The 144,179-nt window shown below is 32.6% G+C and overlaps 7 protein-coding genes and 1 long non-coding RNA gene across 10 annotated transcripts in view; 3 read left to right on the top strand and 5 right to left on the bottom strand.

Annotated features, from left to right (window-relative positions):
• Positions 1 to 2,898, bottom strand: part of LOC133175770 (leucine-rich repeat-containing protein 28-like) — a 10,002-nt gene extending 7,104 nt beyond the window's left edge. Inside the window, exons 1-3 of the mRNA XM_061310885.1 lie at positions 2,757 to 2,898; positions 2,392 to 2,429; positions 403 to 440 (exon numbers count right to left, since the gene is read on the bottom strand). Of these exons, the coding sequence (XP_061166869.1) occupies positions 403 to 440; positions 2,392 to 2,429; positions 2,757 to 2,879 (199 nt within the window). The 5' untranslated portion in view covers positions 2,880 to 2,898. The remainder of the gene's footprint in view (positions 1 to 402; positions 441 to 2,391; positions 2,430 to 2,756) is intronic.
• Positions 2,899 to 19,580: 16,682 nt separating this feature from the next.
• On the bottom strand, positions 19,581 to 28,786 carry LOC133202088 (protein fem-1 homolog C-like). The gene is made up of 2 exons (XM_061337872.1): positions 28,719 to 28,786; positions 19,581 to 21,629 (listed from the first exon to the last, which is right to left on the bottom strand). The coding sequence occupies exon 2, from the start codon at positions 21,627 to 21,629 to the stop codon at positions 19,593 to 19,595; it is 2,037 nt and encodes a 678-aa protein (XP_061193856.1). The 5' UTR covers positions 28,719 to 28,786; the 3' UTR covers positions 19,581 to 19,592.
• Positions 28,787 to 31,998: 3,212 nt separating this feature from the next.
• On the top strand, positions 31,999 to 62,947 carry LOC133175760 (putative elongator complex protein 1). The gene is made up of 32 exons (XM_061310873.1): positions 31,999 to 32,185; positions 33,334 to 33,486; positions 33,817 to 33,898; positions 35,366 to 35,446; positions 36,618 to 36,703; positions 36,814 to 36,913; positions 38,148 to 38,238; positions 38,523 to 38,646; positions 40,584 to 40,680; positions 41,702 to 41,905; positions 43,157 to 43,327; positions 44,187 to 44,283; positions 45,496 to 45,654; positions 46,093 to 46,205; positions 47,704 to 47,801; positions 48,130 to 48,183; positions 48,732 to 48,834; positions 53,684 to 53,873; positions 54,103 to 54,261; positions 55,024 to 55,161; positions 55,684 to 55,769; positions 56,441 to 56,586; positions 57,066 to 57,186; positions 57,507 to 57,604; positions 57,955 to 58,156; positions 58,378 to 58,502; positions 58,693 to 58,867; positions 60,035 to 60,158; positions 61,122 to 61,249; positions 61,422 to 61,576; positions 62,197 to 62,278; positions 62,819 to 62,947. Exons 1-32 carry the CDS (start codon positions 32,036 to 32,038, stop codon positions 62,896 to 62,898), a joined length of 3,972 nt encoding a protein of 1,323 aa, XP_061166857.1. The 5' UTR covers positions 31,999 to 32,035; the 3' UTR covers positions 62,899 to 62,947.
• A 2,480-nt stretch (positions 62,948 to 65,427) lies between these two features.
• Positions 65,428 to 67,977, bottom strand: LOC133202078 (sperm-associated microtubule inner protein 10-like). The gene is made up of 3 exons (XM_061337862.1): positions 67,845 to 67,977; positions 66,981 to 67,074; positions 65,428 to 66,749 (listed from the first exon to the last, which is right to left on the bottom strand). Exons 1-3 carry the CDS (start codon positions 67,940 to 67,942, stop codon positions 66,525 to 66,527), a joined length of 417 nt encoding a protein of 138 aa, XP_061193846.1. The 5' UTR covers positions 67,943 to 67,977; the 3' UTR covers positions 65,428 to 66,524.
• A 243-nt stretch (positions 67,978 to 68,220) lies between these two features.
• On the top strand, positions 68,221 to 72,950 carry LOC133202066 (G patch domain-containing protein 2-like). The gene is made up of 7 exons (XM_061337851.1): positions 68,221 to 68,326; positions 68,922 to 69,623; positions 70,069 to 70,136; positions 70,730 to 70,938; positions 71,475 to 71,519; positions 72,174 to 72,324; positions 72,606 to 72,950. Exons 2-7 carry the CDS (start codon positions 68,941 to 68,943, stop codon positions 72,803 to 72,805), a joined length of 1,356 nt encoding a protein of 451 aa, XP_061193835.1. The 5' UTR covers positions 68,221 to 68,326; positions 68,922 to 68,940; the 3' UTR covers positions 72,806 to 72,950.
• Positions 72,951 to 76,587: 3,637 nt separating this feature from the next.
• On the bottom strand, positions 76,588 to 84,911 carry LOC133202059 (thiosulfate transporter TsuA-like). Its single transcript, XM_061337842.1, has 10 exons — positions 84,640 to 84,911; positions 83,355 to 83,438; positions 82,613 to 82,770; positions 80,551 to 80,599; positions 80,353 to 80,455; positions 79,388 to 79,502; positions 79,150 to 79,273; positions 77,958 to 78,070; positions 77,310 to 77,461; positions 76,588 to 76,914 (listed from the first exon to the last, which is right to left on the bottom strand). The coding sequence occupies exons 1-10, from the start codon at positions 84,788 to 84,790 to the stop codon at positions 76,803 to 76,805; spliced, it is 1,161 nt and encodes a 386-aa protein (XP_061193826.1). The 5' UTR covers positions 84,791 to 84,911; the 3' UTR covers positions 76,588 to 76,802.
• Positions 84,912 to 87,573: 2,662 nt separating this feature from the next.
• Positions 87,574 to 91,760, top strand: LOC133175755 (uncharacterized). Its single transcript, XR_009719316.1, has 3 exons — positions 87,574 to 87,631; positions 88,796 to 88,898; positions 91,667 to 91,760. It is a non-coding gene; the product is annotated as an uncharacterized LOC133175755 (long non-coding RNA).
• Positions 88,639 to 143,872, bottom strand: LOC133175683 (protein trachealess-like). Of its 3 annotated transcripts, none has more exons than XM_061310795.1 (12): positions 118,827 to 118,943; positions 108,690 to 108,928; positions 103,877 to 103,953; positions 100,047 to 100,136; positions 98,894 to 98,984; positions 96,429 to 96,527; positions 96,107 to 96,216; positions 91,906 to 92,099; positions 91,636 to 91,742; positions 91,035 to 91,182; positions 90,575 to 90,681; positions 88,639 to 90,199 (listed from the first exon to the last, which is right to left on the bottom strand). In XM_061310795.1, the coding sequence occupies exons 1-12, from the start codon at positions 118,922 to 118,924 to the stop codon at positions 88,821 to 88,823; spliced, it is 2,739 nt and encodes a 912-aa protein (XP_061166779.1). In that variant the 5' UTR covers positions 118,925 to 118,943; the 3' UTR covers positions 88,639 to 88,820. The 3 variants fall into 3 exon arrangements, with proteins under 3 accessions (XP_061166779.1, XP_061166787.1, XP_061166794.1); XM_061310803.1 differs by having other exon boundaries at positions 96,429 to 96,524; positions 118,827 to 118,942; XM_061310810.1 differs by lacking the exon at positions 118,827 to 118,943 and adding an exon at positions 143,802 to 143,872 and having other exon boundaries at positions 88,640 to 90,199.
• Positions 143,873 to 144,179: the final 307 nt, after the last annotated feature.

Here is a 144,179-nt window from a genome sequence, read left to right as displayed (position 1 = left end):
AATGGGACCGAGAAAAAACTTCAAGATATCGAGGATTCCAGATATCCAGGGCAAAATACTTAAACAATAAGGGGTTGGGACTTCCAAATCATTTCGACATATCCATGGTATTCGAGATATCGGTGTTCAAGATACCAAAGTTCAACTGTAGTTTATAGTTCTTTAAGAATGGACCTGCTCCAAAATCTTTATTCTCATGGAATTCCAACATGAAAAACAGGTGTAATATTAATTATTAGCTTAACTCTACTTTGTCAAGGCGACAATTTTTTTTTTTCAAATGGTATATTTCTTATCACTTGTTAATCATTTTAATTATATGTTGGCACTTCAGCAAATGTATCATTTGTATGTATAAATGTTATTAATTCTAGTCTACAGTCACATTAATTATATACTTACTATTTGGGAGAATTTCAATTCTGTTGCTTTGCAGATACCTAAAAAAAAGGATAATTTATATTCTCTAGAAAGCTGTGCAAGACATATATATTAAATATATTTTCCTTTAATAATAAACTGTATTTAAAAATATTAAAATTCTGTAGAAGGGTTATTTTACTCAAATAAGCTTCGGATGTTTTCAAACGTTGCACAAAGTAACTATACAGTTAGGTCTACTTAATTATGACTACACAGACCCAGTCAGGTAACATACAGCACATGTACATTTGAGGTATTCAAAATTTAGCGCAATCATTTGGTATGGAGTGGTTGGTGTAATCATGAATTAGCGTTACACATGTCTGCACCATTTATTCTATTTATTTCTCATTTATTAACGGTATTCATGAGTTAGTGCATTGTTGTCCATGCCAAAGCCGCTAAAATATGAAGCCCGCCTTTTTAAGTACACATACAGTAATTGGTTGACTGAGGCCCAATACCTGACTAGGTCTGTACAGTCACAAGTAGACCAATTCAAAAGTCACCATAACTGTTTAATTAAATATAAATAAGGAATTTTACAACATTTTTCACACTGTAGCTATTGTCTCCGACAAATATAAACATAACGTGTTATGTAACAACACATCATAATTATATTCCATTAAAAAAGTGGAAAACAATCTTATAAAACAATATGACTCAACCAATGAAATATAAAAGACAAGGAGTTTAGTGTATTTGATACTGGTCTCTACCATTTTCATGTTTACAATGACAGAAGTTTTACAACACCCAATCTAATGTACTGTTAGCACATCTATAATTTATGGTGGCATATTTCTGCCCACTATATGCAAGATAAATGATGTTAATATGCAAGAAAAGTATGTCAACATGCAAGAAAAGATGTCAACATGCAAGATAATTATGTCAACATGCAAAATAATTATGTTGACATGCAAGTTACCAATTTTTTTGAGAATCTAATTTTAATGCTGGTAAAATTACCTACGAACACCAGTATATGACATCATACAAGCAAGCTTCGACAGATTTATGTTGACATGCGACTTATTTATGTTAACATGCAAGATAATTATGCTAACATGCAAGATATTTATGTCAACATGCCACTTATTTATGTTAACATGCAAGATAATTATGCAGACATGCGACTTGTTTATGTCAACATGCAAGATAATAATGTTAACATGCAACTTATTTATGTTAACATGCGACTTATTTATGTCAACATGCAACTTATTTATGTCAACATGCGACTTATTTATGTCAACATGCGAGTTATATTTTAACTTGCAAGGTATTTATGTCAACATGCAAGGTAATAAGTTGCATGTTAACATATATTTCTCGCATGTTGACATAATAAACTCGCATGTTAACATTATCATCTTGCATACTGACATAAATAAGTTGAATGTCTACATAATTATCTTGCATGTTGATATAAATAAGTTGCATGTCTACATAATTATCTTGCATGTTGATATAAATAAGTCGCATGTCTACATAATTATCTAAGCAAGCATGTTAAATAAGTTGCATGTCAACATAATCCTGTTGTATCTTGCTTGTATGATGTCATATAATGGCGTTAGTGAGTAAGTTTACCAGTATTAAAATTAGATTCTCTAAAGATATTGGTAACTTGTATGTCAACATAATTATTTTGCATGTTGACATAAATAAGTTGCATGTCAACATAATTATGTTGCATGTTAACATAATTTATCTTGCAGGGGGCAGAAATATGCTACCATAATAACTGATCAAGAGGGAAACCCAAATAAACCTCCCAGAATTTCATTCTGAGGTGAACTCACGCTGGTACTCCTCAGGAAAGAGGGTCAGAACCAATCAAAGAGCATCAATATTAAACATGGTAATCAGATGACAAATCTAATTATAAAATCAGTAAATAATTAAAATATTATATTTTTTTATTTATTTTTTCTTGTGATTTAATTATGTAATACTTACAACACTGTAAGGTTGACAAGTCTGTGGATTGCTTCTGGCTGAAAAAAAAAAACATTGGAGATAGTGACTAACGAAGATTTTGTACACATAAACTATCATATCTATATTAAGAATAAAGTTACCATATAAATAACAATGTCTGCGAAAAGGGTTTTTTTTTCTGAGAAAGTTGTAAAAATGATATTATTTCTATGGGTAAAATTGTACTTGAATCATCAAACAAAATAAGGATAAACCAGCTCATGTATGCATTAATCATAATTATTTTCAAAGTGGTAACACCAATGTTGAATCGTAAACAGGTAAAGATCGACAAGGATTTCTAGTATTCTTATTACTATTAGACCTGGTTTGTAATGAATTACCACAGAGGTCAATCGATTTCCTTTCATGTACAAATGTTGAATTTCCGTCGTAAAATGTGAGCTCATCAAATATTCTGGCATTTCTTCCAAACCGCTGTAGTTCAGTGAAATAATTGCATTCATTTTCGTTTATTTTTATCCTGAACCGCAAAAAGATAAACTGAAAATAAAATCTTAGTTTTACTTTCTATTCAAGATTTCAGTTAGGTTGTACAAGAAATATTTCGTACAAAAATATATTACGAGATGCACATGCAGTTTTCTCCACTATTTTGTGGATGTTTATGGCTCAGTAAACAATAGTTAAAACAAACAAATCATTTCAAAATACATTATAAAGGTAACAATATCTATTTAACAATTATATATTTCTTATGATAGAAAGCACTCCTCAGTCCACTTCAAATAAAATACGGTTTAATTCATGTCAGTGAATTCCACCGATTTTAAAAAAAACGCTTAAATTTTTAACATAAACTCAACGGAAGATATCTTTTTCATGTTAAATTCCTTTATTGATGAATTTGCAATATTTGAATTTTTGCTCCCTTTAACGCACAGGTGCTTGGGGACGGGACACCCGACCCCCGGTGTTCAGTACTCCAAGGGTTCTTTGATTTTTTTAATAGAATATTTTTAATGACACATTCACATCACAAATGAAAAGTCCAAAGTATAACCTAAAACTAGGCTTTTATTAAAATTCACACTCTCTGATACTAATAGAGTTCTCTTTTAGTATCAGAGAGTGTGAATTTTTATATTCCGGTAAAAGGCTAGTTTTAGGTTATAGTTTTGATTTTTCAGTTGTAATACTATGTGTATGTGTCATAGAAAAATATATATATATATTTTTTTTTTAAAAAAGTCAAAGAACCCTTGGGTACGGAACGCGAGGGGGGGGGGGGTCCCGTCCCCAGGCACCTGTGCTTTAACGAGGTTGGATCCTGATATTTTATAAGTCTTCAGAATTTTTTGTCAAGTATATTTTTTTAGTATCTACACACATGGCTTAACTAAAAATCAAAACAAACAAGATGTGTTTGTGAAACACTGATGCCCCCGTATAGCAGCTTAGATATGGCAAGAAATTGGTACTGCGTTTTTAGATTTATACTGTAACCTTTTTGTAACCTTACTGCTAAAGGATAAATAAGGGATGTGCCTTAGGGTACAAAAGTATGACCTCAAAACACAGTACCAATTTCTTGTCATATATGTAGCAGCTTATGGCGAAGGTTAAAGTTTCTCAAATACAAATCAAACTCCAGGTCAAAAGATCAAAAATGTTGGTACCCAAAGAAAGGTCTTGTCTCGAGGAATATACCTCCGAAATATGAAAGCCCTGACACCAACCGTTGAAAAGTTAAATTGGTGAAGGTTCAAGTTTTTCAAAAGTATGTAAAACATCAAGGTCAAGGTCAAATGTGCCCAAGGGAAGGTCTTGTCACAAGTGAAGCACCTGTACGTGAAATATGAAAGTCCTAGAACCAAATGTTCAAATGTTATGGCCAAGGTTCAAGCTTTTTTTAAGTAGGTAAAACTCCCAAGGTTATTAAAAAAATCGTTGTTGAAGACATCAGTTTTAGAGTTACTGAAAAATCACTCATTTTTGAGAAGGTTTAATTTTTCGTTGTTTTCATGATATGAACAATTCATGTCCTCCAAAAAATAATAAAATTTCATTCTTCAAATGATTTTATTCAAATCAAGAAAACTTTACCCTAGAAATACCAGTAGTGACTTTATAACTATAAATTGGCATTCCTCCAAACAGTGTTTATATGAGACATATACATGTTTTCTACCCATGTTCAATGAAAAACAAAGAAAGACTTTAAAATTTTCAGATAAGGCATTGCTTCATTGTAGATACTTTACTGATCTGGAGAAAAACAAGAGGCCCAAGGGCCTTAACAGTCACTTGAGTACAATACAACAATTTAGAGGATCCATAAACTTATAAAAGAAGCTTTGTTGCCCAAAAGCAAAAAAATTAGTATGATTAGGATCAACAGAATAATTGGTCTAGTATCTACCTGTCTCCCATTTATCACTATTACCATGCAGACGATTAACAAAATGTCTATTTTTAACCCCGTATTATTACTTCTCACATTGGCCTCTCTTGGCCTTTGAAGAACTTTTAAAAAGATAAGTTATTTTTGTTTCATTTTTATTCATCTATTATTTCCAAGTCTACATAATCATTAAAACTAGTACTTTTTGTATTATACAATAAATATTCTTGCATAATTCTCTTATTCTATTAATCTTTCATTGACAAATACATTATTTACAGTGATTAATTATGAAAGGAGAACGGCAAAGGGGAATAACTTTGCTCAGCAGAATACAAATTAATAGAGCCCTGGCCAGGACCAGAACACTTGACTAAATGGTCCAGGTGTTCAAATTCTGGTAAAAATACCCTTGCATATGAAAACTTTTTTACTCCGTTTGCCTCATATGCCCAGGAGCAGAGAAGATTTTCAAAGAAATGCATTTTCACTATATTACTAAATAAATAAAGCCCCACCCTTACACCAGAACATCTGACCCAGGGGCCATCAACTCACAATTCTGGAAGAAGCATCCTTGCTCATCATACACTTGTTTCTTTGCTTTATAACCAGTAGTAGAAAAAAATATTTTGAAAGAAATAATGCATTTTCACTATATAATCAATAAAGCTTCACCAGAACTCCTGACCCAGGGGCCATGAATTTCAAAATTTTGGAAGAGGCATTCTTACTTATCATAACCATGCACTTCCTTTGTTTGAATAATATCCAGGAGCAGAGAAGAAGATTTTGTAAGAATTTATGCATGTTCCTATATAATCAATAGAGCCCTGCCCTAACACCAGAACCCCTGACCCTGGGGCCATGAAATTCATAATTTCTGAGGTGGCAGTCTTGTTTAGTTTATTTAATATCCAGAGGCAGAGAAGGAGATTTTCAAGGAATAAATGCAATTTTACTATATAGTCAATAGAGCCCCACCCTAACACCTGGGCCCCTGACTCAGGAGCCATGAAATTCACAATTTTGGAAGAGGCACTCTTGCTCATCATAACTATATTCTTAGTTTATTTAATACCCTGGAGCAGAGAAGATTTTTCAAAGAATTAATGTATTTTCACTATATAATCAATAGAGCCCCGCCCTAACACCAGAACCCCTGACTCTGGGGCCATGAAATTCACAATTTTGGAAGAAGCAGTCTTGCTCATCAGAACTATGCACTAAGTTTATTTAATACCCAGGAGCAGAGAAGAAGATTCAAAGAATTAATGCATTTTCACTATATGATCAATAGAGCCCCACCCTTACACCAGAACCCCTGACCCTGGGGCCATGAATTTCACATTTTGGTAGAGGGCTCAATGCTTACTACAATCACGCCAACAGCTTGACTGCTTCATGTCCAGGAGTAAAGAAGAAAATTTTTAAAGATTCCATTAATTTTGGTGGTTTCAGCCCCACTCCTCGTGCCCCAGGGGGACAGGGATTATGAAATTCACAATTTTTGTTCCCCTTCACCCATAGATGCTATATGCCAAATTTGCTTGAAATTGATTCAGTGGTTTCAGAGAAGAAGCTAAAAATGTTCAAATGTTAACACACAACGACAGACAAAAACGGATAGCAATAGGTCACCTGAGTGACTCAGGTGACCTAAAAATTGAAAAAAATGAATTTAGTTATAAAATTCTCTATTTCCCATATGAAACTCTATCCAATGAATAAGCTCTGTTGGAACCTCATTTCTAAAGGGAATATCGTTCTCTATAATAACAGATGCTGCAAGACATTTCAGACTTCTGTACTTGGGATTATTCACAATAGGATAAAATTCTGTGCCCCCAGCTTGATCCAGTACAGTTTGAAATCCATGATCTTCATTAGTTCTTTGATCTACATGCAGTCCTCTCTCCACTGCAATGTTAACAATTCTCCTAAGTTGATTGTCTGTACTTTCAACTTCCTCTTCGGGAAAACTCTCGTATATATTTTCATCAAAATTTTCAATGCTAGTTGTAAAAAACCAATGCAGAATGTTCAATTTTTCTTCATCTAATTCATGAATGGAGGCACCACTGTCTAGAAGCATTTCTAGAATTTCTGGACCATGACTAAAATTATGGATGTCTTCCTTATAATCACTGTCCAATAACAACATAGGACACACGATACTATGAATTAATCCTAATGATCCATGCTTTATTAAATTCCCTGCAATGACAATGGCATCCATTGCCTTCTTTAGATCGCATTTATCTTCAGCAGATAAACTTCTTGACAAAATAGTGTCCATCAAATATAATAAATCAACTTTGTCTCCATGGGAAGGTATAACATCATGTTCAATCTTCATCTGAAAGGCACTAACATGAAAAAACATCAACACATCCAATAATTCCTTTGTTGTGTATTTGTCACTGTTACAGTAAAAGTGATTTAGTGGGATTGTTCTCTCAGTTACATTGGCAACATTGCAAGGATCTTCATAATTCCTTATTTCCCTCATATCATAAAAAGTACTGGGCCTTTTTTTCAAAACCTTTTCATTTTTCAGGAAATTGAAATGACATTTTAAACTCTTCAAAAGATGATCTGTTGCCATATTTTCCTCACAAACTCCTTTACGCAAAAGGTTTACATATATATTGCATCCATTCAGAAAACAAAAATGTCTACATCCTAAAATTCTTTCATAAATCAGGAGACCAAGAATAAGTCTTTTCTTCTTTTCTCCTGCAGTGCAGATTACATCCAAAAACTTGGAACTTTCTGTATCAGGTTCTACAATACTATCAAAGAAAACTTCCCTTGGGGGCTTTTTGCTAGTATTTGGAATATTGTGTTTTCTTCTTTCAATCAGAGCTAGTTTATAGGTGTTTATTCCCCCAACAGACTCTTCCTCATCAACACTGAATATCTGCTTTGCTGCTGAAAGTTCTAAGATTTCTATATGAGTCTCATGATTGAAATCGCTGAAATCACTATACGTATCAATGAAATGACTCATATCTGTAATGTGTTTATATATGATAGCATACTGTAGAGGTGTTCTTCCCTTTTTGTTATGAACTAATAACTTGGCACCCTTGTTCTTTAAAAATTTCAGAACTTCATAGAATAAACTGCTATCTGTCTTCCTTCTAAGCTTCGAATTCACTCGTTGATTATATTTCAGCAAGTGATGCAGAGGTGTGTTCCCTTTGTTATCAACACAATTCACATCCATTCCCTTTTCGTTCACTAAAAATCCCATCATAGGAAGAAGATGGCATTCTACAGCTAAATGAAGAGGGTTGTCAAACAAAGTAAAATCTACATAACAGTATCTATCAAGTGTATGGAGAACGTCCTCATTTTCATCCACCAAAGCATGTACATACAGGTTATGTCCAAGATGTGAGACCGGTGAGAAAGTTTCCACAAACTGATGAAGAAAGATCTTTCTAGCTTCATTGGCATCAATGTCTGGTAGGGCCGGTATATTCCCAATGCGCTCTAAACAATTAGAATAGGATGTGAGTTTATTCAAAACATGAATGCCATATAATGCTCTCTCAATTTCTCCCCTTGGTGACTGAACTCCTAAATGACTACAAGCATGTGCTTTTGAAATAATAACTTTCTTCTGTTTGTATACATCCAAAACATTTTGAAATATCTCATCTGTCATCTCTTTCATGTCTGTAGGCATTTAAAGTTTACTATCTGAAAAAATACAGATTTGAAGCATTTATATATTTTAAGTAATATATTATAATATAGATATATAGAAATAAACATTAACGTTAATGGATTTTAATCCATTCCAGACCCTAAAAAACTATTTTATTTAATCCTCCGACATAAACATGCATTTAATACATAAAATTCACCATGTAATAAAGTAATTCAAACATAAAACAGTATTTAAAAAAAAGAGAAAAGCTTAAAAAGAAAAGAAGATATACCGGTATATATCTTAAACAAATCAACATTGAATCTAACCCCAATTTGTTTGTACTATTTTTTATTACCATAGCAGCACTGATACTTTTTAATTTATGCTATCAAACATTTTTTATTAAATCTCTACTATTGGTGAATGAGTTTAGACTAGTACATAGTATATAGGTCCCTGGTTTTTCATTTGATTCTGTTTACTTCATTTCAGTTTTCCCATTTATGACTTTTCATCTTTTTATATACAGTAGATATGATGTTTTTAAAACGTGCTAATTTCAGCGATTTTTTATTTTTATTTTAATGAGTTTATTCAGACACACCTAGAAAAACATAATACACAAAATACACCATCCTGAAACCAAGCGCCTATGGTTTTGACGGACACGTTCCTCAAACATCTGTTTCGTTTCTCCTTGTAAAATATAAGAAATATTCATAATATTAACATTATCTTGTGATTTCTAAACTGTTTTCAATAAATACAACAAAATTTGTGATTGATTTCAAATAGGATTATAATAGGAAACACGGTCCTCTGGTATCTTACACAAATGCCTGCCTGGTAAGGTACCTCAATTTTTTGTGAGGAAACTTGCTATAGTAGCCGTACTTCAATGACAAATTCTTGGGAAAAATCATTTATTATTGAGGAATGTGTCGTCTGACCTTAAGGAAGCTCTAAACACTAACAAAAAGTGCTTTTTGGACTTGGAGAAAAATCATATAAAGGTGTGCATATTGAGACTATTTAATTCCTTTTCAACATAGGGTACCTGCTGCAAGAAAAATGTTCAAAGACAATAGACTATGCGTGAACAGAAATCAATGTTGTTTACCAACATTGGGAAAATTAATGGAAATAACGAATTCAAATACATATTCTTGGTCTAATATAATGCTTTTAAACTATTTTAATCTATTACAAATTGTGTAATTGACTATAAATAACCAGTTTTTCCATCTTACTTCTAAGGGCAGATCACCCTAACTGTATAAAACTACCATACAATTAGCAGTGTTTAGAGCTTCCTTAAGATTGGACTATCAATCTATTACACTGTTACAGTCAAATTCCCTTCGTGAATAAATAATGTGAATTTAGGCCAAATAAAAAAATATGTGTGGTTCCGGTTACACCTCCAAACAAATTAGGGTAGGTAGATCTAGGTAGTTTTTTTTTTTTTTTTTTATTTTTTTTTTTTTTATTTATTTATTTAAATAAAATAAAAGTCAAAAATATCATTGAATGTTCTTGAATTGACTATTTGTGATATTGGTGAGATAATACTATTGCTTTCTTTCAAGTGGTGACATTTGTAACTGACAAAACACTTGTACTGCGTGTTGAAACGATGTTGTCAAAGAAGGCCACCATTGCTGAAACTAAAACTAATACCGGAGCCAATGAGGGAAATCAGGGAAAATTCCAGAAATTTGAAAATTGTCAAAAAAAAGTTTAGGGTCGGGGGTATAAAATAGGGACGGTCGGGTAACCGGAACCACACATATTTTTTTATTTGGCCTTATTAAACATTGAATGTCTTTACCGCTGTTCTTTTGAAATAATTGCATTCACTTTATCTTTTTGGCCAACAGAACCTGGCAAATCAAATCTATGACAATTACAATACCTATAGCTTCTGTTCTTACTCATAGTTATGCGTGTGGGTTCGTAAACCTCTACTTTCAGTTCAGGATACTTGTTAGGTTGTTCAAGAAATATTTCGTATATAATTTGTTTTTAGCTTTGAATTACAGTGCACATAAATTTTATAGCACTGGGGATATAAGTGGTTTGGAATCCAATTTCTTACAATAATATTCATTTAATAACATTAATTTATAAAGGAGATACACAAGTGTACACAAGAAACTAATGTAATGTGCTTCATGAAATATGTCTAAGTGAAAAGTCGGGGGGATTTACACAACTCGCACACGGAAAAAAAATTCCTTAAGTATGTGATAAATGAACATATCAATCTTAATCGATTTCCCAAATTCACATCCGTATTAATAATTTGATTATTTTATATTCTAAAAGCTTCCAGATTCAAAGAGATTAGAACCAACCGCCCTAATCGATTTAATGTTGCCAGTTTCAGGTAAAATATCCAAATAAGATATAAATTTACAGTGCAGTATATGAAACACTATTTTTTGGTGAACTGATTTTTCTTTTTTCTTTTTGAATTCCTACTGTTAAAGAGAATCCGCAAAAGATACAAAACTTCCTGTGGATCAGCTTCATATGCTAGTTAACTGTAGGGTTACGGTAAAATTTGCTCATCAAAAGTTTTTGTATTAGATGTATTAATGCTGATTAATATGTATGGTCAAAACAACATTCTTCATTCTTTAGTAAAGAATTTACCAAAGCGCAAAATAGAGTCCGCTGGCGAGAGTCACAGGCACCAAACTCGCTTGAATTTTTGACCCCCTAGTATATATAATATACTAGGGGGGTCAAAAATTCAAGCGAGTTTGGTGCCTGTGCTTCAAATGCGGAAAATATGTCATTTATATGAAACGACAATCAACATACATTAATTATTTAAAAATTTGCACCTACCTCATCGCTGGAACCAACGGTTTTTTCTCCGTTACACTACGTTGAATGCAGTGTAACGGAGAGAAAACCCATGGGTTCCGACGGTGCACCTACCTTCAAATAAATCGACCTATCTCCGAAAGAATTGAAGAGATTTAATTGAATCGAAGAAAGGTAGTTGGGAGTCTGAGAGCCCCTAGAACAGCTCATAAGATATTGTCCTCTACAAAAATTTAGAATTTTTCAATTTAAATTTGTACATGACAATTTAATTGTCATATACAAATTTATATTGAAAAAGTCGAAATTTTTGTACAGGACAATATGACACCGTTAAACTGCCTTCACACTCTGCATCAGTGTGTGAATTTCATGACTCTTTGAATTAATTGAGCAAATTATAAATTCAAAGTGTGACGCACGGAAAGATGGAATGTTGGAATGGCAAATTAGGCTGGCTGAAATTAAATCTATGTTTAACGTCACCTACAAAATCCAAAACCAATGAGGGAGGGAGAAAAAAAATAAACAAACAAAACTTAACTTCTAACAAATAAGTATTTACTCATTTACATGAATCAAAATGCTGAAAATATCTGTGCCTGATATACAGGCTTATTGTTTAATGACGATTTTTTAAAGTAAATCTGACATTATAACTAAATGATATGGACATATACATCTCAATTTACACTCATACAGGGTTAAAATGTGGTCTTTTCCAATGAAATGCAATTTTTATTTGAATTGGAATGCATACAAATAACGTTTGAAAATCGTGGAGAGATGACCCGGAGATAGCAATTTTTTTTTAGAAAATTAAATTGTTGAAGAACGTGACATTTTGTACCAAATGAATCATCTAGCCTATTTTCAAGTTATTCTTTAGGAAATCAAAACACGATATCGGGAATATATTTCCCTTTCCTATTTCACAGGTACCCGATACATCAAAAGAATGCTAAAACTCCAAGTGACAGAACAATGAAATTTTCTCTTTCCAAGTGCGCCCAGAATCCTGCTGAATGCAAAAGCGCCCTCATTCTTTGGAAGAGGTAACCTAATCATCAAAACTATGCATTTAATGGAAGATTTTCAAAGAATAAACATATTTTCACTATATATATTATCAATACGAGCCCCCCTCCCACCCCCCACCCCCTTAGAAAGACCAGAATCCGTGACCCTGGGACCACAAGTTTTAAAAATTCTATAAGAACCACCCTTTTTCATCATAACTATATGCACTTCGTTTATCTGCTCAACACCAAAGATCTGACAGGATTATTTAATAGAATTAATGCATTTTCTTTATATTATCAATAGAGCCCCACCATTACACCAGAACCCCTGGCCCAGGGGCCATAAAACTCACAATTCTGGAAGAAGCATCATAACTACTGGTATATATGTACTTCGTTAGTTTGTTTAATATCCAGGAACAGAGAAGATGTTCAAGGAATTTAATCATTTTCATTATATAATGAAAACAGGCCCCCTTTTCACCAAAACCCCCGACCCTGGGGCCATGAATTTCACAATTTTGAAAGAGGCATCCTTGCTTATCATAATCATGCACCAAATTTATTTAAATAATACACAGGAGCAGAGAAGAGGATTTTCAAAGAATTATTGCATGTTCACTGTATAATCAATGAGCCCCGTCCTAACACCAGAACCCCTGACCCTGGGGCCATGAATTTCACAGATTTGGAAGAGGCATCCTTGCTTATCATAACCATGCACTATTTTTTTTTAGGTCACCTGAGTCACTCAGGTGACCTATTGCTATTCGTCCATCGAGTGTTGTGCGTCGTGTGTTAACATAAATTTGAACAATTTCTCTGAAACCGCTGAATCAATTTCAGCCAGATATAGCATATAGCATCTATGGGTGAAGGGGAACAAAAAATGTGAATTTTAGAGTCCCTGCCCCCTGGGGCCTGAGGGGTGAGACTAAAACCATCAAAATTAGTGATAACTTTAAAAAGCTTCTTTACTCTTGAACATCAAGCAGTCAAACTGTTGGTATGATTGTACCAAGTTGTATGCAATAATTCTTTGAAAATCCTCTTCTCTGCTCCTGGGGCTGATTGTACCAACCCCAGGGTCAGGGGTTCTGGAATTAGGGTGGGGCTCTATTGATCTTAAAATGAATAAATTCTTTGAAAATCTTCTTCCCTTCTGTATATAAAGAAGATAAACTAGGTGCATGGTTATGATGATCAAGGTAGCCTCTTCCAAAATTGTGGAATTTATGGCCCCAGGGCGAGGAGTTCTTTGGGAAGGGGGAGGGCTCCATTGATTATATATAGTGAAAGTGCATTATTTCTTTGAAAATCTTCTTCTCTACTCCTGGGTATATCTCTGCTCTTTGGGATTTAGCAGATATACCAAGTATATAGTTATGATGAGCAAGAGCGCTTCATCCAAAATTATGAATATTTTGGAACCTGGGACAAGGATTCTGATGATAAGGCGGAGCTCTATTGATCTTATAGTGAAAATGCATAAATTCTTTGAAAATCTTCTTCTCTCCGCCTGTATATAAAGAAGATAAACTAGGTGCATAGTTATAGTGAGTGAGGGTGCCTCTTCCAAAATTGTGAAATTCGTGACCCAAGGCCTGAGGGTGAGGGGCTCTATTGATTATACAATGAAAGTGCATTACGTCTTTGAATATCTTTTTATCCCTTCCTAGGAACTTAACGGATAAACCAAGTATATAGTTATGATAAGCAAAGGGCACTTCTTCCAAAATTGTCAATATCTTGGCCCCTGGGACATGGGTTCTGGTGTTAGGGCGGGGCTCTATTAAAATAAAGTGAAATGCAGAAATTCTTAAAAAATCTCCCCCCCCCCCCTACAAAAAGCAGATAAACTAGGTGCATTGTTATGATGATCAAGGGTGCCTCTTCCAAAATTGTGAAATTTGTGACCCCCGAATGAGGGGCTTCTGTGAGAGGAGGGGTGCTCTGTTAAATATAAACAGTAGTGAAAGTGCATTATTTCTTTGAAATTCTTCTCTGCTCCTAGGGACTTAGCAGATAAACCAAGTATATAGTTATGAGCAAGGGCACTTCTTCCAAAATTACTAATATCTTGTCCCCTGGGACAGAGATTCTGTTGTTAGGACAGGGTTCTGTTGATCATATAGTGAAAATGTATAAATTTTTAAAAAATCTTCTCTCCCTCTGTATATAAAGAAATAAACTAGGTGCATGGTTATGATGATTAAGGACGCCTCTTCTAAAATTGTGAAATTTGTGGACCCCAGTTGAGGAGTTCTGCGGGAGGGGGCTCTATTGATTATATAATGAAAGTGCATTATTTCTTTTAAAATCTTCTCTGCTCCTAGGGACTAGATAGACCAAGTATTTAGTTATGATGAGCAAGGGCACCTCTTCCAAAATTGTGAATATCTTGGCCCTTGGGACAGGGGTTTTGGTGTTTGGGCGGGGCTCTATTGATTATATAGAAGAAATATGAGGCTAACAAACAGTATTCAATCTCGAATGTCCAATGAAACGATACAAATTTGGAGCAGAGCAAACACGGACCTCAAAATTTAGAGGTGGGATCAGGTGCCATGGAGGAGTGAGCATCCCCTGCCGACCGGTCACACCCGCCGTGTGCTCCTTGTCATGATCGGGAAACAAAAACCGGAAAAATCCGTAGACAGTTCAGTGTATAAATAATGGCCTAACTATTAGTATGAAAAACGTCACTCAATGATAGGTTGTATGTGCTGAAAAGGTCATTGTATCGACCGAAAAACTTGCGAAAAGATTACTTCAAACGAGACTGTTGATATCCTTGTTTCGTTAACTTGTTTGTCAATAGCTTGCCTCGTTTTAGAAATTGTTCATACGTAGAGCGTGCTCTTGGGTATCGAATCAACTGAGAGACATAAACCCCATATGCAGGTGATAAGGGTATATTGCTACATAACTAAGGGAAGTTGACGAAAGTTGAAGTCATCACGTTTATCATAAAGCTTTGTTGTTAGGTTACCATTAACGTCTTTTTCTAGTAAAATATCTAAATATGAAACAGATGTGTCATAATCTGTGGTATCTTTTATTTCAAGCTCACTGGGATATACCGAGTCGACATATAAATGAAAGTAACTATTGTTAATTGATAATACGTCGTCGATATATCGAAATGTTGAGTTGAAGTCCATAGCAAGTGTTTTCTTCTTCTCGTGTAGAAGTTTTTGAATAAATTCTGCTTCATATGAATACAAAAATTGGTCTGCTAATAAGGGGGCGCAATTGGTACCCATGGGAATTCCAACAGATTGTTGGAAGACCTGATTTCCAAAAACTACATAGATATTCTCAATCAGAAACTCAAGCATCTTTTAAATGTCAACTTCAGAGTACTTGTGTGTACAATCAGAATGCTTTTTAACGAAATAATTCTGTAAATGACCAATGACAAGGGAAGTATATTTATGAGTTCCATTTTTATTGAAGAAAAAACAACAGCTGTTTGTAATGTCAAAAAGCCTGGACTTCAATCTCTCATGGGAAATGGTTGTATAAAGTGTTGAAAGTTGTACGTTTTGAAGCTATTGATTTTAGTAAAATTTTGTGATTTCAAATTTCTCCAAAAGTTCTTTGGAGTTTTTAAGTATCCACATCTGATTTACACCACTTCTCGAATATACTGTTGAACAGTACCCCATGAAGATTCTCCTTCATTACAGTAAATATTTTAGTGAGGAGTAAAGAAAGAGGCTTGATAGAACATTACACGCTATGTATCTTTGTTTTTAAGGATTGTTATTAAGTTTAGGAATCCAGTAAAGGTATGGTAATTCAAATTCATTTTGATTGTTGGGAATATTAAAATTTACTAAAACGGACATATGATTTTGAAGAATTTCCTCCTTAGAAAGGAAGGTATGGGTGTAAGTTGGATTTCTACCCGTAGAATTAAATCCTAGTTCCTCTAAAATACAATTCAAATTATTTTAATAATGAGCCTTACAAACAAAGACTATGTTAAATTGTTACCAGCGTTGTCAGCTGGGACCAGTACATACTGAAACATACTGAAAATGCATTAATTTTTACGCCCCTGGATCGAAAGATCCCGAGGGTAAATTGTTTTTGTCCTGTCTGTTTGTTTGTCTGTCTGTCTGTTGTCAACTTTAACCTTGCCCATAACATTTGATTGGTTGGAGCTATATCTTTCATATTTCACATGTGTATTCCTTGTGACAGGACCTTTCTTTGGGTACCATCATATTTGACCTTTTGACCTTGGAGTTTGACCCACTTCTGCAAAATTTTATGAGATTTTAACCTTGGCCATAACTTCTGATCATTTGGTGCTTGGGGTTTCAAACTTCACATATGTATTCCTTGTAACAAGGCCTTCCTTTGGATACCAACAACTCTGACCTTTTGACCATGACCTTGGAATTTGACCTACTTTTAAAAAACTTTAACTTTGGCCATAACTTTTGAACAGTTGGTGCTTGGGGTTTCAAACTTCACATGTGTAATCCTTGTGACATGAACTTTCACTTGATATCATCCTCTTTGATCCTTTGACCTTGACCTAGGAGTTTGACCTACTTTTGAAAAACTTTAACCTTGGCCATAACTTTAGAACGGTTGGAGCTAAGGCTTTCATACTTCAAATATTTAATCCTTGTGACAAGACCTTCCTTTGGATACCAACCACTTTGAACTTTTGACCTTGACCTAGGAGTTTGACCTACTTTTGAAAAACTTTAACCTTGGCCAAAACTTTTAAATGGCTGATGCTAGGGCTTTCATACTTCTCAAATGTAATCCTTGTGACATCACCTTCCCTCGGATAACAACCACTTTGACCTTGACATAGGAGTTTGACCTACTTTTGAAAAACTTTATCCTTGGCCATAACTTTTGAATGGTTGATGCTAGGGCTTTCATACTTCACATATGTAATCCTTGTGACATCACCTTCCTTTGGATACCCACCACTTTGACCTTGACATAAGAGTTTGACCTACTTTTGAAAAATCTTTAACCTTGGCCATAACTTTTAAATAGTTGGTGCTAGGGCTTTTACACTTCACATATGTAATCCTTGTGACAAGACCTTCCTTTGGATACCAACAACTTTGACCCTTTGACCTTGACATAGGAGTTTGACCAACTTTTGAAAAACTTTTAACCTTGGCCATAACTTTTGAACAGTTGCAGCTAGGGCTTTCAAATTTCAAAGGTATATTCCTTGAGACAAGACCTTTCTTTGGGTACCAACATTTTGTATCTTTTGGCCTGGATTTTGACTTGCATTTGAGAAACTTTAACCTTCGCCATAAGCTGCCATACGGGGCATCAGTGTAACTAGTATATACTTGAAATACATTTTTTCTTTGAAAATCTTCCTCTCTACCCACTGTTATTATGGAAACATGCTAAGTGCATGGTTATGATAAGGAAGAGTACCTCTTCCTAAATTGCAAAATTTTGGCCCCTGGATCAGCGGCTTTGGTATTAGTGTGGGGCTATATTGAATCTATAGTGAAATCTTTTTCTCTGCTCCTGGACATCTAGGAGGCAAATAAAATATATGAAGTTGTAATAAGCAAGGGTGTTTTTACCAGATTTTGAAATTCTGTACCCTTTGGTCAGATTATTAATTTCTACTCAAAGAAGTTATTCTCCTTTGCTATTCACCTGTAATAGTTAATCATTGTAAATAATTAACTTAAAATGTCAATTGAATAATGGAATTATACAAGAAATTTTATAATATTTAATACAAAAGTACATTCATAGTTTTAATGGTCAGGTAAACTTTTAAATAATAGATAAATAAAAGTGGGACAAAAAACTGTATCTTTGTACAATAAATAATCTTCAAAAACTAATAAGAGAGGCCAATGTGAGGGGGAATGAAATGTGTTCACTAATAGTGTTTTAAAACTATTGTTTTCTTTAATTTGCATGAGGATAGTGAAAAATGTGGGAAAGAAATAGGCAAATAAATAGATCAACTTTGAGATTTGATATGGAGTACTAAATTAATATTTTGCTGATCCCTGATCATCCTGTTTCTCTTGCTTTTGGGCAACATAGCTTAATTTATCAGCTTATTTTGTTTTGATTGTTACATTATACTCAGGTGACCATTAAGACCCTAGGACCTCTTGTTTAAATAGTACCCAAGAGCATTAAGACCCTAGGACCTCTTGTTTAAATAGTACCCAAGAGCAGAAAAAAAACAATTTAAAAGAACTAATTGATGCATCTTCACTATATAATCAATAGAGCCCCACCATTACACCATTACCCCTGACCCAGGGGCCATGGATTTCACAATTTTGGTAGAGGGTTCAATGCTCCTAACAATCATGCTACCAGTTTGACTGCTTGATGTCCAGAAGTAAAGAGGAAGATTTTTAAAGATTGCATTAATTTTGGTGGTTTTAGCCCCACCCCTTAGACCCCAAGGGGGCAGGGACCATGAAATTCACAATTTTGTTCTGCTTCACCCATAGATGCTGTATGCCAGAATTGATTGAAATTGGTTTAGCAGTTCCAGAGAAGACGTTAAAAATGTTAAAGCACCTTGAGACAAAAATGGATAGGAATAGGTCACCTGAGTGACTCAGGTGACCTGTGACTCAGGTAACCTAATAAAATGAAGATAACAACAATTTGGGAGAGGAGTAAACATTGACTTAGAACTATAAACATCAGAAGTGGGTGCAGGGATCAGAAGCCATGGAGGCAAAAGCATACCCTGTCAATCAGTCACACCTGCCATGTCCTCCTTCTCATAATCGGATTTGGGGGGGGGGGGGGGGGGATCGGTAAAAATTTTGTTTGAAAACAATGGCCTAACAATTTATATGAAAAATGTCAATCAACTTTCGACTTAGCGATAGAATATACATGCTGACGAGATCATTGTATCTTTAATTTCTACTGGTGAAATATTAAGAAAATCGTTGTTGAAGACATCAATTTTAGAGTTACTGTATCACTAATTTTTGTGAAGGTTTAATTTTCGTCAATTTCATGATATGAGAAATTCACATCTTTCAAAAAATAATAAAATTTCACTCTTCAAATAATTTTTATTCAAATCATGAAAACTTTAATCTAGAAAATACCAGTAGTGACTATATAAATTTGTTTTGCCATTCCTCCAAACGGTTTTTATTTGACACATCAACATGTTTACTACCCATGTTCAATGAAAAAACAAAGAAAAGAGGCTTTTAAAATTTTAGTTAAGGCTTTGCATCATTGTAAATGACGGATAATCATGATAATGGGGAAAAAACTTGAAGAAATGAATTTAATTATAAAATTCTCTTTTTCCCATGTGAAAGTCAATCCAATGAATAAGCTCTGTCGGAACTTCATTTCTATACGAAATGTCTTTCTTTATAATAACAGATGCTGCAAGACATTTCAGACTTCTGTACTTGGGATTATTCACAATAGGATAAAATTCTGTGCCCACAGCTTGATCCAAAACAGTTTTAAAAACTGTTTGCCCTAATTCTCTAATCTTAAATCCTTGATCTACATGTATACCTCTTTCAACAGCAATGTTTACAATTTCTCTTAATTGTTTGTTGAAATTTTCAACTTCATCTGCAGAAAAAAGTTCATATGACTCTTGATTGAAGTTTTCAATGCTATTTGTAAAAAAACATTGGAGGATATTCATGTTTTGTTCGTCCAATTCATGAATAGACGCGCCGCAATCTAAGAGCCTTTCCAAGATTTCTGGACCATGATTAAAGACATACACGTAATATTCCCCCCTAAGTGTCAACATGGGATCCACGATACTATGTATTAATCCCACTTGTCCACGCTTACTAGCATTCCCTGCACTGATGAGGGTTTTCAATGCCTTCCTCAAAGTGAATTCATTTTTTTCTGTTAATGGCCTTGATAAGATAATGTCTAAAAAATGAAACAAATGTACTCTGTCTTTTTCACTTGGTATTTCATCCTGATCAATTTTTATCTGGAATACACAAACATAAACATACAACAACAGATCCAGAAGTTCTTCTTTTGTGAACAGGTAATTGATTCTTTCGAAGTCAAAAAATGTTAGCAAATCGGCCACTTCTTCAACACTGAACGGTTCTTGACCAAAATGATCAAAACAATCCCTGGGCCTTTTCTCACGTTCCTTAAACACCTTTTCATTTTTCAAGAAATTGAAATAATATGTCAAACTCTGCAAAATGTGATGAGTAGATACACTTCCGTCAAAAAGTCCTGATTTTAAATGCAATAGATATCTATAACTTTCCTTCAGAAAACAAAAATGTCTACATCCTAAAATTCTTTCATAAATCAGAAGGCCAAGAATGAGTCGTTTCCTCTTTTCTCCTGCAGCACAGATTAAGTTCAAAAACTCTGAATTTTCTGTATCTGGTTCTACAATATCTTCAAAGAAATGTTCCTGTGGTGGCTTTTTCCTAGTATTTGGAATATTGTGTTTTCTTCTTTCACCTAAAGCAAGTTTATAGGTTTTTACTCCTCCAATAGAGTCCTCCTCATTATCACTGAATATCTGCTTTGCTGCTACAAGTTCCAAGATTTCTATACGAGTTTCAGGATTGAAATCGCTGAAATCACTATACGTATCAATGAACTCATTAATGTCTGTAATGTGTTGATCTACAATAGCATACTGTAGAGGTGTTCTTCCTTGTTGGTTACGAACTGATAGTCTGGCACCCTTGTTCTTTAAAAATTGCAGAACTTCAGTTCTTGAGCTGTTGTCATATCTCGCATTATCAGACATGCTAGAATTAAAACTGAAAATTAAAATAACCTGCTGACGATACTTCATCAAATGATGCAGTGGTGTGTTACCTTTGATGTCAACACAATTCACATCCATTCCCTTTTCGTTCACTAAAAATCCCATCATAGGAAGTAGACGGCACTCCACTGCCAAATGAAGAGGGTTTTCAAACAAAGAAAAATCTACATGGTAGTCACTGTGGAGTTTTTGCAGAACCTCCTGGTTTTTATCCACCAAGGCATTCACATACAGGTTATGTCCAAGATGACACAAATACAAATTTGACCTAGAAGTTTCCACAAACTGATGAAGGAAGATTTTTCTTGCCTCAGTGACGTCAATATCAGGTAAGTCTGGTATATTCTCAAGATGCTCCAAACACTTAGAATAGCATCTGTCTTCACCCACGACATGAATGCCACAGAGAGCTTTCTCAATTTCTCCCAATCGAAACTGACCAATGGAATGTGCTTTTGAAATGATAACTTTCTTCTGTTTGTATACCTCCAAAACATTTTGAAATGTCTCATCTGCCATCTCTTTCAGGAGAGTGTGCATCTGAAATATATTTTAAATTCATACTTAAATATCTTACATACATGTATATTCATAATTAGATAAATATACTAAATTTAATTATTTCATATACATGTAGATGGCTTTTTATCCATTCCCATAGATCTAGAACTACACGTAATCATCATGTCTTACATTGTGCCTATCTTAATTAGTAAAGCAGTCGATGTATTTATAGGTACATCACCGTACATGTACACTGAAACAAGTTTCAAATTCTGTATCACTAAACCCATTATTCATTGTTCGTATTGTTTTTATAATCATATTCACACCTTTGAATTTTAATTTCACTGATGTACCATAAAATTCCCTAAAACTTTTTTTTTAATTTATTTTTCTTTTTGGTTAGGTAAACTTAAAGGCATAACTTTATGTACATGTAATGGTTTTGGCTGTGGATCAGCTTGGGTAGCTCAGTAGGTAGAGCACCTGAGAAGTGATGCAGGGGTCCTGGGTTCAATCCCCAGTCCTGCCATACATTTTCTCCTCTCCTGTTATAGAGTCATTGCCACTGACTACCCCTGGACTTGCAGGTGCAGAGGTCTTGATTCTATATCATTGGGGCTGTTGAACGGCTCCGTTCCCAATGCAAAAAGGTACCTTTTTTCCCAAAAGCAAAGTATAAATTTCCCAATTCTTTTATGGCATAATATTTTATTTAAAAATCTTAATCAATGAAACTTAATTGCAAACGTCAAGTGAAAGTGAAACAAACTAATTCTGCGTTGAACTCACAGTATAAATTAGTGCATGTAACCTACATTCGTAAGCTGATTCGGCTTTGATAAGGAATCAGATTTTCCCAATTTTCCCCAAAATGACAAAAATTTCCCCAATTTGAACAGCCCAGGCCCAGTCCCCAAAAGTGGTGCAAGAGCCCTGAGGTGAAAGGCCTGCCAGGGGCATATATAAGAACTTGTGTTGTGTCTTTGAGAACAAATACAATTTAGGGAGGACTGTAATGTTTTGGGCTACGAATAACAGCCTAGGTAGCTCAGAAGAGCACCTGACTAGTGATGCACTGGGTCCCAGGTTCCATACCTTGTTTTTCTTTCCTGTTAGAGATTTGGTGCCATTGAAAACCCCTGGATTTGCAGGTGAAAATCCTGCCAGGGGGAATAAGAAATTAAGTTGTGTCTTCAATGGTGAAGACAATTTAAGGAGGGTGGAAAGTAATGGTTTAGACAGCTCAGTAAATAAGCCACCTGACTAGTGATGCAGGGGTTCTGGGTTCGATTCCTAGTCCAGCCATGCATTTTCCCCTCTCCTGTTACATTTATTTTTAAATACAGCTTGAAGCTCTCTAATTCAAGCAATAATTTATTTTTAAAAATGTACCTGAGAGCTCCAGTTATGAAGTTCTTTAATATTAATCGCAGTTATGTTACTTTAATGTACTACGCATAGGCAACCATTTTTACGCGCATCTGGTATCATTGTTGATCACGTGACGGTCATTTATAATTTTTTTGAAGTGTTTCACTACTCTGCTTTGGCACAGCCGATTAATAGGAGTGTGCAATATTATCAATATATCAGTATATTGCAATATTAAACCCAAAGATAATATATCGCAAATTTTTTTTTCATTACCGGTATTGACGATATGCTAACTGGAAGTATTTCATAAACACTAAATATGGTGTATCTGAATTCAAAACTTGGTTACTCGGCTGTTTTAAAGTTTTTAAAGTTTTTTTATATAGACATTGCTATAGTGTTTAAAAACAAGAGGCCATTTGGGTCACAACGCTCACCTGAGTCAATATGGCCCTGCTGTTCTTCGTCAGTAGATTTCTTCTCCTATGTATTAATATGTAAAGCTCTGATCGCCTGTTCTAGGCATACCCTACCCCCACGTGCCATGTTTTGAATTAAATTGAATCTAAACTTTCTGAGGAAGCTTCCATATTCATACTTCATATCAAAATTTGATCCCCCACTGTGGCCCCACCGTACTACTGGAGGATGCCTTGAACAAACTTAAATCTACACTACCTGAGGATGATTCCACATCAGTATCACTAATCGTGGCTTTGTTGTTCTTGAGAAGATTTTTAAAGATTTTTCCTATATATTCCTATGTAAAATTTGATCCCCCATTGTGGCCCCACCCTACCCCAGGGGGTGATAATTTGAACAAACTTGAATCTACATTATGTAATGAAGGTTTCACATAAGTTTCAACTTTTTAAAGATACCACCAAATTTTCACTAATTCTTAACCATCTCCTCTTGAAAGAGGACATGGCCCTTCATTTGAACAAACTTAAATACCCTTTACCCAAGGATGCTTTGTGGCAAGTTTGGTTGAAATTGGCCCAGTGGTTCTTAAGAAGAAGTCAAAAATGTGAAAAGTTTACAGACGGTCAGATAGACCGACAGACAGAAGTTGACGGACAAAATGTGATCAGAAAAGCTCACTTGAGCTTTCAGCTCAGGTGAGCTAATTAAGAATGGAATATGAAGGATTAATATATATTACGAGGAAAACATTGTAAATTTAATTCAACAATTTTAGTATATTTTTTCCAGAATACTTACTCTAAACAATTTACGATTTCATGCTTTTGTTTATGAAAATGGCAGAACAATCTTCTTGATTGTGATGCTTTAATTCTGAGTCTTATGTTGGAGTACACATACGTTAAAAAAATACAAGAGGCCCAAAGGCCTTAACGGTCACCTGAGTATAAAACAACAATCCATAGAGGATCCATAGAGTATAAATTGAAAGTTGCAAAAACAAACCCAGGTTATACAATATATATTAATTTTTTATCCAATCAAATGATGCGTTACAACCAAATTTAAATTATATTATAATGACTTATCATGGTTTTGTTGTTTTTGAGAAGATTTTTAAATGATCTTTCCTATATATTCCTAACTAAAACTTGATCACCTGTTGTGCCCCCTCCCTACCCCAGGGGGTCAAGATTTGAACAAATATGAATTAACATTACCCAAAGATGCTTCCATATAAATAAGACAAATCATGGCTTTGCTATTCTTGAGAAGAAGATTGTTAAAGATTTTTCATATTTATTCATGTGTAAATCTTTGATCGTCCATTGTGGCCCCACTCTATCCCCAGAGTCATGATTTGAACAAACTTGAATCTATACTATATCTGAGGATGCTTCCACGTAAATATATCCAATCATGGCTTTGCTGTTTTTGAGAAAAGAATTTTTTTAAAGATTTTCCCTGTGTATTCCAATGTAAAATTTCCATTGTCAATTGTGGCCCCAACCTACCCCCAGGGATCATGATTTAAACAAAATTGAATCTACACTACCTGAAGATGTTTCCACATAAGTTTCATCTTTCTTGGCCCAGTGGTTCCGGAGGAGGAGTTTTTTCCAATGTATTCCCATGTAAAATTTTGATCATTCATTATGGCCCCGCCCTTCCCCAGGGGGTCATGATTTGAACAAATTTGAATTTACACTACCTGAGGATGTTTGCACACAAACTTCATCTTTCTTGGCCCAGTGGTTCTGGAGAAGAAGATTTTTAAAGATTTTTCCTATATATTCCTATGTAAAACTTTGACCATCCATTGTGGCCCCACCCTATGCCCGGGGGTCATGATTTGAACAAACTTGAATCTACACTATCTGAGGATTTTTCCACATAAGTTTCATCTTTCTTGGCCTAGTGGTTCTTGTGAAGAAGATTTTTAAAAGATGCCATTAATTTTTCACTAATTCTTAATTATCTCCCCTTGGAAAAAGGCTTGACCCTTCATTTGAACAAACTTGAATCACCATTACCCAAAGATACTTTGTGGCAAGTTTGGTTGAAATTGGCCCAGTGGTTCTAGAGAAGAAGTCGAAAATGTGAAAAAGTTTACGCATGACACACACCCTCACGACACACACCCACACAACCGCACGACGACGGACGAAAACAGATAGCAATAGGTCACCTGAGTGACTCAGGTGACCTAAAAATGAAAGCTGAGATATGCAAGCCAAATAATCTGGAAGTATCTGTGACAATTTTTTTACACAGTGAGATATTATAAAGTAAGGACCTCTAGACTGTTTTTGCAAAAATTACATGTAAACAGTAAACATGTTGATCTCCGACGCAAATAACTATGACTACCAGGCCTAATTCAGCAGGGAACTATGCAACCAGTGGATAGCAATCATTCTCTAATGCTAGATGATCAGAACCAAGATAGGGTATTTTGGTTTAATTGGAATGAAAAAGTACACGTCTATCCAGTTTACTCCAAACTTTAAGAAAAATGGACAGCAATGCAATATATCACAATATTTACCGCAATATGCCATCAAATATTGCAATTTATCATATACTTAGTACTAAATACACTGATTCTGCACGGAGTGCTTTGGGTGATGTTACAATACCCCATATCAAGGACCAGTCCGAAAATCCATATCACGTATCGGACCGGTGGGCAAAAATCCATATCAAACCGGAAGTAATGTTTATATAAAGTTAAAAAGTTAATAAACTTGATTTTACTCAAATACACATGTAAAATAATTTTTTACTAAAATTTGTGGACTAAATTTGTTTTTAAAGATCCAAAATTGGCTCTATTAGATTTTAAAGAAAAAGGTCATAAACATGCATGAAGCATTCTTAAATGACTTTATGTGAACTTGCATATAAAGTATTTTAAATATATATGTGATAAATAGAATACTACGTACTGAAATCCACATCATATGTCATATCAGCCATGGGGCCCCATATCAGCCCTTGGGCTGATATGGGGCCACTTGGGCTGATATGACATATGATATGGATTTCAGTATGTAATATTGTCCATTTATCAGAGCTCTCGATTCTGTATAAATGGGGCCGTTGAACGGCCCCATTCCCAATCCAAAAAAGGTACCTTTTTTCCCAAAAGCAAAGTGTAAATTTCCCAATTCTTTTATGGCAAATTATTTTTTTTAAAAATCTTAATCAATGAAACTTTATCGCCAACAAGTAAAAGTGAAACAAACTATTTCTGCGTTGAACTGTATAAATCAGTGCATGTAACCCAAATTCGTAAGCTGATTCGGCTTTGATATGGAACCAGATTTTCCCAATTTTTCCAAATAGGACGAAAATTTTCCCCAATTTGAACAGCCCCAGTCCCCAAAAGTGGTGTGAGAGCCCTGATTATTGTGCTATCAGATGTTCATAGACAAAAAATCAGCATGCATTACCAGGGGTTTTGAAAAGATATCAATTGATGAAAATTCTTGTATAATTCAAAGAAAAATATGCAAAAATTACTTCACATGTATTCTAGATGTTCAGTGATTGGGAGGGTCTTGCGCCATGCACCATAGTTGCATTGAAGTGAAAATTGGTGCATTAAATTAACCACTGGTGGCGCCAAGGTGCGCATTCAAATTTAAGCGATGTAAGTTGGAAATATATTTCATACGTCGAAATTCTTGCTTGTTTTATTTTTGTTTTAAATGCAATCATTTTAATACAACAAATCTCATTGGTTAAAACCTGGCAAAAATTGCTTCCTGTTACATGAAGCGCTTTACCTAGGGCAACAAAAGTACATTACCTCACTCATTTCCAATGTTTAATTGAAATTTTGACGTTATTTACCCAAAATACGAGAAAATTATATTGTTTGCGGGTTCCTTTAAATGTGCTACACTGCATACATGGAAAAAAATAAAATTTGGTTAATAAAAAAAACGTTTCCTTTCGTATTTCACATGTGTCATTTTGTTTTTTTCTTAAAATGGCCCATCAGAATATATAGATGGCCCATTAAAAACTTTGACAGTTGCGCCATATTGTCCCATTGACCTTTATGGCCTTCCCAATGTTTTGTTTATTCAAGCTTGTTTTGGAGAAGTGTACAACAGCATATATAGACATTAAAATGTAGCACACAGTTCCTTAAGTATTGGAACTCTTCAACTCCAGGGAAAAAGATAATTATAAAAGTTCAAACTATGTTGTGTTATGTCCTTAATCGCCTGGGCCAGACTCTTTTATACATACATAATAAATTCTACCTCTGACCACAGTATAAAACAGAGTACATTTCAAAAGTATATTTTTCGTAGGCATTTTGAACAAGCTGAATTTCAATCAAGGGTACTTAAGCAATGTATATTTCAAATATTTGGACATATTAGATTTAAAAATAGTTATACATGCAATCACAACATGTGAATTTTGCATTATTGCTCCTCCATTTTACATGCAGTTTGAATAAGGTGTTAAGTTCATGACACTCGATCTCCCCATCATAATAGCTCAAGTAGGCAATGATTTTCAATTATGACGTCATATTTTGGTAATTCAGAGAAGTGAAGGCACAAAGTGCACTGTGATCTTCTATGGGAAGCCTTAACCTACCTGCGTTAAGCCCTAAATTGGCCATAAAATTTCTTATTTTTATCTTTAAAATTCGTCCTAATTTTTTTTCAGAGTGTTCGGTGTTGGACAGTCTGTAAATGTTTTGTGACAAGGAATATTCCCTCAGGAAATAAGATTGCAAACCTCAGTCATAGATTTTTGGGAATGTCACAACAGGTCCAGTACAGTCAGTACTACATTAAGCTAGGTAGCTAGAATTTGGACACAACTTTTGTATATACTTTTAGAACTTTGAAATTGCACAGAAAAGGACACATCTTCAAGAAAGATTTTTTTATGAATATTGTTTTTTCATGTTATTAATAGCTACGTAGACCTGCAGAAATAGTTTTTGGAGTGGACCTGTTTTAGATGAGTTCAAAATTGAAAATTATCACTATACATCAAGTGCAATTTTCTGCACATCCTGAGAAAAATGCTAATTTAAGAAATGTTTGATTTAGTAGCTAAATAAAGATACTTTAGGTAAGTAAATAAAGCTATGTAGGTAAAGCAAGCTACGTAGCTAAATCTAATGATTGTACCAGACATGTACAATGCATACATGTATGTAAGAAATGGTTTACTGTATTTTCAATACACAGATATTTTTCTTTTAATTACATGCAAATACCACTTTTATATAAAGGAAATATCAAATTCAAGTATATATTAGAATTTAGAGTAGGTCTATATTACCACAACATAGCTAGATCTCGATTTTCTTCGTCAGATTTTCTCTTTTCCTAAAGCATGCTTATAGCCTGTGGACAGGCGGTAAATCTAGTACCCTTGACTCCCAACTATCCCGGATTTCGGTTTTTACTGATACATTTATCATCGATTTGCAGAACCTCTATAAATTTTGCAGGATCATTTTCTAGGATATAAATAAAAATTTGAACAAGTTTGAATTAGCATTGTAAAAGCAAAAACCGAAAACGGGCATTAGATAGACAGTTTGGTATACTAGTTTTAACGCCTGCCGAAACAAATATGGCTGCGCCCATGAGTTGAGGCATCTACAGTTCTATCATCAGCCTCTCAAAAGTAAGTTTAATACAAAGTTGATTTCAATTTAAATTAATTTAAATGTAGATTTAAAACATGATAAGAAACCTACATTTTTTTCAGGGACAGCTGTCTGTCTACAAGGTCCAGTACAATCTCTTGATTAAGCTATATTAATATTTACATGTACAGGTTGGGCACACACCACCAAATGGTCATTTAACCCCCGTTTGGTGGTCAATCGCCCATATCGGAGTCGGTATTTACTGACCATTTGGGAGAGAAAAATCGCTTTGTTCAATTCTGTGGAATGGGGTGAAATGGCGCATAATATTAACTCGTGGGGAATAAAATACAGACATTTATCGGTACTATGAACAAAAAAAATTGGAAATTCAACGCAGAGTTTTTTGCGCAGTGTCGTTCAATTTTTTGACCAAACCATCACCAACGTAAACAAGTACAATGTTTCTGTGTTTTGACTTTAAAAAGAAATTTTCTCTCCTTCCCGAACGTTGTTGCACCTGTTGATCGTGTTTCTTACTTTCTATTTTTATCATCCGGGCAACCAATCAAATAATTTAAACCAACAAAAAATGATGATCTTTTTCGAACCGGGTCAAAAGTCTGATTTAACTACGGAGGCACATTAGTGTCAATTTTCCATTAGAAAATAAAAGGAAAGAGAAGAATTTGCTTTTATTTTGTTTTATTTTGTACGCGATGGCTTTATTCTTTATAAAAATAAAATATACAGTGAGATCATGATATAATAATTGCTTCAAAACGATGTTCTTGGAATTAAAACAAGAATAATTGCAATTGTCACTTCAAAATCTTTTATTCAAAATCATTGATTAAATATAGTAGATTCATCACAAATATGCATACTAAACCACAAAATGTCGCACAGAAATCGCAACTTCATCCTAAAAGTAAATAAAGAATAAATGTTACATTCAAATGTAGAAAAAATGAATATTGTAGCAATTAGTGCCCACCATACCAGTAAAGTATGAGGAGCTCGTGTTTAACGGGATTCTATAGAGATTTATTTTGACGAAGATCCAAAGATCAATTGAAAGTTAACTTCTAAAGAGTTAAACCACAGGTCTAAATAGAATTTTTATTAAACTAGACACAAGAAAACATTTTTTTGATTGATTAAGCAAGAAGTTCCGCCGTCATGGACAGCTTTAGGTATCATTTTTACGAAGTTCCACAGAAATTACACATGGAAAATCGATCGAACTGTATTAATTGTGCGAGGAATATGTTTACTAAAATTCCCCGAGGCCTATATGAATGCGCCTTTGCTTTATTTTTATAAAAATTGGATTCGAATAAAAAAGACCACCATTTGGTCAGTAAATATGACTCCGATATGGGCAATTGACCACCAAACGGGGGATAAATGACCATTTGGTGGTGTGTGCCCAACCTGATGTAGCTTGAAATACCTTTATTAATCTATTCAAAATAGCTTGATAAAACTATTTAAATTATATGCAGTTTTTCACAAAAGTCTTTTTGCGAGAAATAGACAAAAAGGCGCCAATATTTGACTATTCATGTATGTACCTGTGTACTACAGGTTAATTGGGACCACTCGCCCAAATGGGATGTAATATCCCATTTGGGATATAATATCCCAAATGGGATATAAAGGATGACTGCACTTAAGGACATGCGAAAATTGCGACAAAATAAACTTTCAAAACAAGCATTTTTCTTTTCATTGCAAGAATGGCCAACATCCAATCTGCAACTTTATGTAATTACGTTTAATAAAAGTGTGTATTTACGAAGTTCGAATCTGTTTTCAAAGGCAGGGGTCATCACAATTTCTTGAATCTCCGTACGATAATGAGGACGCCCACTTTTTTACTGACTTTATACATAGTCAGCGCATGTTTGTCTATTGTTCTCCGTTTCACAGCAGTTGTATATTTGCATAAATAATAATGTGTCAAAAGGAGATTAATAGACAAACATGCGCTCATGGTTAAAAAGAGAAAAAAACTGCTTCTTCTTACATTCGCTCTCTGTGTTGTAACCAAGGATTGTGACATGTTGAATATTATAATTAACCGCGTGATGTCCTACCTCAGGTAACTTTGTGAATACTAAATTCCGTCACGTGACTTGTAAGGTAGCATGTTTTGTGCTAACTAGGACATTGTGTTCGAACACGTTAAGTCATCTGGCATGGATATACAATGCTTTAATTACATTGACGTGCTCATATTGTTAGTTTCGTTTTGAAACCTTTGTCAGAAGTCTATTTGTGCCATATGGAATGGAGAGGGAGATTGGAAAGAGTGATCACGTTCTTTTTTCAAACATGTCATTGTTATTTATCAAGTCTAATTTTAGACCCATATTTACAATGTTAGCTCCACCTCTCATGCATATCTAATGTTCAATCAAGGGCAGGTAAGTGTAAATTCACTATATTTGGAAAGCACTAAGGACAAAAAACATTGAATCATTTTATTGTATCACAGTCTAAAATCATTTTGAGATTTAAATTTGGTTCCAAATTGGCAGGATTCTTTCATAAACATACAAAAGTGAATTAAGGTTTAGATATAAAAGCAACAGAAGCAACCGAAAAAGACCCAAAAACAGGCGTTAAGTGCAGTCATCCTTTACAGTGCAAAAAATAAAATTTTTTATTTTGGATATAAATATCATAAATCCACATCAAAATACTTTAAAAGGAAGTGGTTATGTGGATGACAGAAATCAGTCACCATAGTAAAAAAAAACAAACATAACAAGCAGAGGCAATGTTTGTGGGTTGTACATAAATTGAATCGCACTTTACTTTTAGGATACTTAAAGAATGATGCTTCCATTGAAGTGCTAATTAATAAGTCTATTGATTTAAACAATTTTTGTTCTAATAGCTTATTAATCAATTCTTTAATACATAGTACATCTCATTTTCCCCCATTTATCTCAGCATTTCACTGCGAGAGGAATAAGAAGTATCTGACAAAATGCGAAATTTGGAGCTGCTGTCGTACAGACACCTGGATGCTGGTTCGCATTTCAAGGATACACAGCGTGTTTGTATTGACTATGACTCCGGTAATGTGTATGCTGCATCACCAGTCTGCATTGTTGGACTTTGTCCTCAAACTGAACAAGTTGGTATTCAACAGATATACTATAAACATGAAAGGACAAGATAGGCTAAGACCCCTTTTTGGCCCCTAATTTGATGTGTCTCTGACCCAAAATGAGTGCATGTATTGCTCTTTAAGTGATACACAGAGATTACAGGAAGGTCGCAAAATTTGTTAATTTCCATTTCCTATTTTTATTCAAATTGTCATCAATTTTTAGGCAAGTTTTGTTTCAGAAAACACAGAGCCCAGGCTTGCCTTTCTACCATATTTACTTATTTCCTGCACTAGTATCTGACACTCTGACACAACTTGTATATGAAAATCTTAGATAGCAAAGTGAAAAGAAATAAGTATCACAAGTGTGACAAAATTCCATCAGATTTGAAGAAATTTGATAAAATTATTAATGTTCGAAATTACTACCTTCATGTGGCCTCTGTGTACACTATGAATTAAAATCAATGATGGTTTTAAAACACATCAGTATTAAACGACATCATTGAAAAGTTTTTAATTGCAAATTTCGAGAATTTTAGGTCTTTTGATTTTATATCAAACAAGGTGCCAAATTCATCCATACCTTGTCCTTTACGTGTGTTGTTACCTACGTGAATTTTGAGGAAAAATCATACATCAGTGATTATTTCTGCGATTCCACAATAGTGTTTTCCTTATACTGAATAAAATATATGTACTCATGTAAAGGTATATGAGGAATATTTACGCAATAAATTTCTTATCGCATACCGGGTAACTAGTGTTATTAACCTTCTACATATAAATTATCATGCTTATTCTTATAGTAGGCCCCCTTTTTAAAAAAAAATGCTTTTGGCATTCTATTCTTTTAATCTAATCTAAAAAGCAATTAAAAAGGTGTAATGCCAATGAGTTAAAATTTTGTTTATTTTTACTTAGAATTTAAAACTTAGACTGTAGATGACAAAATATTTACTACACCTATTTTGCAAGATAGTTATTTTGGTATTTATAAGCGAAATATTTTTTTTTCACAAATTGGGTTATTGTAAAATACATGTAAATACAAATATATGTGAGAATTAATTTTTTTTTTTTTTTAGCAAACTGTCTCCTTTATTTATGCACGAAGAAGGTCGTTGCAAATGAAGAAGGATTTACTGTATGTTTCTCTATATTGACTGTAGGTCATTGGAGTTGTAGACCTTACCCAGTGCGATGAACTCCCACCAGATGGCGTTAATAGAATTGTGGGAATGGAATTCCTCCCTGACCAGCAATCTGTTTGTGTTGCCATGGATACAGGGAGTGTTTTACTGTGGAATGTATCATCAGGACAGGTGCACTAATGTTTTTCATATCTTTTGCGGTTAATCAACTATCATTCGATCATGACAACTTTTATTCTTGAGTTGCCAGTTTGAAATTCTTGCACATGTATTAATTTTAGTGACTGAGAATTAATTACTCTTTATAAATATACAATTAAATAAATGGAGTAAATATTTGCTTTGAAAAAAAAAGATCTTGAAACTCATGAGTATATTTCTCACATGCAAATAAAAGTTTGTTTACAGTATTTTAGGAAATCAGTTTTCTTTGGTATTGTTATGAAGACTTCTCTTGCCACAATCATCATTTAATTCATATTGCGATTTTTTTTATCCTAGGTGGAAAGTGTTGGAGATGTGAGTAGTGGTATCAGGGCAATGTCCTGGAGTCCGGATCAGGAGATTCTGGTCCTAGCTACAGGTGAATACCTGGTATTATACTTATAAAGTAACAGGTCCTAGCTACAGGTGAATACCTAGTATTGGACTTATAAAGTAACAGGTCCTAGCTTCAGGTGAATACATGTCAGTGTACTTATAAAGTAACAGGTCCTAGCTACAGGTGAATACCTGGTATTGTACTTATAAAGTAACAGGTCCTAGTTACAGGTGAATATCTGGTATTATACTTCTAAAGTAACAGGTCCTAGCCTAGTATTGGACTTATAAAGTAACAGGTCCTAGCTACAGGTGAATATCTGGTATTATACTTATAAAGTAACAGGTCCTAGCTACAGGTGAATACATGTCAGTGTACTTATAAAGTACCGTGGTAACAGGTCCTAGCTACGGGTGAATACGTGTCAATGTACTTATAAAGTTACAGGTCCTAGCTACAGGTGAATACCTAGTATTGGACTTATAAAGTTACAGGTGCTAGCGACAGGTGAATACATGTCAGTGTACTTATAAAGTAACAGGTCCTAGCTACAGGTGAATATGTGTCAGTGTACTTATAAAGTAACAGGTCCTAGCTACAGGTGAATATGTGTCAGTGTACTTATAAAGTAACAGGTCCTAGCTACAGGTGAATACCTGGTAATGTATTTATAAAGTAAGGAAGGAAACAAAGAAGAAATTTAGTTTTAATGCTGGTTACCATTATTTGCTGGGATAGGTGTCTTGGAATTGTTGTCATGGCCATTGCATACTTATAAAGAAAAAGTAATTGTTAAGACTTGATCTGCATGAAAATGCAGGAGCCCCATAGGAATCACATTGTCTGTCTGTCCGTCCATCAACACTTTTGTTGTAATGCAATAACTCAAACATTTTTCAACAAAATGTTTTCAAATTTTGTACTTATTAAGTACTTAACTATAATAGCAAGACACCTATAAATTTGGGGGTCATTTCACTTTGTCTGTCTGTCTGTACCTATTTTTGAATGCATATCCATGACACTTTTGTTGTGACGCGATAACTCAAAAAGTTTTCAACGAAATGTATTCAGATTTTGTACATATGTACTTTACTGTAAGAGCAAAACACCTTTAGAGTTTAGGGTCAAATCACGATGTCTGTCTGTTTGTTTGGATATATATCCATGACACTTTTGTTGTGATGGGATAAATCAAATAGTGTATGCCTAAATGTATAGGTCTTTTAACAGCCCATATCAGGGCCCTTTTTGACTGTGTCAGTTTTCTAGTTAAAATACTGTAAACATTTGCAAAGACTTTTATTGTACATAGTAGAAAAATTCAGATCTTGCACATTTTCTACAGTTCAAATGTACTGTAATACATTTGAACTGTAGAAAATGTGCAGTACTGTAATACATTTGTGCAATGTACACAACTGGTAAACTGGTAGATTTATGGATGTTTAGCAATGCTAAGAACATTTTATATCAGTTGGAATTAAAGATTTTTAAATCTATTAACAGGACAAGACACATTAATTATGATGACAAGAGAATTTGACCCAATAACAGAGAAATCTATTCACCCAGATAACTTTGGGGCAGGTAAGTATATTTGAAGTTTCCTTTCTAAGAAATATAAAATTTTATGTTACTTTCAACGTAAATAAATATTTGTTGAATAAAAATATATTTTTATCACATAAAAAGAAAATCAAAGAAAATGTAATAAACAGAAAATTCAATATTTTGTAGTTGAATATGGATTTTATTTCAATTGTGAGACCATCTTCGCTAGCCAAGGGTTTCTGATACGCTACTCTCCTCATAAACCCTTGGCATACGGTGCTGACAAAAGACAGGATTGTTTTTGTCACGTGATCATGATTCTTACCAGGTACGCACAGATTGCGTCATCGACAGAAATAAAGAGCGTATTTAAAAAAATTTTGTTTTTAAAGAATAATTAACAAGAAGGTATTGAGTTATCTTAATTTGTTATTTAAACATGTAAAAATGCAAATCTACATCTTCAGTATAGATTCTTAATCACATATTTTGCACGTTGCTTTAGAAATTGGATGACAACATATTGCCATTCATAGAATGGCATGTTATCTTACGGATCATTGTTTACTTGCGTTTTACATAACCGATATTAAAGAGTCAAGATATATCCCGAACGCAAATATCGTCATTTACAAAAAACAATTGCTGATTGGTCGAACGATGTCGATCAACTCCAATCACAACTTGAGAAAAAAATCCCAACTTTTTTTTAACACCGTATGCCAAGGGTTTATGAGGAGAGTAGCTTATCAGAAGCCCTTGGCTAGCGGAGATGTTGTGAGACAGGATTTTTTGACATTTTCACTGCTCCTTTGCAGAGAAAATTTGAAAAAAAAATCCTATCCCACTGATGAAATAAATTCCATATGCAACTAAAAAACATTGAATATCCTTTATGTATACGTTGTAGCTTTAATGAATCTTCATTTTTTTGTTTTAATATTACAATACACAAACTTTATTTTTTTTTCTCAAAAAGTTGAATCAGATTTTCATTTACAGTAAAAACACATGCGTAAAGCAAAATGCCAGAGATGAACAAAGTTTGATTTGTAATAAACATAATTTGTTATATTTTAAACCTGAAAGGATTGAAAATTACCTTGCTATAAGTGTGAATTCTTAATATGCGTGTTCGCTGTAACCCATGTTTCACTGCAATAAGCTTGTAGAAGTAATTACACTTGTTACATGTTGCATGTTACAGATGAATTTGTGAATGTGGGATGGGGGAAAAAGGAGACCCAATTTCACGGTTCGGTGGGAAAAGAAGCTGCAAAGCAGAAAACAGAGGTACGGTTTTTGATTTTTTTTGGGGGGGGGGGGGGGATAAAATTCAGCATACTCAAATTTTAACATAGAGGCACTGCTTTTAAATGTACATGTATGTTAATTTCATTTAGGAAGTGAAAGCAGCACTTTCCTGGGATGACAAACAACCAAGAATTAGTTGGCGTGGTGATGGACAGTATTTTGTTGTCAGTTCAATCTGCCCCAATACAGGTACTTAAGTGCACACTTTACTACTATTTGTACAATGACATTGCCCATAACTTTTGTTCTTTGATTTAAAAAAAAAAATTATAAAAAAATATCTGCAGTTGTTTAAATATTGTAAATGTATTTTTTTCCATGGTGTCCACATGGCTGTGACAAATTTACGTGGAAAATTCCCACACAGAAAAAAGTATTTCTACAGTGTATACAGTAAAACCTGCTTTTATGGAAATAGGATACTGTATAGCAGGTTTCTTTAGCGGATATAAAATTTGGCGTTTTGCTTGCTCAAAGGTATGCCAATAATTTTGGCAGAACTTTTTTGGCGGACACAGAGTTCAATGATTTTGCAAAAGAGAGGAAATGTATCTTTTAGATAAATTTCAGTACGTTTAACATACATTTGAATACAATTTACACAAGATGTTGAGTAAATACCAATACCAGATGAACGATGTAACATTTGACATGAGATTGATCAAAATTATTTAAATTCTTTTCTTGAATTCAGTACATACAGTTAAACCTCAGTATCTCAAACACAGATATCTCGAATACCATGGATATGTCGAAGTAATTTTGAGGTCCCAACTACTTATTCCTTAAGTATTTTACCCTGGATATCTCGAATCCTCGCTTATCTCGAAGCATTTTCTTGGTCAGTTCGAGATAACGAGGTTTGACTGTATAAGTAAGGTGCTAATTTAGCAATTAAAATTTTAGCTGTCTACTACAAAATCACTAAAATAAGCCAAAGTTAGCACCCTGCTAAAAATTCTTGCTATACGGTATAAGAAAATTTTGGTTATATTAGGAAGTTACACCTTTCCCCACCCATAGCACTTTCTTACAAGGATTAAAAGAATTTTTGTTATAAGGACTAAAAGTTCATGTCCCAAGGACTTCCTTGTACCCAAGTTTCATTATTAAAGAATGGCATTTCTAAATACCATGTGTATGTTTATTAGCAATTTGAAGCATTTCTGTATTGAGTAATTTATAGTGTTATTCATTGTGTAGAAACATAGAATTCTTTATTTGGTAACCAAGGCAATACATGTATATCACCATTTTCTTCATTTACATTTATTACTGAGTTTTTACCTCGGGTAATATGAAGTACACTGAGTTGAAGATCAAACATTTGATCAAGTTTGATAAGATTTCTTGGTATATTATAACTACATTTGTTGGATTAAAACACTCAGATTGATCATGTTTATTCTACTGACTTGTGCAGCTGCCAGAAAGCTTCGTGTGTGGAACAGGGAATGCGAACATCAGTCTACCAGTGAAAATGTAGATGGCGTTGAACAAGCTCTTGCTTGGAAGTAGGTGAACATGTTTATTTGTATTTAAATGAATATGAAATCTTTGATAAATTTGTCACAGAAACTGTAAAGGCAAACTGTTAGTTTGTTCGAGAAATATGTGAAAGTTTACGAATATGTATCACCACAAACCAATCATTTATCATGTACATGTATTTATATAGATTGTTTCCTCGGTCACAAAAATTAATAATTGCAAATCAGTATCAAACTTACATATCATGAATAAAGTTGTTGGGTATAATAGTTGGTTTATGTATGTGATATAATTTTTTTAAATATAGGCCATCCGGAAGTCTGATTGCTTCGACACAAAGAAAGCCAAATAAACATGATGTGATTTTCTTTGAGAAAAATGGTCTGCGTCATGGTGACTTTTCTTTGCCATTTGGCGTAAATGATGTAAAGGTACGGATAGATTTACATGTAAATTCAGCTTCCTGTCATGGCTTACCTTACCTCAACTTACCTTACCTCATCTTACCTTACCTCAACTTACCTCAACTTACCTTACCTCAACTTACCTTACCTCAACTTACCTCAACTTACCTTACCTCAACTTACCTCAGCTCAATTCAACCACAAGAAGCTGAGCTTAACCTATGCCTCTCTTCAGTATATGTATCAGCATCATGGATGGTATCCCAGGTTTAGATGTTTTGAAACAAGCCTTTTTCTCAAGCATTGGTACATGAAAACCCTTATCTGCTGCTGTTCTTTGAAAGAGCATCTAGGGATCCATGCTTCCCTGAATGTTTCAGTTGCTGAATTTTTTTCCAAAAGTGAAACCAAAACTCTGTGATGATGAATTAGCTAATATGCATTTATTATACCCCACGCAACAAGTTGCGTGAGGTATAATGTTTTTGACCCGTCCGTCAGTCAGTCAGTCAGTGTGTCAGTCAGTCAGTCCATTAGTCCTGTTTTTTTTTGTCAGCGCAACTCCTCATAAACCGCTGCACAGAATTTGATCAAACTTTGCAGATATTTAGTACACAGTGTGTAGATGTGCATATAACTAGGACATTCTGATTCCTTCATTTTTCTGGGAATTTCGGCACTTTTCAACTTAGATTTTTGGCCATATCTTGAATATAGAGATGAACATTGGTCAGCCCAACTCCTCTTTAACCGCTGCACAGAATTTGGTTTAAGTTTGCAGATATTTAGTACACAGTGTGTAGATGTGCATATTACAAGGAAATTCCGATTCCATTATTTTTGCCATAAGAGTTTTGCCTAATATTGAAGAAACTTTCCAGCTAGGTAATAAGGAAATCCACTGGAATCAGCTTTTTTAATGAAATGTTATGTGAAATATTTTATTGATTTTGAGATCAAAATATTAATGATTTAACACATATGCACCACAAAATCTTAGATAGTCCTCCCCCGTCAAATTGGTGCTTTGCCTTAAATAATTTTATAAGTACAGTATATAAACAAATTCATATGACTACATCATAATCTTGTTTCCATCAATTATTTAAATGCGTGCGTAAACTGTCATGTGTTGGACATGGACTTACACTCAATAACAAATCAAAATCAATGAGGAATTTAAATAACAGTTTGTCAGCATAACTCCTGCACTGAATTTCCTGAAACTTTGTAGGTATTTCAGACATAATGTATAGATTTGTATATTACCAACAAATTCTGATTCATAACTCCTGCACTGAATTTCCTGAAACTTTGTAGGTATTTCGGACATAATGTATTGATTTGTATATTGCCAACATATTTTGATTCCATTATTTATCTAGAAACTTCAGCCCCATTAAATTTGTAATATACAAAGTATTGAATGTCCTTTTATGCAAGAAGTTTTGATGTGATGATTTTTTGCAAGTAATGCCCCTTTTTGAATTATACTGTGTATTTAAAATGTACTGTGCCATTCATTACGTGTTGCATTGTCGAGTTTTGGGGGAGCGTGGGGTATATGAGCTTGCTCACTTTTTCTTTCATTGATCATTGAGTTGAAATGAGGTTTTGCCTCAACATATAAATATATGTACATTTGTGGTAATCAATGGTTGCAATATTTTTCTGTTCAGTTAACATTGTGAAAGATGAAAATTTAAAAAAAAAAAAAAAGTCCTCTGTCTTGCCTTTACATTGTATTATACATGAATTTTTTAAGTGGAATTATGAAATATTAAGCAGAAAAAAAGTTCTATGCAAAAGCACTGAGTTAGTCATGATCAGTGGTGGTAAAGACTGGTAACATTTATTTTGTTAAATGGGAAGATCATTAAGATAAAATTCTACATGTACATTTGTGAGGGATTAAATTCCAATCAGTCATAGTTTTGAGTGAACAAGTCCAGAACTATTTTTAGGTGAATGAGCTCCTCTGGAATACAGATTCCACTGTGTTAGCTGTGTGGTGTGAAGATTTGGTACCGGAAGGTTCAGAAGTTAAACCGAAGTCATATGGTAAGTCACACCAAAACCACACACTGAAGTCGTACGGTAAGTCACACCAAAGTCACACACTGAAGTCGTGCGGTAAGTCGCACCAAAGTCACACACTGAAGTCGTACGGTAAATTGTACTGAAGTCACACATTGAATGACACTGAAGTCATATGGTAAGTTGTACCAAAGTCACACAGTGAATGACACTGAAGTCATATGATAAGTTGTAGTACCAAAGTCACACAGTGAATGACACTGAAGTCATATGGTAAGTTGTACCAAAGTCACACAGTGGATGACACTGAAGTCATATGGTAAGTTGTACCAAAGTCACACAGTGAATGACACTGAAGTCGAACAGTAAGTAACAGCAAAGTGGTACAGTATGTTACATGTACACTGAAGTGGTACAAGAAGTTGTTCTGATGTCAAACCACAAGTTACACCGAAGTTGTATAGTAAATTACACTGAAGTCAAATAGTAAGTTACATCTAAGTCATACAGTAAGTTACATCTAAGTCATACAGTAAGTTACATCTAAGTCATACAGTAAGTTACATCTAAGTTATACAGTAAGTTACATCTAAGTCAAACAGTAAGTTACATCTAAGTCATACAGTAAGTTAAATCTAAGTCATACAGTAAGTTACATCTAAGTCATACAGTAAGTTACATCTAAGTCATACAGTAAGTTACACTGAAGTCAAACAGTGAGTGTGGGAATGGAAGGACTTAAAGAAGTAATTGAATAAATTCTAGAAGTTACACACTTAGGGTACAGAATTTCCAGCTCCAGGTAAAACAACTTTTAGCTACAATTTATTATTTTTAAGGTTTGTAATGAAATTCACTTAAATGATTTGTACTGTAGCTTTGAACACTGTATATATTTTACATTTTTAAAAAAAATTGTTATGAGTATTATAATAATATATGTGAAAATGTCCATATTTTAAACATTTTTTTTTTATGTTACATGTGTACTAGTATTCATGAAGGATTTTGTGATGCATATGAGCTTTTAGATTTTTTTTTTCAGTTCAGCTTTGGAGTGTAGGAAATTACCACTGGTATCTAAAACAAAGTATCACTTTTGATGACGACAGAGTTTGTTCCCTTACCTGGGACCCAGAACATGCATATCGTCTACATGTGTTATGTCAGAGTGGGAAATATTTACAGTATACCGGGCACTGGGCCACCCATAGCAGTAACAATGCTCTGGTAGCAGTCATTGATGGAAGTTAGTAAATATGCAGAAATGGGTGAAGTTTTCTGAAGGAAATACATGTAGTAAATGAATGAAGAAAAAGTTGAATGAATTATAATCCTATATAAACACTGGTTTACGATATCTTTGAAACATGTTTGTATACATGAACATTTCTGATTGGTCATCTATTTTATAATTGTTCATTCATTCACACGTGTTTCCTTTTTAGCTCACCTGAGCTGAAAGCTCAAGTGTGCTTTTCTGATCACCCGTTGTCCGTCGTCTGTCCTTCTAGCTGTCCATCCATCCGTCCGTCTGTAAACTTTTCACATTTTCAACTTCTTCTCAAGAACCACTGGGCCAATTTTAACCAAACTTGGTACAAAGCATCCTTGGGTGAAGGGGAGTTTAAATTGTTAAAGTGAAGGGCCAACCCCCCTTCAAATGGGGAGATAATCAAGAAAAGACGAAAATTGGGAGGGGTCATTAAAAAATCTTCTTCTCAAGAACCACTGGGCCAGGAAAGCTGAAACTTATGTGGAAGCATCCTGGGGTAGTGTAGATTCTAAATTGTTGAAATCATGACCCCCGAGGGTAGGGCGGGGCCACAATAGGGAATCCAATTTTTACATTGAAATATGTAGAAAAAATCTTTAAAAATCTTCTTCTCAAGAACCACTGGGCCAGAAAAGCTGAAACTTATGTGGAAGCATTCTGGGGTAGTGTAGATTCTAAATTGTCCAAATCATGACCCCCGGGGGTAGGGCGGGGCCACAATAGGGAATCCAAGTTTTACATTGAAATATGTAGAAAAAAATCTTTAAAAATCTTCTTCTCAAGAACCACTGGGCCAGAAAAGCTGAAACTTATGTGGAAGCATTCTGGGGTAGTGTAGATTCTAAATTGTCCAAATCATGACCCTCAGGGGTAGGGTGGGGCCACAATATGAAATCCAAGTTTTATATTGAAATATGTAGTGAAAATCTTTAAAAATCTTTTTCTCAAGAACCACTGAGCTGGAAAAGCTGAAACTTATGTGGAAGCATCCTGGGGTAGTGTAGATTCTATATTGTTCAGATCATGACCCCCCGGCGTGGGTAAGGCAAGGCCACAATAATACTACAGGGGGGAAATCAGGTGAAAAACAGAAGGCCAAAGTTACTCAGGTGAGCGTTGTGGCCCATGGGCCTCTTTTTTTTTTTTATTTGTTAAGCTTTACTTTGGATTGGATCAAGATTAATTTCCTCTTTGACCTTCACAAACCTTTTTTTCTTTACATAGGTAAAGTTTTGATAACTCCAGCTCGACAGTTAGTTGTGCCTCCACCAATGTCTGCGTATCACCTTCAATTACCCTCCGCAGTCAATCTGGTCACATTTTGTTGTCATGGAAATACTGACGACACTCTATTGTTGCTTGATGATGGGAGAGTTGTTGTTTACATTTTTGACAGTAAGTGTCATTGTACCACTGAATACGGAAGTGTACATGTACTTTTAATGATGTGCATTATATTGTTCGCACTCTTATTAAACATAAAATTTTAGGTGAGGAGTTTAATGTTAGGCCAAATACACTACTACACAAGACAAAAAACTTTTCTCTGTAAAAATTCCTTTTTGTCACAGCTAGTTCTTTTGTAATGTGTTGATTCTTTAGTGAAATGTATAGAAGGATGAAAAACATGTTGAAAAGCAGTCTATGCGAATGTCCTGTTAAATCAATGAACACACAGGACCGAACCAAATTTTGTCAAACCGAAAATCCTAATGTAAAAAAAGTGAAACACGTGAAAATGCAGAACCAGTGATATCTTATTACTGTAGACGGTCCATGCAGTTTTAATCACATTCATTTACGTATTTGGATTTTTGCGATATTTTTTTTACTTATAACAAACATTTGAATGACTCTGCATCAAAATTGTAAAGCTCAAAACTGGACACTGAGACATTGGACATTCTGGTCCGGTGTAAAAATGATGCATCGGACCAGAAGCACTGCACATTGGTCAGGTCTGATGGTCCAATATCTTTCTCATAGACTGGAAAAGTTCATTATCCTGATTTTCAATCTTTCAAAATCAACACAGATGTTTGTAGAAATTTCTCTAAAATCTGTCATTCCATGCATTTTGCCTTTATAGGCAGATGAAAAATTCATACTGCCTAATGCTTATGGTCTGATGGATTCATGTCGTGTATGGAAATTTCCATAGTTTCACCATCAAGGAAAACAATTTGAAATAAAATGTATGCTAAGTTTTTAAAAAGATGTTTTTGTTACAAATCTGTTATTTACACTTTTACAGACAGTGAAACCAAGGATGATAGTGTCAAGTTAGATGGTGCAGGGGGTAACAGTTTTAAGACGTGCTGTACAACTCCATCGCTGAAAGGAATTTACACGTGAGTCACAGATATGCATGTTAAACCACTTTGTTGGGAAGCTGGGTATAGTCAATAAATTACTCCACAGATTTACCTAAAAATATGAAAATGTATTTTTTTATTCTTCAACTGTAGTATTAAAAGAAAAACAACACATTCTAGCTGTAATATTTAATGCAATTTGCTATAGTTTAATAGAGCTGTTCTTCTTTTCCAAAAGGTTTAAAAGGTAAAAAAATGGCCATGACCACTGACCCTTAAATTTTGATGAATTCTTTAATTGATTTTCTTTTCTTTTTTTTTTGAATTTATTTACCGGTATTTCTTTTCATTATAATTGATTGATCTTATCATAGAAATGAGTGGATTTTTATGCCCCCGGATCGAAAGATCCCAAGGGTATATTGTTTTTGTCCTGTCTGTCTGTTTGTCTGTTTATCTGTTTGTCTGTTTGTCTGTCTGTCTGTTGTCAACTTTAACCTTGCCCATAACTTTTGATTGGTTGGAGCTATGACTTTCATATATCACATGTGTATTCCTTGTGACAAGACCTTTCTTTGGGTACCATCATATTTGACCTTTTGACCTTGGAGTTTGACCCACTTTTGCAAAATTTTATGAGACTTTAACATTGGCCATAACTTCTGAACAGTTGGTGCTTGGGGTTTCAAATTTCACATGTGTATTCCTTGTGACAAGACCTTCCTCTGGATATCAACCTTTTTGACCTTGACCTAGGAGTTTGACCTACTTTTGAAAAACTTTAACCTTGGCCATAACTTTTGAATGTTTGATGCTAGGGCTTTCATACTTCACATATGTTAGCCTTGTGACATCACCTTCCTTTGAATAGTAACCACCTTAACCTTTTTACCTTGACATAGGAGTTTGACCTACTTTTGAAAAACTTTAACCTTGGCCATAATTTTTGAATGGTTGGTGCTAGGGCTTTCATTCTTCACATATGTAATCCTTGTGACAAGACCTCTCTTTGGATACCAACAACTTTGACCCTTTGACCTTGACATAGGAGTTTGACCTACTTTTGAAAAACTTTAACCTTGGCCATAACTTTTGAATGGTTGGTGCTAGGGCTTTCAAATTTAACATTTTTTATCTTTTGGCCTGGATTTTGACTTGCATTTGAGAAACTTTAACCTTCGCCATAAGCTGCCATACAGGGGCATCAGTGTTTCACAAACACATCTTGTTTTTCTTTCTGTTTGACAGCATAAAAGGGTTGTCACAGACATCTTGGACTTCAAGGTTGGTTCATCATGTGGTATGGTTCAGTGCAGATACTGTTTTGTTTTGTTGTGTAGACGATCAGAGATCCCAGCATTCAACTCTCTACTCCTGTAAATTTGATGGAGAAAATCTATTGGTCACGTAAGTTTTGTATAGCTATCAATGTTGACAAAGTCAACCAAAGGAAAGAATATACTAATACATTGCACATTTACCTGTATATATGTGTATTACATAAAATAGATAAGGAAAAGCATGTTTAAAAGATGGGATGCTATTCAAGTTTATCTTTGATTAAATACCTTTGTTCATCTTTTGAATGAGTGTAAAACATTTACTATTTGTAGTTTTTTTAAAGTTTTAACAGAGACCATCACTTCAAAACCATATCTAATATCACTGATAAAGATTGTTGCAGATTGCAGTTAATTAAAATGTCTCATGATTTCCTGCAAATAAACTTCTCAGAAGAAGTGCGTTACAAATCAGCAAAAATTTACATGTTTAACATGCATCTGATCCGTTTTTAATCTTGCATATGTGCTGGGATGTAATTTATTGGTTTTATATTGACATCAGGTGTGAGACGTTTGTTGACGGTGCTGTCTATAACATGTGCTGTGATAGTGAGTCTGAAGAAGCCATATTAGCCATACAATTAACAGATGGTTTCATCATGAAATATGATATAGGTTAGTGAATGTACTTATTGGCAAAATTTGTAGTTCAATTTTTAACTCTAAGTTCGAAAATTCCATTTTAAGGCCAAAGAATAAATAAATTAGAGGATTAGTACCTCAATTGTGCAAATTAATTTCCTATATATATATATATATATATATATATATATATATATATATATATATATATATATACAGCTAAACTTTGAAATCTCGAACATGGATATCTCGAATACCCGGGATATGTCGAAGTAAGACCGCGGTCCCGACGATATTTGCTTTATAAATGATTAAAATAAACCCCTCTATGTCGAACACGGTAATGTCGAATATCCCGGTTATCTCGAAGTAAAATCGTGTACCCATTCATTTAAATCACATGCGTTATCTCGAAGTCAGAATAACTTTCCGCTTTGATGATCAAGTCCCGTTAGGTAAACTGAATGCTCTATTGATAATACCCACCTGTCTGTCACGCTCGGGTTACCTAGCTGTGTTCTTGGGATCAACAGATAATAGCGCGATAATTATACGAAGTGTATGTATGGCTTACCTTGATTTTAATTATGCAAGCCAAAGGTTGTGTGTATTAGTCTAATGCATACACATGGATGACACGCTAACTGTTTTGTGACTTGGGTATGTTTATAAATCTTGTAATCGCTATTTAATGCTATGTGAAATATGCGCGCATACATAATTTATGCATATAAAAGTGAAAATTATAAACATCGAAGTGAAACAAAATTCTGTAATTTTATGCAATTAGAATTTATTTTTCCTATGTGAGCGTGCAGAATTTACAATCGTCCGTACAAACCATCATGTGAACGTGTACCGCAGTGAAAACTTGTGCTAGTGCCCTGTGATTCAGTGTTGTTCTGTTGTTAGACAAAAGTGTGTGATTCTTCTTTTGCATTTGATTTTATTATGGTAAAATAATTTTATTTTGACCGATAATGCATGTATGATCATGTTTTTCCAATAAACGAAAATGTATATTTCGTTTTCGTTATTCTGACAACGACCGGTTTTAAATTTACTATGCATAGACGATATCCGGTTATGTATACAAGGGAAACGATGCTAGCGGTTGACTTGCCACGTTGGTAGAAGGATTACACTTCTGTGCATGTTATACAAAGTTTTTATTTTGTGAATTATAAAGAGGATGCAAAAATCTTTTTATTGCTAAATACATGTACATGTATACTAAAGAAATCGTATACAGAATTTCAAACAAGAAGGAATTTTAACATGTTTTTACTGTTAAGTACATGTTCACTGCACTAAGTTTATTTGAAGTTCATTTTGATTATAACCCTCGATATGTCGAACCCCCGGATATCTCGAAGTTCATCAATGGTCCCGTCAACTTCGAGATAACGAAGTTTAACTGTATAATGAACTTGGATTGGAGCAGCAGTTTGATAATAGTTTTTCTCAGAATCCCAACAATGTTTTCATACCATTAAAGATAACAAAAATCAATGATATTCTTTATTTCAAGGATCTGAAATGATTATTCCTTGGGAACTAAACACTGGAGAGGAGTTGTCTTTCCCTATTCCTTGCCAACAGATGGCATTATGTTCTATAGGAGAACAGGTGCATTATTTTCATGTCTTTGAATTTTGTTATTTGATCTAGAAAAGACTATATCCAATGAATGAAATTAGTAAAGTCTGTGAGATGAGGTAATAAAGTTTATAATGTGGCCACATTGTCACAATATGCAGTACCTGATTATAATTCATTCTTACTTTAAACAAGAACCTTTTAGGAATGTATCTGTCGGCTGTGATATGTATCTGTTAGTAGTACAATCTTTTCATCAGCCTACATTTACATGTATGTGTAAATTAAGATTTGAAATAATGTCTGCTGAGGTTGATCTATGTGTATAAATATTATAGAGTGAAATGTGTTATTTCAGAAAGTTGTGCTGGGGCTTACAAACAGATACAGATTTTATGTCAACAACACAGAGGTAGGTCAAGGTTTAGAAATCTATTTATTATATGTTTTTAATACCAAGACTATAATTAAAGGTTACCTGCTGTGGTGTTTTATTCTTTGGTATTCTGTAGAACAGGCTGAAATAAGACTGAAATAAAAACAAACCAAAATTTATGCACAGGTAAAAGCCATAATGGGGAAAAACCCCTATTTAATACCAGAGTGAATTTTTTGAAATGCTTGTTTTCGGGCCTTGACCAATGTGACATCACTGCATGCAGGTACCAACCATTTTGAATGCAAAAAAAAAAAACAGTGGAGTTACAATGATGTTTTGAGGTTTTTTTTCTTTAATTTATAGGGACTTTTGTGAATAAATTTAATTTATAGTGACTAGGTATTAGTTCTAAGTTTTGTTTGTAATTAGTTTAAAGAATATACAGTATACATGTATTTCATGCTTTTTTTTGTGTGTGAATTTCATATTAATTGATGGTACTGAGAATCGTCAAGAGGCCCCAGAATCTGACATGGATTTTAAAAAAAAATTCAGAAGGACATATTTATTTTGTCATGCAGATTGCCTCCAACTGTACGTCATTTGCTGTCCACAAGGAGTTCTTACTGTTAACAACCTTGACTCACACTCTACGATGTATCTGCAGGAAAACCAGAGTAGAAGGTAGATAAACAGGGCATTTATCATTCAGTTTTGAATTCTCATTCCTGGCAGTCACAATTATTGATTGCCCAGGCTGAAAATAATTTAATTCTATGACAGTTAATACTGGATTTGTTTCGCTTCTCATTTTTGTGCTCTGTAAATCACCAAATTTTTGCAACACCTTATTTTTGCAAGATGGTCATTTGGTATTTTTGAGGCAAGGCATAATTTTCACAAACTCTGGTATTTGTTCTATATAATCTTTTGTACTACAAATATACGTGAGAATTAAATTTTAGTGAGCAGGCAGTCCCATGTAATAATGCGAAAATAAAGTTCTCGTGAATAAAAAGTTATTAATTCTGTGTGTTAAAAACTTTAAATGAATCATGCAGTGTTAAGTGATTCCTAAAAAAGAAAATATACATGTAAAGTCTATAGTTCTTCATGAAATATGCCGGCATGAAGTGTCATAGTTCATGTCCTCATAAATTCTCAAAAATTAAATATCAACACTATTAAGAACACAACATATTTACTGTACACTATTTATAACTTGATATTGGCTCTGTATCTGTATTATACCTCTACCACTTCCAAGTAAAAAAACATCTGCTTAAATGTCCATTGGATTTTTTTATAGGTAACTGATTTTCTTCTGCTAAACTGTCTAATCAATTTTCCATTTAAACATCCATTTGTACCTTTAGCATGTGCTTAAAACCAAACCCTAATTTTTCTTATGAAGCTGCATTTATTACATTTTCAACAGTAAAATACTGTGATTTATTTATTGAATAAAAGTAATATTCTCTCACAGTGTGAAAAGATATCAAAGTTATCTGTCACAGTGTGAAAGAATATCAAAGTAAGTAAAAATCATTTCTGGCCTGTAAAAAGATATTGTAACGTGCTGACGCTACACTCTGAACTGCCTGAGTCTGTCAGGATGGTGCAGTTCAAATTTTGAAGTTTAAATTTATTTCTTTTATTATTTAATTCTTTTTTTTTCCTGACACCAGGTACTATTTAACGTAGGTCGCGGGTTTGCAGGCCATTTAAAAGTGTCCGAAAACATACCATGAAAATTAGTTATATGAATCCTCTACCTTGGTTTTATATTCTCTGAAATTTTTATAAAATTCGTCTGCATCGTTTTTGTGTAATTAAATCCCAAATATGCCATTGTTGTCGTTACATTTTCGACGTTATTCTATTGAATTATATAAGAAAAACGTCGTTTTCGGCTCGTTTTGAGGCAAGATTTTGTTTCAAAAAATATCAATAACTTTTAAATGGTGCAGACGAAATTGTTTTCCCTTTGGTATTTTAACAAAGAATTGATTTGAAATAAATCAATGTGAAAAAATTAATATGTCTTCGGGTTAGTTTTCGCGTAATTTTAATGTGGACAATTGCTTTTATATCGCAAAATGTAACATTTTTTAGAACGACGCCATAAAATATCGCGACGTCATGCTTGACGTCGTGAATATCTATCCGGTATTCAGTGCAGAAATATGAGCTAAAATAATTTTTATAAAAAAGAAATTCACGTCTATCTGCTTTCAAGTGGCCCGTGAATCGTATCATAATAATTTAATATCAATGAAATGATTATTAGATATGTTTCTCTTAAGATTAGGGTTTTTGTACGTCTTATATTAGTGAAAATTCTCGCAAGGGACGTAAAACAACAATCAATCCTTTAGTTTATTTCTTCCAATTTACTTTCTTTATGTGTTGTTTTCTTACCGTTTCTTTTCTGTTTGTTTTGTTTTGCTTTTTATCGTTGATTAGATGTATTCTTACATTTGGCTGTATATTTTTCTTTTCAAGCGTGCTGGCGGAAAACGGTATCCTTTAATTCAAGTATATAAAATGTTTTATTTAGACTATTCAGCAAGGCGCTCTCTCAAATCTACGAATTTCTGCCAACTGTCGTCCCGGCTAAATACAATATATTTTCAGAATATATTTAAACAAAATATTTATTTTTACATACCACATTTTCAGAGGGGAAAATGGGACGAGGATTTAAAAATTAATTTTATCTGACGTAATCAACAGCCAGGTTTTTTAGAACATTAATTCTATTTGTTGGACATGGAAAGCAAAGTAGCGAATAAAATATGTAGGTAACAGCATTGCAAGCTGTTGCTTAGGGGACGATCATTTCATGGGGGGGGGGGGGTTACAGATTTTGGTAATAAATAATCTGTCCTCGAAAATGTTGAAAATAAATAATCTGTCCTCGACTGGGCAAGAAAATCAATAATTTGTCCAAGACTAGTTCTAGCACCCCCCCCCCCCCCCCGGGAGTTTTCAACTTTGATGTTCTTTTTTCTTTCTTTTTTTATGCTCGTCAGACTTTTTTCAGTGAAGAAGAAATAAATAATCTGTCCTTGTTTTTTTGGAAATAAATAATCTGTCCTTCATCGACATGAAAATAAACAATCTGACTCGGTAAAATTTGCCACCCCCTCCTCCTCTCCCTCAGAATCAAATAGTTGTCCCCTAACAGGAAGTCAGTGCCGCTAAAAAATTGTCTTAATGTTTCATCGTACCTTAGCAGTATTAAATTTATGATAAACTTGTACATCTATATATTTTAAAAAATATCCTGTTTAAAAATAAAATTTAATCTTTTGACGTAACAGGTGTATTTGCGATTTTTTTTTTAATAATGGCTTCTTTCTTAATAAAACAAAACTGATAATTCAAATACGATCAAAAGAAAAAAGGTCAGTTGAACCTTGTGTCCATATCGTTTCGCGATACCAAGTGAGAACAAATCAATCGCAATTTCTCGGGCCTTTCCGACAAGCCGAAAAAACAACCACTTGTTTTTCCTAGTTTGCAGGAAAGGCCCGAGAAGATGCGATTGATAACAAATAATTAAATTTTTTTAATATTTCCAGTGTCGATCATTCGAATAAGCCTTCCTCACTAAATTACCAATACCAACAAAAGTTTTATCTAAGTATTGTATCGACTATACAAATCGTAAAAAGCCTTCATTATTTGTGATAAGTTGTTGCTTAAATAATATAACACTAAACTACCAATTCCAAGAAAAGTTATAGCTAAATAATGATAAACTGAAGAATTTAATAAAACAAAAATCATCGCAGATTTCTTTTTCATTGTGACGTCATAATCAAATGTGCACAAGAAAGTCGCCCAAATCATATAAATTGCGTACCCAGTTTTAACGACGTCAGCAAACCCGCGACCTACGTTAAGTACCAAAGAAACAAAATGAAGAGTCTGCTTCAAGTTCCACAATTTATTTAGTGCAATAGTCCCTTTTAACAAGATAATAAATTAATAGCCTCCTCAAAATAACATGAAATTAATTCCTTTGTTTCTCAATTTCTCCCAAAATAAAACCAGAATTCAAGTAAATTCACAAACAGTACTTTTGTAAAGTCTGATTCAGAGATAACTCCAAATATGTGACTTTAATTAAATTACTTGCAATTAATTAATAAATTGATAAAATTCCCAACTTTTGTAAAGTCTGATTCAGAGATAACTCGGAATATGTGACTTTAATTTAAGTTATTCACACTAATTAACAAATTAGTTGATCAGATTTCCAAATTCAGAAATATGTGATCAAATCTAAATCCCTAAAAATATTTCCTAGCAATTTCAATTAGTTTTTACCCAGTAAAATTCCAAATGAATAAATAAACTTACATCTTAAAATTATGCTAACCCCACTTGTTTCTCTAAAACCCAAAAGTTGCAGACTAACGAAAATTGACGGATTCGTCATATTTATACCCCGTCAAAATCCGTTTAACCAATTTACTCTAAAAATTCGTCTACTAAGAACAGATTTCGTTTACAGTAAACGGAAAATGTCTCGTGCAACATAGTTCCATTATTAAAACTTTCAAACAAATAAAATTATACAATTTAAATACTACTTTTCATTCAACATCTCATGTATAAAGATAAAAATATTACTTTGTTTACTTACAATGTCACGTCATGAAATTCACAAGAGGCATGAATATTAATAGGGGTGAAATCTAAAAACAGCAAATTGACCCGGAAGTAAAGGTCAACCTTACAAAAAATAGTAGCTGACAACTTCCTTCAAAAAGTGTACAAATAATGGAATTAAGACAGTGCATATACCCTAACAATACAAGAAATGCATCATATAGCCTGGGAATAAATCAGTAAGTGTGTCAATTAAAATATTTAATGATTTCCATGAAATGAAACGCACGTGTGACATATCAGTTCGAATTTCCTCAACATAACTAATACGTAAGATATGACATTACAATAATCTAGTAATGAATAAAATTACACACATTAAACTGTAAAAATAAGTACCTGAGCATAATGTAGTATTGTAAAATGCAAGTTTCCCGTAATTTACAACTATAAAACAATTAAAGTTAACTCAAGTCAATCGACAGCATTTAGGGACCATCTCAAAACATAATGTTCAATATAACAACACAACATAACATTACAATATAGTAACTAAATCATCTTGATAGAGACTAAAACTGCAAATTTCTTCACAAAAAAATCCATGTTACAATGTTTTCAATCTCACAACTGCTAAGCTATTACTTCTCAACGTCACAGCCTTTGACTCTGTGTTAAGAAAAGACAGAGGCAAAGGGAAAAAACTCAAAGAAATTGTAATAAACAGAAATTTTAATGCTTTTTAGTTGGATATGGAATTGATTTCACTCGAGACTTCGCACTCGTGAAAATATAAAAATCCTGTCCCACTCGTGAAATAAATTCCATATCCAACTACAAAACATTGAATATCCTCTATTTATTTGTATATTGGGTTAGTCTATTATACCATATCTAATGCTACTCCTAGTTTTGCCTACATTATCTGATGGCAAGGCACATCCTTTTGATGAAAGCATTCGGCGAGTGGAGCGTGGATCTAGGATTGTGACGGTGGTTCCAGATGACACTAAGCTGGTTCTTCAGATGCCGAGGGGAAATCTGGAAACGATTCATCCTCGAGCTCTGGTTCTCTCATCAGTCAGAAGAAAATTAGATGAGTATGGATCTCAGTGTTTTAGAAGTCCCTATCACTTATTATTTAAGAATTTTACCCTTGATATCTCGATTCCTCGGATATCTCAAAGTTTTTTTCAGCCCTTTGTTTCATTCGCAAAAAAAAAAAAACCCACCAGTAATTGATATACCGGTAAATATTTTTCTTCCTATATATATCACTGACCTCTCAAACAATATTGTACTTAGTTTGGATATTTTTTTCCTTCTCAGATTAAAGTTCTTAGAAGCCATGACGGCCATGAGGAGACACAGAATCAACATGAATCTGATTTACGATCATAATCCCGACAACTTCCTGTCAAACGTCCAACTGTTTGTACAGCAGATCAACAATGTCAGCCATATCAATCTCTTTCTCACAGATCTCCAGTAAGTTTTTCATTAAAATAACTAAATCTATGAAGTTAATCACTGAAATAACTAAATCTATGAAGTTAATCACTGAAACAACTAAATCTATGAAGTTAAAATAACCAAATCTGATGAGAATGTACAGAGACTTTATACTGAAACATCTGAATGTTACATGTATGAGAATATACAGTACAATAGTTTAAGTTTGTCACGTATATAACTGAATCTTATGAGGATCAAAAGTAAGTTAATCATCATATTAACTTAATCCAAAGAGGTTTGTGTCAACCTCCACGAAATATCCCATAGCTCTCTGATTAGACCACTGTAGCCCCCCCCCCCCCCCCTCCCCTTACATTGATATTGATTCAGGCTTACAGTATAATATAGGTTAAGGTTATACCAATAAAATTTTGCACCCTATACAGTCAATTCTCTGAACTTCCTAGATTGGAAATCATCATAATAGTATCTTTCAGTATCTTTCAATGTTTAGACTGATAGAAATTTTTGGGTTGAGAGAAATATTTATAGAAAGATTGTTTGGAGAGAAAAACACCTGATTTTGATTTTATTTGGTCTGATCTAAATAAAAATTCAGCATTAATTATACAAGCACACTCTGTGCCCCTCTCTTTTGCCTACTTTTGGTAGTTCATTTTTATATTTTTACAAAAGAAAAAAAAATGGAGTCACAAATTTCAAGTTGTAATTCTGTTTAAATTATTTTTTAAGTTTATTTGAATGGCAGTTTTATTTGACTGAGGGTCTTTACAGGGAAGAAGATGTAACCAGAACTATGTATACAGCAGCTTACAATCGGTCACCACTGACTGAGGAGTCCGAACTGACCAATAAAGTGGACACCGTCTGTGATGCCGTGAGACTGGCTCTGATCCAGGAGGATGAAAACAAGTAGGAAATACTGTCATACCTCATTACGGTAAAACTCGGTTATAACAAAGTCACTGGGACCTGTGAAATTATTTCGCTCTATCCGTAATTCATTATGTCCATATAAGGAATTAATGATTCAAATTTATATAGGTGGGGATCCAAGGAAACTTTGCTATAGCCATGAATTGGCAATATCCGTGTTCGTACTAAACAAGTTTTACTGTATATCAAACTTGATGAGTCTGAGGAAAAAAAAGCTTCAAGATGTCTGAGGATTCATGACATTTAGGTTAAATTACATAGAGAAAAAGTGGTTTGGTTTTCTATCTCAGATGGACATTTTTATTGTAATAGAGATACTGATATTGAGGTTCAACTATATGACATCCAAGGGAAGGACTCTTTTGTAATGCAGCTGCTGAGGGGTCAAAGTTTTTAAAGGAAAATGGACATGCATTGAAAAAGTATTTTAAAACATACCGCCAAGATTTTTAAAAATTGCATATGGATACATGATTTACATGAATTTGTATTTTGCAGGTATATTTTGAGCATCCTGACATCATATGTAAAGAAATCAGTCCCTGAATTGGAGGAAGCTTTGCTTCTGGTCAGAAGTCTTCGAGGTCAGAAAGGACAGTCTAGAGTTTTTTTTTCAGTATTTTTCTCTAAAAAAAAGAGATGTATGGTGGTTTTTTTTTTTTTTAAAAATACATGTGTATTTTAAAATCAAAATATTCAAGAGACTGGGCAAGTAGGGCTCTCCACTTTTTGATACAAGGGCCGGGGCTGTGAAATTGGGAAAAATTTGTAGTGTAAAACACGCTTAAATTGAACATGCTTATAATGAATTGGCGCTTACAGTGAAGTAATTTTCATTCCCTGTGGCTCTAAGATATATTGTAAACAAACGGATATTATGAATTACATTTGTAACGAAGCAAAAACATTCATCCCTGGCACTTTGTTATAACCATGTTTTACTGTATGTGTAGTTAAGTTTTGAGGAAAATTGAGAAAAGCAACATATATATATATATATATATATATATATATATATATATATATATATATATACATATATATATAATCAAAAACTCATCTTATTTTGATTTTCTGGTGTTTTGTTCTGTTATTTTGTTATTTTGAAATTTAATTGGAAAATAACACCATTCAGTTGAGAAAAAAGGAACTACTTCTCATTATTAAAAACCTTTAAGAAGCCCAAAGAATATACAATAGAGAACCCTGATGTGTTTTGAATCAATGAATTTGATATTTGGGATTATTTTTCCAGACACACCCAGTAAGAATGCTGTGGTCAGTCCAGCAGAGGCACTGAAGTTCCTTCTTTTCCTGGTAGATGTTAATGAAATGTTTGACGTGGCACTGGGGACTTATGATTTTGACTTGGTGCTGATGGTGGCCGAAAAATCACAAAAGGTATGCAGATTTAAAATATGCTTAAAGATAAAATTTTGACTCTACATTTTTTTTTTTTGGATGATAAGTCTTTGTTCAAATGGTTATAGTAGGGTTTAGGACTGGTTGATCTGGAAATCTGGTAATTTTCTAGATTATTAAGAAACTTTTATATGTAGTTTTAAGGCTTGAAATCTTCATCTTAAAATTTACTTGAACTTTTTGTCCCAAATTCTAAAAATTTACATGTCAGTGCATTATATAAGATATCATCTGTGCTTGTTTTTGTTTATCTTGATCTTGTTGGTGACAATTAAAGCACGTTTGGAGGTTGATCAACCAAACTTATAATTTAGCACCATGAATATTGCCTAGTTGAACTAAAATTAATGACTTTACTAACTGCAAGGCACCAATTAGTCTAATAATTATTGTTAATAGTTTAATTGTATTTGATATGCAGCTTTCATTTTCTCCAAATTTTTTATATTGAATTTCAGGATCCAAAAGAATACATACCATTCCTGAACAATCTGAGAAGACTTGAGGGATACTACCAGCACTATACAATAGATAAACACCTTAAAAGATACACAAGAGCTCTGAGAAATATCAGCCAATGTGAGTAATTTCCTCTTTGGATGCAGTTCTTAAGATTTAATTATCATCCCTCTGACCACTCATATAAAATTCTGCTTTCATGCTAATGATTTTCTCAGAGAAATTTAATTTAGAATTAGAATGCACACAATCAGTATGCTTTCACTCAAATAGCTTTTAGACATGATAGTTTTATAAAAGTATTGGTCATTTCTCCCAGGGAGAGTTATCACTCTTATCAGAGGGCCAGTGCGCCTTACAGCTTTTATCTCCAACTGAATTTTAGATTCCTGAAACCATATTTATGTTTATGTACTATGTCATATTTTTGTTTGTTGAAGGTCCAGACCATTTTGATGAGTGTTTGACGTTGGTCAGTGATCACAAGTTGTACAAGGAGGCTTTGTCCTTTTTCAGTGTGGGATCAGAAAAATACAAGGTAACTATTAGTTGAAGTGCACAAAATCTCATAACTGTTGGTTTTCTTATCCTAAATTTTCCTAAACTGTTTTGTCTGTAAGTTTCAATGCTCTCAAAGATCAAGTCCTTGTATTTTGTATGTTTATTATTTAAACATGCAGCGGTATAATTTCAAAAATTATCATGGTTCTATATCATGTTAGTTTTGGGGGTAGAAACATTATGAAATTAAAAACGAAAAATCTATAAATAATTTTTAATCATTTTGGATTGTCATGTGTATTTATTTTGCCATGGTGGATGTAGGGTTACAAACATAATTTTTCATAAAAGTCTCTATTCTAAGATTTGTATAAACTTTATTATTAGGCAATTGCTAAGTTGTATGGAGAACATCTGATTGAGAAGAAGAAACCAGAGGAGGCGGGGCTTGTGTATGTGAAGGCTGAGGAATGGGAGCTAGCTCTGCATGCTTTCAAGTCCTGCAGCAACTGGAGACAAGCTTTCTGTATGGCTGCTAAATTAAAGTACAATAAGGAAAATGAAGTTGATTTGGCACGAAAATTAGCCAGTAAGTAGCCACTTATTGGTCATAGAATTACATGTAATAACTTATCGTGATTTATTCATTGACAAGTTTGTATTTGGGTGAGATGAGAAAAAAAATTGTCTAAACTTTTCAGTAAATGGTAATTGTTTACTTTGATGCAAATACACTGTACTGATATTTCAGCTGGAGCGAAAAAAAAAAGTCAGACAAAGAGTGTAACATAAATACTTTTTGTTATTCAGATCAGTTGCGTAACAACAAAAGCCATGTGGATGCTGCCACTGTTCTAGAAGAATATGCTAATGATGTAGAGGAGGCTATTGTTTGTCTCATTGAAGGATGTCAGTGGGAAGAGGCCCTTAGAAGGGTAAATATGAAATTTTTTATATCGATGTAAGAAATTGTTGTGATATAAGGGATGGGGAAATGGTATAACTTCCTTACAACCAAGATTTCCTTATAGCCAAGTCTTACTTCATTAAGAAAGCTTTACATATGAACATACTCTGTGGTTATGCACTATTTATGCATTGTACAATAATCTTATTCGTTCAAAGATGTACAAACATAGTAGAACTGATTTCATCGAGACAAACTTGAAGCCAGCAATGTTGGAGAGCTATGAAGGTCAAATGGAATCTCTGGAATCAATGAGGGCAGATTTTGAAAAGTATCGGAAGAGGTTAAAGGTCATTAGAGAGGAGAAAGAAAGGTCAAGGCTAGAGTTTCAAGGTAGCATTTTGTTTCAATGAACATTATGTACATGTACATAGTTGGGTTTTATGGTTTTTAGCTCACCTGAGCTGAAAGCTCAAGTGAGCTTTTCTAATCACCCGTTATCCGTCCGTCCATCCGACTGTAAACTTTTCACATTTTCAACTTCTTCTCAAGAACCACTGAGCCAATTTTAACCAAACTTGGTACAAAGCATCTTTGGGTAAAGGGGAGTTTAAATATTAAAATGAAGGGTCAAGTCCCCTTCCAAGGGGAGATAATCAAGAAAAAACAAAAATAGAGTGGGGTCATTAAAAAATCTTCTTCTCAAGAACCACTGGGCCAGAAAAGCTGAAACTTATGTGGAAGCATTCTGGGGTAGTGTAGATTCTAAATTGTTCAAATCATGACCCCAGGGGTTAGGGCGGGGCCACAATAAGATACTACAAGGGGGGAAATTAGGTGAAAAACAACAAAGCCAAAGTTACTTAGGTGAGCGTAGTGGCCCATGGGCCTCTTGCTTTTTTTACATTAAAAAGAATCTGCCTTTTCGACACAAAACTGTCAGGTTTTTGCAGAAATTTGTGTACATTTTAGTACCACGCACTTGTACTGTCTTATTTAAAAAATAACTAAAGTATTATTTTTAAACATTCATTTAGATATAGATACAGGATGCCCATAAAGCTGTACTGACTTAAATTAAAATAAATTTTGTGCATTTTTAATCTTAAACCCCTGAAATATTCTATTTCTCAAGTATCTTTGGTATGAATTGACTCTATTGAACCACATTGTATACATAGACCATTTATTACATCACAGAAAAATTACATTGACTGTTTATGACTTTACACTGAATTTGTGGTCATCTGATAAACTGTATCTATACAGTGACAGACATGTGTTATAACTTGTATGAGGTGTAATATTAGATACATGTAATAATATAAATACAGTGAAAACTGTCTAATCTGAAACCTGTGCAATCTATTTTTATTCCCATTTGACTATTTTCCATGTTCTTTTACACTGTCAAATCCGACACCCTGTGTATTCCGATGCAAAATTTGTCTGCCAGTGCATGACAGGTTGGACAGATTTCACTGTACATGTATGAATCATAAAAAGGGACTTTTATCAGTTTGTGTTGAATAATAATTTAATTAGATATTTGTGTTCCAGAGACAGGAGGTGTGAACGATGCCGATGCTGACCTGTTCTCAGATGCCAGCAGTGCTACAGGGGAGAGCATCCAGTCATCGAAATACTCAGGTTCACAGTCTTCAACCTTCACCAAGTCCACTGGGTACAGACTACCATAAAATTCGCTAGATTTTGATAGTTATATACATTTACAGTATATAAATGATTTTACTGGATACAGACATTCCTAAAATCAGTAGTTTAATTCTTATAAGTTGTTTAACAGTTGAAGGTTATGCAAATTTTGATAAGTGAATCTGCTTTTGGGAAGATGGTTTATGAACTGTACACAATATATCGGTGCATGATGAAAATTGGATTTTGTCCCTCTGAAAAGTTTTTGCAAAGATGCATTATTACCTTTCCCCAACCTCTGACTAGTTAGAAAAATGTCTGCTTGTATTTGGTTTATTAACACGATGTAGATCCTATAAACGTCACTGTAAAATTCTATACCAAAACATATACTGAGGTGACTCAAAATAATTTTGACAGTGTCATACACTTGCATGTGAGAGTCATCATATTCAAAAACAAATTGTGTGTAATTTGTGGATTTAGTTTACCTGATTTACCTGATCATTACACAGGGCTCACGGCAGGTGAGAACGGTCAACAGGGGATACTTACTCCTCCTAGCCCTCCTGATCCCACCTCTGGAATTTCCTGGGGTCTTAGTTTTATGCCCTGTTTCACAGATTTGTATTGTTTGTAGATTGTTTTTTGAGATCAATCACTGTTGCTTGTCTTCACCTTTTTCATTTATTTTATTCTTCATTTGTTAAAAGTTCATAAACATATTTTTGTATTGTTTATAGTTTCTTACATAGTCATCTCTAGACTGAGTATTAGATAGATCTGGTCAGAATGTTTCAGCTGTGTCTTATGTACTGATCAAGGGTCATCGTGTATCCATTCACTAGATGGCTATGTAGCTAACAGTACCATAATTCTTAGGATAATTTTTCATTCATAAACTGTTAGAGTGAGAGGAAGCTGAAAAAAAAGATTGACATAGTTCCCACATCAAGCATCACAAATCACTCATAAATAACATATTTTTCAGTCGTTCTTCACGAAACAGACGAAAAGCTGAGATGAAAAAATGGAGGCTGAAGGAAGGAAGTCCTTATGAAGACTTTGCTTTAATTGCAGCTTTGTCTAAAATTATCACTTCAGTAGATATAATGAGAGGTAATTAACAAGTGGTACATGCCTTCCATATTGCATTTGTTGTGCCTGCATCATTTGTTTTTGCTCTAAAGAAGCTTTTACAGGAGATCTAGTTTCATATATTTAAGCTTCATTAATGATGGACAGTGCGTGAAGAGTTTTGTTGACTTCTAATAAGTCCGTGTGATTTTAGATGAGGTGAAAGAATTAGTAAAAGTCTTAGTTCAGTTTAATTCTGACAAAGAGGCCTGCAAACTGCAACAGACGTTTGGGAGTTTCCTGACTTTGATTGACAGTGCAATTCCCTCGATATGGTTGGATGAAGCCGAAGAAGGGGAGGAGTCTCTGGTGAGTTGTCTTCTAGAGGTTCAATGTGTTTATAGAACATTCACTAATTCAGCTGTGCGACGGCTATGTAAATTGTACAACATTCATGTCCCCGTTGTTGAATAAAGGAACATTTAGCATTTACGAAATCTATCAGCATGTCCACTATCTAGTTAATGAAATTAGAATGAGAATGCTATGCCTTGGGTCAATGAATTGAAAATTTGGCTGGGAATGGCTTTTGGGTCAGAATCTAGGGGGTGTAACTTTTATTGCCAAAAAAAAATTTAAGAATATGCTAGGATTAGGAAGAATATTTTGTTCATACATTTGCATTTGTATCTACACCATGGGTTAATATTTAATTATTTAACAGCTTCACTGATATTTCTTTGAAATAATGAAAAATATTAAAATTTGCTTGTATTAAATGAATACCTGTCCAAACTTGTAATCAGCGTGGACATGCATTCATTTCATTCAGACAACATGTAGTTCTTTAAGCCTATGGGTTGTAAATTATGTGTACTTTGAATAGAAATCTATATGTTTAATTACCTGAACTTATCTGAAAGCTAATTTAAAAGTGTCCTTTGCTTTTTACATTTTAACTACAATGCTTGTGATCTTGGTGTATACAGGTACTTGGTCCTCAAGCCACAGCCAACACTATTGCCCAGGCAGTACAGAGAGGACAAACTTTATCAACAAAGGAAAAACTAGGTAAAATTCCCAACTTATCTCCTCATTGCTGACTGTATTTACTTAAATTTATGATGGAAACTTATTTTAGATAAATGTGGGTATTTGTGGGTTAAACTCATATCAACACTGGATTATGTGAACTCAACCATAACCATTATTGATCATGTGAAACACGGGCATATTTCATTTCATGGCAAATTCTAACTTGAAATTACATGTGTGTGATAAGTTAGAAAAATTCAAAATTTACACAATGATTGTGATAAAACAGTTACTGAAAAACTTCATTTTGCATCCTACAAGGAGTGTTACATTGGGGACACAACATTGGTAATGTTTTGTGGGATGTGTTGGTCTAAATTTAATTATGTCAGGATTAAGATATGCACTTGTGATTTCCAATGGATTTCATATTTTGCCTTTTAATAAATGAATGAAATGTGCACGTAAATTTCTCATTACATGTACTGCATGATTATCTTTATTATAATATACATAGTTACATGCTGAATTTTTTTTTTTAATTAAAAAAACGTACACACCTTTTCTTTTTTTCAGATCCCATAATTAAAAGTGCACCTCCATTACACAAAGACATTAAATGGAAATTAAGTTTGCTAGATGACTCCAAGTCATGAATATACATTTACCAGCAAGAGATTAAAAATAAATGCATTGTCTTCAATACTTGCATTGTGGTTTTTGAACTGTGTATATGTAAGATGCCTTCCTGTTTGAAAGCAATCAGTGTCTCTGAGGTGTATTCAAGTGATCACTTCAAAAGGAACTTATAGATGCAGGACTGTCCAGATAATATCCCGTATTTCCCTGTTAAATGCAAGTTATTCTTATATATAAAAGGATTGACTTCTGTTATACATTGTACAAAGATTAGAAGTCATGTACTGGTACAAAGGGGGGGGGGGGCCTGACATTCACATCTAACTCCTCCTTTCTCCTCACACCCTTGTCTCCCTCCTTTTCCTGTTTTTATTTTCTCCCTTATCCTATCCTACCATTATGTACTTCAGACAACATTTGAAGAACAAGTAACATTTGTTGGACAGAGACAGAAAAGGGAATTTACAGGTCTACAGGAAAAGACAAATATACAGTATACTTATGAGCCACCACCTCATTGCTTCTTTGTACATGTAACAGAAATTCATTGTCATCTTTAATTTTCTTTCCAGTAGTAAAAAAAAAATAAATTTGCTTCAAGCAGATTTTACTGTTTGATAATTTGTAATTTCATTTGCTTCAAAAAAGTCTTGCAGCACATTTGTAAACAAAAATCTGCTTAATATGATCAAATGGAATACCAGCACTGAATATATATTTGTACACATTCTAAAAGGAATGCATTGCATACATTCAAAACAGCACACAGGATTTTTATGATAGTCTGACACTATCATCGCTGTATGGGGTTCATAACATGATTTGCATCTACATTGCAACACTCTCTGTAAACTTTTTAGGATTTTGCGAACTTTTGGGCCTCTATGTTCATTAAATTTTTTTTTCACACACATTGTCCTTTAATTCCTGATCATTTTAAAGGTGAGCACTATGGACCATAACTATTTTGTATTTGGTTCACCAGTATGGGTTCCATACAGTTTGTTCTGTTTGTCCACAAAAACTTTAACCTTGCCCATAATTTAGTTTGGTTGTAGCTATAGCTTTTATATTTCACGTGCGTATTCCTTTTGATAAGACCAACAACCTTGAAGTTTGATCCACTTTTGCAAAATTTTACCACGCAGCACAGTTAAGGCTGCAGTAAGGAGGCGGGGCCTAATTTATTCGGGAAATGCTTACTATGACATCACACAAAAATATAAGTTCTTCAAATTACCACAAAATGAAATGATTTGCTATTTTAAACTCATGAATAGCTTTAAACTACATCAATACTAACTAGTGCATGCATTATTGTCATTGGTTAAATCCCACACAGCAATATATAAACAATTCACTGATCGCAATGCACTTGTCAATGTGACGTCATATCGGAAAATTTGACGCAGTTTGTATGCAGTGAGAGGCGGATCAAGTTATATTTATACAATGAAAAATGTATTTTGTAGTTAAGTAAAATATAAATTGTAGATATATAAGAGACCATTAACTTGGATGCAATGTCCGTTTTATGATTTTATTCATATACTTCCCGTACATTCCCTAGACAAGCGAAACTGTCGTATATTTGTATGCAGATTCATTGAAGGGTAATAAATGGGTCGTGATAAATCGATATATTGCAAGGGCATACCCTCAATGAATTATGACAAGCTTTTACACATTAACTCAAGAAGTATGAAGATATTTGAAAAGTGCTGCGAACCTGTTGAAATCTTGCAAATGAATTAATTATATCTATATTTAATGTACTTGACCAGCAAAATATTCAACATATGGTCTAACAAATGTAATTTTAGCAATTAGATAGTAGAATCTATATAGGTTCGCAGCACTTTTCACAAACTACAAAGAGTGTTGAAAATAATTGTATGTTAAACTTAGATTTTTAACTTGGTTATGCCCTTGCAATATTAGAATTTATAGATGACCTCAATACTTCAGGTATATTTGCTAAAATCACGTGACTGCCACATCACGTGACAAGTCTTAATAAGAAATCTAATCGTCCTCAACATGTAGTTTTCAACCACATTGCATTTGTCCAATAACAGAAAAGTCCTAAAAAGAAATGCCCATCCTTGTAAAGAATGTATTTTCTATCTAAAAAATTCGCCGATATTTCCATTTGGCACCTTAACTGTGCTGCGCATACTTAACCTTGGCCATAACTTTTGAATGGTTGGTGCAAGGGCTTTCTTATTTCACAAGTGTATTCCTAGTGACAAGACCTTCCCTTAGGTTCCATTAATTTTGACTGATTGACCTTGGAGTTTGACCTACTTTTGAAAAACATTATCCTTGACCATAACTTTTGAATGGTTGTTTGTCTGTGTACCTGTTCAATGACTACAAACTTTATATTTATATATATGGGTGATATATGGTTTCAAATGTCGCATGACGACATACAAACAAATTGATTACCCATGGGAAGGAATCGACTTGTTTGATGTCATTTTATGATTGTTTAATTTCGAATGTTCCTTAAATTGGTATACAGATTAAGAATTTAACATATATTTCTTGTGCCTGAACATTTATTGTCACTAAGCACTCGTACATGAGAGATGACGCAACAAATGAACATGTCTAAGAAAAGGATAAAAACATTCATATCAAAAGAAGAATTAAACCAGTCAAAATGAAAGGAAAAAGAATCTATAAAACCCAAAATCCAAAAATTGAAAGACAGTTTGTGAGATGCCTGTTTGTTATCTTGACTTGTATAAACAAACACATACCTTTTTTACCATATTGAATTTTCTTAAAAGTTTTAAAAAGGTAACAGATCAGTAAAATAATTTTCTCTTTTACAAATCAACAAATTTCTGTCTTTAAAGCCAAGAAAATAGTATGTTCCAAACAGACAGTATGTTAAACACAAGTAGAAGAATTTTTGTCTCTAAAAACATTAGACACCAGTGAAGGTGTAAACTTAAAATTAGTTTGACAATAACACTGCAATAAAAATAGAAGCTCTGTATAAATTAAAACAGTAATACTGAACTTAAAAATGTGTAAACATATATATGTTAAACAATATCACAGCAAAACAAACATAAATGTTCTACATGTAGTTACAAATTAACAGTTAGTTGGAATATTTTTTATTTAACAAAAATATTTAAAGTATTTTCGAATTTCTTAAAAATTATTGAAAAATATATAATTACATTGAGCACTTCAAATAACAATGGAATACTGATATAGGCTACTATTTGTGTCATTTAAAAAAAAAAATGATAACAACTAATACTGAAATGTGAGACATCAACTTGTGTAATGTACCATCATAATCTAAACACTAACTGATATCAAGCAGACATGATTTAAACCATATTATTTTTTACAGTTACCCTACTGTTAGTTTAATACTCTAAACTGATTGTTATAAATCTACAACAGATTCACAATTGTTGTGTTGCTGTGTAGGATCTAAGACTAGACAAGCACCAAAACCCAGCATTGGTAATAAAATTTCTAATTAAAAAAAAAATTCTTCATAATGGATCAAATATTTACAGTTAAAACAAAATTGATTCATATAACATAAGTGACTTTCAGTAAATGTGTATACAATTAAAAGTCGAACAATATCGTGAACTGGCAGACCATTTTAAGAGGTTTCAACATAATCTTCATCTCTGCGGAACATAAGTTCACTCTGGTATTTTGAGGTCTCGTGATGGAAATTTGGCCGTAGAAGAGTGGCTCTGTCCATATGGGGATACTTGGATTCAACCCTAGTACGATCCTCCACATTGTAATGCATTTGTTCCCGCTTGTCCAAAAAGAGGTTGTCATCATGTTCATAGTGAGGAATACCACCTAGCTCTGCATTCTGTCATGGATACATTATTTTAAATATTTTAATTTATAAAGATCGTAACATCAAGTTTATGAGGATATTTATGCATCAATATTATTGTACATTGAGCATAAATTTCCTACATGCACAAATTTCCAGAATTTTCTGATTATTTAAACAGAAAACATTTGTTATGTTAAAGATCGAATTAAAGCAACCTTCATTAAGATTCATGAATATTCAAATATGTAATGCTTTTTCTACCTTGACAATAAGATCCCTATTTTTCATGTCAGTCTTCCATTCTTGTGTGTACAAACGTGGAACAACTGGATGAAGGCGTGAATACTCTGGAACTCTAATTAAAAGGAAAGAAACAGAGAAGTTATAAAAATTGCTTGTCCATATTTGAATGCATCAACACCTTATATCCAAATACGTGATAGTAACTAAAGCATTCCATATTTACAAAAACTATCCTTTCTCTAGCAGAATACCAGATTTGTATTCCATTGGGCAAGATTGTAGCAGCTAGCCTAGCTGCTAGGTTAGATATATAGATATCATATTGAACTCGCTGTATGAATTAATGCTTGTTATGGATAAGCTAGCATATCGTTCAAGATCGTAGCAGCTACTTAGAGCTACATAGCTACTGTGATCTTGAATGCAGTCCTGGTATACCGATATACATTTCAGTCTGAAATGCACCAAAGATAACTTGGGTCTAAATATGTATAATATTGTTATGTAAAAAGAGTGCACTTTTTACACATCAATAGGTATATATATATATTTATAAACCAAGACCCAAGTACCTGTGGAATGCACGCTTAAAAACTTCTACCGTACTGCAACTAGCCCTACACATCTCAAGAATGAAGAAAATAAATGAAACAACTTATAATTTACACTGGAATTTTTCCCAAATTATTTATAGTCGCAAAAATTAAGATTCTTGAGATGCCTGTAACATTTATTTAAATATATATAAAACAGAAGAAGTCCGTGTGAGTTATGTTCAGTGAATCTCGTTACAATGTTTTCCTTAGCAACGTAAAGGTTCTGTTGAAAAGAAGAAATTCACAAAATATTGATATTAATTAAACAATATATATAGTAAATAACCTTTCACGACTATGTTTAAATAGTCTTTCAGCAAACTTCTGATCGATGGTATTTGGTCCATGAGCCATAAAACCTTTTCCTTTTGGAGCAGCCATCATTCGAGTTCCTCTCTTTCCTACTGCGTGTAAACTAGTGCTCTTGGGAACCAGTTAAGGGACTTTTTTTCCATGCTTGATGCTATCACGCGACGCAGAAAATAATTTAAGTATTTGTTTGAGGATTTTTTTTTTTTTTTAAATATTTAACTGATTGTTTCTAATTTAATTGAAGATAAGATGAATGATTAGTGTCAAATAGATCCACTTCAAATAAATAAGGTAAGTAAAATATGTCGCAGATTAGCAACGCAATTATCAAAAATTATTAGTATGCGTAAATGCAACGTATTTATAAAACAGGAAGTTTAGAACATCAGCTGAAAAATGGCGATCGATAATGAAACCACAATTTGATTCTTAGTTCTTTTCTTAAATATTTTACAGGTATGTGACAATTTTTCTTTTATGAGTTTTTATCTTTCTTCATTTCTACTGGTGGAATACGTTTAACAGCGATCAACAACAAAATAATGTCCGTTTCATTGCAGATCTAAATCAAATATTGACAGTCGTATGTTACAAAATTCCCTCTCATTTGTCTATAGGCTTATATCTCAACGAACCCTTCAATAGCAATAGCGCTGATGTGATTTTTAAATATATTTGTACGCTATATCGGCGTATGTATCGGTTCCAATAGAATTTTGGTTTACATTCGGTAAGAGACTTCCTATCATAAATGAGGTGATATGTAATTTAAATTCCACAGTTTATTGTTACTACTGGAAACCAAGTGACACTTCCATCTTTCCCTTGACCCTAATGCGTTGATGGTGTGACCGTTGTAGCTAGCACAGTTCTGCATAATTTTTTAATGAATACCTATCAAATTTAACTTACATCCACCTCTTCAAACTGCACAAGTGTGAATGGCACTTTGCGCTGCTCGCTATTAAACTTTCAATCAATGTACAGAAGAAAAGTGGCTATCTGCTCTGATAATTATTAAAATCTTTCTTGATTGATGACTATTTTTCAGATGCCGAAAAAGGTCACAAATGGATCATCATAATATTGTCCGACAATTTCAAAATCTCAGAGTGTATTCAAACTCACGTCTTGTGAGTATGGATGAATTGGTTCAAGATCTTGCAAATGCATTGGAAGAATCAACTTCTCCAGTTAAGAGCTCAAATCATTCAATGACTAACAAACGACCATACAAAAAACGAAAAGGAAAGAAACGTAGGACACTGCTACTGGACTGTGGAAACATCAGTGAAACATCAGGGAGTAGCTACGATGAAGCCCTTAGAGATTATTTTGAAAATTTTACCCGAAAGAGTGACTCGGATGATGATATAGGAAAAATAACAAGACTTTCTATGCCTTTGAATTCTAACTTTATTCAGTGTGTTGAATCAGATTCTGTTAATGAGAGTGTTGTATCCCCATCAAGACCTCAGAGACGAAGAAAGAAATATAAAGCCATGGCAACAGATTCAGAATCAGAGACTTGTAGCATGAAACCACCATTAGGAATTTCAGATCATAAATCAAAAACACACAAAATCAGGTATATGTCAAATATAAAGACTAATGATGTCATGTTTGGGATGGAAGAAGAGGTGCATCCTGGGAAAAGGAAAAGAAGCTCCAAGTCAAGAGCTGAATATTCAACCAGCTTTGATCAGTCTAAAAATAGCAATGACCAGAATACCATGGAAACAGGAAGTAATATGTAAGTGAACATATTTAATTACATATTTGTGTTTGATCGTAATTTTGTATACAGTGCCTTGGAGATATTAATTATGTACATTGAAAAAATATAAATGTAACTTGTTAATGATAAAAGTTTCATTTAAATACTGTGGAATCATCAAAAATTGTGTGGGCCAATTTTCGTGGATTGCTTAAATTTTACAGGTTCAAGGGGACATAATTTCATCTATTCACTCATATCTTCAAAAGGAAGTATGACTTTGAAATCCTAGTATACTATATTAATTCGTGGAGGATGTAAATTTGTGGATGAAGGGTACCCACAAATTCCTCAAATATTGGGCCACCACAAAATATAATTCCACAGTACTTGAAACTGTGTCTTAGATGCATATCAGTTTCCTCATGATAGTGTTTATTCTTTTCATGAATGTATTCTAAGTCTAAATTGATTTTGACAGAGAAAGCAGCTCTGGGCTCAGCAGTAGTGAGAGTGATGGACTACTTACAAATGATGAAGCTAGGGAAGGTCAGTATCATCTGATAGGAATAAAAAGAAATGATAATCTTTGGTTTTATCAAGCACCACTGCATTTGGTCAAACACTGCCACATGGACCAGTTAAGGGGAAAACTGAATTTTGTTTTTCAAGTTGATGAAGAAAAAGTTTTCCCTTTTTTCACACATACTTCTAAAAAGCTAAGTTTCTCCAACATACTCAAAATTTCTTCGTATAACAATATTTTATCAATAATTTTTTTTTTTTTTTAAGTTTAACCAATTTTGTTCTTGGTCTTGCTGTATGTTTTGTAATACATGTAATCAATTACAAAATAGACTGCAATTGTATATTTTGTATGTACTGTACATATATAGCAAACTGGCTGAACACTCAAGGTAAACACCCAAGAACAATTCTAAGGGTTTAGCTAACAGAAATTTATATTGATAAGTGTTTTAGGAATGGCTCTTGTTACATTTAAATGACATATTTTCTTTTTTCTTGTCTAGTCAGATTAATTATTACTTTGTTACAAGAGCTTTCACAACTTGGTTTTTAGTTGTTTTATTCCTTTTAGAAAGGAGGCCCTCTTTAACCAATGGCCTATTTTTTTTTTAAAGCTGATGATGAGCACAGTGATTTTTACTATGAGTCAGGACCAGCATGTGGAATCCCTGGCATTATAAGATGGTGGGAGAATGACTCAGAGGACATTGAATCAGAATCTGATAGGCAGAAATTCCAACAGATTTTGACAGGCTCCTTTGAACACATACCAAAATCTTCACAGCTGGCGTTCAGAGCCAGAGTCACAAGAATGATGGCTAAGGTACTGTAGAAGTCCTTTTTACTGCGTACATGGTATTAATTTAGACTATGTACCTCATCAAAAATTTTTAAACGTAAATTTGTCCCAGTGTACTCTGAAATTTAAGGCATATAATATGGCAATCTATGAAATCCATGTAATTTTCTTCAGGAAACAATACATATAAAGTATTTATATCAAAACTGCTAAATCTGTATCGAATTACTCTAGTTAAAAATTGGAACCGTCTCTTTCAGCCCTTCCCCTGGCTTTTGAAATAAAGAACAGTTTAAATACAATAATAATAAATAGGAGAGGCAAAGTGGCTGATTTATAATTATAAAAGAGAGTTTTCAAATTGATGTTCACCTACACAAGAAATGTGAACACAACAAATTGCATGTTGAGCTTTTAAATTCTTAAAGGAGTTCTGTCCCTTGAAGACTTTTGATTTCTTTTCTTGGTGATTTTGTGTTATCATTGTGTTTATGAAATACAAGTGTATGACATAATCATTTTATTAATTATTTTTTTATATACATTGTTTTAATATGTAGACTGGAAGACCAATCAGATTTGGGAGAAGAAAATTGAAAGAGAAGGTATAAATTAATACTATTATCTTTGTAAAAGCCTGTTCTTGTTCTCTTTGTGGTAATTTTCTGTTTTTAAGATATATAATTGAAGTACAGTATCCTACCATGATAGTAGTACAATGAAAGCTGTATAAAATGTAACGTAAATTAGAAAAAAGGAATTTATGTTTACATTTCTCGTGATAAATGTGTTTAATTTTTCTAAAAGGCAAGTCTTTAGAATATTATTGTTTGGACAAAAATTGGTCCAGGATTTAAGCAATTTAACAAATCAAAATTATTTTTCATGAGGTAAACACATGTGATATATTTGTGCAATTTTTCTTTTCTTGCAAAATCTTCCTGGTTAAGTGTTTTAGAAAGGTTAAAATATGTGGTAACATGTACTGTAAACCAACTTTTTTCGCATGCAAGAAATATTTGTGAGTTTCCAGACCTACTTAAACTCACGAAATATTAATCACCGCGAACAATTAATTTGCTTTGTATTTATAGAGAATGTTTCCTCAATCGCAAACTTAAATCGTTGCGGATTGATTTCAAACTGACGAATCGCCAATAAAAGATGACATGAATAATACTTGGTTTACAGTATTAATACCAAAATTCTGCTTTAATAAACAAAAGCTTAGCTATTCTACATGTGCTTTTCAATTACAGGAACCAAAATACACTCTTTCTCGCTTCCTGAAAGAGAGGCAGAAATGGAATGATATACAGGGTCGATTTCCTTCTGGTTTTAAATCAAATGGAAATGGAGATCAGAAGAGATTCCGCAAAACGCCACCTCTACAAAGTCCCATCGAGGAAGGTACTAGTTAATTGTCACCATACACTTTAATTAAATTCATTACAAGTGACAAACATATATGTTAATATTAATTCAAGCATATTCAAATCAGCTTTAATCTAGTAACTGGTTTACCTTGTTTCATATTAAAACAAAAAAATTTTTTTAAAAAGATTCTAAATGTTATATTTGCCATGCACATACCTATTACAAGTATACATGTATCGTCATTTCTTCTCTCAAGCAAAATTGTATGATGAATATAAAGAAATTTTGTAGGATTTATATTGGTTATTTTACAGGTGTAGTTGGAGGTAATGCTGACCCGATTCCAGAGAGTAACATAGGTAATAAGATGCTACAAGACATGGGTTGGGTGCCCGGAAATGGTCTGGGGTCAGAGGGCAGCGGCATCGAAGTGCCCGTGCTGGCATACCGACGACCAAAACGACAAGGTTTAGGCTGCAGTTCCCACCCATACATACGAAACATGGACTCCTAATTCAAGTCTTCAGTTTGCCAAAAATTTAAATTAATTTTATCATGTTAATGATGTTTATAATGATGGTTTTATAAACACAAGGTTAATTGTATTTTAAGAAGCATTGCTGTTCATATTACATTCATTATTTTTCATCATGTTTTAGGGAATCATTTTTGGTTGACTTTCGTTTTATGATTTTATGGGTTTTTTTTTTTTTAAACTGAAGATCTCAATGGCAGCATTATTTATCTGGACATCATGACAGAATTAGTTTGAAATCATCAAGCATTTAATGCTTAGTGGTTATACACAGTCATATATTGGACATTTACAAGTACAATGTACATGTACATAACATTTTCTAATTTTTTTCTCCAGCCTGTTGTAAATTACGCCAAGAATTGGTGCAATTTTAAGAGGCATTTTTTCTTCTTCAAATTTGTAACTATAAATTCCCAAATTGGATGCACATACACAGACAAATTTACATTTTACACAAAATCTACATTTATATTAAATGTAGGTAAATTTTTCAATACAAACTGTGGTTAAGGGACACACCTCCACACAAAAATAAATTGTTCAAATATGTTCAATCTGTATTTTTTTCTGACTCAAGAGGTTGTTAGGTAGCTCAACAATTTCCCACAAGAAAAGAACCTCTGTATTCTTTATTGTTGGAATTCTGCAGATTCTATAATTAGAGCATTGCTATTTATTTTCATATTTATCAGAAAATCGTTAAGAGTCCGACTTCTTAAGTATACATGTACTAAACATGTGTAATTTTGTTAAATTTTCATTTATACATATGAGTTGTTTTTTTTTTTTTAATTTTTGTCTTAATATTTTAGTTGATGTTGTAATGGTGAAAAAGATGTGTATTTTTGGTGAAAACAAGTAAAATTATGAAAGGAAATTATTAAATCATTATTTAAAGTTAATTTCAGAGGAGAGAAAATGCTAAATATGAAACATCCATTTTTATCTAACATAGTAGAAATTGAATGAGACTTGGAGAATATTGTATAGAAACTATGAACGTTAAAACAATGAGAAATGTCAAAGTTGTACAGCATACTTTGATTTTACAAAACGCCAAGTTATTAAAAACTCTGGTGTTTGATGCTCTTAGGGGATTTTGGCAAAATATGTTTTTCTTCAGGTTTTAAAGATTTCAGAGTTATTTTCTTTATTTACATGTAGGTTGACAAGAATTTACATGCATTTGCATGTAAATATGTCCTGTACAACTGAACATGGAATTTTAAAAAATAACTTTACACAAAAAATCTTTTGTTTGCAATCCTGTCACGAAACACAATAGATATACAGAATTGAATTATGACAGTATGATATAAAAAACAGAGTGAAAGTTAATGTGTATTTTAAAAATTTTACTGCTATTTATAGATCAGTTTTAATGATGAATCATTTATGCTTGCATGTACCATACTTTCTTTAGTATAACTATTTAGAAAGAGTTAGTATATAAATAAATATATACCTATATAATTTCCTCCTTCTTGGTTTTTGGTCAAAGAAATGAGCTTTTCTGATCAAACTTCTCTCAACATAGGCAAGTCTACTTATTTTAAGCGTGTTCATAATTTCATGACATGGTGAAGATAAAAAATACCAAGACTGTACATATTCAAAGTATGCAAATCATATATTCAAGACTTTGAGATGGGGGGGATCAGTCATTGTCAACATAGATGTTTTTAAGAAAATTCCAATCCTTTCTGTAAACCAATAAGGCAAAAAACAGTGGTGTGAAATTGCAAGTTTCCCCATGCATTCCTTCAAGCTGTCCCCCTTGTTTTTGTAGGGTTCTTTTATTTAAGTAGTGTTCACAGATGGATGTCATGGTGATTTATTTAAGGAATAACTGTCTAATTTTTTGGATTCATGATGTGATCAATCGAGTGGCTTGTGTGATAATTTGCATAAACGCCGAAGGCGTTTATGCATAAAATTATCACGCAAGCCAATCGATTGATCATCGTCATGAATCCAAAAAATCTGACAGTTATTCCTTATATTTACATGCTCCTGATTCTGCAAATTCCCGTGCTAATAGCCCCGCTTCTGTCTCTATTTGTCCCGCCCCGCACGTGATTTTTTTTAACCGCGCCTATCGATGAACCAGTAGATTTATGTAGAAATAAAGTATTTTTACAATTTGTAATTTTATCTCGAACAAAGACATTGGAAATGTAAATATATAACCATAAAGGGAACCAGTGTCTACTACCGGTAAATATTTATTTTAGAAAATAAAGTTAGCTCTCTTTATCCATGAATATTTTACAAGCTACAAGTTTTAAACAAGTCAAAAAAAAAATCAACATAGGGAAAAAAAAAATAAAAATGCATAAAGAAAAGAAAAGAGGCCTCCAATTCAATTAGTTAAATTGGAGATTAATTAAACCTTAAAAAAAATATAACAATCACATTTATAAATCAGAGTCAATATAAAGAAATATATTTTTCCTGTCTTTATATGCTGCAATCATACAAAATTAGTTTATATACAGCAGTTGAATATATAGACAAAAAGATAAAAGTTTTCTAAATGTATATAAGCTTCCTGTCTAAATCCTTCCTATTGTTTGTTACTTACCTTGAAATTAACTTTGTAAATGTGGTAATCCAAAGATTTAGGCATTCAGAAAAATATCTATTATGGTGTCTGTGAAGTTCAGCAAAAACTGAAATCTTCTAATTTTTCAATTTATAAAAGTGATAATATGAATATACAAATATCAAATATATTAATGGAAAAAAGGTCAATAATTTTTCTCTGTATACAGTATATTCAGGAAAAAAAACAAATAGGTTAGTCATATACACAGAATTATATTCTTTTTTATTTTCATTATTTTAAAGAAAATTTGAATGCTTAAGTGAAAACATGCTCTTAATGAAGTCACACGTAAAGAAGAAAAATAAACGATAGCATCACATCTCTTAGGGTTGACACTGGCACTTGTTTCTTTATAAAATTTTTATCTTAAACCTACAAGTGCTTTAAATTACCACGATTAGCTGCTGATTTAAAAAGGGAATCCTATTAAAATTCTTGCAAATGCATGACCAAAGGAATAGAAGGGGGTGGGTTTCCCCAATAATTTTGCACATTTATGTTGTTTACTGTAGGAAAAAAGCTACTTTATGTACATGTGTATGTGCTCCCAATTATTACATCTGATTACCTTTTTTTGACTTGTCAAAAAATTTTTCCTTGGAAGTGCCCATCTAAACTAAAAATATGGGTCCCCCAAACTGAAATTGCTTCCTATGAGCCCTAAATGTAATTGTAAAGCAAGTACATAGCTATTAAGTTCATGTACTGATCATACCACTTTTGAGATCAAGGGAGAATACTGTATACAGGGTTTACCTTATTTTCGCCATGTGTTATATTCACCTCTTCACATTTGCAAATAATTTTGCCCCATTTTAAATTCATCCAGTCAAAGTTCTGTTTAAAAAATTATACTGTGTTCATTGAATTTGCCTCGTTTTCAATCTGCCCACCTGTGAGCAAGACGAAAAATAAAATGGGGGCAAAAATTTCCCTGTGCACAGTACTCTTTCATATAGCTGGCATAGGGGAAAAAACCAAATTACATAGGATACCTGCGTTACTGTCTAGTGCATTTCCCTGCCTCTCAATGCTCTTAGTATTGTAGTTCAATTGCATAATTCTCAATGATGATAGCATGTACAAACACATTTTTTTTCTATTTATATTTAATTTTTAATACAAATGTATATGTAAAGTAATATTAATGATAAACAATTGAATAATAATGAAAAAAAAACCACAACAGTATAAATAAATGTTAAACATCTGTCAACAACATAAAAATTTATTTGGCTTGTTCTTTTTAACCAATCCAATGCAGGATCTGAGCAGAGGAGTAGTCCTCCAATAAACACGGCTGCCATAGTACTGGTAGATAGCAGGTTAATGTCAAATGCCTGTCAACATTTTGGTTCATTCTTTCTAACCAATCCACTGCAGTATCCGGGCAGTGAGTGCTCCTCCCACAAACATGGCCGTCATCGTACTGATAGAAAGCATATTTAATAAACCCATTCCAGACAGCCCATGTCCACTGTAAACAAACGAAATATCAAAATACGAAGAATTTCAATAATATTTCTCTGTAAAAAATAAATACATGATCCTTTATACAAAACTATTCTCTAATTTACATGCAAAATGGATCAATTAAGCATCAAATAATGTAATACAGAAAAAATTTTGCCCCCATTTTCACTCCTGTTTGCCCTTGTGGCCAGTGGGTGATTCAACAGAGACAGAGTTATTTCACTTTTGACAATGCTGTGTCTGGGCAATTTTAAAAATTGTGATAAGGCAAAACAAAAAACAAAAAAAACTGTATACTATTAATTGTTATTCACATACAACAATATGTAACAAAATGTATACAATTGGTTAATTACATTACAAAATTTTTTTCTCTCTATGTACTGATAAATAACCCACCTAGTGCATCCTCCTGCTAAACGTGCCCCAAAGAGAATCACGGCTCCTCCCACAAATGACTGGATGACAGAACCCCCAACAACTGTCCCATAGCTGCCTGAGAGTATGGATGACGAGAAAGCCCCAAATATAGAGCCTAACATGAAAGTTACCTGTGGATAGATAAGGATCGAAGCATGGATTGTTGAAAAAAGTAAGCAGTTGAATTATTTTGATTATTTACAGAAGTCTGCTCTTACATTACTGAGAACTTTTCATACCTCTTTTATATGACAATTAAAATTACCTTTTTGTACATGTACTGTAAATCACTTATTTGTGAAAACTTTATTTTAGCGTACCAGGTAATTAAGCACAATGGTCTGCTTTCAAATTTCATTCTTGCATGTATTCTTATTAGTAACAATTACATACAATAATATTCAGAATTTGTCCAAATTTTGTGTAGCTTATTCATACCAAACATCTATCTCTCAAAAAAAAGTGATTAAAAATTGGGTGATTTTTTCGTACAGACCTTTGTTATTTACTGGTTTGTAGTACACATACAATGTATTTTGCAAAAAAAAGAAAGAAAGAAAGAAAGAAATAACTTCATTAAAAGCAGACTTTCACTGTAATTTGTTATAATTTGTTCTGGATAAATACCTGCCACCAGTTTGGAAAGCCTGTTTGGAATTTTAGGAGATATGGTGACAATCTTTTCGAAGACTTGTGAAGGAAAACTTGGGAGGTGATAGTACAGAAACTACTGCTGGCACCTAGAGGATCGAGGGATAAAATGTATTTTAAAAAAATTACTACTATTGAATTATAACAAAACTGAAGAGAATATTATACCAGAGCTTTCAGTAATTTTGCAGTGAAGGAAGAATTAATCCATTTGAAGAGGCTGTTTTAGAATTATTTCCAATAGTTAATTTGCCAATTATGAAATTTGAAGAAGCAATTTCTGATCATTGAAAGAGGGTAAATTGCCTCCCTTATGAAAGCCCTAATATACCAAAAAATCTTTCTAGAGTTGAACTTCTGTATTTTGAAGGTGGTTATCTTAAATACCATGAATACATCAAAGTGAATTGGAAATCCTGACTACTTTATGTATTTTGACCTCAATATCCTGTTTGAACCCTTAGATATCTTTTTCTCAGTCTTAACGATTTTGAGATAATGAGGTTTGAATGTCTTTGTTTTCATGCTATTTTGTTCTTAGCATTTTGTTTTACTAGCTGGTAGTACAAAATGTTTATACAGTCAAACCTTGTTTTCCCAAACTATGGGGCAAAGAAAAAAAATAGAGATATTTGAGGATTTAGATATTGAGGTTTATAATGTAAATAAAGAAAAAGTTGTGGAAACTTCAAACTTACTTTGATATATATCCATGGTATTCTGACAAGTTTGGTTCAATACTGCCCATACTATGAAGAGTATCAGAGATGCTGATAAAGGTACATGTATATCAAAATATCGATATTCAAGATGCTGAAGTTCAACTGGTCTCTTTTTCAAGAGTTTTGAACTTTCTGGTGTTGCAAACAAACAGCAATATGATGTACACATCACTTTTAATTGAAGGAGACTACTTAATATGTTGATTTATTGTTGTTAAAGAGGCCCTATGTTCCACCAGGAACCAAAAGGAACCATGACGACTGTTGTTAAATCCCACACTTTTGAGATGTTAAAACATATCCAGGTGTGAATACACAGCATAATATGTCATGCATTGCACTCGACAGACTCCCAAATACCTTTACTAATTTAATGTGCAACATGCTATTAATATCATTTTTGAAATACTTAGTCTCAAGCTTCTTAAGAACAGTAACAAACATACCTAAAGTGTCACCCACAAACAAAACTAGAGGAATTTGTAGGGTCCCAACAACAACACCAGACAAAAATGGAGGCCATGCAGGGGAGGTAATCCAGCTGCTTGATTCATAGACTGAATCTGTAATCTACCATTGAAAATGAAATTTTGTCAAATGGAAAAATAAAACTCTTTGTTTTTTTTTTTTATATAAATGGCTTAAATATCAAGTATAATCAATGAATTGTATATTTTTTTTTACACTAATTTCCTCTTCCCATGGATAAGCAAGCTCCAAGGTAAAAATAACCAATGAGAGTATTGCTGCAGTAGGCAAGGCCATCACAAAGAATGGAGATCCATAAACATTGTACAAACTGTAATCACAAAAGAAGTCAAATTGAATACAGAAAAAAAACACAGTTAAAGAGATATTGCAAAAAGACAGTTGAAATGACTTTGTTATATTGGTAATTTTGATATCAATTTAATTATTATCTAATAATTAATTTCTTGTACTTGGTGAAAAAAATATGTATTTGTGGCAAGCATGAAATGAAAATTAAAGGGAGATAACTTTTAGGAATAGCAAAGTCAATTGTTATCTTATTGCTATCCACTCAAAATTGGTATTTTATTGCTACTGATCTACTCACGATTGATATCTTACTGCTGTTCACTTACAACTGGTACATTATGTCATCCACTTACAATTGGTATCTTATTGCCATTCACTTACAATTGGTATCTTATGTCTATCCACTTACAATTGGTACATTATGTCATCCATTTACAATTGGTATTTTATTGCCATTCACTTACAATTGATATCTTATATCTATCCACTTACAAATGATATCTTATTGCTATCCACTTTTAATTGGTAACTTATTTCTATCCACTTACAATTGGTATCTCATTGCTATCCACTCACAATTGGTATCTTATGTCTATCCACTCAAAATTGGTATCTTATGTCTATCCACATACAATTGGTATCTTATTTCTGGTATCTCATTGCTATCCACTTACAATTGGTATCTTATTGCTATCCACTTACAATTGGTATCATATTGCTATCCACTTACAATTGGTATTTATGTCTATCCACTTACAATTGGTATCTTATTGCTATCCACTTAAAATTGGTATCTTATTGCTATTCACTTTCTGTTGGTATCTTATTGCCATCCACTTACAATTGATATCTTATGTCTATCTACTTACAATTGGTATCTTATTGCTTGTTCAGGTTTTGTCAGATCTGTAACCACTGGCTCTAATATCCCATACAGCAGTGTACCAAATAAAGCTCCCAATAGAGTGTATACTGAAAAGAAATGAACTCAGTTACTGTTAAAGGAAAATGAAACACATGTACATAACAGAAGCTCAATATAACTTCACCAAAGAACTATAGCTTACTTGAGTTCTGAGTTCCTGATCCAACTTGAGCAAGGACTACTCCTGGACACTAAACAAATGAACAAGAATCCTTTTTTAAAATGTACTTCATGTAACCAATTCTTACTGTTAATGAACTCAATTTCTAGTTTTGCATTGTCCAAAACTGTGTTTATCAATTAAATGCAATTGTGTAAAACACTTCTCCATGGATAAACACCAATAAATCAAATTTGCATCATATATATTGGTATAATATGGATACCTTTCCTGCTAAATCTTTGTAAGAGCTATAACTGTATACTGAGTTTTATTCTGAGCTGTTTACTTTTATCCTTAAATGAGTGTTACATGAATACATGTATCTAGAGAACTTAAATTTCATTAATTAGGGAAAGTTTAAAGCAGAAAAAACTAAACAATTGAACAACACAAAAACAGTTTCCATGAAAAGGTTGAATTTTCCCCATATACATTAAATGGGCTTAATAACCCTTTTATCCAGGTCTGGTAAAGATACCCTATCCCATTTGAAAATTGACTCTTTTTTCCCAAAATTAAGCTTAAAATTCCCAAATGACAAACAGACTGAACTTTGCATTACTAACTTTTTATTATGTCCCCATATCGAAGATTCGGGGGTATATAGTTTTTGCCCTGTCTGTCCATCTGTTTGTCTGTTTATCTGCAAAAACTTTAACATTGCCCATGACTTTTGATTGGTTGGAGCTATGGCTTTCATATTTCACATGTGTATTCCCTGTGACAAGACCTTTCTTTGGGTACCACCATATTTTACCTTCTGACCTTGACCTTGGAGTTTGACCAAGTTTTGCAAAATTTTCCCAACTTTAACCTTGGCCATAACTTTTGAACGATTGGTGCTAGGGCTTTCATACTTCACATGTGTATTCCTTGTGACAAGACTTTTCTTTAGGTACCACCATATTTGACCTTTTGACCTTGGAGTTTGACCTACTTTTGAAAAACTTTAACATTGGCCATAACTTTTGAAAGGTTAGTGTTAAGGCTTTCATACTTAGCATATGTAATCCTTGTGACAAGGCCTTCCTTTGGATACCAACAACTTTGACCCTTTGACCTTGACCTTGGAGTTTGACCTACTTTTGTAAAACGTTAACATAGGCCATAACTTTTGAACGGCTGGTGCTAGGGCTTTCATACTTCCCATATGTAATCCTTGTGACAAGACCATCCTTTGGATTCCAACAACTTGGACCCTTTGACCTTGACCTTGGAGTTTGACCTACTTTTGTAAAACGTTAACATAGGCCATAACTTTTGAACGGCTGGTGCTAGGGCTTTCATACTTCACATATGTAATCCTTGTGACAAGACCATCCTTTGGATTCCAACAACTTGGACCCTTTGACCTTGACCTTGGACTTTGACCTACTTTTCAAAAACTTTAACCTTGGGCACACTTTTTGAAAGTTGTTGCTAGGGCTTTCATATTTAGGATATTTTTCCTTGTGACAAGACCTTCCTTTGGATACCTACAATTGTAATCCATTGACCTTGACCTTGGAGTTTGACCTACTTTTGAAACACTTTAACCTTGGTCATAACTTTTGAACGATTGGTGCTTCAGCTTTCATATTTCACCTGTATATTTCATGTGAGAAGGCCTTTCCTTAGGCACCATTAATTTTGACCATTTGACCTTGATGTTTGAATTAATTTTGAAAAACTTTAACCTTTTCCATATCTATTCAATGGTTGCTGCTAGGGTTTTCATATTTCACAGGTATATTCCTCGAGACAAGACCTTACTTTGGGTACCAACATCATTTGAGAAAGTTTAACCTTTGCTATCTTGTATTAAAGAAATTGAATTCTGGGGATTATAATGATTCATAAGGATGGGAATAAGCCTACAATCTAATTCTTTATTCTACTGTCAGTAAAACATAATATAAGTCATTATAAATACAGTTGAACTTCGGTATCTCAAAAAAAATTCCTGATTGAAAGGGAACAGGACTTTGTACAGAAAAGGGTCAATTTAGCCCCGATTTAAACAAATACAATGTATAGTTTCAATTTGTACAAATATTCTTACACTTCCAGCAATAGCCATGCCTGAGCCTAACAAGGCTCCCCCAAGGCAAACAGCCTGGAACCCCTTGCCTTTGAGGCCTCTGACAAAAGCAGACTTGGCACAGAGATACTGGTGTCTAGTGAATGGCAGCATGGACATGACAGATAGCACAAACATTCCTATGTTAAAAAACAAAGGTAAAAATAAACTTTATTATTTCAAGCTCTCAAAAGGCAAAGAAGAGTTTTGCACACATAATAAAATCAATTTTTTTAAGTTGAAAAATAAAAAAACTATCTACAGATTTCAAATATCTGGTATCATATCCATCATAGATGGATAATTAATGAAAAATTAAAGGAAAAATTCTTTCAGAATATGTAAAATTTTGCCCAAATTAACTGTTTTAGAGAGAAATCACTGAAAAAAGTAAGATTTGTCCACAATTCAGCAGGCAATCAAGTCAATTATCACATTATTAACTTTCAGACATTAAAAAAGAGCTAGAAAGTATTGTTTTTACTGTGAATTCAGTAAAATTTGTGGGGGCAAATTTTCATGGATTGCTTAAATTTTACTGGTTCATGAGAACATAATTTTGTGTATTCTTTTAAAACTACAAAAGAAAATACAACTTTGTAACCCTAATAAATAAATTCATGGAGAATGTTAATTCCTGGATGAGAGGTACCCATTAATTCCACGAAAAATTGAACCACCACGAAATCTAATGATTCCACAGCATGTTTTATCCTAGTTTTACCTGAGATGACTCCAGAAAGGAACATTTTCATCATCACAAACTGAGACAACAACATCTGATTTTTAACAACAAAGGGTTCATGAACTGAAAAAATAAAGAATGTTATTGACTTGTTGTTTCAATCATACATCAAAAATAAATATTTTTAGGGTAAGGACACAAAACAACCAGTAATTGTTTTTTTAGAATGAACAATTTGTTTACATAATACTTGTTTTTACATGTTAAAACATAACAAATTATGAAATTCTCCACAGATCAAAGATAAATAAATATATAAGCCTATAGGAAATTTTATTTTTTCCATCTATGATCTCTAGCTGTAAACTTTTTTTCCTCCAAATCCAAAACCTGATGAAAGTTTTGTCTGACTAAAAAAATAAATTAAATACTCATTTACTTGAAATGTACACCCCATGATATGAAATTGCAGAGCAAACTTCAAAAGAGTTACTAGTATTTCTAAAAATTCTTCATAAAATTCTATTGATTGGACTTGGACTTGGGAATGATTAATTCAGAAAGTCATATGACACATGAGCTTGTTAGGGTGCAAACCATAGATATTTAAAAAATAAAAAAAAATAGTAAAACATCCTTATAAAAGAACAAATTTTATTCATTATAAATGCAAATTGCTATATCCATAAGGTTCAATATATATCTTAAAACTACAGGAGAAAATTACTGTAAGCATGCATGAATTCATTAACATGTTGGGTGTAACAGTACCATGTTTTAAACTGTTCTAAATGTAATGAGAAAGGAGAAAAATGCAACAGACCTGACTGGGATTTGAACCAAGGCCCCCTGAATCTCCAGTCAGGTGCTCTACTGATCGGTGATTGAACCCGTCTGACCACCATCTTGAAACTCTCCTTGCTTCAATTTTTTTGTTTTATTTACCCAAATTCTGCCTACTCATTAGCTCAGGGTTTTTTCTTTGTTTGTATATGGATTTTTTTTTTTTAAATTGCAGTCACATTGAATATCTGATTACATAAGCCCAGGTGCATAAAACACATAACTGCATGTACATGTAGGTTTTTGTGAACAGTTTTAATATGCTGTGTATTATTGAAGGAACTTCCATACACTACGCAAATCAAAGCATAGTGACAAGTATTCTTAACACTGAGTGATAAAGTTTTTATGAAGGTATGTTTATATGTTTGTGTCTAAATGTACTTTCACTTTCGGTTTGACTTGGTTCATTTCAGGGCATTAAAATTCGTGCAATAAAGAGCAACCATAACAATAATTACTGTATCCTCCTTTATTTTACCTTTCCCCTTTTCAATAGCAAATCCAAACACAAAGCCGCAGGCGGAGGACACAGCCAGTGACACCATATGTCTTGTGGTAGATCGACGGCCAATGCCATCACTTGATATATCTTCCGACTCCAGTAAATCTGCTTTTCGCCGGGACGCCATTTAAAGATTTGCAATAATTACTTCATTTTCTCATTTAAAAACTATATATCAATGGAAAGGGATTGTAGCAAATTATGCTAAATCATTGCTGCTTGTGCCAGTTGTGGACCCATGCGTTTCAACGGAACGTAAACACAAATTATAAAACACAAAACCAATACCGGCATCCTAGAAGCAGAAGATAGAGTAAGAGATGAATGTAAATATGAATTTTATCAGTTAAGTTGTATAATTATTCATAATTATTCATATTTAAAAAAAAATCTCAATCAGAATCATTTACTTTACTTGAAGAAGTTTTTTTGGTCATTTTAATGTAGGACTTAAAGACATTGCATGCAGCAGTCTGCTCCTGATTCACACACAGTAACTGACAGCACAACTGTCTGACTGTAGCACAGAAAATGTGAGGTTTTTTTTTTCTCATTAGTGACCATAAATTCATACTTCTTGTAGCCTCAGCATTTTTCAGCAGTAATTCATTTCATAGTCTTTTGCCAATTAATTTGCAAAACATAGTTTTAAGTGATTGACAATTAATTAATAAAAACGAAGGTTTTTTTTCTTTCTTATGAATCATAGTATGATAAATGTCTATTATATGTATTCTTTTTTGAAATTGTCAATCTTGCATTTAAGGTCTTCTTCTCTCGGATTGAATATATAGAATAATGATTCTGCAGAATTATGACCCCATGGAAAAAAGTAGGCCTACATAAATTTGCAGTACCGGGAAATTAGCAGTGGCATACATTCCTTGTTGTTCATGTTTAGGGTAATGCGATGTTGGAGACTTCACCTGAGGGCTGAAACTCCAGGTGATGGGTTTATATGTGGAAGAACAGGTATCCCCACCCTTGGAGGAGGGGGATGGGTGGAGGAATACCCTGAGATAAAAATGAAAAAAAAAAATCGCATGATTTTATAATATGAAAAAAAGGGTTACATTATGGTAAATATTCTTGAAAGTACCACGAGAAAATAGAGTTGTTTCCTTCATCAACATGATCAATAGAAATTTTCAATGGACTTGCATGAGGACATCCATGATTGTAATTTGACTAGTGAATATAATAATATTAACATATTTTCAGAAAGCACAGTCACAAAGAACAGAGTACAGTTTCAATACTAATCTGGCCCTGTATTTTTCTAAAATATGAAAGTGAAGTAAGAAATTAAAACTCGTGCTTTCTGAGTCCTCAAAATTCCATGCAGTAAGAACTTACAAATCGTTTTTCTCATGTGACCTCCTAAGTACTAAATTTGATGTCTTGAACTTGTGCATTAATTTAAGGGATAACTGTCTTATTTTTTGGATTCATGATGTGATCAATCGAGTGGCTTGCGTGATAATTTGCATAAACGCCGAAGGCGTTTATGCATAAAATTATCACGCAAGCCACTCGATTGATCATTGTCATGAATCCAAAAAATTTGACAGTTATTCCTTATATTTACATGCTCCTGATTCTGCAAATTCCCGTGGTAATAGCCCCGCTTCTGTCTCTATTTGTCCCGCCCCGCACATGATTTTTTTTAAACGCGCCTATCGATGAACCAGTAGATTTATGTAGAAATAAAGTATTTTTACAATTTGTAATTTTATCTCGGAGAAAGACATTGGAAATGTAAATATTTTCCCATGATAATTTATTACAAAGTTGCAAAGACATCAATTTTCAGTGGAATTTTCTCTTAGATGAAATAGAGCACATGCATCGCCCACAAGGATTTTAAGAAATGTGAATTTTTAAAGGATTTTACACAACATATCCAAAAATTGAAGTGGGCAAGGGCTGTGCCAGACACTTTTTTCTTACAGGAAAAAACCCCAGAAATGCGTATTTTTAAGGCTTAAACATTAGGTCTGTGACTTATTGTGCAAGGTGCCATACTGTATAACTGAAAAAAAGTTGCCTGTTTTATTGCAGTTTCCTATTCCTTACTTTGCCTTAGTCAATTTAATTAAGGCTTTACCAAAATTTATAGAGAAATCATTTTAACCAAACATTATAGAATTTAAAGTATCACAGATCATGATTCTTTAATTCATACAGAAACTGTACCAAGCTGACAGTATGGATAAGCAGTATAAATGGGAAAATAAATAGTATATATACTGTACATGTACATAATTTGGCATATTCAAAATTTAGCGCAATCAGTGGATATGCAGTTGTTGTTGTAATTATGAATTAGCGCTACACAAGTCCATGCTGTATATTGTATTTGTAAATGATTATTTAGCGGTATTCATGAATTAGCGCATCATTGTCTGCGCCAAAGCCGCTAAAATATGAAGCCCGCTTTTTTAAGTACACATACAGTATTTTTTTTATTGTTGTAACTTATGTATTTTAATATTTGTACATATTTTATTGCAGGCAAAATCTCAGTTTCATCCACAAAAACAAGGGCCATTTAAAAATACGTAGATTTCTGTTATAATTTTTGTATATTGTTTCCTTGAACAGAAATCAATTGCAGAAGACAAGTAGTGCTCAATAAAAAGGACAAAAAAAAGATGACATCGCAGGATGTCACAGAGCAGCGAGTAGTGATACAATTTTGTGTTGCACCTGAGAAATTTCCATAACAAACTAAGAAAAAGCTGGAGGAAGCAGAAAATATGTCAAAAGTTAGTTGTGCAAACATGTGTGTATATAAATGTCACAGGAATTTTTTTTTATGTACATTTCAGAGACTCTCTATGGGACGATCAACAACCTCGAAGGAAATGAATTATCAGTAAAAATTTGGTCAGAATCATTAGTAACGTCATGGAAAGGGATGTGCGTTTCACTGGCTGCGGAACTAGTGAAAGCTGTCAGTTACATGGTAAAAAACTGAACACATTGATGACTTATCTTGATACTCTAATAATTGTTAGCAAACTAAGTATAAAGTATTCAAGAAACTTATTTCAATAATTGGGTAAGGCACCACTGTCTGTGTGTAAAATGAAGAGGTTTTTTTTTTTTTTTTTACAAACTGTCCGGACATTTTGTCTTTGATGTTACCAGTACGATGATAAGATTGCTCCATGGTGACAAAACATTTTGAATCTGAGTTCCATTTGATAAAATAAAATGAAACTGCACACATCAACAAAATAAATACTACTGTGATATGTGTCAGTCTTAAATTTCTTAAAAATAATATGATGAAGAGCGACATTTTCTATGTATTTATGAATGACCCTTGTACTAGATGGAAAAACTGAAACAGTGATCAATGGCTATTTCCTTGAACACAATTATTATGAGGTATAATTTGCAATTTGTTATGTCAATCCTTATTCTGGCCAAAAATTTTGAAATTGAACATAATGAATATCAAATATAATGAATGTGGGATAAAATTTTAAAATGAATTGAACAACTTGAACATACAGTTGAACTTTGGTATCTCGAACACTGATTATATCTGGAATACCATGGATATGTTGAAGTGATTTTGGGGTCCCTACCACTTATTCTTTAAGTATCTTACCCTCGATATCTTGAATCCTCAGATATCTCGAAGTTTTTGCTCAGTCCCATCGAGTTTGAGATAACGAGGTTTGACTGTATAGTTACATGACTGTAACATTGTTTTAGTTATTTTAAATGTACATGTTTGAAGATGGAACTTTTTTCTTGGTATTTTAGAGAGTTGAATCAGTTGATATTTAAGTACTGTGTATATATATATATATATATATATATAAAAAAAATGAAAAATATCAAATCATATTTTAGTATTTACCCTTGGTTTTGGCAGTAATGCTAATTCAACACACCAAATTCTCAATAACATGACTTCAAGACTCATATAAAGACTGGTATACATTTATGTAAGTTTTTTTTTATAATGTAGAAGTGTATACTAACTAACAAGTGATTTGACACATAACAACCCCAACATATGAACACAATAACAACATTTAAGCATTAATTAACAATTATTTTTTTCAAAACATTATATTGCTATATTTTTTGAATACTGAACACTCTTTTGCAGTTATCATCAAATGAACACTCTCTGCTTAGGACTGAAAGGAAACAGGGTACCAAGTGTCTGGCCTCACATCATAGGACAAGAATGAATTCTGTGAATGACTAAGGTGAGGATACTCATTGGTATGGTAAGCTGGGGAGATGTTATTGTAGCCAGTTGTTTTTACACAGTTAAAGTCCGTCCCTGTGGAGGACACAGTAAAGGGAAATGTCTGAGACTTCAAGGTCACGGTAGGACTTGTGACGTGGGTCAGGCTACTGCAAGCACTAGATCCGTGGTCAAAGTTTCCCTCAATTCCAAAAGGGGAGATAAGTTTCTCTGTGGGTGAGACTGATGAAGGAGGAGTCATATTGAAACTCTCAGTTGTCGTGGAGACAGTCAGGTGACTAGCAGAGGAATAAGAAGGAAGAACGGAACCCTTAGCACTCACTGAAATCTGAGGTATGTTCAAAGTCAGTTGTTCCTTATATCCATCATTACTGGGAGGAGTCAGCATGTTTATAGCTGAGCTCTCCATAGGAAAAGTTCTGGTATTACTGCTGCTTCGAATGACTGATTCTCGTTTTGCATGAAGAGTTCGTAAGAGACTAGATGCAGGGTGTGTTTCAGTTTCTGAACCTCCCCACTGATTTGGAGACTGCTGTCTGTTCTGAGAATTTGAGACAATATTACTTGTTATGATATCACTCATTATAGCCGAAGATGGCTTAATATCATGGTTGGTGAGTTGAGACAGATTTGGCAAATGTTTATTCATAACGTCCTCCAAGAATTTGACAGACGACATGTTACGATTGCCATTTTGATCAACAGCACCAGGTGAATGCCAACAATTTTTTCTCTGTGTATTTGTTGTCATGGAGTCCTGTCTTGTATTTAGTGATCGTAGTGATAGATCTTCTGGAGCAGGTACATTGTAGTCTTCCAAACATTTTGGTGACTCAGAGTGAGAATGGTAGCCATTGACAGGTGGAGAAACATTGTTATTGTCCTGTAGCAAATTTGTACAAGATAAACGTCTCTGTAAACTATCACTGCTGTTTGATATTTCTTGCCCGTAACTCTCAGGAAAAACCAAATTGTCACTGTCTAAACTCCCTCTGTGCCTCTTTCGTGGTTTTTCCATCTTTCTTCTGGAATTTTTGAACAACACTTTGTTACTGTTGATTTTTAAGGGGGATGCCGAATTTGAAGATTGAGAAGTTTCATCATCATGGGAGACAAAAACTGGGGGAGACTGACAGTTAATTCTCGGAGAATCTTGAAGGTCATCCATTTCTGAACCATTGCTTGAGGGTCTCTTCTTTCGTGGAGGATTGTCGGGTGATTCTGGTGGGGGATACATATCCATTTGGTCACTGCCTGGGCTAGTAGTATGCTTATTTTCACCATGGTCTTGCAGTTGGTCTGTAAAGTTAAAAAAAAAAAATATTGTTGTTTTTATTTATTTATTTTTTTTTACATAATTACAAAGCATACAAAGAACTAGATGTAAATGAAGAATGGTTCTCTGCTAAGAGCGAAAACTCAGTAATTTATTATAAAAACAAACAAACAAACAAACAAACCCTACTGTTTTCTTTATCAAATTTTAACACATTCAACAGTGATGTTTTCTCAATTTTTCAAACCAACAGAAGTATGATAAGCAAAAAATTTAAGTTTTATCCCCATCAAAATAGATGATTCATCTGTAACAGAAATAGACTGTCATCATTATAGTTAACAGAGTCAGTCATATTCCCTTATAGTTGTTCTTTGAAGAGTTTTGTATTTTAGTACCTCCAGTGATATTGGGATCCTTGTTTGAAGATGTTTGGTCCAGTTCTGTTTTTACTGAAGTGGGAAGTTGACTTATGTCCATAACACAATTTCCATGCTCCACCCCACTGAAAATCCAGTCAAAAGAAAATCTTAACAATGATATCTTCAGTATTTTTTATGTGTGATTTTGGATAGAATATTATAATAATTAAGTCAGAAATATTTGCAGGAGCATCCCAATGAAAGATGCAGATTTTTTTTCTTTTACTTTTGAATAATATGAATTTTGCATCAGCATATGTCAATACATGAAAAGGGAGCTTAATTCCCATTGTTTGCTTGGAACTCTTATGTTAATGTCAATTGTGTGCACTTTTCTGGGTATCATATAATTAGAATCTGAGTATTTTTGAAAAGTATTTTGTAGAGAAGTGCCACAATGATCCCCCCCCCCCCCCAGTGTTTTGAGCATTGTTACCTTAGTATGTAGATGATGGTAAGAACAGTATGGACGTCTGATGTTTTGGAGCTATATAGAGTACTAGCACACATCTGAGACCACACATAACCACCATTCTTATTGATTAGTCGTATGTAATCTGACAAGACCTGGCCTTTTGTTATTACTGCAAAAGAAAAATGTTTTAATCAGATATGGGTGCATATGCACGCATGGACACACTAATCATGTGGAAACTTTGAAGAAATTGATGATAGTATAACGTACAAGAATAAGTGTTTGCACATTAAACTTCTCATGAATATCATAAGAATTAAAAAGAGATATATATTATTAACTATAGGAGACCTTCAAAGTCTCCACTTGCTGAGTAAGAAATGTTTCCATTTGAATACCTGTACTTACACATGTATATATTGTCTCTTATCAGCTTATTACTGATTACACAGTTTCATAATAATAAAAGGGAAATGAATTTAACTGGCAAATAATTCACATTATACATTTTAAAACATAAAGTGCTTTCAATATTCTATTTAGGATGCATGATTCATATAATTATCTTTGCAGATTTGTTTTTATTATATGCTAGCAGAATAATCTAATTCATATTCCTTACAATCTTTATGTGCTCTTCTCATCTTCTGAAGGTCACCTGGGTGGCAGAGGTCATAGATGGGTTTCCCAATGACATCATCAGAGGACCACTCACTCAATTCAGAAATTCTGAAATTGCAAATATAAGGTAAATAAATAAAATTTATGGGGGGGGGGGGGGGGGGATGAAAAAGATCTTTAAAGTACTGGGCAGAGCATTTTTATCATAAAAGTATTAAAAGAATTTAAAGGAATGAAAATTTGATTTCCAAGAAGAAGAAAAAAAACATACAAGGTATCACAGTAGATAATACTGAAGTCTGGATTAAGCCTCATGATAAAGGTGTCACTTTCTATACGTAGTTCTGTAATGGTGGGGGGAGGGAGTGCAACAGCCATTCCAACCATGCCCAGTATGTTTGATGACACCTTCCTGTTAGCTCCAAAACAAGGCCTTGGTCGCAAGTGTCCTGTGATGTACACCACCTGATGCAAAAAGATATTATATTAAGTAATTCATGGCTGCTTAAAATAGTTTGTTTATGCCTATGAAGCAGAATCATAACAAGAGGCTCAGTCAAGTTAAATCCCTTTCTCTTTGTCAAATGAATAATTGTTCTAATGAAAATCCTTTTAGTCACTCCAAACTCATTCAGAGGTTACATACATATTATATATTTATGATTTGATAAATATAATGACTTGACAAAAGCATCTTGTTATTTTGCTGGAAGCTAGTGCATTAATAGGGGATATTTAAATTTGAATATGACTTGCTGTTACGTAGATAAATAGTGTTGGGGAAAAAATCCTATGTAATACTTTGTTGCTTCATCTTAGCCCCAGACGTCATTTCATAGAAGATCATTTTTACAGAATTTTCATGTTTTTCTTTGTAAGAATTTGAACTCTTATTGTTGTTCCTTTTTAACCCTAGATACACATTAGGAATACTTTCACATAAATTTGGCATATTGTAGCCTTATACTCCTATAAGTAAGATCTTACACTGATTTTATACCTCGATGACTAAGAGTCGCCAAATTAAAAGTATCTTAACTTGAACCTTAAGCATGCTGAAGTAATTGTAGCCCTACTGATCTTGAGAAAGTGACTTTTTCGAAATATTTCTTTCTAAATATTTGACTTAATGCATGTATTGTGATCCAATCCAAATTCAAAGGGAAATAATTGAAAAAAAAGCTTGGATTTTCACTACATATGGAAAAATATCTAAATGGCACCCTCCTATTTTCACTACAGGAGTATTTCCTGTTCTTGTTATCTAAAGTTGAAAAAGGGTAAAGCCCCTCTTTTCAACAGTTTTGAATCCTCTTCATGCTATAGGATATTTTGTGGCAAGTTAGTGCTGATTCTCATTTGGTTGAAGGTTTCAAAGAAGAAAAAAAATATGTTAAAGTATACACTGAACAAACAGATATACAAACAGACATACAGCAGATAATCTTTTATCAAGAATAGCTGGCTCACAAAGCTCATAATTTTTATGTTCCAAGATTGAAGATGGAAAGATTTTTGATCTGTTTATTTGTTTCTCTGCTTGTCCACATAAGCTTTGACAAAAGATATTGTAATAAATTCAGTAATAACTTCATATTTGGATAAGGTAAAATAAAACTTATCATTTTGAGGACAATAGGTCAAAGACTAAGGTAAGAAATTCATATATTGCATATTACATAGTTTTCAGATGATAACTTTAATAGTTCTCTGTTAGCTTTTGCAATGAAACTTGGGTCATGAATTTCTTTAACTTTAAAAAGTTCTCTGTTGACTTTAAGGCCAAAACTGAAAGGTCAAGGTTTTTTCCCCTCTTCTACATTTCTTTCAGGTCTTCCATCTCCCCCCCCCCCCTCCCTCCCCCCTTTTAAGCAGAGAACACAAATTCGCTGAATTAGCCTGTAAAATGTCCATCCCCCTGTATAATATATTTTCATTTTAAAAAGAGTGAAAAGTATACATTATGCCTAAAAAAGTTAATTTCAAGTGAGGTTAATATTGTATTATGTCAGTATTACTTCAGAGGGTCGGTCTCTCTCTTTCTTTTTCAAAACTAGTTTCTCGAGTTAAAAAAAATGCAAGTTGCTAATTTGCCATTCCTCTTTAACTAGAATTGGAAATAATTAGAAGATGTAAATTAATTTTTTTTTTCATTCTTATATAACTAGATTGAAAGATAATTAGAAGAGATATTAATTGGAAACAGTCTAATTTTTACTTGATGGTCTTTAATTCTGTAATTATTCAGTTTATGATGTGTTTACACCTGTATTTCCTTGTTTTCCACAAAAGCTCTAAAATTACAATTTTCATAATAGTGCACATATGGAGCTATATTTGAATAAATAGCTTAATTTGGATGTTGTGATCATTGATGTTGAAATTAGGGGACTTTTTCCTATCCACATCTCTTTTATAATTAGCTTGAGGAACCTTTTAATAAAAATCAATTTTTTTAATGTCCTGTCAAAATTTGCCTAACTCAATTTGCCTGAGTGTCTATAACTAAGTGTAGGAGTTTAAAAAATTGCCTGAAGACCCAGATACAACATCATTCTATTCTACCATTTTGAAGTATTTGCAAGAGACTTCATCTGTGAATATTGGAAGCTCTTTTTAATTAGCTCACCGCACTGAAGTGGGGTGTGTGTTCCCGTTTTGCACACATTTGATAATTAGGTATAGAACAATAGGTGTGAAATATGTTTTTATAGCAATTATAGTCTGATCTTCGTCTAGGATTTACCTTGAATTACCTGTATTTTACCAATGCATTATAATAAATATTTAAGGGAATACATTATGAGAATTTTACTTATCCAACCGAAGATGAAGTTGGTAGTTTAGACAAATATCCCTATCACATTCATCATGTTTCTTTATTTCATAAAGATAAAATGAATACGTAAATGAATTCAATCTTAAATTAACCTGTCTAGTTAGTATCATGTGAGTATAATTATAGTTTTGTGTTATTTTTTTATGTTTTAAAATGATTTTTTTCCAGAATTAAGTCAAAATATCAAGTTCAAAATTAAAATTTTTTCTTCCTATTCTTTCAAAGAATAGGAAGAAAGTTTCCGTAGAATCTTTCTCCAAATTCACAACTATGATATAGACTATAGCGAATAAGTAATTATCTTACCTGGACAAATTCCCGTTTTGCACACATTTTTTCAATACCTGAAATTCAAATGTGTGCAAAACGGGAACAAACCAAGTGAGGTGGGGGGGTGGGGGGGGGGGGGCTTATGAAATACCCTCAGCATCCCAGGTTTAAGTTTTTGGAGCAAATTTCATTTTAAGTACTTCTATTCCCTATGTTAATCAGAGATGCATGGACAGTGCTTCTGGTATGTTTCATTGTACCAGTAGGTTTCAGTTGCTGCCATTTCAGCCAAAGAATGACCAGGTTAATGTTTTTGGAGCAGGTTAACGTTTTTGGAGTAGGTCTCGTTTCATAATAACTATAAGCCCTGTATTGACCATACTGGATGATACATCTAAGAATACACTACAAGGCTTGCTTCAGGTGCTGGATCTGACCTACATTTTCCAGATGAGTGACCAGGTTAAAGGTTTTGGAGCAGGTTCATTCTATAAGCCTTATGTTGACCAAACTTGCATCTAAGGATGCACACTACCAGAGTTGCTTCAGATGTTGGATTTGACTTACATTTTTTAGATGAGTGACCAGGTTAAAGTTTTTTGGAGCAGACTCATTCTAGTGTAACTTCAAGCCCTACCTAGACCAAATTTACATGGATGGTGCATCAAGGGATGAACACTCTCAAACTTGCTTCAGTTGCTGGCTTTGATCTATATTTTCTGGATGAGTGACTAGTTTAAAGTTTTTAGAACAAGTCCATTCCCAAGTAACTGCAAGCCCTATCAGACCAAAATTGCATAAATATTGCATCTAGGGATGCACACTACTAGATTATTAGATTAGTGTAGGACTTTGCCTTACGTAAAGAATAAGATTCATTGAGGTGAGCTCTGCAATCTTTGATTACCTTTGTTTAAACTTGTATTTGTCCAATATATATAGGAATATCAATGATCAACTATGACAAAAACATTTTGATAGACATATAGAACTGAATTTAGAGTCCTTTAAGGAACTGTATTGCTGAGTGTGAGATGAGGGATGGACAACTGAAATGAATTTTTCTTTTGAGATGTCAATTGAAATTTAGATACTTTAGAATCTAAATTATTGATATATGATCAATTTATACCAGACATTACATGTATCATTTTTTAATTAGAGTCAAATTTCATTATATTGAACTTGATGGGACCGAGAAAAACTTTGAGATATGTGAGAGATCAATATATATTGGAACAAGAGATAAAGAAAAAGTGGTTGGGACTTCCAACACTGACATATGCATGGTATTCAAGATATCAATGTTTGAGATACCAAAGTTAAATTGTATTATACTGCAATAGCATTGAAGCGTCCATACCCTGTATCCAGATGTTCTTATATGCACACCCCTCTTTGTTAATGTTGACTTCATCCTGAGACAAAAAGTCCGCTTCAATCCTTTGTTTGGATTTGGAGCCATGAAATTTGCTGCAAATAAAAATTATGCAAGCTGAGAAAAATTAAATCCACGAAAAAATAATATGACATCATAAGGCAACCCCTTCTTTAGTTTAATGTTATCTTGTCCTAGCTGCCAATATATATCACTATTATCAATTAGTATGACAATTGATTTAAATAGATGGTGTCTGTTTTTACTTGTATCAGATTTTTTTTTCAGATATAGTTTAAGGACTCACTTTGGTCTGGAGAGGGAGGAGTTGTTGCCCTTGGTGTAGATGGCGCTGAGCCAGTATCTGACTGTGAGCTTGGAGATGGTACATCAGGTATGGTCCCTGCTAAAAAAAAAAAAAGAAGAAAATCTTATTGATTTTTTTTTTATGTGACAGGTTGATTGTTGCTACATATTATTTTGCATGTAGATAATGATAATTTTTTTAATTTATTTTTTTGGGTTCCATTAAATTCTTGCGTTCATTAAATTTAGTAATTATTGTATAATAAGTGCCCAAAATAAAACTTCCTTTCAGACTGACCTTTAAGTTAAACATTTATGAAAGCCTGTCTCATTTTTAAATAGAAATATGATATATTGTGAAGCAAAAATTTCAAAGCTAATAATAAATTTCCTCATTTTGTCACTTTATTAATTGAGTTAATTACATTATGCATTAATTAAAACACATTTTTGTTTTTGATTAGAATATTTTTCCCCCTCATTAAACTTGATTAAAGTAATTGTAAATCATACATAAATCAGATGGTGAAGTCAATTATTTAGCGACTTGTTAGAATTTTGGTGACAGTTCTCAGGACTTTTATTGCCTGTTAATTGGTTGTTTAGGTTTATTATCATTAGTTTAGCAATGCAAAATATCACTTAAAATAATGTTAATGAAAAGTCTTTAAAGAAAAATTGTTTTTCTTATAAGTTAAAAGAATTGTTTTTAAGTGAATACACTAGTCATAGTAAATACGTTTGTTAGAAATATCATGAATTATAGAAGACATATAATATATATATCTTTAACTTTGATAAAGTGTCATCCTAAAAAAATGTTTTAAAACTTGATTTGAAATGGTCAAATATAACAGTTGAAAGAAAAGGGGGGGGGGGGGGCTGTGAAAGTGAAATGACCAAGCATTTTATGTTATAAATTAAAATATCTGCTGTTTCACTGTAGTAGAAATAAATCAAGTGCCCTCCACAGCATATCACAGAAATCTTTACAGTACAAGAAAGTGCTAGACAGCTTTTGTTCTATTAATATTTGTTAATATGTTAATAAACCCTTTTGATATTTTTTTTCATTTCAGTACTTGACACCCAAATGAAAATAAGTTCAGGTGACACTTTTTCAGTAATTGTATTTGAATAATGTCACAGTATAGTATTATATATGTATTTAACAAATTTTTTTAAAGCACTTGTTGTCAGACATATTTAGCATTTGGAATTCTCTATTCACAATTACTTTTGTATTTTTATAATGTCTACATCCAAAATATCTCTCAATAGAAAGAAAACTTGATCTGAATTCTCTTAGAAAATATTTAGTTACTAGTATTCATCCTTTGTACATGTATGAACCATTTTTTTCATAAAACTTATTTGTAGAAGGGTTTAATTTGAGGCAATATTGTTAAGAAATATTTTATACATTTTACAGTATTTGCAAATTACAGAAAGAAAAAAAAGATTTCGGGGAAAATTTTATATTAAAAAGAAAATATGTTAATAAAAGCCATATCAAATTCATCTTTACACGTAGACGACCTACCATGTCATAGCCTTGAAAGTGCAGTTTTCATTGTAAAAACGTGATTATAATAACCATAATGAACATTTTTATGAATGAGTGATGTTTTTCGGTCAGATCCAGTTAGATAATTCACTCTGACATAATAGCAATGTGCACTTTGAAATATTGCTACAAGTTTTTAATACTTCAACACTCATTCTTTTAATTATAAAAAAGGGTTTGTGGTAAATGTTTTCCTTATATGAAATTATATCTAATTCATTTTAAAAATGTTAGGAAAACCTATGTAATATATATGAAAATATGAAGAAGAATATCATTTATAAATGTTACAATGTCAAAAAAAGTTAAATTATTGAAAATGTTAGGAAAACCTATGTAATATATATGAAAATATGAAGAAGAATATCATTTATAAATGTAACTTGGTCAAAAAATGTTAAATTATCAGAATGGTCATGATTTGAAATATGTGACTGCAAACATATTTCATAAAGGTTATAATGTTTACAGTAAACAATTTTTAAATCTGCATGTGGATGTTTTTCCCTACAATATTTATTGTAGAATTCTGAGAATAAACTTCTGTGTAAAGTACAGTTTGGCTTATATAGAATTATATAGTTCCTTATGACAGAATAATGAAGTGAAGAAAATAAGCATGTTATAATTAAAAGAGTATGACAATTCAAAAGTTCCCTAAACATACATACTTCTTTATAAACATTATGGACCTTAAATATATTATTTCTTGGGAATAAGTTTCACTCTTTTGTATTTGAGAATTCCACATAAAAAAATTTCTCTTACGATAATGTAGGGAAATGACCTAGGATTTTATTTTTTATTGTTATCCATATAAGCAGAAATTCTTTATAACAAAGTTCCATAAGTGCAGGTTTTACTGTACTACTTCAATGGGAGTATACAACTATACTTACAGTTTGGAGTAGCCAGGCCCAGCTGCTCTAGTAATTCTTGGTGATCTTGTACATGGACATAGTCAAAAATGCTACTTCCTGTCATCTCAACCTGGTGAAGAGGCAAACATCTCAAGAAGTAACTTCAACCCAAGGCCAAATGTAAGTACGGGATTCATATTTAATAATCAGAATTTTTGTAACTATAGTTGTTTTAGAGAGAAGAGAGAGGCAGAGCATTTTGACCAGCGGCCATTTGAGATAATGGATGCAATCAGCTTGTGACCTCTGTATAAACGGACAGAGCTAAACAAAAATTATGACTGCTTAGAGGCATTCTTTGCAAAATGTTTGGACCCAGCATGGTGCCGAATCAGCCATGACAGGGTAACAATTGACTTGTGACAAACACAACACTGATCACAAAACCACAACCTTAACATGAGGGAAGCAAATTAATTCAATCCTATCAGGACAGTGGTAATTGAATTGCAACACTTTGGCTTCTTTTCCGATTCTGATTATCATTTAGAAAGTTCGGGGTTTTTTTCAGTGACTGTGTGTTTTCTTGTTTTTTTCTGTTTCTCGGAAAGATCAAGGCTTTTTAATTGTGTTCTAAATTTTAGTTTAATTCCTAGTTATATTCTGTCTGAAATTAAGGGCAATGCCCGCTGCAATGCTTTTAAAAGGAATTGCTTTCAGAGTTAAAGGTCTAAAGATGCTTTTGTCTGGGTGTTTAGTCAGAATTGTCACACAGAGTGACAAAATGAGCATGTAGTAGGTTCCAGATGTACAGAACCAGTTGGTAAATCACAGGATAAACATGACAAGAGCACATGTTGTGTGTAAATAGGCTGACAAAGAGTAGATTATTGTGTTCATTAACATTCTTTTTTGTCATAAATAGGGTTCATTTTGCAGAAAATTAACTGTTTGAGATCTGTCTCTTTCACCATAACTGTCTTCAAGCAGATTAAAAGACAAATGTGTTACATCTGTGATGACTAGACAATATGTTTCATGTTTCACTTAGCATAAATGGCAGAAAAGAAGGGTAAAAAATGACGCTATTTCTAAAAATTTTAAAAAGCAGAAAGAAATTAAGCTTCAATTAGATGAAATAAGGAAGACTTCCTATATGACAAATACAAATGTAAACTTGGTAGATTTTTACCTGTGAAAGCCCGAGGTAAATTGACACAGTCTCGGATACATAGAGAAATCTTCCATCATTGGCCAAGATGAATGCAAAGCCATCTACTGACTGAAAAATGTAATTGTATTTAATAGTAAGCCTTATAACCTTAGAATAAAAATATAGCTTTTACACAAGGTATATTTCGCTGGTTTTGAAACCTTGGATTGAATCAATGAATAGCCCATAACCTTATGATAAAATTATAGCCTTTTCTCAAGGTATTTGGCTGGTTTTCAAATGGTTTTGCAGATAATATTTAAAGTGCATTTAGTTTTGAAAAAAAAATTTACTGTAAACATACAAAATTAACACACTGGACATGAAGCAGCATGAAAGGCACTAAAATATGATGACTGCTTATATTAATAAATAAATAATCTTACAGTATATAAGAATAATGAAGAGTGTTGGAATGCTTTTAATTGAGACAACATGCAGACATAGTTTTATTGCTTATAATTCACAAAGTGGTGACACAAGCTAAAAAATGTTAAGAAGTATATTGTCTTTTGCATTAAACAAAAATCATGGGAATGCTTACATATGAAATAACAGAACAATTTGTTGTGGGAACCCCAAAATCCAGAATTGTTTTAGAAAAGAAAATTTAGAGTATGAATTGATAAGAATATGAGAACAATATAATCATTTTGATCTTCTTTTCTGTTTGATCTGTTGCAAACTGCATGCTTTTATATTTGAAGTACTTCAATGATTCTTTTTATACATTTACAGGTAGATGACAATTAAAAAAAATGTTTGTATGCATTTTGATATATTTTTATCATTATTATCAATGATAACTATATGTTGTAATACAAGATAATACAAAAGGTACCAATAAAAGTATTCTCAGTGATTTTAAAAAAAGATTTTGACAGTCATGGGAACTGTACATATATCTGTATTAAGTATGTAATGCAGTGTAGTGCTGGAATAAAATAATTAACCATTCACTTAATAGTGCATGGTTATTGGTTAATTATCTGGTCTTAATTTAAAAAAAAGACTCTTAGTCGTATGCACTTTTTTTGGAGGTCCCACATAAGTTGCATAAGACAGTCTAGACTGTTCTGTTCAGTTAATTAATTCAGAACCATGTAAATGGTACATGAGGTGCACAGAGCATATACATATAAAACAGTGGATCAAGTAAGAGGTGTGATTCAAGTCTAGCTAGAGGGAGCTAAACGTATGAAGTTCTTTTTTAATTATCAACATCTTTTGAGCACATAATTTTACGAAACTTAATAGTGTTTGGCTTGGTATTAATCATTAATTTATCAACTATCATAAAACAAATATTTTTCTTCAGTGAAGAAATAAATCAGATAGTTTTTTACTTAATTTAGTCATTCATGTTCATGGGGAAAACTATGCATTCAGTGGATAATCAACGCAGCATTGCTACTATTTTCCATTATTGTCTTGTTTAGTGACACGGCATACGAATTAACACTTAATTAAAAGGTTGAGTCAGGGCTCAACAGAGAATCTTTTTTTCTGAGCCCATTGTTACAATAAAGATTTGCTGGCATTATGGGAGAATTAACCATGATCAAGGGATGGATAACATGTCAGGAAATTGAAAGCCTCAGATTCAATGCATTTTTGGCTCGACAAAATTAAAAAAAAGAGAGATACTGAATTTTACGAACTAGGTTAGTGAAAGTCTATGTTGGCATTCCAATCCTAATGTAACAATTCAAGTTGTTATTTTGTTTTATATATATATAATTTATATTAGATATTTAAACTTTACATCAGATTCTAGATAAATGATTGAAATGAAAAGAATATATATATATATATTATATATATATATATATATATATATATATATATATATATATATATATATATATATAATGTATGCAATTTTTAGCAATCATTATCAATTAAGCTTTTTATCATATGTTTACCATGTATAATTTTTTTAAAAATAAAAATGATAACTTCAGAAACTGTTCCTTTTCTGAAAGCGCCCTTTTGTGGAGGGGTAACTGTATACTGTTTACATAATGTTTGGTGAATTCATTTTGAAATGTCTTAAATTGTTATTAAATGAATGAGTTCTCTCCATAATTTTTACCATGATTACATATGAGTGCATGCATTTTTTATGAACTTTCGTGCTATTCCTGTAAAAGTTCAACTGATCATTTGCTAGAATTTATCTTGTATTGACATAAGGAAATCAGATTGATAATATTTAATACTTCTCAAATTCTGTTTTATTAATTGTTGTACTAGTGTAACCTTTCAAGAAAAGAACATTTGATGTATTTTAGTGTTGTTTTTTTTTTTTCAATTTGAATAAATAACCTGTTTTGTCATTTTTGAGGAGGGCCCGGTTATAATTAAAGTGTGTACTTTCGGTAATAAATGTTTTTTGACGTGTAGACTTTCAATGAAAATAAGTCATATAATAGGACATTTTGTTATGTGATAAAGGAACTTGGATTATTACTCACTATAGGTTTTTGAAATGCAGTGAAATTTGGGGGTATTTTTCATGAATTAAGGAAATTGCAAAGCATTGTAAAATACTTCTTTGAACAATATAGAGTCTTGTTGTCTAAGCAACAAAAATCTCCTTTTTTATCAAAAGATGATTTGAGAAGCTGTCCAAAAGGGGTTTTTTTCTGGTTGACATTATCAATTAATTCATAATCATTCAAATGAATTGTCTAGCCATTTACATTTCTGCATAATATTTTGCTTTTGATGGGTTTCCATTGGGTTTCTGGACTTCAAAGATAAGGCAAAATTAGGATGTTGCCATAAATTGTTACAATGAAGCAGGTCAATTAAGGTAAAGGTTCCAGTCAAAGCTAACTATATGAACAATGTTTAATATAATTAATGAGTTATTGCATGATGATTACCAGGAAATTTTATGATTTATCACCAAACAAACCATATCATTAGCTACAGTCAGTTTTTGATCTGTCACAGTGGTGAAATTCATTATAACAGTGTCTAGAAAACGATGGGCATTTAAAGTTCTTTCACATTTTGAGAAGCTTTTTTAAAAACCTCAATCTCAGCTGTAAAAATATTATTTGATTATATAGTAATAAAAATTGTGAAAGATATTTCGTCTTTTAGGCATAAAGTTGTTTACATGAAATTCTAAATAATAAAAATTTGCGTCCAATATTCTGATATTTTGCTGACATGGTTTTTAACAAAAGGGGAACTCTTGAATTTCTCTCAAAAATATTTTCTTTCAAAAACTTTTTTGATGTTGAATCTTTTTTTTTACCTTTCACCTAGCAAATTTTTAGTCGGGTTCACAACTAAAATCATGCTATGTACCAGCAGAAGCTCTGTGTGATTTTTAATTTTAAATCAATTGAAATAGGGGACATGTGTACTAAAATATTTCCAGTTTGTTTATAATTGACAGAGCTGGCTTGGTATTAAAAAAATCTGGTATCTGGTACGGTATTGAAACATTTTTGAAATCTTGTTCTTGGAGTCTGGATGAACCATGATCTCAGAATTATTTTTCTAGTAGTAGTATTCTCCATTCATAATAAAGGAGTGAAAATTGGACAATGGCTACGCACGATTTGACATTGACATTTTTTCTTTAAAAATATTGGAATATTTACTGTATATGTACTAAAACAATAGGTGCGTAGAGCTTCACCATGTCATGATTTTAAATATACTTTATTGTGATATTTGAAGTTGACTGCAGTATTAACTAAGAGTTGAAAGAGTGTCAAAATATGTCACAGAATGATTTTTTTCGTTGTAATAATCACCTATAGTTTTTTTTATTACTAGCAAATTACCTGAAGTATATGGGTTCCTTGATGACTATCAAAAATGTCCATTGCTATGTTGGATACATTTCTTCTACGTCCAGACCCTGCAAGATATTTATCATTAATTTATTTCATTATAAAAGGAAACCAAATAAAGATCACTTTACATTATTTTAGAGTATGATAAAATTTATTGCAATACCTTTAAAATTGTTTCCTTTATAAAATTATTTTATATTTTATTTTATAAAAAATCTAACATTTCCAATATTTTACTGAGCAGTCAAAAATCCGCTCAGTGAGATGTTGGACCGGTAGGTGAGATGTTGGATCGCTATGATGTTATTTACAGTACACCTTATCCCTCGATGTACTGTACGCTTGATCAGTATATCCTATTTACATTTACAGAATTGGCAGTGTTAAGGACCCTCTATTACACTAAATAAAATTGTTTTTTTTTTAAATTGAGAAAACAATACTGTGTAAAAGTATAATAATTGAGTTTATCTATTTCATTTTCAAAATAGGGAATCTGGTATTTACTTTACTCCTAGGAAAAATGCTCTCAGACAACTTAGTATTAATGGACAGAAATCGCCATTGTTTATTTAAGTGTGGAAAATGCATGCAAATCAGGCCCGTAGCAATGGTTTCAAAAAGGGGCAACTCCACCCCCCCCCCCCAAAAAAAAAGAAAAAAAAACTTAAACTGACCAAAAGTGGGGGGGGGGGCAACTTCCCAAAATTATCTGACAAACAAAAAAACCCCCCTTATTTACTGTTCAAATCCTTTAATTTGCCTGTACTCGACCTTACAACAACAAAGGTGGGGGGGATCAGCATCTAAAGGAAAATTTACTATAGCAAAATACTATAATAAGAAAAAAGTGGGGGCGCCCCCCTGCCCCCTTCCTCCCGCGTTCTGCGGGCCTGAAAATAATGTGTTTGATTAATAGCTTGGTCTAGTGAAATGTTATGTGTTCTTGAATTAATTGCAAATTGAGAAATACTCTGTAGATATCAACTTATTTTATTTTTGATCTAAGAGCAGATCACTCTAATTGCATAAAAATACCACAGAATCAGAACTCTTTATAGTGTGTTTTGTATAGATGGTTCTTAAGTACGCAGTGCAGGTAAACAAAAATTACACCAAAATTTTTTCATATCAATCACAAACATTGAATCCAGTGGAAGATGCCGTAAAATAAAAAATTAAACGTTAACAAAACATTTATTGCCTTGTGTTCTAGGAAACATGCATTTTGCCAAACCCTCGAACCAAACTGTTTGCCTTTTGCCGAACAGCCTAAGGCAAACGTTTTGGTTCGTGGATCTGACAAACCAAATCACTAAACGTATATTCTTGTACTTGCTGAGTTTTAAAGTTGTCAGGTTTGACTCAAAGATCTGATGCTTTGGTGACATTTTTATATATCTATGGATTGAGTACAACATGAACAAGCACTAGAAACATTACTTATCTAAGTAATAGTTGTTCTTTTAACTGAAAAGATGATTTATTTTTCTAATGTGGAATAATTTACGCCCCAACAAATTGTTGGTAGCTAATTAAAATTTCTGTTTGAGATTAAAAATTTGTTGGTAGTAGTTTTTTTGCAAGAAAAATCATCTGACATTCAATTTGTTGAAATTTGAAGTTAATGTCCATTGCTTGATTGAAATGCTATAAAGCCATTTCATGTGTGGGATAAAACAGATGTGCCATACATGCAAGTAATTTGCTATAATTTATTGCAAATTTCAGATTTGAAGAAGTATATTTCGAGGGGGGTCTGTTAATAAATCTTGGTTAGAATTACAAACTCTCATTTCGACAATTTTCTGAGCGATGAACAAGCAGATAAAATGTGTCTGTTAAAACTGCTCTACTGCAAAAGTGGTAGAAAAACAGTAGAAAACCAGCATTGCAAAGCAATGCAAAATGCTGAGATATTGCCAATAGGTCAGATGAAACTGACGAGGGTGAAAAAACATGAAGGAGTTGAAACTGTTTAACATGGATAGGGTATCAGCTCTGGTGATGTGCTTCATTTGATTCCGTTTGCTATCAGATCAAGGTAGAATTAAATGTGTATCTCGGAGCTGTGCCCAGCTCTAACTTAGACTTGACATAAGTAATCGCATGAATGGGGCCTTCTGTGCTCTTGTTCTGCACTAATTTCTCTTTTTTATATAAAGAATCACATTCAATCAGACAGACTTTAAAGCAAAATATGTAGGAAGATTGTGTGATCCTCTCCTGATTAGCACTGTTTAAATGATTGACTTTTTACAATTTTTGGAAATAAGTTTTTGTTTTTTGGATATATTTTTACTCTTAAAAACATTGCAAGGTTTTGTTGTCTGAGTTGAAAATAATCTGAGGTGTTTTTGAAGAAACAGGAAGACAATTTTTTTCTTTTATCATTTTTCCAAAAGATTAGTAATTCCTGTTACTTGCCAGTTGGTTGTCGTATGTTCTATCTTAATAATCTTATATATTCCACCATATTTCTATTGGGAGGAAAGCCTTGTGCTGCTTGTTTTTTAATGGGAGGATGATGAATCTATCAGATAACACCTGGCTCTATGATATATTTTATGGCTATCCATTCATTTGATATTTTCTTGTCATTTTTAAAGAGGAGTTAATGATAACAAGGCCTGAGGATTGTTCAGATTGTTAATTCCCATAATCACAGGTGCATCTTGGGGTATATCATATGACATTCTCTATCATGTAGATCATATATTTTTACAATTTTATGGTTTGGAATTTTTTTCCTCATATTTTTTTTTCTCATATTTTGAACATTATAAGATGTCCCAATAAAAAATTAATGAAAAATCTGTTAAAGATTGATATTATTAAAACTGATTTGATAATTGTATAAAAAAAAAATGAAAGATTTTTTTTTACATTATCATTCAAAAAGATAGATAGAAATGTTTTGCAATTATCTAAGGCGGATTGTTCTTACTTTTCTTGAATAATACACAAAAAGAAGTACTAGTATGTGAATCAAAAGCACTGTTACATAATTCAATTAGTAAAATAAGATAAATGTACATGTTTTACATTATTAATATTGTTTATTGAATGTTACAGGCGTATTCTGCAACAGTTGAGTCAAAATGTGAAATAAATTTTATTTTATAATTGTCCTTTTTTGTTTGTTGTCATTTACATTTTATACATTATGTAAGGACTAATTCAAATGTCTCTGACAGGTGTGCAATTAAAAAATAATAATTATAATAAAGAATCAAAATTATAATATTTTCACAAAAGCAAACTAAATTAACTTTATATTAAAAGAAAAGAATCATGCCGTTGTAATATTTTTGACATTCTTACATTGTATAAGTGTCTAATGTTGGTAGAAATTTAACAATTTTCAACAAAAAAATTATTTGATGTATTTAAATTATTACATATTTATTATGATTGGCAAGGTTAAATGAATATGTTCATTTGTTACAGTTGATGTCCTATACTAGTTTGACGTTTAAAATGTTTTGGAATTTCCAAAAAAATAGGTTTGTTTTCCAATATTTGTGTCAACAAAATAAAAAATTTGATAAACTTGACTGCTTGCAGTCACGTAGGAAATATTGAAATGGGCCATCTGCTGTCTGCAGATACTGAAACATATTCAATGTAGATACATATATTTGTTTAAAACCTTGAGTAAGTTGATAATCACCTAATAGAAATAACATTTAGAATAACATTACCTAATATATTTCATTCAGAATTAAGAAGTTATTGAAAACAGTTAAGAAAACATTGAGAGGAATATTTTAAATGTGGTATGATGTCTAAATGTTATAATAATCCTCCTTAAGTACCTCCTATACCCCCATCCCAAACCCATCCACAATATTCCTCCTGCAACACTAACTTTTATAGGAATAGCTTAGCTCCTATTACATTGTGACTATCGTAATGAAATGTTTGTGATAAATGAAGTGATAATAAGGTTCTTGTATTTAATCGATCATATTTTGATGACCGTTTAAAGTACATGCATGAGACATAATAATAATAGAATTAGCCTAGGGCCCCACTCTGTGGATGTACTTTAGTAATCAGTCTGCTTTTTTACTTGTTTGGAGCATATTCATCTCTGCTTTGCCCTATCAGGTTCACACATACCAACAGAGCTCAGGGATAAAGGGTGAGTAGTGACCTTAAGACAAGATTCTAAATAAAAGGTCAAGGCTAAATGTCTATTACATGTATGAGATCCTTGTTGGGAGCTCCCTTGGCCCAGTCTGGAACATATTTCACCTAAAGAGTGTCCTTTTCACAACAGCATGCAGTGAACTGGACAAGTTTCAAGATCAGAGGTAAAGATCTGTAAACCATTCTTGGACAAGTTTGACTCGCACCACCCAAAGAGTGCCCTGGATTAAGGGATTGTGCAGTGTTTAAACAAAGTCAAAATTCAACTCAATACAGATTTTTATCCTTAAGGGAGTGATTATCTTCAGCTACATACCGTAATTTTTTTATGTTTAGCATGTACAATATTTAGAGGAAATTCATTTCACAAAAAGTTGGCCAAGATTTGATTTATCACTTTTTGATAAGATATAAGAATCTTTATAAGATACAAAAATATATACATACAAGACATTGAGCGACATACTTAAATTAGTAGAAGCTGCCTTCTACGAAAGGCACTAAATAGAAGACACTGCCAAATATATACGTTTTCAGTAATTCTGATAGCCATTTACACAAAAAAATTAACACTAAAGAAAATTTTTTAAAAAAAGATCAAAGTCTCAATTTTATGTTATCAATTACATGTCTTAGTTTAGCTTACCTTTTAGGGATTTATTAGCAGAGAAATGATCCCTGTTCCATGGTGGGTCTCCAAGCCCTGAGAATTCACGCAGTTTAAGGTAGCTGATGGACAGTCTGATGATGGAAGCTTTGTCCAGTTGACTGGTGATGGCCGCAGGAAGTGGAAGTAATTTGGCCAGTTCGTAAAATTCATAGTTTTCCTTTCCTCGCCTTGACCTGGCAGCATCCCGTGACTTTTCCTTTCTGAGTTCCAGGATGCTGTTTAAAATGGTAAAAATAAAAGAAAATAAAGCTATTTGAATTAAAAAAAAGTCATGAGGTAATAATTTGAAATTTCAGTATTTTAAAGGAATTGAATATGAGCTTAGATACTGGCGCAAGTGTTCAAATTTTTAATTTGTAAATTATCAAGGTATAATCCCTTAATCATTATTATTATAATAAAAGCCAACTGCAAAGTAAATACATTTGTAATGTTCTTCTCATGCCTTTTTCCATTACAAATCTCCTGTTACAGTATTGGAAAACAATTCTGTAGTTAGCCTTTAAGTGTTCTTGTTTAATAAATATATCCCGACGTGCGTCACTAACACTTTCCTAGAAGTATGTGTGGTAATTAATTTCAAGAGCTTATTATCACATAAATCTAGGATGTTAATGATGAAAGAAGAATATAAGGGTTAATTGTTAATCTGTCTTTTTTTTAGTTAGCTCTGTTGGTCAAAGACTAGAAGAGGTTGTGCATTGGTTAGGTGTCCATCCTAGCTCCATTTATTTACCCCTGTCTGTAAATGAGTCTTTAAATTGCTGATTCTCTTCAGTTTCTGTCTGATTTTATAAAAATTTCTCCAAAAAAACACTAAGTTAAAAATATAATTAAGGAATGAATTTGATAGCTACCCTGTATAACCTGGGTTATACTATATAACCTTGGTTGAAAAGCGTAAACTGTTCCAAACCAGGTTATACAAGTATAACTTTGGTTGCTATTAAATTTATTCCTTAAAATTCAATTTTCTATCATTAAGTGTAAAAAATAAGATAATTTTCCCTTCAAAAGGCCTTCAAATTCTTCAGGTTTTAAATGTAACGCCAAGCGGATTGATACGTTTTTGACGTAAGTCAATGTGACGTAGGCAACACAGATTATATACGATAAAAACGATTTTTTTCTATCCAATCAAATGGCCTGTTTCAACCATTTATAGCAGAATCATAAGTATTTCTAGAATTAGAATTAAGAATTCTAATTAAGAATCTAACTAAGAATTATTAGATTCTAATCTAATCTTATTAAATTAATTAAATCTTAGAATCAGAATTAAATTATTTCTATATAAATTGATTATTAAAGTCAATGAATGATCATGATTATTATAAAAATAAAGGAGTCAACTGTACTTCTCATACAGTTTTTGTCCCAATATCAGTAAAACTTGGTAGTCAAAATAGACTACATAAAGACACATATAATATTTTAATCTCGATGAATGATGGTTAGAAAAAAGAAATATCTGTACATTTTTCCCAAAATGATACCTATGTCACCATTTAAATTACTTCACAGTGCTTCCAAATTACAGTTTTTGGAGCAAGTCCAATCCCAAGTACCTTAAATTAAAAGCCTTTTCAAAACCAAACACGCATGGATTATGCATTTAGGTATGCACACTTGAACTGGTTGCTGGATCTGACTTATTTTTTTTTCTCTAAAGGATTGAACAGATTAAAGATTTAGAACTCATTCCCAAATAAGCCCTATAGTGACGAAACATGATACAATATAGATCTAATGTTGCACACTTTAAGACTTGCTTCAGATTCTACATCAGTGCTACATTTTCTGAATGATTGACTATTTAGTCTTGTAGCAGGTCCATTCCCAAGTAAATATAGTCCTACCAAGATCAAACTTGCTTGGATGATTCATCTATGGAGACACATTAGCAAAAAAATTAATTTGTTGTGAGATTTTGCTTTACTTCTGGATATTATTCGTCAAGTTGAGCATCCGTAATCTTTTGATTACCTATGCTTGATTTCAATGAACAGTATTGACACTGATACATCAATAAAATACGAACAATGACTTCAGAATTAATAAAGTTTCTTGAGTTTCAATATAAAAATTATAAAATCTGGTAGCAGTAGAAATTAATTCTGTTTTTTCTTTTTTAACTGCAATAAATGGTTTAATGATTGACATTTAAATTTTAAAAAAAAATCATTTGTAGTTAAAATAACATAGATGCTGTTTTTTCTTTCTAATTTAAAGGCAGAAATTTTTGCATTTCAGAGAAAAATGTATATAACGTAAAAAAAAATATTGCAATTTCTCTCTTAGATTATCCTATAGAACAACTACAGTCTCAGCAGAGACTTTAACTGGTACCATTTGGTCATGCCCGTTAGTCCATTCTTTATAAAACAATGATTCATTCAGAGTGTAGCTTTATCTTTGATATTGCTTCCTATAGTTTTTTTTTTTTCACACTTTCCAAGCAAAATGTGTTTTCAGTGCAGTGCTGAATTTTATTTCATCTATTAAACTATAGTGTAATTCTACACAATTCTATTTTAATATTGTAAAAAATAGCAAATGTATTAAACATTCCCCAGTTGGATACCTATATACGAGTATACCAGAAAACTACAGTGTTATAAAGTACTGCTGGTATGAATTATTTACTTTTGGTTTCAGTTGTGAAGTATAAATCCAACATAGTGGGCAAGATTTGCATTACATACATAGGAACATTGAATCTTACATGGTAGAAAGAATTTCATGAGGTATATTTCAAAGTGCATTTTTCTAGATCTCTGAACATTTCTTTCCTGAAGTTAGAGCTTTACACTCAAGTACATGCTTTTAGATTTGAATTTGTAATCATGTACTCAAAGAATTTGATTTTTTTTTTGTTTTAAGGTAATCTATAATTAATTGCTAAGTATATACAGTATAAAAAGTGTCTATCAGGAGAAGTTTAATATACTCAGTAATCATATTGTTTCATAAAAACTTCAAAGGAGGCATCATATTTATGTTCTGCGGGGAACTTTTAAGAGAAAAATTTACATAATGAAATAGATCAAATATGTAAAGAACTGAAACCAGAACATTGTAAAAACTATAGACTGGCTGTATGAAATATAAGGGAAGCCTTAAATTATGTTATTTAAAATCCAAGAACAAGTTACATGTACTGGCTTTTAATGTATTGAAGACAAAAATAATGAGAGAATAAGAGACACATTTATAACTTTTTGTGTCGATGCAAATAAAAGAATTATATTTACATGTCTTTCAGTGAAAAAAAAATCGCAATTCAAAAGAGATAATATGAAAGTTTTTCATAAAGTATGTCAGCTTTCCATTTATAACCAAGCTATCTTAATTAATGTTATTGAAGCTGAGACGGAGAATATTTATTGAACTATTTTGGGGAGAGGCAGAGACACTTGATGATCCTAAATCATGTGATTTTTAACCAGAACTGGAGGAAGCCCTATGATTGACAATCATATTTTGACCTTTAATGGTATCTGAAAAGAGCAAATGTCCAATAAATTATTCTCTCAGTTTCATATTGATAAGCAAATACATAATGTTAAAATGTGAATGCTTGTCAATCATGATTCTCATTAGAGTGCCTTGTTTATCATAAGAGACATATTAATATGTAAATTATCAAGAAAAATGCTGCAGTGACTGTTTCCAATTGTAAATCACATGTTAAATAGGTCAAGGTTATTATCATTTTGAAGGCTGACAATTTCCGCCCCATATCATCCTAACCAAACTGGCCTGTCAAGCTTGTTTACACAAAATCTTGCTGATAGAACTCCACTAGAGGAAGTATGTTTTATAGTTGCTATTTTTAAAAGATTAAAGAATTCTTTGACACCAAAAATGTCCAAATAATTATTATTTCTAGTCAATGATTTATGAGATTGATGTACTCAATAGCTTTTGCCTCCATTAACTCTTGTACTATTTTTATGAATATCTGCTAACAAGTTTTCGTAATTCTTATATAAATGCAACAAAATAATTAATTAATTACATGAACATAGGTTGGGAAAAACTACCAGCTGTTCTTATTTTGCAGCTGAATACCACAGCAATTTCGCAATAATTTTCATAACGTGATTAAAAAAAATCTAAAATCTAAAATTATTTTGCACATTTCTTACATAGAAGTAATAATTTTTTTCAACTCAGTGATGCAAAAGTAGTACTGCCATCTGTTAATATCGTATAGATAGTTAATGAAGGTTTGAATAATTGTAATTTTTTCTTCAGAAGAGATAGACTGAAGGCATTTTGTGACAAGTGTTAAAATATACAAACAAAATCCTTCAAGAAATTTGTTTAAAAAGTATACAAAACCTCAATTTATTTTGGCATTTTATCTTTAAAATGGCAGTGTGCCTTTAGTTTGGGATTAAATTGACTCCTTTTGTTCTATTCTAGTGACTAGGGTATCTTGGGATTTCTTTAATCAAAGTTGCTGGATTATACTCTTAGAGATAAGAGCTTTTCATGCTAATCAGAAGGGAAGAAAGATCTAATGCAATTTGGGGCCCTCCAAAAAAACTGCAGCAAATTCTAGTTTTACTTTCAATCAAGTAGAAAAGGGGCAGCTCAGGAAATAAAGCGATTATATTTTTCGCCCTGAGTATCTTAATGTTATTTCAGTTTCATCAAGTCTTATGGAGTTTGGGAACAGAAGAAAAATGAACTGCCGTATGGGCATGCGGGATAATTGTCTTTTTCAGGATTGAATTTGCATATTTCTAAATGCCATCTTAATCTATTTCCCCCTCTATTTCAATAATTGGGTAATTGAATTTTGGTCATAGTTTATATGTTGATTATAAGATTTTACAAGTCAATCACCAGGAAGGCAGAGTTGTATATTTCTACAATCCCCAGAGATTACATTTAGTCAAACCATACAGATTTTGTTTATATTGTGAATCTTATTGAATTAAGGTCAAACTAAGGCTGATTAAACCTTAAAATCAATTATCTTTGCTCCAGTGTTTCATTCCAAGTCAAAAAAGTGTTTTTATTCTTATTTGCTATGTTCCCCAAACGAAGTTTGGGAACATATTATTTTTACTGTTTCTTTTTTCTTCCCGGATATTTTTTTTTGTCAGCGAGTGATCTCGAAAACTTCTCATCCGATTGAGTTAAAATATTGTAGGGTTAATAGGCATGTTATGTAGATGTGCGGAACGAAGGTCATTTTGCGCACACGTGCATGCACGTGCGGGGGCGTGCAATGCGTGGTATGACCAATTTACTTGATATACCTATAACTTTTATATTTTTTGATGAAATACTTTGATATTCAGAATATAAAGATCAATTAATCATGTAGACAAGAAGATAATGTCATCATGCACTGCATGCACGTGCATGCGCGTGCACTACGTAAAATGACAAATATACTTTATTTAGCCATAACTTTTATACTTTTTGATGAAATGCTTTGATACTCAGTATATTAAGATATATAAATAGTGAAGACAAGATGGCACGGTCATCATGAAAATGCATGCATGTGCGCGCGTGCAATGCTAAAACGACAAATATACTTGATGTAGCCGTAAAGTTGTTTTTTTTTTTAAGAAATGTTTTGATACTCAGAATATTAAGATGCATGAAGAGCATAGACGAAAAGACATGATCATCATTGCACATGCATGCACATGCGCTCATGTGTAATGCTTAAAACGACAAATATATTTGACTGACTTATTCAAGGAAGCTTACAGGGAACAAGGCACCAAAAGGGACTAGGGGAGCATTTTGGTGACATCTGTGATGGTCTCTGATACAATTAAAACTAATTTTCTATTAATTTAAGAAACTTGATTTTAAAAGCATATACTAATATTTCAGAATCCAAGGGACCATTTTGTACCATTAACTGTTGCAGAAAATGTCTTTTCTGTTTGTTGAATGTTTCATAATTTTAGCACATCATTTCTATGTTGAATATATGTACAATTTTTTTTCAATTTTGAGTAAATTGCAAAATGTGGACAGTGGCGCCAGTCCCATGTTTTTTTTGTTTTTAATCAGCTTCTAATTGTGCCTACTTAAGTACAATAAGTTCATATTTCTATAAATATATATATATATATATATATATATTTTAACAAAGAGTTGTATAGTTAATTTGAAAATACACTTAAAGGCATTTTTATTCCTGCAAGTGACAATAACTTGAAAGACTTATACCTGTACCATATATAGATTATTGTAGTCTAATATGCTTTTACAGTGCCCATGTTTCAGGTGCAGGCATATAGAAGTTGTGAATGGAAAATGAAGATAGACATAATGATTTTTAGCTCACCTGAGCTAAAAACTCAAGTAAGCTTTTCTGATGATCCATTGTCCAGCGCCTGTCCGTACAACATGTATGTCTGTATCAGCAAAGATGATTTATGTGAAAACTTCCTGGGGTAGAATAGAGGTCTAAATTGTTAAAATCGTGGCCCCAGGGGATACTAGGTTGGGTCCACAATAGAGAATCAATGTTTAACGTGGAAATATATAGGAAAGTCTTTAAAAATCTTCTTCTCAATGTTCTCACTGGACCCAGAAAAGATTGAAATTATGTGAAAACTACGTGAGGTGAGGTAGTATAGATTCTATATTATAGATTTTACAAATCGTGACCTCTAGCGGTAGGATGGGTGTACGCAGGGACAAATCTGTATAATAATCTTCTTCTTAAGAACAATAAGGCCATGAATAGTAATATTAATATGCAAAGTTGTTAGGCTATGTAGATTCATTTTTTTTTCAAATTGTGACCATTGAGGAAGCCTATTAGGTAGGATGGGGTAACAAGAGTCAAAGACAAATATTAAAATCTTTTTATAATGAACATCTTATTCATGATTAATCGTGTTAATAAGCAAGCACCCTCAGATAGTGTAGATTCATGTTTGTTCAAATCATGGCCTCAGTGGTTTGGGTGCACCACTGTTCTAAAGCACAGCAGGTCCAAGGTATCTCAGGTGAGCACTGTGGCCCAAAGTCCTCTTGTTTTTTTTTAAATAGACTTTTTTAAATACAATTTATTTCTGGCAGATTTGTTAATTATCTGAGGCACCATACCATATGTGACTGCATCAAGCTCTGTTCACCTGTCTGGGTCTCATATGTCACTGCTATGAAATAGGAGACAAATTGCATGGCCACAATTTGTAGGAATTAATTTATGACAAGGAATCTCATTAGTATACCTACTGTTAATGTTGAAAGTTAGACATTGGTGATAATTTGTAGTAGCCTCATTTAAATGTGTTTTCCTGTCACTGAGGCAAAGTAGCCATTATAATAAATTGATTTTTCACTACAATTTTTTTTTATTGAGGGGTGAGGGAGTGATATTTTTAAAACAGTCAAAATTACTAATTTTTTTAGCAAATTAATGGCCATAACAAAGTTTTCATAATGGAAAAATATTTTTGATATTGGAATTAAAAAGATGTAGAATTTAGCAGTTTGGAAAGCTATCTCGTTTAGAAGCTGGTGCATATTTTCTTAACGTTAAGGTTATCCACCTATCAAGTTTTCACACATATAATCAGGAATACATATACATATAATCAGGAATTTATTTATTTATTTAAAATATCCACAAAATGGTATCTAATTTCTCCAATTAAAATATGTCTTTCCATGCTGCAGTTTATGTCACTGTAGATTATTACGAAATGCAAGGATAGAGAAATGATGAATAAATATATGAAATGTTGATAAAACACCCATTATGCACATTCAAGTTTTTTAAAAAAAAATGTTTGACAACTGTTTTTTTTTAAAGATAACCTGTTAGGCCTCCTTACATTACAAATACTGCACATCTTTACTATATTTGGTATTTTCATTCCAAAAGAAAGTCCAGATTTCTACATTAAAATAATTAACTGCATGTATCGTAGCTTTACATTATACACTTGTCATTTCACCAGCAAAATCATCTTTTCCTCAAAAAGACTTGGTTAAGCATCTTAGATTAGTCTGAAAGCAATCTTATTTTTCTAATTCTCAGTTTCTAAGGGAAAAAAAATATATGCATCTTTTTTGCCAAATTTTTCTATGGGGTTTTAAAAATTCTACAGTTAATTATCTGTACATTCGTTTGAATATTTGCCATTTATATATTATACTATGTAATTGATTAAAATTGCAACTAAAATGTTTAAACATTTTGCATTTTAGCTCCATTCAACATTTATATTTTTAAAAAATCGGTAAGAACAAGGATTTTTCATGTAAATTTTATGTCTGAAATTATTTAGAACAATTTAAATATGCATTAATCTTCAATGTCTAAAAGTATTGAATAGAAGTTGAATTTGAAGAAAATTTACCTCAAGAGAAGCAAAAAAAAAAAAAAAAAAAAAAAAAAAAAAAAAACTCTGCTCTATAAATAAAAAGTAGAAATAGTGATGTATTAGGAATTTTAAAGGATGTGATCCATCTCTTTCAAGTTAATTATCTTCTGGTGACAATAAACCTACTTATCCATATTTTGCTCAGTGTTGATCTACAATTTTGCTGAGGCTTTTAATTACCAGCAAATGTTGTGAACTTTGTGTGAATTTTTTGAGTGAAATTAAGATTTGGGGCTTAATTGATTAATGTACTGGTATTTGCTTGTAATAAAAATGTGATAAAATAACTTCATGACAGATTTAAAACTTCCCAAAAATTCTCTTTAAAAATGAATTTCATTTTTAAATGTCAATTAAAAATTTTTATTCACTCTCTTTTTTTTTTAAATTTGATTTCGTAAGATACACAAGGATCAAACTAAACGCAGTTGTTGTTCACTATAAAAATTTTGTCCAAAATTGAGAACAATTTGAAGTTTATAATGCATTTAGTTTTAATTTGACTTTCATTTGACAATTCAGTTAATAGCAGACTAAAACCACAATAAATCAGAAAGTTACCAGATACGGAATGATCTTTTAGTTGTTAGAAGCAGCTATTTGCTATTTGCTTCAAAAGATGGGACAAAAATGCATGAAGGGATGCAAAAATAAAATTATTGAAGGCCTTGTTATAGTCACAGAGAAGTGTTTCATTCTATCTAGTCATATGATCTTTGATGACAGAATGTCAAGAGTAAGACTTAATATTTTATCAGTGTGATGTATGGGATTATTATAGAATTCCTAATACAAGTAATTAACTCCAACCCATTTTTTTTTAACACAATTTCATTTAAAAAAAAAACCCATTTTGTTAGGGTTTTTTGTATACAGTATTTGCTGTATAAGATTTGAAGGATAAAACAATATTTTGTTTTCATGTAATACCATTAAAAGCTCAGGAATTTGATTATAAAAGTTTGATTTCATTCTTCTCAAGTTTTACAAGTAGAATAAAAAGTTTGAGTTAAATTAAGTTTGGACTTATTATTAAGCAAGTAACTTAATAGACAATTTCTATTTAATTTAAGTATATTTCAGATATTTCTATACACATTTAGTTACTATTTATGATTTTAATGTCTTAGAACAGACAAATTTAAAATTAATCAGAAGAAAGATTTGTCTTAATTATTTAGAAATTAAGATAAAAAAAACTTTATTTTACTTTGAGTAACCCTCATTTGTAAAAGGCACTTCTGTATTTGATAAATGTTTGATACAATAACATCGCCAAGAGGATGTTTCTTAAGTTGGTTTATAATTTGTTACAATTTAAGTAATCAAATTTTGATTTTTTTTAAACATCTTTTTGCAATGATTTTTTCTCTTCTTTCTCTTTAGACATGCTGCATTTAAAAAAAAATATCGTTTATCACCAAGCAATTTGAATAATCCATTCTGCTGCATTATCCAGAGAGAAATACCGAAATATTAGAAATTTATTGGCCTCATGCATTTCTTCAAACTGATAAGAAACAGATGAAAGGCATAAACTGCATATTTATCATTGCGCATTTAAAGTATTTCAAATATTTTCTTTTCCAGATATACACTGATAAAACGAAGCTTAAAGAAAGATAATTATATCAAAATAATTTGTTATGTAAAACCTTCCCAGATTAAATGATAGATATATAGATTTTTGACAGATGGGTCTTGTTCCCTTGCTGAATGCTAACTGTACCTCCCAAATGCTTCATAATCCATTTCCGAGTATTGAAAGCAGTTGGTGAAAATCACTGCACCCTCCATAGCAAGCCGGGTTCCCTTACTCACTAACATGAAGGAAACCAAAACAAGAATCCCTCTTTAACTGTCAGAAGTAAATCAGCTATAGCATTCATGATGATCACACTGCTTTCTTAATGCATATTTAAATATGGGTTATTAATAGCAGCAATTTGTCAAAGTTAATTTGGATTGGTTAGTAATGCGTTCACTAGAGAATTGCAAGAAATTGAATTCCACTAGAATAGACTTTGAGGTGAATAGATTTACTTACTTTCAACAGGTGCATTTAAAAAAGTGCAAGGGGTTGATGATTGATATGTTGAGATCAATGGAAGTTATTATTGTATTGATTGAATAATTTTAAAATATGTCCTGTGTCAACTACAATTATTGTCGTGCACTAGGAAGCATGTGGTATTCTGTCTACAACAAGTCATAATTCAGCTTCTCTTTTTATAGTTATGTCAAATCATGAAAGATATCATTCTCAACACATTTAATAAAATTATACATTGTATTGCTTTAAAATAGCCCTTCAATATCTCTTGAAAAGTAAGGCTTACAGAGAGAGAAATGGTGCAAGAAGATATCATAATTCTCAATACATTTTATAAAATTATACTTTGTATTTCTTTAAAAATAGCCCTTCAATATCTCGGGAAAAAAATGGCTTACAGAGGGAGAAGTTGTGCAAAATGTTAAAATTTCTCATTAATTAGAGATGTTACTGCTCTGTCTCCTGCGGTATTAACATCAGTTTATTTTCCACTTTCGGCAACCATAAATTAGTTTATCTCATTTAGGGAAGTATCACGTTTGCATTATAACTAAGAATGGTACAAATCCGACAATTTTGCAACTTCATTAAACCAAACAGCACAAAACAAAACGTACGTCTCATAAGACTAACAGTTAATATAGCTTTGGGTATCGCCTAGAATTTTGTGTTTCGATATATCACAATTTTTTCAAAAAATATCACGATAATATGATATATTTACAACAACAAAAAAATGATTTTAAATGAATTTCCATGATTTTTCTAACAAATATGGTGTGAAAGAACTTCACTTCTTTTTTTATTTTTATTTATATACTAATAAAGCATGTTTGGATGCTATGATGCCGTTGTTTCACTGTTTTACATTTTTGTTAACAATTCCTGTAATTGTAAAAAAAAGTTTGAACAAAAAATCATTTCCGCAATTTATAATTACATACTAAATACCAGTTTTTAGTCTCCGTATTGCGATGCGTATCACGCAATAAAAAAATCACAATGTATAACGGTATACCGATAAAATCGCACATCCGTTATATAATACTTGATGATCAGAAGTAATATATATATATATATATATATATATATATATATATATATATATATATATATATATATATATATATATATATATATATATAAGGGATGGGAATCGGATAATTTTTTGTAACGGTTACTCGCGGGTTAGTTTCTGATCGATTGAGTAACCGCTTAACCTAGCAGATAAAACTTATTTATAATTTTATTATGAATTATTATAAACTTATTTTCTTACAAAGCAAAGTGTAAAAATTAAATGCTAAACTACGATAATCAGACTTTTTTGTCTTTAAAACAAAGAAAACAGTTACACAAAAGTTTATTTCGCTTTTCAAACAGAGCCAAACCATATTTTCAACGACATTCACATTTACTCTTTTCCACTGCTAATTTTACTTTAAAAAATGATTCATTGACCACTGTTGATGACTGGGAACTTCACAACTTTATTCTCAAGAAATCGCTCTGATGGCATAGATTTCGGGAATCGCAAGATGGGAATTTTGCGCAGTTACTATGTCACCACTGAAAAAGGGGAGGGGGGTCTGATCACAAGCATAGACTAATGCACTATTCATAAAACACAGTAAACTAGTGTACTGTATAAGAAAAGCTCTTTATGTTCTGTTTATATATAGTAATACATGTATAATGATTAAATTGTGGAAATCTTTTTTGACAACTGTAGTGTCTTGTGAACAATTTAACTGGTCGATGGTCGCATTTGAATGTTTTTAAAGATTTTTAATTTTAAAAGATAGAAATAATATTGGAAAATATTATATACTGCAAAAAATATTGAAAACTGGTTATGAAAATTATAACCGGTTACGATCTTTCCAACTGATTAGTTGGTTAACCGGTTAATCGTTGGCATTCTTTATATATATATATATATATATATATATATATATATATATATATATATATATATATATATATATATATATATATATATATATATATAAAGCAGTTAATAACTGATATACTTGATTAGTTCTGTCGAGTGACCATTGCTTCTCCCCCAACCCTAACCCTCCATTAAACATATTTTCATTAGTTTTACTTGCCTTTTTATATACTTAGTAGGAATGTAATCTACAAAAATATGTAATTGAAGGAATTTTATATAATCAGTTCAGCGTCAAACTTCGGATTTTTAATGCAGGTAAGATTTTCATGTTTTTGGATTCATTTGTATAACATGTGTTTGTTTATCGTTCATTTGTAAACTGAATAAATGCATTTTGTTCATGAAATAATTTTCTTTATTTATAAAAACGTAAACAATTCTTCGAATAAAATAACTACTAATTTCCATTGTAGAGTTGTAAATGAATAGTTAATGACCTGCCATGCAATGTGAAAAAAACCTTTTTAAAAATTTTAAAATATTGCAAAGTGGCATTGTGCATTTCCTATTTACGATTCGATCTGACACATATTTGGGGTTTCCCACAGGAAAACATGGTCACTGCTTTCTTTTTATAATATTGGGAGTACCCGTCTTTTATCTGCAACTCCTCTAACACCACTGAATGCAACTTCATGAAATTTTCACGAAACACATATTTATCACATAGTGCTGACCGTTCACGGTAGCTTAGTCGGTAGAGCGCTCGCTCCGTGATCGGGAGGTCGTGAGTTCGAATCTCGGCCGCGACTGACCTAAGTCGATAAAAATGGGTATCAACTGTTCCTTGGCCATGCGCTCGGCACTTTGAAGTGAAAGTTGCGGATCCTTCGGATGAGACCTTAAAAACCGAGGCCCCGTGTCATGGCAGGCGTCTGCACGATAAAGATTCCTCACTGCTCAATGGCCCTGAGTAAAGGTCAAAATTTGAAGCCCTTCACCGGTATATGGTGACGTCTCTATATGAGTGAAAAATTCTCGAATGGGACGTTAAACAACGTACAATCAATCATTCACATATTGCTGTTGTGCTACACCTATTTTACATTTTGATCGGACAGGTATTTGGGGTTTCCAACTTCAAAACATGGATTTTGCCATTCTTGATCCACTTGGGGGTAGCCATCACTTATCGTCAACTCTTCTTTCACCACTGAATGCAGTTTAATGAACATTTTACAGAATCTTTATTATATAATGGCATTTTTAACTCTTTTTTTAAATTACGTTTCGATTGGAAAGATATTTGGGGTTCCCATAGCAAAACATGGACTTTGCCATTTTACTCGATAAATGATGAACCCATTTTATTTATCCAACTCCTCCTAAGTTGAATGAAATTCAATGCAACTTTTATAGAATCTGCTTTACACATTGCCAAAAAAAGTGCGCTTTTTTGTATACTCAAATGGGAATGGGGTACCATTTTGTGAGCTCAGTGCTTACAATACCCCTTTTTTATACTGCAATGATTTGATGTCACTGTAATGGATCATAAGTATTTACAGTATAAATGCAGACAATGCTATTGGAAATCAAATTAATTTATGGAACATTTAACGTCATAAGATTTGTCTTTCCCAAGTCTCGCAATGAAAGGACACAACAAATGAATTCAAATAAATGCATGTTACAGTAAAAATTGAATTACCTGTATTAAAGATAAAGTAATATACACAAAATATCGGGGAAGTGAATTGATTGTTGTAAACTCAAGGAGTCGGCTTACATATATAAAGTTATTTTTTTTTAAAAGTACTATTTAAATACTTACTGAAAATAATCCACCTCAGTTATTGTTGTTACGAAAACTTGGGTAGGGTAAATTTTGTCTGCAATTATACTCGGGAAAATTTTATTTTCTCTAAACAACTTAACATGAAGGAATTGTTAATTAGGACAAATATATAATCCGGAGAAGTCACCTACAGTTTTTACACTTCAGGCAGGGTGACGTGTCGATCAATCAAAGATTGCTACGCATTTCATTAAATAAGAAACGCGTAGTGAACGCTGTATGCCGAAATACAGAATGACATGCATCAATCCTTGAAACGATGGAACAGCTTGGTGTGGGTGTTCAGACTGTTCTTCATATGGAGTAAAACCTATTTTCTAAAAACACGCAAATGGTGTCTTTATTGACAACTCGGTGTGTTTATGAAATAAGGTAGTCTGAATTGAACTGAGATTTTATTGTCAAGATAACTAAGATTTTGCATTTGAAACAATGAAAAACAACCTATTTATTATCATTATTATACCTGGGGTATTTGTGGTAAACTCATTATTGTGTGTGTGTGTACTTCTCATGAACAAGTGAATTTAGTAAACGTACTTAAAAGTATTTAATTACAGGAACAGTGCTGTAATTGCAGTGCTGTAATTTCCTGCGTATCTTAAATAAAACTTACAACAATTAAAACGCTACAGAATTAGATGATTTTATCCTGGTCATCAAAACTTAAGTGTATTTGTTTTAATTATCTGCAAGTATTTTTTTTTAAATATCAATACAGTATAATGCTGAACGAACAAAAACTAGATCTAGCGATATTTGGATAAACTTGCATACTTGACATGAATATTATAAAGTTTTGAAATGCGTCAATAGGATAAATACATGTATACAATTGAAATATGATAACTTCAAGGGACTATAAATAATTTTAGAGAAGATAACCGATTTGATGGAGTTGTCCAAATACATATTATTATAATTTTCGTGACAAATGAACTGTCATAAGCGAAACTATACCTTTTTTAAACACGCAGAAGTAGTTTGATTAATGTTCTATTGATGCAGATAGGTTTCCCATTTATACAATTTATAGATCAAGGATTATTCATTGAATTCAGGTTAACAAAAGGCAGTATTTGAGTTCGACGTGAAATTTAGAATTCCTTGTATCACGTTGATTAAAGACGGTATCTATAAATATCCATCTAATTTAAGGTTATGGCATGGGGGTCAGATTTGATGAAGTGTTTCATATACATTTGTTAGACAAATTGCATAATAGTAGATTCTCTAAATTGATTTATTTGCTTTGCTCTTTAAACAACTACATATTCTCAATCTTCGTTATTTTTAGCTCACCTTACTCAAAACCTAAGGTGACCTTATGCTGTCCAATGCGTCATCGTGCAAGGTGTGTCGTTTCTTAAACGTGAACATTTTAAATTTCTGTGAAATAATTCAAAAAAGTAATTTTAACTAATTTTGGAATATTGCCTCTATGGGTGAAGGTGATCAAAACATTTTGAATTTCATCTTCTGTGCCTCCCCCTTTCCTTCGTGAGGCGTGAGGGATCCAAGGCAACATTAATTTGCTGGTGTGTGCCAATTTGGAGTTTTATATCAATTAATAAGCATCTTACAGTTTATTAAAATTTGATAAAAATTATGAGTCTGCTTAATGATCCTGGGGCCTGGACATTCAGCGGGCAAAATCTCTGTCAGATAATGCTAGTATTCAGAATGAGCAATCACCCCGTTACCAAAACTGAGAAATACTTATCCCCGACCCCATGCTTCAGTCCCTGGGTTTTGGCTAAGTTCTTCAAATGTTGATACATTCCTTGCATGGAAACTGTCCTCAAAATTATTATGAACAATTAGCATTCTACCAAAACTGTGAAATTCATCTTCCTGGTCCAGTTATCAGGCCCTGAGATGGGGCTAATTCATGATATATTGAAAAGTAATTATAAACAATTTAAAATCTTCTTTACCTCTGAACGTCTAGCAAGCAAACTGCCTGCAGAAATATGATGAGCAAACATAAACAAATTGTATGCATGACATTGAACTATGCGCAATATACCATATTCATGTCCCCTGAAGTCTAGAGAATAGGCGCCGAAGCTGGGATGAATTCAATACCAAAGCAGTAAAATTTCCAGATTTGGCTAAGTTGGTCCTGTGTTGACAAAGTCTACCGGTAGATACTCAAGTAATTATTTAACCCTACTTTGGTCTCTTTTCTATGGAAAGTGCGGAGGTCATTCAGCTTTTTTCTTCTAGTTGTTAACTGATGATGCTTATTCTTACATTAGAATTCATATCCTTAATGACATGGGGAAAAGACTACTGACTCAATAGTAAAGGTATCACCTTGAGTTCCGAATAAGGCTTTATCATCAAAGATTAACATTGAAATGCTTTACATTTTCCTTTGGTTTCTTCTCAATTAATATAATCTCATCAATTACCAGGTGTACAAAAATTATTTAATTTACGTGTAAAAGCTAAGTAAAAAATATATTGACATTCAGATAAAATATAGACCAGAACGAAGTTATAATTAAATTGTCTGTCATCTCGAAAGGAATCATCCAATTTTCGACAGTTTTCAAACTTGCAATAATGTTAATAGGACGCCGTTATGTCATATGCAGTTTGACATGTATAAGAAATTCAAAATGATAACCTCAGCAGATTATACTGACGAGGTGTTAATGGTTGTTATGTTTCGTTACACTTGCATTCTAGTTTCTCTTGGGATCTGTCATATGAAAAAAGTGAAGATAACGGTGATTGATTAAAAAAAACAATACAAATCTGTGAACAAGGTATGAAATACGGACCTCTGGAAACTTCAATGGTGAGATCAGGTGTCTAGGAAGAGTAAGCATCCCCCGTCGACTGGTCACACCCGCCATGAGCCCTATGTATTGATCAAGTAGACGGAATATTCTGTAGTCAAATTTAGTATAAAAAGTTCTTACAATTGGTATGAAATATGTCAGCCATAATACGACCCAATGATAGGGTTATATTTGCTAATGAAATCATTATAACTACCTTAGAATTTACGAAATGCTGACTTAAAGCGTTTTTTCATACAGTTTAGTTGTTAGCTGGCCAGTAAAACATCCAAATATGAAACAGAAGTGGCAGACTCTGTGGTGTCTTTTATTTGAGTTCACTGGGATAAATCGAGTCGATGAATGAAAGTAACTATGTTGTTATTTGACAGAACGTCATCGATATATCTTAATGTTTAATCCCCATTATCCACCATTTGAAATTTGTAGAGTTTATCTTCAGTTGAGTTGAGATAATTTTGAAGTACTGAAAATGGAAATTAAAAAAGTGACAATTACTAGGAAGATGATTAATCTTTGTGAGCCAAGAAACATATGGTGAATAAATGTTCAGGAGCTCGAGAAGTTATAATACCACTGAATAACTGCAATCGATAATACGTAGGATTTATTGTCGGTTATAGTTGGAGCAGTATATATTTTTGTTAATCTAAACATTTTAAAAATCCAATTGGGGCAAAAACCGATGCAAAACTACCTATCAATCTATTATTTGAAATCCATACAGTTTTTGTCAATGTTTATGTAGGCATAAAAATATAGTAAATTTATTAATCTCACGTGCATCTTTAAACAAAAAGCAAGACCTATTGCCATGTATTCCAATTTCGTCTTTTGTCGTCGGTTCGTCTTTAGTTGTAAAGGTCATGAGTTTGAATCCCAGCTAGGTCAGATGTAAAACAGAAATAGTAACTGGTTCCTTTCAAATACATGTAATTGATATTATAAAATAAAAGCCAAGGGCCTTTCGGATAAGACCATAAAAATCAACGTACCATGTCACATTAGGAGAACATCGCGACATTTGCTCAATGCTTAGCCAATATGAATAAAAATTTCTTGCTGGGAGTACGTGTATGCAAGCCAAAATACAGTTGTGATCATCTTTGCATTTCATACCTTATTCATTTTCCAGAAACACAAGAGGTGTCTCTAATTAGGATTGCTGTCATTAAATCTCAAAAATTTTATAAACAACATTTATGAATATTAAAGCCAAGTTGCTTTTTGTAATCCAGAATCATTGAACTGGAGCAAGACAGAGATCACAATGATCGAACATTTTTTTAATTGTCAAATTAAAACAGATACAGTCTAGTAAACTCATTTATTTTAACCAGAGCATTTTTGGCAATCATTCCATTGATGAAATTGAATTTATTCTACGTAAGACCTAGTGATGTTTTAGGCGCATGAACCTCTTGTTAATAATGGCAATCATATTCATGGATTCCACTATCTCTAACTGTTATCGAGATTAGAGGATACACATGCAAGCATACATTGCAACAAAGAAAGTCCTACAGAGTAGAAGAAATCTTATTCAAGTACACATGTATTATAACTTCCGCTTAACCGTTGCTACTAATGTGCAATTATGAAACTCCTACATGTTTAGTATTTAGTTTCAGCGATTGTGTGATGTTGTGATCAATTTAAGAGTGTCTTTCTTTAATTAATTTTGCAAAGATATGACTAATTACAATCTTTGAAATATACATTTAAATTGTCTCTGTTTTTTTATATATAAGTTGGAGTATTACAAGTCGATAGAACAGAAAGATTTTTTTTTTCGAGTTGATTGGGTGGAGAAATAATGCTTAATTGATAACACAGTATGAAGTAATGCTATTCTACTTACTTCCACCCAAAATATTGAAATGTACAACATAATACATACAAAGTACTTGTTGCATACTTAACGCCCATTTTTTTAAAAGTGTTAAATATTTGAAATTAAAAAAAAACAAACATGATCTGATTTTTTTTCAGTTCTCAGAGTTTTCAAGATTGTCATCAAAATGTCACTCTCTGACTTTTGAATGTGTACGTTTTTTAATTAAAGACATTGTATTTTTATAATTACCACCAATTCATATTTCAGTGGTAAAATATCCGGGAAATCAAAACGAATATACTGTAAATGACTTTTTAACTTCATTCTAAATTTCTTGTAGCATTTTATGCAATTGACAAAAAATACTGTTGAAACTGTTATAAATTCAAGAAAAATGAAATCTCCATTTATCACAATGAAAGTGCCAAATTCAGGTTGTACCTATATTTGCAGCTGTGCAGATGACAAAATACGAATTTAAGGGATGTATCATCTATCTTACATGAAATATGACACGACCTACAAAATTTTAAACATAAAATGTGAAGTTTTTAACTTTTAATTTTTTCGTTTAACAAATTGCTTGACATGTTATAGGTTGTTCTTTCGTCTGCTTTGTGTATTTTCATTCTGTTGCATTTAATGGTTTTATTTTAAAGGAAAAAAGACATTGCAAGTGTAAAAACTGGTTTTAAGAAAAAAAAAAGGAATGAAAAACGTGCATAACCATTTAAATGTTGAGTGGTTAAGATGATTAAATCGTGCACCTCGCTGACACTTTGTGTGTACTCCATATTCGAACAAAAATAAAGAAAACAACATGGATTGAATCAGACAATCACAACTATCGGACAATAGTGCAATCAGATAAGGCTCTCAATGACGCTATCCAAAATAGTGCAAGTTATTGATCCACAATCACTGATATAGTACAAGTTACCCCGAAAAAGAGTATAACAAAACACGAACGGTGGAATGATAAAGTCAACAGGGGTCGCCCCAATAATCTACGACACGTTCACATCTATAATGCACCGTTTGGCGCCTTAAGATCTCATTAATGGAATACTGCATAACAGTAAAGAAGTCATTTCCTTACAAGTTCAAGATACCATCATCTTTAGATTTCAAAGATGGTGATACCTTGCTTGATAATCCTTGAATTTCAGTATATGAGTTTTGTTGCATCTTCTACATGAAACATCTCGACATGCTTATATCCTTTTCTCCTTAAAAAAAGCAAACGAAATAAAGTCTTAAAGTAGTCAATGTTTTCAGACCATTAAGGCTTACCTTGTTCAGGAGTGTGTTATGTTCGGCGTTGCTTGTTATATAATTATGAACATACACAGGCAGAAGTTAACGTACTGCATAGTCCTAAAACCGGAAAAAGCCAATGACGCGAGGTAGCACTGAAATTTAAACTATTAGAAAGATTTGAGATTTCCGCGTTACATAGCCCTTAGCTTACCTCATAACAGTTTGCTTTATATTTGTATATCAAATATCAGATTCCAATTGAGGTCATGCTGTCCAAGTGCATACATTTTGTGAGTGGACACGTAACAACTCTGGAAGTGTACACAGACTATAATGCCTTTTAAAAAATGTATCCATTCGAAAAAAGATTTATACATCTAGGCTTTACACCTGAATTGCACCTTAGCAAAATTGTACAGGTGAATATCTCGTTTACAAATAACTAGTCCTTATCAAATCAACTCGTTTAACATAACAAAGAAGACCCTGTATGATCTCCGCAAAAGTAAATCTTCATTTTCCGACCGTTGTTGGATAATGGGGATGACAAAATGATTTAAAGTATTGAATTGCATCAAATAATCTTTTAAAAAAAACCTTCACCAATAAAATTGTTTCTGGAAAAATGAAATCCCAGGGAAAGTTCTATTCTTATTCAATCTGTATTTACATTTTAAAACATTGTATTATTGTATTGTAAAGTTGTTTATTTCCATATGATAAATGGGTGGATTACTAGTATCTTTTCATTTGATTTTTAAATACCAGTTTATTATGAATGTTTAATTATGAAATATTTAATTTAACTAGCAACGTACAAATTGCATATATTGACATGTTTGAATTAAACTGTGTTTACTAGTATCTTTTCATTTGATTTTTAAATACCAGTTTATTATGAATGTTTAATTATGAAATATTTAATTTAACTAGCAACGTACAAATTGCATATATTGACATGTTTGAATTAAACTGTGTAATTTTTTTGTACCTAATAGCTTAAACTATATAAGAAAAAAAACTTATTTTCTGATTAAAATTTGACTGTCATAAAACTTCCATGATACATTCATCAAAATTTTTTATAGGCGGACGAGTGACTCTGGTACGTGACGATTAGAGATAGTGCACTAGACAGGAAGAGATGTACATGTATTATTTGTAGGTAAAAAGCAAATCAAAAATGAGTTTAATTCGTTTTGTTTATTATGAAATAATAGACGTCACTTCATTGACTTCGTAGATTTTACTTTATTTTATACAAGCATTTTTCCAAATACAGAACTCTGTACGCGTTTTTACCGGTCGTAATATGTTATGTGAGCATTTCGAGGGTAAAAATAAGTAGGAATAAGTGTTTTAAAGTTAAAAATATTTGATGTAAGGACTTTTAGAAAATGAATTTTCTTTTACAACTTGCCTACGGTTACATAATGAAATTGTTGGTTATCTAAGTTATATTTAACTGCAGCTGTTTGAAAATATTTAATGTAGAAAAACCTACATTTTAAGCATTAATTTTTAGAAAACGCATATTTATTTACAACTTGTTTATGGTAACATAATGGAATTCTTTAGTTATCCTTATTAAATACCTCCAGCAGTTTCTTGACCTTCGTTGTGCATGTGTAGAAATTGGCATCGTCAGCGGGTATATATATATATATATATATATATATATATATATATATATATATATATATATATATATATATATATATATATATATATATATATATATAAACCTCCAGCAGTTTCTTGTGACTGTCAGTTTGACTAGTACTTTCATTGTGCATGTTGCATAGAAACTGACATTGTCAGCGGGAAAATATATGTTTTACTTTCTCCCGAATAACCTATTTTCTTTTTCACATTTGAAAATCTGTTTTTTCATTTTAGCTTTTATTTATTTATAATTCTAATTTATTTTTTATTTTGCATTTATTTTTTTAAATTTCATTTGTTTCGTTTTTGCACAATTACTTGACAGTCAACCACAAAAATAAGTCAATGATAACTTATTTTCAATGCACATTCTTGTTTGCTATACTTGATCCCACGACTGAATTCAATATTTTAATTTACATGGATGAGACCGTATAAACCGAGGTCCCGTGTCGCAGTAGGTGCTGGCACGAAAAAGATCCCTCACTGCTCAATGGCCCTGAGTGCCGAGTATAGGTCAAAATTTGCAGCTCTCTACCGGCAAGTGGTGGCGTCTCCATATAAGTGAAAAATTCTCGAGAGGGACGTTAAACAATAAACAAACAAACAAACAAAAAACATGAACCTTATTATTTTCTTTCTTTATGGAGGTATAGTGTAAATAAAAATATGTGACTAATTCAAGTTGTCTAAATAAACCTTGTGACTTAGACCTGATATTTTAATGTAAAGGACTAGACACGATTGTATTACAAAAAAATATTTCACAAATTCTATAAGTTTATTTAAATTTTAACCGATGATTTGTTGAAATTAATGACAAAGCACTGAATTTTGTCTCATAACTGATTGTGCGATGATACAAAGAACCTGCTTTGAAGAGAAAATAATCAAGTGACTGCCAAGTACCTAAATCAATTGTCTCCCTTTCTTTGTAGGGGGGTTAAGTATTTACAGAAATACGTATAAAAGATACAGTGTTAGCGATATGTATTTTAACTGATGAAACCGCGTGTTTTGTGACGTAATACTTGATTTGAAAAGTTTAAAAGGTACTTGTTATTATAATTGAACTATAATTATTCTTAAACCTCTACGAAATTGATGAACTGTAATGGTTCTTTAACCTTTACGAAATTTACCTTTATCTTTTTTATGGAGGCAAGGTATCAAAAATATCAGATCAATTATTCTAGTATCCTATTTTGCTTTGTTGTTTCTTGAAATAAAATTTCCTATTTTGTTTAAATGTGGAAAGATCAATTATATGCTTGATTTTTATGTGAAAAACGCAGTACAGTTTGTGTGATTTTTTTTTTCTATTTCCTCGTATAACCTCTAAAAGCAAGACCCATATTAAGCTGAAAATCAGAGCTACTTTAATCATTTTTTTATTTAAAAGAAGAATAAAAGTCTTTAGTTGTAATTTAATGCGTGTCATTGGTTTTGAAATGATTACAGATAATTAAAGCTTTTAAAAAAAATTTATTCCATTTTAGATTAAAAACAAGTTTTTTACAAAAAAAAAATAAATAAAAAGGTCTTTAAATATATTGTTAATCTCAAATTTTTATAAAACATGTCTCTGTTCCTTTTCTTAAAAACTAAGTCTACATTATTACAAACTATTGTTTTCATTACTTTTGAAGTCAGGGTTTTGAATTTTACGATGTTATTGATGTTTTCCCCACTTCACATTTCAAATTGAGTATAAAATCTTCAGCTATTTTTCTGATGACTCCCCTATTAACTTCCCTTTCTAAACGAATTTTTAAAGTCCTTCATTCTTGATAAAGCACAGTGGATAAATTGTATTGCATTTACATGTCAACTTAAGACAAAATAGTGTTATACAGTTGGTTACTAATAGTATTCAGGGACCTGTCAGTGTTCAGTCCTATTGTCTTTGCAGGTTTGATAATTATAATAATTTTTATTGGATCCGGAATGCCAACATGATTACTGAAAGAACATCTCAATTGGTTTAGAAATTCAATAACCCATTAAGGTATTAAATGTAAAGTGTTTGTTTGAGAATTAATTTTGTCCTTGGAGTTTTATTCTCCATAAATGAAGAGGCTGCAAAATTTGATAAAAATGCTTGGTTTTATAAACTATAAGTCTTGTTCGTTTGGTTTTTATTGTTTTTTTTTAATTTTTAATTTTTTTTTAAATAGCAGGGGAAAAAAATAATCATATACATAATAAACTACATTTAATTAGAGCAATTATGTGAACCCCTTTCAGGACAATTTTTGCTCATTGAAAGCTAACTATTTCGTAAGTTTCGACACTTCTTCCAAGCAGCTAAAAGGTTTAAATACATTCTACAAAGGCAGACATTACAGCATTTTGTGGTTTGATTGGTTGTTAGCTGCACGTTTCTTTGAGAGAATCTATCACTCATGATGAGACACCACCAGTTGCCGGTGGTAGGCCGCATATTTGGACTTTTACTTAATACTTATGGGTATTGAGACGCAAAGGATCTTTTTGTTCCAGCATTCAATGCGACACATGACTTGCGTTAACGGTCTCATCCGAAGCGAGTTTCGAACTTGCGACGTACGCATCAACTTCTTATCATTCATTTCCAGTCCTGATGAAGGAAAAAAACAAAAAGCTTACTGTCTTGAAGAATACCATGCAATTTGCATGTGTACTTCATGTTTATTTAACTTATTTGGCACTATATTTTTATTATTTTTTGGTATTTCTTCTTGATCTTATTTTTCATAATCTTTATCGCTAGAAATCAATATAAAAACATTCCTGAAATACCTCGAAATATTCGCCTGTGATTTGTCCTGCATTATGGTATTTTTAGAGTGTATGATACAAATGTCAACAAATTTTGTGAGAAAAATGATAAATCATTAAATAGCAAAAATAATGGTGGTTAGGTCTGCTTTTTTATCCCAAGTCTACACCGAATCAAAATTATCAAAACTGTCTATATTTGTAACTAAACATGGAATTTAACAAAATAAAGTAATTAATCACTTCAGATCAGATGAATGAAAAGGAAATTTTCTTAGTGAGTCCCTTCACCATACCTTAAATCACGCTGCCTTAATAATACCTGACATTAATTTGATGTAATGATGAGAGTAAATTATATATTAACATAAATTACCATTCTAATTATCTAAATCAATCACCTAGATTTTAATTGATCTGACTATCATAATATTTAGTCCGAATCCGTTTACCACAAACACTTTTGGTGACAGTCTCTATAAGCATACGATATGTTTCTTAGTTATCATTGTATTGCACAATAGTATATTAATGAACATTATAAAAGTCGAATTATGAAAATAAGTTGATTTGATGAAACCTCATAAAGGACTATATTCTGTAATGAATATCTGCCCCCAAAATCAAATTTTAATGGAAAAATATATAATTATGTTGTAAACCAGGAGGATATCCACAGACTTTAAAGCATTTCTTATTTTCATCAGCCATGACGTCAAGTTAGATATAACGTCAAGAAGATGACGTTAAATCAAAATTTCAATGATTTTGAGGGAATAAAAGTGTATCATATCGATATTTTGATTAAAACTGTCCCAGCTCGATCTTTTGACGTCATGTGTATAATTATAATATCAATGAAGTATTTGAATATTGTCTGAATATCGGGCAAACTTGCGCTCAAAAAATTCTATCTTCAATATTGAACGAATTTTGTCCTCTTTCTTCAAAATAACAGAAAAACAAAATAGTTTGTGTCGTCACTGAATTGCCGATAATCCACTTCCAAACTATAATAATTTTTGTTAATCCTGATTTCTCATACAGTATATACAAATGTGTACATTTCTAGAGATTTTCAAAATTTGAAATTTATGAGAGGGGCAAAAATATGCTTTTACCGTATATAGTTCTTCGTTTTTATACATAGCAAACGTCTAGACGTCTAGATGGTGATTGAGGGAGGGAAGAAGGCTCAGCTAATGTCTTTTGGTTTTACCACCATACATTGTTGGTCTACCTTTGTCCGTCAGTCCCTTATTGATTTAGATGGTGTGCTCAACTTTTAAAACTAATATGAATTTTCCAGATACACTATGATAATTTAGAGCAATACATTCGAGCCAGATTTTTACGGTAACGACTTCCTTTTTAACCCCATTAAACCTATAAAGAAAATTCTAAAGGAAATCACTATATGACTTTAAAATACAAAATAATTTTGATGTTCACATTCTAAATGTGGAAGTGTTCTGAGATTAAATCTTTTGCGTTATCATTAAATTCGATCTTTATGTGGTATGGTCTTTGAATTGTTGTATTCTGTACGTATTTTCGTAAAGTGGTTTGGTCTGTGAATTTGTGTATTTAGACAAAGAACTTGGCGAACAAATGTAAAATTTTGTTCACTTTACGTTACGGTCATTATGAAAATTGCAAAATTTAAAACCTCACATTTTTTGCAAAAAAGAAAATTAAAAAAAATAGTTTAATTAATAAATTAATTTGGCGATGTTGACGGCTTATGCAATGAAAACAAGAACATGAGGACAACATTGTATACAGATAAACATTCATGAAAGAATTGGGCTGAAACAGGTTTATGCGACACAAAACGTGGCCGTCCACCACGTTTCACATATTCGTCGAAACAGTGTCACATGTTAACTTCCAAGGACTTTCAGTAATAAATATTAATGAATTCCTTGATTTCAAACATGCTCATGAAATACCTGTTTATCGACATAAACACTGAAAGTAGTGATGTATTTTTACGAACATGAACCTCTTCTTACCGTATATATTATCTTCAAAAATATACACAATTACATGTACAGACCAGTTAAATAAACCTTCTCATGTACCTCGCTACACTACACTAAGACAGCAAAAGACCTGCATAAAAACCGATTAAGCATTTGATTGTAATATAAACCCATACTCCCTAAATGAAGTTCAGTTATATTTATATAGTTTTGGTCCGTCCGTCTGTCACTCTAAACTCCTAAATTTTAATCAGTACTCAATTCATCTTTTAGAATACTTGAAGGGTGGTAGTGTCTTGTTGATGTGCAAAACACTTCAAGATACAATGTTCCAAAATATTCATTTTCGAATCAGATCAGCTCATAACAGTATCGATATTATAAAGAGGAATGGGCATTGTATTTTGTTGGCTTGACTTCCCGAAGTACCAAGGGAAGATGCTTATTGAACTTCTGGCAACATGTATTTCAGAAGAATCAAACTGTCAGTTGTTTACCCCAAGCAGTAAAAACAGTTTACAGGGGTAAAACTTAATTTGCTGGACTGACTTCGTGGAGCACCAAGGGAAGAAGTATGGACAGTTGGACTGTCTGTTTTGTACCCCGAACAGTCGGGAAAGCTTGCCAATATAAACTAGAGGTACTGTAAACACTGAGCGCACAAAATGATACCCCTGCTCTCCATGTTTTTTCTATGAGAAACCCCAAATATCTGTCGGTGGGAGGTGCACAATGGCACTATGTAATAAAGATTCTGTGAAAGTCTCACGAAATTTTGTTCAGTAATATTGGAGGAATTGCGGATAAGAAATGAGTACCCCCAATATCATAGAAAGAATGGTAGTGTCCATGTTTTGCTATGGGAAACCCAAAATATTTATCTGATCAAAACGTAATATAGGAGCACAATGATACTATGTAATAAAGATTCTGTGAAAATCTCAATGAAACATGGAGATAACGAACAGTAGTCAAGCTCAAAGCCCATTTAAACAATACAAATCGAGAGCAGAGCAAACACGCACCTCCAAAAACATCAAAGGTGTGATCAGGTGCCATAGAGGAGTGAACATTCCCTGCCGACCGGTCACACCCGCCGTGTGCTCCTTTTCACGATAAGGGAAAATGGAAAACGGAATAATCCGTAGACAATTCGCTGTGTAAATAATGGTCTAACAGTTAGTTTGAAAAACGTCAGTCAGCATCTGACTGAATATAGGTTGCATTTGCGGACAATGTCATTGTATCGACCATAAAACTTGCGAAATGATGACTATAAACGAGACTGTTAATATCCTTGTTTCATCAATTAATTCATCAATCGTAGAGTATGCTCTTGCGTATCTAATCAACTGGGAGAAAAAAAAAACCATAAGCAGGTGATAAGGGTATATTGCTACAGAAGTAAGGAAAGTTGACGATCGAAAAATTGAAGTCAACAGGTTTATCATAAAGCCTTGTGGTTAAAGTTTATTCTAGTAAAGTATCCAAATATGAAACAGATGTCTTACTCTATGGTGTCTTCAGTGGTATAGGAGGAACTGCGGATAAGAGATGAGAATCCTCAAATGTAGCGGACAGACACCCTCCACCAACCCACCCCGCCCCCATCACGCCGCTTTTCAACCGAGGTGGTGTTTAATATCTAAAGTAATAAGCTAAGATTTAATGTTTCAGATAAAACGCTTCTAGCATCATATTCCATTGTTCTGAATCATTTCACAGATTTGGATAAGAACGTCAACATCATCATTGTTCATTAACCAAATAAGCATTTTTCACATCTTCACAAAATTCTTACTGTACTTTTCAATAATTTCATACTAATTTTCCTTCCTTTTATTACGTGACGACACGTATTTAAAATATTTCTTAACCTCAGCTGTATTGTTGCTAAATGTAAGGCAAAATCTTTTTGTGTCGAGACGTGGTTTTGTATCCCCCTCTTTCAATTTATGTTAGTTTAAGAGTTGTTGTAAAATGTGCTTTAAAAATAAAAATTAATTTCATTACAACATGTATTGGTAACGATCCTCTAATAAAACTAATGTCCAAATAACTGTATCTCACTTCCATTCTCAATGACCGTGTAGTATAGGACAGCGCTGCGAGAATTCCATCGGAATCGAAAGCAAGTTTTTTGACTTGCCTAGATAGCAGAGCGGTCTAGCGCGCTGTTCCTGTACTGCTAGGAGACAGATTCCGTAGGTCGAGAGTTCAACCCGGGCTGGGGCGGAAGTGGGTATCCTTATAAAAGTGAATTTCTTTGTGCTTTCTATATATATATATATATATATATATATATATATATATATATATATATATATATATATATATATATATATATATATATATATAATATATGATTTTTATACCCCCGCTCCGAAGGAGAGGGGGGTATACTGTTTTACCCTTGTGTGTCTGTCTGTCTGTCCGTCTGTGTGTCTGTCCGTAACAAATTTTGGTCACAGTTTTCTCAGCAACTACGCATCGCAGATGCTTGAAATTTTAGCACACTCTTTGTTTAGGCATGCCATATATTGGGATTCATTTTTGTACGAATCCGATGTCAACTTCCTGTTTATCCGTGCGTCTGTCCGTACCATACATAACAAATTTTGGTCCCATTTTTCTCAGCAACTACTCATCGCAGATGCTTGAAATTTTAGCACACTCATTTTTACGCATGCCATATGTTGGGATTCATTTTTGTACGAATCCGATGTCAACTTCCTGTTTATCCGTGCGTCTGTCCGTACCATACATAACAAATTTTGGTCGCAGTTTTTTGGTTGCAGTTTTCTCAGCAACTACTCATCGCAGTGCTTGAAATTTTAGCACACCCTTTGTTTAGGCATGCCATATGTTGGGATTCATTTTTGTACGAATCCGATGTCAACTTCCTGTTTATCCGTGCGTCTGTCCGTACCATACATAACAAATTTTGGTCGCAGTTTTCTCAGCAACTAGTCATCACAGATGCTTGAAATTTTAGCACACCCTTTGTTTAAGCATGCCATATGTTGGGATTCATTTTTGTAAAGATCCAATGTCCACTTCCTGATAATCACTGTGTCTGTCCATAACTGAACTTGTATATTCACATCAGAGCGGGGGTATTATTAGTGAGCATTGGCTCACAGACTTCTTGTTCATATTGCTATATTTCCGACTGTTAATCATAGATATACCTATTATTAATAGTACAAGTATTTTGTATTGTAATTTCCTCCAAGTTTTGCTTATAAGATTATTTTACTCATTTATATACAGCATCATGAAAGGAATATTTGTATTTAACTGCTCTGAATTCTATATGTTTAAATATAAGTGGTTTTGTTCTGATTTTACACACAAATACCCCGAGGTTGATATTAAAAATATGCTCGAGTTTCTTACTGACAATATCTATGTTGTTTTCGGAGTCCATTAAGTACTAATTTGCCACGTTATTAGTAGACCTGTTTTTGTATTCATATGAAACAGAATTTATTCAAAACCTTCTTGATGAAAAGAAGAAGTCTCTTGCTATGGCCTACAGTTTGATATTAAAATATAGGTATTGGCGACGGTTGGTTTTTTTTTTTAATTAACAAAATTAACTTTCATTTCTACGTTGATTCGACATTTCCCATTGAACTAGAAATAAAAGACACCACAGAGTATGACATATCTGTTTCATTTTTGAAAAAGATCTTGATGGCAAACTGGCAACTAAACTTTATGATAAACGTGATGGCTTCAATTTTTCTATCGTCAACTTTCCTTATTTATTTAGTAATATGTCAGTATCACCTGCATTTGGAGTTTAAATGTTCTATAGTTGAGCATGTTTTACGCACGAACAGTTTCTAACACGAGGCAGGCTATTGACAGCATTATCACTGTGATACAAGGATATCAACAATCTCGTTTTAAATATATGGTCGATACAATGACTTTGATAGCAAAAGCAGTCATATGTCTGAAGTCTTTCATACAAATTGTTAGGCCATTATTTTCACACTGAATTGTCTACGGATTTTCCCGTTTACCCGACCATCAGCACACGACGGATGTGACCGGTTGACAGATGCTGTTTACTCTTCAATGGCACCTGATCCCACCTCTGATGATTTTAGAGGTCCGAGTCGGCTCTGCTCATAATATATTGTTTAAAGTTTTGAGAGTGGTCAGTTTGTTATTTCCATATTTCAATAAAAAGACTTTAAAAGTGCATGTTATTTACTTTTGCTAATTTTTTAAAAATGTTTTGAATTTCACTAATAAATTGAATGATATTTACTTCTGAAATCGTCATATTGTATTATATCTGAAATTAGGTTTCAGATTTCGTAATTCAATAAACCCAGTTTTCAACCAACCACTTGGCATCGTTCAGCTTTTTCAATGACAAAATAGCATTGCAAATGAATAGAAATCTGGTTTCCACATCTTTCTTGACGAAAAAGGAAAGTCCACTTTCAGTCTATCTGAAACCTTTATTGCATCATTTCAAAATTTCTTTTAGGAGTCTTGCACAGAAATTCACGATAATGTATTCTAGGGGCTTCTCAATTCCTTTATTGACTCGATAGTATTTTCTATCTCTCTGATGCCTACGACAGTGTCTTGGTTTATATCTTGAAAACTCTAAAATGAGAAGCTAGTTAACATGTAGTCCTTGTTTGTAATAAAAGAGAGCGTTAAAGTTCACTGGGACTTTGTTTATAAATGGACTTTTTATGGTACACAGTTAACGTTGACTTTGCTCTATTTGCTTCTTTGATATTTTCTTTCAAAAAGATTGGTATTCACTATAATCTATATAGTCTTAATTTTTTTTTAATTGCAGAAACCTTTTTTTTTCCTTTCCTACTTTTCAATTTGTCATTTTAATGATGCTTTCAATAAATTAAGGCCATAGTATTGTATATACAGCGTAAAGAGCTATGATGTTATTACCATGATAAATTCCCATTTTTTTTTAAACAACTCCGAATTTTATATCATTATGTTTGTTTTCGTGGATACAGGAGGCTTTGTTTGGTAGGGGGAAGACTGTGCTTTGCAGTGATCTGTGTTAAAAATTGCAGTAAACTGGCTTAATTAGAACGCAATGTTTGGTCCATAACTATATTTATTTAAGTTTATCATCTTTAAAATCTAGATGTACCATTATCTTACATTAAAATGATAAATATTCCCATTCATAGACGGTCCAAAAGTTAATTATTGCATAATGCATCATCTTGAGTCTATTTACTTAAATGATTCTTCCCTTACTTATTTAGGATGGTGGTGGAGTACTCATAAATGTCTCTATTCTGTCAGTATAAACGTTATTTTCTCAGTCTGTTTCTATAACTCACTTTAACATGTCTTAATGTGAGCATTGTTTATTCCCATTAATCACTTCCCAAGGAAAATAAATTGTCATAGTGCATGCTATCCTTTTAAAAATTTTATATAAGTTTAGTACAAATGCTGCAACTTTCGACATGCAAGGTTTCATGGTAATTCATTTGCCACACAAGGCGAAATTCGGTTATGTGAAGGTTAAGTACAAGATGCTAACGTTCTAAATAGGGTCCATAAAATTGCTTGCTATAGTGTGTGCTTTTTTTTTATTTTAATTAAGAGTCCTCCTCACTATTTAAGTAACAATAATATTATCAATTTAAATGTGTATGTAATAATATGGAATTTCGAAATAAATAAGTTATATAAAAAGTTGAAAATCTGTAGGGCCTCTAAAATGATAGTGAAAATGTTTGCCATCATCCCCATTAAAAATTCCGAGTGTAAAATAGAATGTCAATTCACTACCAGGATACTTGCCTTTATATTGGAATTTACTATCATTTGGAAACAATTTACCACTATTTTTGCAGAAATGTGGAGGGGGTGGCATGAATTTAATTTTAAAAAATGGATGCAAATAATGAAAATTTGTATCCCTATTTTTATAATCATTTTTTATTTATTTTTAATGTTCAAAGAATATTATTTGTACCTTTGCCGATCTCCTTTTTTCGTTTAGATTGGATATTCGTTTTTTTTAACTAACTTACAAGGCTTATCTGTGTTGTTTATGATTACCTTTGTTTGCTGCATGGAACTAGATGGCTTATCCAAACAGTAGTGTTCAATATCTAAAACCATTCCATCCAGCTTTATATTTGATGTACACAAATAAGATATTGCAAGTATTAGTATGTAAGAATGAGATCAAGACAATGAAAATAAAATCGTATAATTCGTATCATATAAGACAATGAGATAAAAGTCGCTGCAAATATATATTATAGAGAGAGTGTGTGTGTGAGTGTGTGTGTGTGCTTGTGTGTGTACTTTTCATCATTTGGAATAAAGTACTTGGAAAATGCTCCTAAATAAATCACTCCCCTTAATGTGGTATGCAGTGACATCAAATCGGTCAATATGCATGCGTATGCCTTAAAGGGAAGTAACCATATTCAAGCCATCTGAAACTGACAATCTTAACTTTGTTGCAAATGAAAACATCTTAAGGGACTTCTCTTATTATTTATGTATGAATTATGATATTTTTAAATTAGAAAAAAAATACGACAGACTTTTGATCAAGTTTTTCAAAATTGTGTATTAAAAAATTAAAAAAAAAAAACAAAAAACAAACACACACACACACACACACACACACACACACAATTCTTGTGCATTTTTCCTTACGAAATCGCAATTGATCCCAGAGCTCCTAGGATCTAATCATTAAAAAGAATATATATATATATATATATATATATATATATATATATATATATATATATATATCATCATGTATTTTTTTAACACTTGTGTTATTATTACGAACATATATTATATTGGAAAATATATAAAGTTTTATTTGAAATTATACTCATTTTATTTCACAGTTTTTGAAAAAAACAATAAATTAATGTTCACCTTTCAAATGTACACCTCGATATTATGTTTCAAAGAAGTAAAACAATTTAGATGCTTCATGCATGGTATTCGAAATAAATTAACTCATAAATTCTAAAAACAAATTAAAATTAAGACGTTTTGTTAAAAAAAAATGGACGTATTTGTCACCCTTTCATCAGCACTGTCGTCAGAATTACTATTTCCTCTCTTTTTAAATGTCAGATAAACTCAGTCATATAGATTCTTGCAAAAGTACCAGGAAAAATCGCCTGCATTCTGCCAGTTTTGAAATGTGCAGACGATTTGCCCTTGATGACACTAATCATTTTCCCTAGTAGAGAAATGTATTTCCGTTTGATATCAATACATCTTCGATCATGACTCGATGTAATTGATAGATTTTACAATAATGTTCCATCTTTTCCGTTATCTTGTATTGTTTTACAAATTCATTCTTTTGTGCAACCTTATGCATTGCCTATGTCGTAAAAAACAACATTTGTTAAGATTTTCGTCGGTCTCGAATTTTTCCCCCTAAACCAGACTTTGTGGTTCAACTATTTTCAGAGCAACGGGTCCGTCTTCTAAAATTATCTAAAACAAATGCAAGGGTTTGCCATTCATGCGTTCTGTATTTTATTCCATATCATTATAATTACTTTGATCGTTTTAAGAGCAAGTAGGCGGAATTCATGCATGTAAATTTCAGCAGTTCATACTTATGAAGACTCTGATACTTTTTTAATTAGAAAATAAATTCATCTAATTACTTGAAGAAATCGAAGTTTTATCAGCTATATTTTAAAAAAGGATCGACTACATAATTGATACACTAGAAACATGTTTAGCATTTCTGAAACACGTTTTTATTTTCAACATTTTGGATATATTTTTTCTTATTTGTATTTTAATTAGAATTATTTAATTAATTTGGCTAAATTTGTTCAAACACATTATTTTGCAATTAATCATCGATGTAGTCCTTAAAAAATATAACACAAACGATACATGCATATTGATTCATTGCAAAGCCAGAAAACCCCCAGAAAATATTTATTTATGATACTTTTCATCAAATCCCACTTTTGACTGACGAAAAAAAAATATTGTCAGCTTTTATGCAGCATGTGTTATAAATGTCTAAAGTTAAGATTTGATAATTTGACAAATTTTTCTGTTGACAATGACAGGCATAGCTAGACACTATTTGACAAGATTCCTTTGTAAGATAAAGTGTAAATCAATATATAATCATTCAATCTTAGTTCGAATTTTATAATCCCTTTTAAGTGCAAGTTGCACATTAATTTGTGAAAAGTCTTGAATCTCTCGTTGGCAGGCTTTGTAATCAATTTTTTGAAAGCAATACTGTTCATGCATGGAATTAAAGAAATTATTTATTTACTGAGGATTCTATTACATATTAAAAACTTTATAATCATTTCATTATTAGATCCCCATAATTATTTCCCATGTTTAATTCATTCCAAGTACCCAATTTTTATCGAAGAAAAAGATATTTTTTTAATTTGTAAAATATGATTAAAACCCAATACGAATATTTTATTAGAGTATTTCTGACATTCTAAATCGAATATTACTGTACATGAAGAAACGACCTTGATTTCTTCTTTAGTTCAGATGACCTGTTTATTGTACAGTCTTACCTGAAGTCAAGTAGAGAAGTTCCCATGCCGAAAGCAGGTGGTTGCAGTGGCTGTCGAATTACATCCCAATGGTGGAAAAAAGCTTGATCATTCATACTTCAACACTGACAAAAACCAGCCAGAGAGGGCTAGGATAGAGAAATTTCACGGCTTATTCAAAACAAGTTTGCATGTTTTCTTCCTCCGGTTCTTGTATCCTAGAAATCGTTATGCTTACAGCAGAAACTAATGTTATTAAGAAACCAAACTTGAATTTGTTGAAGACATTGATGTGCGCCCATGCGCAGAGAAAAAAGAACATCCCCCATTGACGCTAATTTATTCGCACGGTCTAGTTGAATAAGGGGTTTTCTTTTACAATAATGCGATTTTGTTTTA

The sequence above is a fragment of the Saccostrea echinata genome, unplaced genomic scaffold (genome assembly GCF_033153115.1).
Source record: "Saccostrea echinata isolate AGI-Se365-2 ecotype Australia unplaced genomic scaffold, CSIRO_AGI_Sech_v1 ptg000002l, whole genome shotgun sequence".
NCBI classification, from domain to species: Eukaryota; Metazoa; Mollusca; class Bivalvia; order Ostreida; family Ostreidae; genus Saccostrea; species Saccostrea echinata.
The sequence above is the reverse complement of the archived record's forward strand: the minus strand, read 5'-3'. Positions and strand labels throughout refer to the sequence as shown.

Coding starts and splice junctions, on each gene's coding strand:
- LOC133202088 (XM_061337872.1), bottom strand. CDS start 21,629: ATGCACACTCTCCTGAAAGAGATGGCAGATGAGACATTTCAAAATGTT.
- LOC133175760 (XM_061310873.1), top strand. CDS start 32,036: ATGCGAAATTTGGAGCTGCTGTCGTACAGACACCTGGATGCTGGTTCG. Junction 57,605..57,954: donor TGGGATCAGAAAAATACAAG/GTAACTATTAGT, acceptor CTTTATTATTAG/GCAATTGCTAAGTTGTATGG. Junction 58,503..58,692: donor GGGAAGAGGCCCTTAGAAGG/GTAAATATGAAA, acceptor ATTCGTTCAAAG/ATGTACAAACATAGTAGAAC.
- LOC133202078 (XM_061337862.1), bottom strand. CDS start 67,942: ATGATGGCTGCTCCAAAAGGAAAAGGTTTTATGGCTCATGGACCAAAT. Junction 67,075..67,844: donor TTTAAACATAGTCGTGAAAG/GTTATTTACTAT, acceptor CCTTTTAATTAG/AGTTCCAGAGTATTCACGCC. Junction 66,750..66,980: donor ATAGGGATCTTATTGTCAAG/GTAGAAAAAGCA, acceptor TATCCATGACAG/AATGCAGAGCTAGGTGGTAT.
- LOC133202066 (XM_061337851.1), top strand. CDS start 68,941: ATGGATCATCATAATATTGTCCGACAATTTCAAAATCTCAGAGTGTAT. Junction 69,624..70,068: donor ATGGAAACAGGAAGTAATAT/GTAAGTGAACAT, acceptor TGATTTTGACAG/AGAAAGCAGCTCTGGGCTCA. Junction 70,137..70,729: donor AAATGATGAAGCTAGGGAAG/GTCAGTATCATC, acceptor TTTTTTTTAAAG/CTGATGATGAGCACAGTGAT.
- LOC133202059 (XM_061337842.1), bottom strand. CDS start 84,790: ATGGCGTCCCGGCGAAAAGCAGATTTACTGGAGTCGGAAGATATATCA. Junction 82,771..83,354: donor CCTTTCTGGAGTCATCTCAG/GTAAAACTAGGA, acceptor TTTTTAACATAG/GAATGTTTGTGCTATCTGTC. Junction 78,071..79,149: donor GTTTGTGGGTGACACTTTAG/GTATGTTTGTTA, acceptor TCGATCCTCTAG/GTGCCAGCAGTAGTTTCTGT.
- LOC133175683 (XM_061310795.1), bottom strand. CDS start 118,924: ATGTTAGTGAGTAAGGGAACCCGGCTTGCTATGGAGGGTGCAGTGATT. Junction 96,528..98,893: donor GGGCCTGGCTACTCCAAACT/GTAAGTATAGTT, acceptor TTTTTTTTTTAG/CAGGGACCATACCTGATGTA. Junction 90,200..90,574: donor GGATCCCAATATCACTGGAG/GTACTAAAATAC, acceptor TTAACTTTACAG/ACCAACTGCAAGACCATGGT.